Raw genomic sequence first — 144,179 nt, forward strand, 5'->3', positions numbered from 1 at the left:
GAGAGGACGTGGCTGGCGTCCTCTCCGTTTAGACACTTGATTTACTAATTTTGGGGAGCATTAGGAGTACTCAGTAGTGTACAGTGCAGAGTTTTGCTGATAGTGACCAGTGACCACCACTTTTATTTATAATCCGTTCTCTGCCTGAAAAAAGCGATACACAGCACACAGTGACTCAGTCACATACCATATCTGTGTGCACTGCTCAGGCTCAGGCCAGTGTGCTGCATCATCTATTATCTATATATAATATTATATATCTGTCTGACTGCTCAGCTCACACAGCTTATAATTGTGGGGGAGACTGGGGAGCACTACTGCAGTGCCAGTTATAGGTTATAGCAGGAGCCAGGAGTACATAATATATTATATAGTGAGTGACCACCAGACACACAGTGCAGTTTATTTAATATATCCGTTCTCTGCCTGAAAAAAGCGATACACACAGTGACTCAGTCAGTCACATACCATATCTGTGTGCACTGCTCAGGCTCAGGCCAGTGTGCTGCATCATCTATATATATTATATATCTGTCTGACTGCTCAGCTCACACAGCTTATAATTGTGGGGGAGACTGGGGAGCACTACTGCAGTGCCAGTTATAGGTTATAGCAGGAGCCAGGAGTACATAATATTATATTAAAATTAAACAGTGCACACTTTTGCTGCAGGAGTGCCACTGCCAGTGTGACTAGTGACCAGTGACCTGACCACCAGTATATAATATTAGTAGTATACTATCTCTTTATCAACCAGTCTATATTAGCAGCAGACACAGTACAGTGCGGTAGTTCACGGCTGTGGCTACCTCTGTGTCGGCACTCGGCAGCCCGTCCATAATTGTATATACCACCTAACCGTGGTTTTTTTTTCTTTCTTTATACATACATACTAGTTACGAGTATACTATCTCTTTATCAACCAGTCTATATATTAGCAGCAGACACAGTACAGTGCGGTAGTTCACGGCTGTGGCTACCTCTGTGTCGGCACTCGGCAGCCCGTCCATAATTGTATATACCACCTAACCGTGTTTTTTTTTTCTTTCTTTATACATACATACTAGTTACGAGTATACTATCTCTTTATCAACCAGTCTATATATTAGCAGCAGACACAGTACAGTGCGGTAGTTCACGGCTGTGGCTACCTCTGTGTCGGCACTCGGCAGCCCGTCCATAATTGTATATACCACCTAACCGTGGTTTTTTTTTCTTTCTTTATACATACATACTAGTTACGAGTATACTATCTCTTTATCAACCAGTCTATATATTAGCAGCAGACACAGTACAGTGCGGTAGTTCACGGCTGTGGCTACCTCTGTGTCGGCACTCGGCAGCCCGTCCATAATTGTATATACCACCTAACCGTGGTTTTTTTTTCTTTCTTTATACATACATACTAGTTACGAGTATACTATCTCTTTATCAACCAGTCTATATATTAGCAGCAGACACAGTACAGTGCGGTAGTTCACGGCTGTGGCTACCTCTGTGTCGGCACTCGGCAGCCCGTCCATAATTGTATATACCACCTAACCGTGGTTTTTTTTTCTTTCTTTATACATACATACTAGTTACGAGTATACTATCTCTTTATCAACCAGTCTATATATTAGCAGCAGACACAGTACAGTGCGGTAGTTCACGGCTGTGGCTACCTCTGTGTCGGCACTCGGCAGCCCGTCCATAATTGTATATACCACCTAACCGTGGTTTTTTTTTTCTTTCTTTATACATACATACTAGTTACGAGTATACTATCTCTTTATCAACCAGTCTATATATTAGCAGCAGACACAGTACAGTGCGGTAGTTCACGGCTGTGGCTACCTCTGTGTCGGCACTCGGCAGCCCGTCCATAATTGTATATACCACCTAACCGTGGTTTTTTTTTCTTTCTTTATACATACATACTAGTTACGAGTATACTATCTCTTTATCAACCAGTCTATATATTAGCAGCAGACACAGTACAGTGCGGTAGTTCACGGCTGTGGCTACCTCTGTGTCAGCACTCGGCAGCCCGTCCATAATTGTATATACCACCTAACCGTGGTTTTTTTTTTCTTTCTTTATACATACATACTAGTTACGAGTATACTATCTCTTTATCAACCAGTCTATATATTAGCAGCAGACACAGTACAGTGCGGTAGTTCACGGCTGTGGCTACCTCTGTGTCGGCACTCGGCAGCCCGTCCATAATTGTATATACCACCTAACCGTGGTTTTTTTTTCTTTCTTTATACATACATACTAGTTACGAGTATACTATCTCTTTATCAACCAGTCTATATATTAGCAGCAGACACAGTACAGTGCGGTAGTTCACGGCTGTGGCTACCTCTGTGTCGGCACTCGGCAGCCCGTCCATAATTGTATACTAGTATCCAATCCATCCATCTCCATTGTTTACCTGAGGTGCCTTTTAGTTGTGCCTATTAAAATATGGAGAACAAAAATGTTGAGGTTCCAAAATTAGGGAAAGATCAAGATCCACTTCCACCTCGTGCTGAAGCTGCTGCCACTAGTCATGGCCGAGACGATGAAATGCCAGCAACGTCGTCTGCCAAGGCCGATGCCCAATGGCATAGTACAGAGCATGTCAAAACCAAAACACCAAATATCAGTAAAAAAAGGACTCCAAAACCTAAAATAAAATTGTCGGAGGAGAAGCGTAAACTTGCCAATATGCCATTTACCACACGGAGTGGCAAGGAACGGCTGAGGCCCTGGCCTATGTTCATGGCTAGTGGTTCAGCTTCACATGAGGATGGAAGCACTCAGCCTCTCGCTAGAAAACTGAAAAGACTCAAGCTGGCAAAAGGCAAAGCACCGCAAAGAACTGTGCGTTCTTTGAAATCCCAAATCCACAAGGAGAGTCCAATTGTGTCGGTTGCGATGCCTGACCTTCCCAACACTGGACGTGAAGAGCATGCGCCTTCCACCATTTGCACGCCCCCTGCAAGTGCTGGAAGGAGCACCCGCAGTCCAGTTCCTGATAGTCAGATTGAAGATGTCAGTGTTGAAGTACACCAGGATGAGGAGGATATGGGTGTTGCTGGCGCTGGGGAGGAAATTGACCAGGAGGATTCTGATGGTGAGGTGGTTTGTTTAAGTCAGGCACCCGGGGAGACACCTGTTGTCCGTGGGAGGAATATGGCCGTTGACATGCCAGGTGAAAATACCAAAAAAATCAGCTCTTCGGTGTGGAGGTATTTCACCAGAAATGCGGACAACAGGTGTCAAGCCGTGTGTTCCCTTTGTCAAGCTGTAATAAGTAGGGGTAAGGACGTTAACCACCTCGGAACATCCTCCCTTATACGTCACCTGCAGCGCATTCATAATAAGTCAGTGACAAGTTCAAAAACTTTGGGTGACAGCGGAAGCAGTCCACTGACCAGTAAATCCCTTCCTCTTGTAACCAAGCTCACGCAAACCACCCCACCAACTCCCTCAGTGTCAATTTCCTCCTTCCCCAGGAATGCCAATAGTCCTGCAGGCCATGTCACTGGCAATTCTGACGAGTCCTCTCCTGCCTGGGATTCCTCCGATGCATCCTTGCGTGTAACGCCTACTGCTGCTGGCGCTGCTGTTGTTGCCGCTGGGAGTCGATGGTCATCCCAGAGGGGAAGTCGTAAGCCCACTTGTACTACTTCCAGTAAGCAATTGACTGTTCAACAGTCCTTTGCGAGGAAGATGAAATATCACAGCAGTCATCCTACTGCAAAGCGGATAACTGAGGCCTTGGCATCCTGGGTGGTGAGAAACGTGGTTCCGGTATCCATCATTACTGCAGAGCCAACTAGAGACTTGTTGGAGGTACTGTGTCCCCGGTACCAAATACCATCTAGGTTCCATTTCTCTAGGCAGGCGATACCGAAAATGTACACAGACCTCAGAAAAAGAGTCACCAGTGTCCTAAAAAATGCAGCTGTACCCAATGTCCACTTAACCACGGACATGTGGACAAGTGGAGCAGGGCAGGGTCAGGACTATATGACTGTGACAGCCCACTGGGTAGATGTATGGACTCCCGCCGCAAGAACAGCAGCGGCGGCACCAGTAGCAGCATCTCGCAAACGCCAACTCTTTCCTAGGCAGGCTACGCTTTGTATCACCGCTTTCCAGAATACGCACACAGCTGAAAACCTCTTACGGCAACTGAGGAAGATCATCGCGGAATGGCTTACCCCAATTGGACTCTCCTGTGGATTTGTGGCATCGGACAACGCCAGCAATATTGTGTGTGCATTAAATCTGGGCCAATTCCAGCACGTCCCATGTTTTGCACATACCTTGAATTTGGTGGTGCAGAATTTTTTAAAAAACGACAGGGGCGTGCAAGAGATGCTGTCGGTGGCCAGAAGAATTGCGGGACACTTTCGGCGTACAGGCACCACGTACAGAAAACTGGAGCACCACCAAAAACTACTGAACCTGCCCTGCCATCATCTGAAGCAAGAAGTGGTAACGAGGTGGAATTCAACCCTCTATATGCTTCAGAGGTTGGAGGAGCAGCAAAAGGCCATTCAAGCCTATACAATTGAGCACGATATAGTAGGTGGAATGCACCTGTCTCAAGTGCAGTGGAGAATGATTTCAACGTTGTGCAAGGTTCTGATGCCCTTTGAACTTGCCACACGTGAAGTCAGTTCAGACACTGCCAGCCTGAGTCAGGTCATTCCCCTCATCAGGCTTTTGCAGAAGAAGCTGGAGGCATTGAAGAAGGAGCTAAAAGGGAGCGATTCCGCTAGGCATGTGGGACTTGTGGATGCAGCCCTTAATTCGCTTAACAAGGATTCACGGGTGGTCAATCTGTTGAAATCAGAGCACTACATTTTGGCCACCGTGCTCGATCCTAGATTTAAAGCCTACCTTGGATCTCTCTTTCCGGCAGACACAGGTCTGCTGGGGTTGAAAGACCTGCTGGTGACAAAATTGTCAAGTCAAGCGGAACGCGACCTGTCAACATCTCCTCCTTCACATTCTCCCGCAACTGGGGGTGCGAGGAAAAGGCTCAGAATTCCGAGCCCACCCGCTGGCGGTGATGCAGGGCAGTCTGGAGCGACTGCTGATGCTGACATCTGGTCCGGACTGAAGGACCTGACAACGATTACGGACATGTCGTCTACTGTCACTGCATATGATTCTCTCAACATTGATAGAATGGTGGAGGATTATATGAGTGACCGCATCCAAGTAGGCACGTCACACAGTCCGTACTTATACTGGCAGGAAAAAGAGGCAATTTGGAGGCCCTTGCACAAACTGGCTTTATTCTACCTAAGTTGCCCTCCCACAAGTGTGTACTCCGAAAGAGTGTTTAGTGCCGCCGCTCACCTTGTCAGCAATCGGCGTACGAGGTTACATCCAGAAAATGTGGAGAAGATGATGTTCATTAAAATGAATTATAATCAATTCCTCCGCGGAGACATTGACCAGCAGCAATTGCCTCCACAAAGTACACAGGGAGCTGAGATGGTGGATTCCAGTGGGGACGAATTGATAATCTGTGAGGAGGGGGATGTACACGGTGATATATCGGAGGGTGAAGATGAGGTGGACATCTTGCCTCTGTAGAGCCAGTTTGTGCAAGGAGAGATTAATTGCTTCTTTTTTGGGGGGGGTCCAAACCAACCCGTCATATCAGTCACAGTCGTGTGGCAGACCCTGTCACTGAAATGATGGGTTGGTTAAAGTGTGCATGTCCTGTTTTGTTTATACAACATAAGGGTGGGTGGGAGGGCCCAAGGACAATTCCATCTTGCACCTCTTTTTTCTTTTCTTTTTCTTTGCATCATGTGCTGATTGGGGAGGTTTTTTTTGGAAGGGACATCCTGCGTGACACTGCAGTGCCACTCCTAGATGGGCCCGGTGTTTGTGTCGGCCACTAGGGTCGCTAATCTTACTCACACAGTCAGCTACCTCATTGCGCCTCTTTTTTTCTTTGCGTCATGTGCTGTTTGGGGAGGGTTTTTTGGAAGGGACATCCTGCGTGACACTGCAGTGCCACTCCTAGATGGGCCCGGTGTTTGTGTCGGCCACTAGGGTCGCTAATCTTACTCACACAGCTACCTCATTGCGCCTCTTTTTTTCTTTGCGTCATGTGCTGTTTGGGGAGGGTTTTTTGGAAGGGACATCCTGCGTGACACTGCAGTGCCACTCCTAGATGGGCCCGGTGTTTGTGTCGGCCACTAGGGTCGCTAATCTTACTCACACAGCTACCTCATTGCGCCTCTTTTTTTCTTTGCGTCATGTGCTGTTTGGGGAGGGTTTTTTGGAAGGGACATCCTGCGTGACACTGCAGTGCCACTCCTAGATGGGCCCGGTGTTTGTGTCGGCCACTAGGGTCGCTAATCTTACTCACACAGCTACCTCATTGCGCCTCTTTTTTTCTTTGCGTCATGTGCTGTTTGGGGAGGGTTTTTTGGAAGGGCCATCCTGCGTGACACTGCAGTGCCACTCCTAGATGGGCCCGGTGTTTGTGTCGGCCACTAGGGTCGCTAATCTTACTCACACAGCTACCTCATTGCGCCTCTTTTTTTCTTTGCGTCATGTGCTGTTTGGGGAGGGTTTTTTGGAAGGGCCATCCTGCGTGACACTGCAGTGCCACTCCTAGATGGGCCCGGTGTTTGTGTCGGCCACTAGGGTCGCTAATCTTACTCACACAGCTACCTCATTGCGCCTCTTTTTTTCTTTGCGTCATGTGCTGTTTGGGGAGGGTTTTTTGGAAGGGCCATCCTGCGTGACACTGCAGTGCCACTCCTAGATGGGCCCGGTGTTTGTGTCGGCCACTAGGGTCGCTAATCTTACTCACACAGCTACCTCATTGCGCCTCTTTTTTTCTTTGCGTCATGTGCTGTTTGGGGAGGGTTTTTTGGAAGGGACATCCTGCGTGACACTGCAGTGCCACTCCTAGATGGGCCCGGTGTTTGTGTCGGCCACTAGGGTCGCTTATCTTACTCACACAGCGACCTCGGTGCAAATTTTAGGACTAAAAATAATATTGTGAGGTGTGAGGTATTCAGAATAGACTGAAAATGAGTGTAAATTATGGTTTTTGAGGTTAATAATACTTTGGGATCAAAATGACCCCCAAATTCTATGATTTAAGCTGTTTTTTAGTGTTTTTTGAAAAAAACACCCGAATCCAAAACACACCCGAATCCGACAAAAAAAATTCGGTGAGGTTTTGCCAAAACGCGTTCGAACCCAAAACACGGCCGCGGAACCGAACCCAAAACCAAAACACAAAACCCGAAAAATTTCAGGCGCTCATCTCTAATCAAAATTACCCCTAAATTCTATGATTTTAGCTGCTTTTGAGGTTTTAAAAAAAAATCACCCGAATCCAAAACACATCCGAATCCAAAACCCGAAAGGGTGGTTTTGCCAAAGCGCGTCCGAAACCAAAACAAGACCGCGGACCCGAATCCAAAACCAAAACACAAAACACGAAAAATGCCCACTGCACATCTCTACCTTTGACATGAATAGAGTAGGGGTCAGAAACTGCCTGCACATGCAGCAGACGCAGCACGTGGAACAGTTTTAGGTGGCATGCAAGATTCACCAGCCAGGACCTATATGTTTGTTCTAAGCTTAAAGTTAGGTCTCAGTTCTTCATAATCAAATGAGTAATGTGTTTATTCAGCTACGGATAGCAACAGTGGGGTAAATTTACTAAGTTGGGAGATTTTTAGAACTGGTGATGTTGCCCATGGCAACCAATCAGATTCTTCTTACCATTTTTCTAGCTGCTTCTAGCAGATAATAGATATAATCTGATTGGTTGCTATGGGCAACATCACCAGTTCTAAAAATCTCCCACCTTAGTAAATTTACCCCAGTGGCGTAACTAGAAATTTTTCTCCCCCAAGCCAAAAAATTCTTCGGCGCGCCCCATTATAGTAATGCCCAGTATACATTATGCCACATACTGCAATGGCCCTTAGACATTATGCCACACACAATAATGCACATGACACAATATGCACACACCGTAATGTCCCCGACCAGTGCCAGATTAAGGTCCACATGGGCCTGGAGCTGAAACTTACAAATGGCCTAATTGTGTGCGGCAACAAGGGATAGGGCTAGTGATATGAGGGGCATGGGGTGCAGTGATCGTGCTGAATGAAAAAAGTTGTGGGTCCCAGGGACTCCTCACTTTAAAAAATTGGGGTCCTACTACACGGGTTCTGGGTCCCATCACAATGTATGCATTATAGGCAGTGCTGGGGGAAGGCAGCAGTTGGGGTAGAGCTGGGGGTTGACGCAGGGAACACTTGGGGCAGGGAGGGGGTTAAGGGCGGGCAGTGCTGGGGGTAGTGAGGAGGTAAGAGCAGGCAACAGTTTGAGAAGTGCTGTGAGTGGGTAGCAGTTGGGGTAGAGGGAGCTAAGGGCATGCAGGAGAGGGTAAGGAAAGACAGCAGCTGGGGCAGTACTGGGGATAGGAAGGGCGTAAGTGAAGGTAGGTACTGGAGGCAGTAGTGGGGATAGTGGTAGATTGCAGCTGGGGCAGTATTGGGGGCAAGGAGTGGGTTAGGGGCAGACAGTACAGAGGTAATGCTGGGGGTAGCGAGGGGGTAAATTTGGGGGGTTGAACGTACACTGCTTTGTAATTATACCAGTAAATCACGGTGAAAGGTAGTTTTCTATTGCCGCAGTAACTGGCAATAGAAAACCAGAGGTGGAGTGTGATGCCTTGTTGAGACAGAGCGTGCCAGGAGAGTGGGTGATGGGGAGATAGTGATGCAGGGGAGAAGCAGAGGGTGAGGCAGTGGGTGACAGGGAGAGGCAGAGGGTGACAGGAGATTGTGATAGTGAGAGGCATTGGGTGACGCCAGGGTGTGGGTGACATAGAGGATAACGGGGAGAGGCCGTCGGTGACAGGGGAGTGAGGTGACAAGTCGATATAGGAGGAGACGGAGAGGCAGTGGGTGACAGGAAAGGGTGATGTGGATAGAGAGGGTGACTGGGAGAGATAGTGGGAGACAGAGAGGCAGTGGGTGACAGTGTCACGTCTCCTCTATGCGTGCACAGGTGAAGCTTGGGCGTACGCTCCAGCTGCTGCAATTGCGATGGATATGGAACAGACCTAAAAGGGGAGAGAATGGGATAAGGGACCAGAGATTTGGGGACGAGACAGAGCGGTGGGGATGGAGCCATGATAGAGCAGGGGCAAGGAAAAAGGCGGGACAGAGCGTGTTGGGGCAGACGCTGGGTGATGGGCCCAATATGCTAATATGCAGAATGTCCCTAAATAACAATTAGAACACTGTCAGGATAATTATGGAACCACTGCCTGCTACAATGTCTCACCTGGTGAGTGCACCCCCAGGGCGCCAGCACCCTCAGCTATTCCACTGACACCAGATGGTGCGAATGCAGCAGTAGAGACTTCCGCCAACTCTCCCTGAGCCTGGCATTCATGCTGCCTGCTCCGAGTCCTCTCACTGCGTGTCCTGCAGAATCAGATCGAGCAGCAGAACTCCCATCCACGCAAACAGTGACCCAGAGCGCACTACTGCACAGTGCACATAGCTGCCACACACACAGTGACCCAGAGCGCACTACTGCACAGTGCACACAGCTGCCACACACACAGTGACCCAGAGCGCACTACTGCACAGTGCACACAGCTCCTCAGCCACACACACAGTGACCCGGAGCGCGCTACTGCACAGTGCACACAGCTCCTCAGCCACACACACAGTGACCCGGAGCGCGATACTGCACAGTGTACACAGCTACTCAGCCACACACACAGTGACCCGAAGCGCGCTACTGCACAGTGCACACAGCTCCTCAGCCACACACACAGTGACCCGGAGCGCGCTACTGCACAGTGCACACAGCTCCTCCGCCACACACACAGTGACCCGGAGCGCGCTACTGCACAGTGCACACAGCTCCTCAGCCACACACACAGTGACCCGGAGCGCGCTACTGCACAGTGCACACAGCTCCTCAGCGACAGCCAGAAGGGGGCAAAGCCCGAAGGCAAGTTAGAGTTCAGTGCCCCCCAAGACCCTCCCTCCCACACAGCTATCTACACTATTATAGCTATCCCTTCCTCACACAGATCCCCCTCCACACACACACTCTTCCCCCTTAGCTCCCCACAAACACACACATAGCGCACCACCCTCACACAATCCCCCATCACAAAGCTTCTCCCCCTTCCTTCTGCTCCTTATCTAACCTCTACCCGCTCCCTCCTGACTGGTCATTTGACCTCCTTAGGTGACAAAACGGGATGGGGCTCACTCACTAATCCCCCTGATCCCCCTAATTTTCGTGCCACCTAACTCCTCTCCCCCTTAGATGGCTCCAGCACCATCTTGGCATCCTTTGCCCCTAATACAGACACACAGACCCTCCCCCCCCCCACACACAGCTGTCTACCCTATTATAGCTATCCCTTCCTCACTCCCCCCCCCCCCCCCCCCCAAAAAAAAAAAAAAAATTCTCACACACACAGTGCTCTCACCCATTACAGTCAGCTTGTTGAAACACACATACAGTGCACCACCCTCACACAATACCCCATCAGAAAGCTGTCCTGTCCTCACACAGACCCAAACCCCCCTTACTCAGCTCCCCTCAAACTGCCCCGCCCCCTCACATACACCGTAGGTCACCTTTCCTCATACACACAGCAAGCTATCCTCCCCACAGACACACAGGGGGTCATTCCGAGTTGATCGTAGCTGTGCTAAATTTAGCACAGCTACGATCATGTTCCCTGACATGCGGGGGGATGCCCAGCACAGGGCTAGCCCGCCCCGCTTGTCAGTGCGCCCCCCCCCCCGCAGAAGTGCAAAGGCATCGCACAGCGGCGATACCTTTGCACTTCAGGAGTAGCTCCCGGCCAGCGCAGCTTTAGCGAGCTGGCCGGGAGCTACTCCTCGCTCCCCGGCCCGCAGCTGCTGCGTATGACATCACGCACCTGCTGCGGCCCGCCCCCTTACGGTCCGGCCACGCCTGCATTGGACGGACCACGCCTACGAGATGGCAGCCAAACGCCGCCGTTTCGCCCCCTCCCGTCTATCGATCGCCTCTGCCTGTCAATCTGGCAGAGGCGATCGCTGTCCTGCTACTGCCTTCGGCCGTCCGGCATGCGCCTGCGTATTACGGCGCCAGCGCATGCGCAGCAGGGACCCGTTTGTTCTGCTGCGTTAAAACGCAGCGAGCGAACGGGTCGGAATGACCCCCACAAACTCTTTAGTTCACCCACTCAGATCGGCTTCCCTACAGTGAGATCTCCTCCAGGCGCAGAGTCATAACGGCCGGCTTTCACTTCCGCCGCAGGAGGATCATCTGTTTCCAGTGCAGACTGTGCATCATCTGTTTCCAGTGCAGACTGTGCATCATCTGTTTCCAGTGCAGACTGTGCATCATCTGTTTCCAGTGCAGACTGTGCATCATCTGTTTCCAGTGCAGACTGTGCATCATCTGTTTCCAGTGCAGACTGTGCATCTAGATGCATCCAGTGCATCTGTTTCCAGTGTAGACTGTGCTGCACTGTGTGTCCCGATCACTGCTGCCCACAGTGATCGGGACACAGTGGTAAGGAGGGTACACACGGAGAGATCCGTGTTTAAAATCTAAGCAATCTGACTAGACTGCTTAGATTTCAAGCATGGATCTGTCATGTGTATGCCCCCCAGCGATAGCGATGCGCGGCTCCGCACAGGCTCAATCTTACAGGTCACTCACTTCACCACTGTGCTGAGCAGGGGGAGAGATGTGTGCTGAGCGGTCTGTGTTAAGATCGCTCAGCACACATCTCTCCCGTCAGTACCCCCCTTTAGAGAAGACACCACTTCTGAGAGTGACACTCAGTCGCCAGGTAAGGGGGGGATGTGGGCTGCCGATCACTGACCAGCAGTGATCGGGACACGCTGGAGGCGGAGCCGCAGCTGCAGGAGGACCGACCGGGTCTCAGGCGGCGATAAAATGTGGAGATGGGAGGCGCTGCTGGCAGTGATTGAACGTGGAGGCGGGGACGCTGCCGGCGGTGATTGGCTGAGACAGGGAATGCTGCTGATTGGTTGGGGAGTCAGAGTGCATCCTGCAGGACCCGCTCATATTTCAAAATTGAGTCCCTCACTGCCTACAGAACGTAAAATACACACACACACACACACACACACACACACAGCACACACACGTACACCACCTCAACATACACACACACAGTACACACTACACACACATACCGTACGTACACACCACATGCACATAAAGTACACACACCACCACATATACACACCCATAGTACACACACACACACACACACACACACACACACACACACACACACACACACACACACTACTGCTGCATATACACACACAGTACACCAACACACACCATCACATATACACACACATACAGTACACACACACACACACACACACACACACACACACACACACACACACACTACTGCTGCTGCTTATATACACACACACACACACACACCACCACATATATACACACAGTAGAGTACACACATACAGTATACACACACACTACTGTAGAATATACACTCAGTACAACACACACACCACTGCTGCAAGCATATACACACACCATCATATATAAACACACACACAAACAGTACACACTACATACACCTTCAGTACCAGGCTTCCTGCAGCAGCTGCAGCTCCTCGTGTAGTCTGGGGGCAGAGCTTATGACAGGATCAGTTAGGACCCCGGAGAAGGAGAGACTGAAGGGGAGGGGTGGCCACCCCACTGCCTGCAAGGCTCTCTGTGATTCATTTCAGAAAGTGGCGGTGCTGGAGGAGGTACTAGGGGAGAGAGGGCAGCCGCTTCCGCTGGCAGTGTGTGACAGGAAAAAGTGGGCCTATTTTCAATGGGGGCCTGGAGCTGCAGCTCCATCCGCCCCATTGTTAATCCGGCCCTGCCCCCGACACATTATGGCACACACCGTAATGCCTGTGACACATTATGACAGGAATCGCAATGCCCGTTATATATTATGCTACACACTGCAATGCCCCTGATACATTATAGCACATACAATGCCTGTGACACATTATGACATACACTGCAATGACCCTGAGACATTATACCACATACCACAATGCCCATGATATAGTATACAACACACCGTAATGCCTGACACATTATGACACACACCGCAATGTCCGTGATACATTATGCCACACACCGTAATGCCCATTACACATTAAGTCCTACAGTAAGGCTTCTAATTACTTTTAAATTACCTGCTCGTTGCCAGGGGTTTCATGCTCTTGGTTCCATGCACGGTACCAGGGGTTTTCATGCTCAGGGTGTCATGCTCATTGCCAGGGGTTTCATGCACTGGGTGTCATGCTCATTGCCAGGGGTTTCATGCACTGGGTGTCATGCTCGTTGCCAGGGGTTTCATGCACTGGGTGTCATGCTCGTTGCCAGGGGTTTCATGCACTGGGTATTATGCTCGTTGCTAGGGGGTAGTGCTTGTTGCTAGGGCTGTGCTCCCAGTGCCACATATGTCCCCAGTGCCAGATATTCCCCCACGGTGCCAGGTACTCACATGCCCCCAGTGCCAAATATAGCCCCCCACCATGTGCCAGGTACACATACACCCCCCAGTGCCACATATGCCCCCAGTGCCAGATATTCCCCCACAGTGCCAGGTACTCACGTGCCCCCAGTGCCAAATATAGCCCCCAACCATGTGCCAGGTACACATACACCCCCCCCCCCATTGCCATATATGCCCCCTCAGTGCCACATATGCCCCCCTCTCCCTGTACCGCATATGCTCCCCCAGTGCCCCCCCCCCCCCGCGCTCCCCCGCTGTTTTGTGAAGGAGGGACACGGAAGGCACAGCGCGCGCCTCTCCTGTGTCCTTCCTGGGTCTCCGGCGGGTCTGTTAAAGGAAGTGCCGGTTCGTGAGCCAATCAGAGCTCACAAACGGCACTTCCTTTATTAGACCCGCCGGAGACCCAGGAGGGACACAGGAGAGGCGCGCGCTGTGCCCTCCGTGTCCCCCTTACAGCAGGGAGGGTTAGTGAGAGCAGATTGACATGCGGACGCTCATCCGCATGTCAATCTGCGCTAAATCAGTGGCGGCGCCCCCGAAGCCCCTCGCCCCCAAGCCACCGCGAGGGCTGCGGGGGCAGTAGTTACGCCACTGGATAGCAAACAATCCCATGAGCCCAACTCTTTGATGCTACCTCCTACGTGCACTGCACACTATGCCAACTAGATTTCTCTGACGTCCTAAGTGGATGCTGGGGACTCTGTCAGGACCATGGGGATTAGCGGCTCCGCAGGAGACAGGGCACAAAAGTAAAAGCTTTAGGATCAGGTGGTGTGCACTGGCTCCTCCCCCTATGACCCTCCTCCAAGCCTCAGTTAGATTTTTGTGCCCGGCCGAGAAGGGTGCAATCTAGGTGGCTCTCCTAAAGAGCTGCTTAGAGTAAAAGTTTGTTAGGTTTTTTATTTTCAGTGAGTCCTGCTGGCAACAAGCTCACTGCTACGAGGGACTTAGGGGAGAGAAGTGAACTCACCTGCGTGCAGGATGGATTGGCTTCTTAGGCTACTGGACACCATTAGCTCCAGAGTGGGTCGGAACACAGGTCTCACCCTGGGGTTCGTCCCGGAGCCGCGCCGCCGACCCCCCTTGCAGATGCCGAAAAGTGAAGGTCCAGAAACGGCGGCAGAAGACTCTTCAGTCTTCATAAGGTAGCGCACAGCACTGCAGCTGTGCGCCATTGTTGTCAGCACACTTCATAGCAGCGGTCACTGAGGGTGCAGGGCGCTGGTGGGGGGCGCCCTGGGCAGCAATGATAGTAGCTTATTCTGGCTAAAAATACATCACATATAGCCCCTGGGGGCTATATGGATGTATTTAACCCCTGCCAGGTCTCAGAAAAACGGGAGAAGAAGCCCGCCGAAAAGGGGGCGGGGCCTATTCTCCTCAGCACACAGCGCCATTTTCCCTCACAGAAATGCTGGTGGGAAGGCTCCCAGGCTCTCCCCTGCACTGCACTACAGAAACAGGGTTAAAACAGAGAGGGGGGGCACTTATTTGGCGATATGTATATATATATTAAAATGCTATAAGGGAAAAACACTTATATAAAGGTTGTCCCTGTATAATTATAGCGTTTTTGGTGTGTGCTGGCAAACTCTCCCTCTGTCTCCCCAAAGGGCTAGTGGGGTCCTGTCCTCTATCAGAGCATTCCCTGTGTGTGTGCTGTGTGTCGGTACGTGTGTGTCGACATGTATGAGGACGATGTTGGTGAGGAGGCGGAGCAATTGCCTGAAATGGTGATGTCACTCTCTAGGGAGTCGACACCGGAATGGATGGCTTATTTAAGGAATTACGTGATAATGTCAACACGCTGCAAGGTCGGTTGACGACATGAGACGGCCGGCAAACAAATTAGTACCTGTCCAGGCGTCTCAAACACCGTCAGGGGCTGTAAAACGCTCATTTACCTCAGTCGGTCGACACAGACACAGACACGGACACTGACCCCAGTGTCGACGGTGAAGAAACAAACGTATTTTCCTTTAGGGCCACACGTTACATGTTAAGGGCAATGAAGGAGGTGTTACATATTTCTGATACTACAAGTACCACAAGAAGGGTATTATGTGGGGTGTGAAAAAACTACCTGTAGTTTTTCCTGAATCAGATAAATTAAATGAAGTGTGTGATGATGCGTGGGTTTCCCCCGATAGAAAATTATTGGCGGTATACCCTTTCCCGCCAGAAGTTAGGGCGCGTTGGGAAACACCCTTTAGGGTGGATAAGGCGCTCACACGCTTATCAAAACAAGTGGCGGTACCGTCTCCTGATAGGGCCGCCCTCAAGGAGCCAGCTGAGAGGCTGGAAAATATCCTAAAAAGGTATATACACACATACTGGTGTTATACTGCGACCAGCGATCGCCTCAGCCTGGATGTGCAGCGCTGGGGTGGCTTGGTCGGATTCCCTGACTAAAAATATTGATACCCTTGACAGGGACAGTATTTTATTGACTATAGAGCATTTAAAGGATGCATTTCTATATATGAGAGATGCACAGAGGGATATTTGCACTCTGGCATCAAGAGTAAGTGCGATGTCCATATCTGCCAGAAGATGTTTATGGACACGACAGTGGTCAGGTGATGCAGATTCCAAACGGCACATGGAAGTATTGCCGTATAAAGGGGAGGAGTTATTTGGGGTCGGTCCATCGGACCTGGTGGCCTCGGCAACAGCTGGAAAATCCACCTTTTTTACCCCAAATCACATCTCAGCAGAAAAAGACACCGTCTTTTCAGCCTCAGTCCTTTCGTCCCCATAAGGGCAAGCGGGCAAAAGGCCAGTCATATCTGCCCAGGGATAGAGGAAAGGGAAGAAGACTGCAGCAGGCAGCCCATTCCCAGGAACAGAAGCCCTCCACAGCTTCTGCCAAGTCCTCAGCATGACGCTGGGGCCGTACAAGCGGACTCAAGTGCGGTGGGGGGTCGTCTCAAGAGTTTCAGCGCGTAGTGGGCTCACTCGCAAGTGGACCCCTGGATCCTACAAGTAGTATCCCAGGGGTACAGACTGGAGATTCGAGACGTCTCCCCCTCGCAGGCTCCTGATGTCTGCTTTACCAACGTCTTCCTCCGACAGGGAGGCAGTATTGGAAACAATTCACAAGCTGTATTCCCAGCAGGTGATAATCAAAGTACCCCTCCTACAACAAGGAAAGGGGTATTATTCCACACTATATTGTGGTACTGAAGCCAGACGGCTCGGTGAGACCTATTCTAAATGGGAAATCTTTGAACACTTACATACAAAGGTTCAAATCAAGATGGAGTCACTCAGAGCAGTGATAGCGAACCAGGAAGAAGGGGACTATATGGTGTCCCTGGACATCAAGGATGCTTACCTCCATGTCCCAAATTGCCCTTCTCACCAAGGGTACCTCAGGTTCGTGGTACGGAACTGTCACTATCAGTTTCAGACGCTGCCGTTTGGATTGTCCACGGCACCCCGGGTCTTTACCAAAGTAATGGCCGAAATGATGATTCTTCTTCAAAGAAAAGGCGTCTTAATTATCCCTTACTTGGACGATCTCCTGATAAGGGCAAGGTCCAGAGAACAGTTGGAAGTCGGAGTAGCACTATCTCAAGTAGTTCTACGACAGCACGGGTGGATTCTAAATATCCAAAATCGCAGCCGTTTCCGACGACACGTCTGCTGTTCCTAGGGATGGTTCTGGACACAGTCCAGAAAAAGGTGTTTCTCCCGGAGGAGAAAGCCAGGGAGTTATCCGAGCTAGTCAGGAACCTCCTAAAACCAGGAAAAGTGTCAGTGCATCATTGCACAAGAGTCCTGGGAAAAATGGTGGCTTATTACGAAGCGATTCCATTCGGCAGATTCCACGCAAGAACTTTTCAGTGGGATCTGCTGGACAAATGGTCCGGATCGCATTTTCAGATGCATCAGCGGATAACCCTATCTCCAAGGACAAGGGTGTCTCTCCTGTGGTGGTTACAGAGTGCTCATCTTCTAGAGGGCCGCAGATTCGGCATTCAGGATTGGATGCTGGTGACCACGGAGGCCAGCCTGAGAGGCTGGGGAGCAGTCACACAGGGAAGAAATTTCCAGGGAACGTGGTCAAGTCTAGAGATTTTTCTCCACATAAATATACTGGAGCTAAGGGCAATTTACAATGCTCTAAGCTTAGCAAGACCTCTGCTTCAAGGTCAGCCGGTATTGATCCAGTGGGACAACATCACGGCAGTCGCCCACGTAAACAGACAGGGCAGCACAAGAAGCAGGAGGGCAATGGCAGAAACTGCAAGGATTTTTCGCTGGGCGGAAAATCATGTGATAGCACTGTCAGCAGTGTTCATTCCGGGAGTGGACAACTGGGAAGCAGACTTCCTCAGCAGGCACAACCTCCACCCGGGAGAGTGGGGACTTCATCGGGAAGTCTTCCACATGATTGTGAACCGTTGGAAAAGACCAAAGGTGGACATGATGGCGTCCCGCCTGAACAAAAAACTGGACAAGTATTGCGCCAGGTCAAAAGACCCTCAGGCAATAGCTGTGGACGTTCTGGTAACACCGTGGGTGTACCAGTCGGTGTATGTCTTCCCTCCTCTGCTTCTCATACCCAAGGTATTGAGAATTATAAGACGTAGAGGAGTAAGAACTATACTCGTGGCTCCGGATTGGCCAAGAAGGACTTGGTACCCGGAACTTCAAGAGATGCTCACAGAGGACTCATGGCCTCTGCCGCTAAGAAGGGACTTGCTTCAGCAAGTACCATGTCTGTTCCAAGACTTACCGCGGCTGCGTTTGACGGCATGGCGGTTGAACGCCGGATCCTAAGGGAAAAAGGCATTCCGGAAGAGGTCATTCCTACCCTGGTCAAAGCCAGGAAGGAGGTGACCGCACAACATTATCACCACATGTGGCGAAAATATGTTGCGTGGTGTGAGGCCAGGAAGGCCCCATGAAGAAATTTCAACTCGGTCGTTTCCTGCATTTCCTGCAAACAGGAGTGTCTATGGGCCTCAAATTGGGGTCCATTAAGGTTCAAATTTCGGCCCTGTCGATTTTCTTCCAGAAAGAATTGGCTTCAGTTCCTGAAGTCCAGAAGTTTGTCAAGGGAGTACTGCATATACAACCCCCTTTTGTGCCTCCAGTGGCACTGTGGGATCTCAACGTAGTTCTGGGATTCCTAAAATCACATTGGTTTAAACCGCTCAAATCTGTGGATTTGAAATATCTCACAGGGAAAGTGACCATGCTGTTGGCCCTGGCCTCGGCCAGGCGAGTGTCAGAATTGGCGGCGTTTGTCTCAAAAAAGCCCATATCTGATTGTCCATTCGGACAGGGCAGAGCTGCGGACTCATCCCCAGTTTCTCCCTAAGGTGGTGTCAGTGTTTCACCCGAACCAGCTTATTGTGGTACCTGCGGCTACTAGGGACTTGGAGGACTCCAAGTTGCTAGATGTTGTCAGGGCCCTGAAAATATAGTTTCCAGGACGGCTGGAGTCAGGAAAACTGACTTGCTGTTATCCTGTATGCACCCAACAAACTGGGTGCTCTTGCTTCTAAGCAGACGATTGCTAGTTGGATGTGTAGTACAATTCAGCTTGCACATTCTGTGGCAGGCCTGCCACAGCCAAAATATGTAAATGCCCATTCCACAAGGAAGGTGGGCTCATCTTGGGCGGCTGCCCGAGGGGTCTCGGCTTTACAACTTTGCCGAGCTGATACTTGGTCAGGGGCACACCCTGACTGAGGAGGACCTGGAGTTCTCTCATTCGGTGCTGCAGAGTCATCCGCACTCTCCCGCCCGTTTGGGAGCTTTGGTATAATCCCCATGGTCCTGACGGAGTCCCCAGCATCCACTTAGGACGTCAGAGAAAATAAGAATTTACTTACCGATAATTCTATTTCTCGTAGTCCGTAGTGGATGCTGGGCGCCCATCCCAAGTGCGGATTGTCTGCAATACTTGTACATAGTTATTGTTACAAAAATCGGGTTATTATTGTTGTGAGCCATCTTTTCAGATGCTCCGCTGTTATCATGCTGTTAACTGGGTTCAGATCACAGGTTGTACAGTGTGATTGGTGTGGCTGGTATGAGTCTTACCCGGGATTCAAAATCCTTCCTTATTGTGTACGCTCGTCCGGGCACAGTATCCTAACTGAGGCTTGGAGGAGGGTCATAGGGGGAGGAGCCAGTGCACACCACCTGATCCTAAAGCTTTTACTTTTGTGCCCTGTCTCCTGCGGAGCCGCTAATCCCCATGGTCCTGACGGAGTCCCCAGCATCCACTACGGACTACGAGAAATAGAATTATCGGTAAGTAAATTCTTATTTTTAGGTGGCGCACTGATAGCAAAACATTTTGCCGACCCCTTAGGTATGATGTGTGGACAGTCATAATGTCAACATTCATCTTACCAACATGCAAATGTCGACATGACCATAATGTTGCCGTTGATGATGTTGGCATTTATCATGTAGACAGTGATGATGATATGTCATGTTAGAATGTTGACATACTGTATCGTTCCTGGTACACCAGCAGTAACTTTCCTGCTCCTGACAGCTCCAGTGTGGATTCCAGGTTCCAGTGGCCATGTAACCATCACTTCCAGGTCATACCTCCAATCCTCCTGCATTCCTGTATTTCTCCCTAACTGTAATCCCGAACCATAACCCGCCATCTAGTGCAGGGTTAGACTGGCCCACAGGAGTACAGGGAAAATGCTTGTGGGCGAGGGCATACTGTAGCTACCATAGGTGCAGGGAGTGCAGCTGCTATGGGGGGTCCAGAGCTGAGAAAGGCCACCTTCCCTGTCACAGATACATGTGTTATATACAAGGGCATAGCTACCATAGGTGCAGGCAGTGCAGCTGCTATGGGGCCCAGAGCTGAGAGGGTCCACCTTCCCTGTCACAGTTACATGTGTTATATACAAGGGTGTAGCTACCATAGGTGCAGGCAGTGCAGCTGCTATGGGGCCCAGAGCTGAGAGGGTCCACCTTCCCTGTCACAGATACATGTGTTATATACAAGGGCATAGCTACCATGGGTGCAGGCAGTGCAGCTGCTATGGGGCCCAGAGCTGAGAGGGTCCACCTTCCCTGTCACAGTTACATGTGTCATATACAAGGGTGTAGCTACCATAGGTGCAGGCAGTGCAGCTGCTATGGGGCCCAGAGCTGAGAGGGGCCACCTTCCCTGTCACAGTTACATGTGTTATATACAAAGGTGTAGCTACCATAGGTGCAGGCAGTGCAGCTGCTATGGGGCCCAGAGCTAAATGGGGCCACCTTCCCTGTCACAGTTACATGTGTTATATACAAGGGCATAGCTACCATAGGTGCAGGCAGTGCAGCTGCTATGGGGCCTAGAGCTGAGAGGGGCCACCTTCCCTGTTACATGTGTTATATGAATTTTTTGCCATTGGGTGGTACATAGGGGTCCTTTCAAACTTTTTCCTTGGGGCCAGCAATATATCTAGGTATGCCCCTGGACCTGCACATTGTAGTGTGGTATAAAATGAACTGGAGGGCATTTTAATGTTATATAATATAAATCGGGGTACTATAATGAGGCACAATATGAACGGGGAGCACTAAATATCATAATGTGAATTGGGGGCACTGTGTGGCATAATGTGTACTGGCAGCTCTGAAATGTGATATACAGTAGGGTGAACTTAAGCACTACTGCTATTCATAAAAGAAAGTAGGGCACTACTATGGGGCATAACATGAAATAAGGCTCTATGGTTCAGAGAATGAACTAGGGCACTATTATAGGGCAAAACAACTGCTGCAGAGAAGTGTCTCTCTAGAAGCATTGGGACGGGGGCCCCTTCAAAATGTTGCTATGGGGCCCACAAAGTTCTGGTACGCCCCTGCCTGTGGGCCCCACTGCCTGAGGGCCCCACCCCTTTCTCTAATGTCAGGTTACAGACAGTGCACTCAACTTGTACATTGTTATTCCATTAGAGGGTCAGTTACACGGTCTCTAATGACTGTCCAAGCCTCTGTGGGGACTGGTCTCACCCTGTTATAACACCCTTTGAGCATAGGCCCGTACCCCTGCATTACCCCAGTGGGCCCTTCATGTTCGAGTCCGACTCTGCTCTAGCACCTAACCCAAACTCCTCCTGTTGTCATTTCACATTGTGGTGTCAACATTATACTCTCCTGACCCTTGGCCAACATTGCTGGGTGATCATATCATACAACCCATTAAGAACCTAGCAATCTGGTGGACCATTATGCAATAGGTAGCATCTATCCTTGTGTATCAGTGCCTATTTCCCTATAGATTGTAAGCTTGTGAGCAGGGCCTTCCTACCTCTATGGGGTATATTCAATTGAAGTTGAAAGCTGCCATCTGTCGAAAAGACGGCAGTTTTTGACTTTTTTAGGTCGGAACGGGTCCCGACCTATTCAATATAACCCCAAATTATTCGACAAGTCGAGGAATTCAACTTGTCGAAAAGCATGTGGATTGGCGGAATAGCTGCCGATCCACGTGCTTGTGTCGAAAACGGGGCCTGTCTTTTCCACCATCTCAATTCGACTTTAAAAAAAGTCGAAGTGAGATGAGTGACCTGAGCCCGGGAGAGCCGCGGGCAGATGGAGAGCATCGCCGGAGAATGTCACAGCCGCCGCTCACAGCAGCGTCCACCCGGCTCCAGCAAGTGAGACCTCGCTTGCTGGAGCCGGGTGGACGCTGCCGTGAGCGGCGGCTATGATGCGGGTACGAGGAGAGGAGGAACGGGGAGAGGCAGAGAGACGGGGGAGAGCCGCGGGCAGACTCGGGAGAGCAGCTATATAGCCGCGGCTGTAGCGCTGCTGTAGCACTGCTCTCCCCCATCTGCCCGCGGCTCTCCCCTGTCTCAGCTCCCGCATCTCAATTCGACTTTTTGAAAACTAGAATTGAGATGACATTGAATAGCCCAGGTCAGATCCATTCAGACAAGTGAATGTCGGAATGGATCCGACTTCAACTGAATATACCCCAATGTCTGTCTGTTTTTACCAAGTTTTGTTCTATTACTGTTGATCTAATTGTAAAGCGCAACGGAATATGTTGCGCTATATAAGAAACTGTTAATAATAAATAATAAATACATTATACTGCCTGTGACATTCTGCTAATGAGACAAGCAATATCATATGCTTATTCTGTTACATGTCTCGCTCTTTATAACACCACCCTAACTATGATATCTTTTTTGGCAGGAACTTTAGGGCTCATTCACACAATATATGCACCACTAAAATACATAAAGACTAGCGCTGGCTGTAGACATGTTTCTCTATCGTCCTTGTGGATGCTGGGGTTCCTGAAAGGACCATGGGGAATAGCGGCTCCGCAGGAGACAGGGCACAAAAAGTAAAGCTTTCCGATCAGGTGGTGTGCACTGGCTCCTCCCCCTATGACCCTCCTCCAGACTCCAGTTAGATTTTTGTGCCCGGCCGAGAAGGGTGCAATCTAGGTGGCTCTCCTAAAGAGCTGCTTAGAGAAAGTTTAGCTTAGGTTTTTTATTTTACAGTGAGTCCTGCTGGCAACAGGATCACTGCAACGAGGGACTTAGGGGAGAAGGAGTGAACTCACCTGCGTGCAGGATGGATTGGCTTCTTGGCTACTGGACATCAGCTCCAGAGGGACGATCACAGGTACAGCCTGGATGGTCACCGGAGCCGCGCCGCCGGCCCCCTTGCAGATGCTGAAGTAAGAAGAGGTCCAGAATCGGCGGCTGAAGACTCCTGCAGTCTTCTAAAGGTAGCGCACAGCACTGCAGCTGTGCGCCATTTTCCTCTCAGCACACTTCACACGGCAGTCACTGAGGGTGCAGGGCGCTGGGAGGGGGGCGCCCTGGGAGGCAAATGAAAACCTTTTTTGGCGAAAAATACCTCACATATAGCCCCCAGAGGCTATATGGAGATATTTAACCCCTGCCAAGATTCACTAAATAGCGGGAGACGAGCCCGCCGAAAAAGGGGCGGGGCCTATCTCCTCAGCACACAGCGCCATTTTCTCTCACAGAAAGCCTGGAGAGAAGGCTCCCAGGCTCTCCCCTGCACTGCACTACAGAAACAGGGTTAAAACAGAGAGGGGGGGCACTGATTTTGGCGATATTGAGATATATATAAAGATGCTATAAGGGAAAACACTTATATAAGGTTGTCCCTATATAATTATAGCGTTTTGGTGTGTGCTGGCAAACTCTCCCTCTGTCTCCCCAAAGGGCTAGTGTGGGTCCTGTCCTCTGTCAGAGCATTCCCGGTGTGTGTGCTGTGTGTCGGTACGTGTGTGTCGACATGTATGAGGACGATGTTGGTGAGGAGGCGGAGAAATTGCCTGTAATGGTGATGTCACTCTCTAGGGAGTCGACACCGGAATGGATGGCTTATTTAGGGAATTACGTGAGAATGTCAACACGCTGCAAGGTCGGTTGACGACGTGAGACGGCCGACAAACTATTAGTACCGGTCCAGGCGTCTCAGAAACACCGTCAGGGGCGTTAAAAACGCCCATTTACCTCAGTCGGTCGACACAGACACAGACACGGACACTGAATCCAGTGTTGACGGTGAATAAACAAACGTATTTCTCATTAGGGCCACACGTTAAGGGCAATGAAGGAGGTGTTGCATATTTCTGATACTACAAGTACCACAAAAAAGGGTATTATGTGGGAGTGAAAAAACTACCTGTAGTTTTTCCTGAATCAGATAAAATAAAATGAAGTGTGTGATGATGCGTGGGGTTACCCCGATAGCAAATATTGGCGTTATACCCTTTCCCGCCAGAAATTAGGGCGCGTTGGGAAACACCCCTTAGGGTGATAAGGCGCTCACACGCTTATCAAGTGGCGTTACCGTCTCCAGATACGGCCGCCCTCAAGGAGCCAGCTGATAGGAAGCTGGAAAGATATCCTAAAAAGTATATACACACATACGGTGGTTATACTGCGACCAGCGATCGCCATCAGCCTGGAGATGCAGTGCTGGGTTGGCTTGGTCGGATTCCCTGACTGAAAATATTTTATTCATATAGAGCATTTAATAGGATGCATTCTATATATATGTACGTGAGATGCACAGAGGGATATTTGCTCTCTGGCATCAAGATAAGTACGTTGTCCATATCACCCAGAAGATGTCATGGACACGACAGTGGTCAGGTGATACAGATCCCATACGGCACATGGAAGTATTGCCGTATAAAGGGAAGGAGTTAGTTGGGGTCGGTCCATCGGACCTGGGGACCACGGCAACAGCTGGGAAATCCAACCTTTTTACCCCAAGTTACATCTCAGCTGAAAAAGACACCGTCTTTTCAGCCTCAATCCTTCCTTTCCCATGAGGGCATGCAGGCAAAAGGCCAGTCATATCTGCCCAGACATAGAGGTAAGGGAAGTAGACTGCAGCAGGCAGCCCCTTCCCAGGAAAAGAAGCCCTCCACCGCGTCTGCCAAGTCCTCAGCATGACGCTGGGGCCATGCAAGCGGACTCAAGGTGGGGGGGTAGTCTCAAGAGTCTCAGCGCGCAGTGGGATCACTCGCAGGTTGACCCCTAGATAGTACAAGTATTATCCCAGGGGTACAGATTGGAGAGTCGAGACATCTTCTCCTCGCAGGTTTCTGAAGTCTGCTTTACCAACGGCTCCCTCCGACAGGGAGGCAGCATTGGAAACAATTCACAAGCTGTATATCCAGCAGGTGATAAATCAAAGTACCCCTCCTACAACAAGGAAAAGGGTATTATTTTTCCACACTATATTGTGGTACTGACGCCAGACGGCTTGGTGAGACATAGTCTAAACTGAAATCTTTGAACACTTACATAAAAGGTTCAAATCGAGATGGAGTCACTCAGAGCAGTGATAGCGAACCGGAAAAAAGGGGACTATATGGTGTCCCTGGACATCAAGGATTACCTCCATGTCCAAATTTGCCCTTCTCAACAAGGGTACCTCTGGTTCGTGGTACAGAACTGTCAATATCAGTTTCAGACGATGCCGTTTGAATTATCCACGGCACCCCGGGCCTTTTACCAAGGTAATGGCCGAAAAGATGTTTCTTCAAAGAAAAAAGGCATCTAAATTATCCCTTACTTGGACGATATCCTGAAAAGGGCAAGTTCCAGAGAACAGTTGGAGGTCGGAAGAGCACTATCTAAAGTAGTTCTACGACAGCACGACTGGATTCTAAATATTCCAAGAATCGCAGCTGTTTTCCGACGATACGTCTGCTGTTCCTAGGAATGATTCTGGGCATAGTCCAGAAAAAGGTGTTCCTCCGGGAGGAAAAAGCCAAGGAGTTATTCGACCTAGTCAGAAACCTCCTAAAACCAGGCCAAGTATCAGTGCATCAATGCACAGGAGTCCTGGGAAAAATGGTGGCTTCTTACGAAGCGATTCCATTCGGCAGATCTCAGGGGATTTGCTGGACGAATGGTCCGGATCGCATTTTCAGATGCATCAGCGGATAATCCTGTCTCCAAGGACAAGGGTGTCTCTTCTGTGGGGGCTGCAGAGTGCTCATCTTTTAGAGGGCAGCACACTCAGCATTCAGGACTGTGTTCTGGGGACCACGGATACCAGCCTGAGAGGCTGGGGAGTAGTCACACAGGGAAAAAATTTCCAAGGAAGTGTGGTCAAGTCTGGAGACTTCTCTCCACATGAATATACTGGAGCTAAGGGCAATTTACAATGCTCTGAGCCTAGGAAGACTCCTGCTTCAAAGTCAACCGGTGCTGATCCAGTGAGACATCATCATGGCGGTCGCCCACGTTATCAGACGGGGCGACACAAGAAGCAGGAGGGCAATGACAGCAAGGATTCTTCGCTGGGCGGAAAATCATGTGATAACACTGTCAGCAGTGTTCATTCCGGGAGTGGGCAACTGGGAAGATTTCCTCAGCATAAATGAATTCCACCCGGAAAAGTGGAAACTTAATCTGGAAGTTTCCACATGATTGTAAACCGTTGGGAAAGACCAAAGGTGGTTATGATGGCGTCCCACCTGAAGCGCCAGGTCAAGAGACACTCAGGCAATAGCTGGGACGCTCTGGTAACACCGTCGGTGTACCAGTCGGTGTATGTGTTCCATCCTCTGCTTTTCATACCCAATGTATTGAAAATGATAGGAAGGAGAGGAGTAAGAACTATACTCGTGGCTCCGGTTTGGCCAAGAAGGACTTGGTTCCCGGAACTTCAAGAGATACTAAGAAGGGTCTTGATTCGGCAAGAACCGTGTCTGTTCCGGGACTTACCGCAGCTGCGTTGACGCCAAGGCGGGTGAACGCCGGATCCTAAGGGAAAGAGGCATTCCGGAAGAGGTCATCCCTACCCTGGTCAGAGCCAGGAAGGAGGTGACCGCACAACATTATCACCACTTAGGTGAAAATATGTGCCAGGGTGTGAGTCCAGGAAGGCTCCACGGAAGAATTTCAACTAGGTTAATTTCTACATTTCCTGCAAACAGGAGTGTCTATGGGTCTCAAATTGGGTCCATTAAGGTTCAAATTTCGGCCTGTTGATTTTCTTCCAGAAAGAAATTGGCTTCAGTTCCTGAAGTCCAGAAGTTGTTAAGGGAGTACTGCATATACAGCCCCTTTGATGTCTCCAGTGGCACTGGGCGATCTCAACGTAGTTTTGGGATTCCTAAAAAATCACATTGGTTTAAACAACTCAAATCTGTGGATTTGATATATCTCACATGGAAAATGACCATGCTGTTGGGCCTGGCCTCGGCCAGACGAGTGTCAGAATTGGCGGCTTTATCTCACAAAGCCATATCTGATTGTCCATTCGGACAGAGCAAAGCTGCGGACTCGTCCCCAGTTTCTCCTTAAGGTGGTGTCAGCGTTTCACCTGAACCAGCTTATTGTGGTACCTGCGGCTACTAGGGACTTGGAGGACTCCAAGTTGCTGGATGTTATCAGGGCCCTGAAAATATAGTTTCCAGGTTGGCTGGAGTCAGGAAATCTGACTTGCTGTTTATCCTGTATGCACCCAACAATGCTGGGTGCTTCTGCTTCTAAGCAGTCGATTGCTCGTGGGATTGGTAGCACAATTCAACTTGCACATTCTGTGGCAGGCCTGCCACAGTCTAAATCTGTTAAGGCCCATTCCACAAGGAAGGTGGGCTCATCTTGGGCGGCTGCCCGAGGGGTCTCGGCATTACAACTTTGCCGAGCAGCTACGTGGTCGGGGGAGAACACGTTTGTAAAATTCTACAAATTTGATACCCTGGCAAAAGAGGACCTGGAGTTCTCTCATTCGGTGCTGCAGAGTCATCCGCACTCTCCCGCCCGTTTGGGAGCTTTGGTATAATCCCCATGGTCCTTTCAGGAACCCCAGCATCCACAAGGACGATAGAGAAAATAAGAATTTACTTACCGATAATTCTATTTCTCGGAGTCCGTAGTGGATGCTGGGCGCCCATCCCAAGTGCGGATTATCTGCAATACTTGTACATAGTTATTGCTAACTAAATCGGGTTATTGTTGTTGTGAGCCATCTTTTCAGAGGCTCCGCTGTTATCATACTGTTAACTGGGTTCAGATCACAGGTTGTACAGTGTGATTGGTGTGGCTGGTATGAGTCTTACCCGGGATTCAAAATTCCTCCCTTATTGTGTACGCTCGTCCGGGCACAGTACCTAACTGGAGTCTGGAGGAGGGTCATAGGGGGAGGAGCCAGTGCACACCACCTGATCGGAAAGCTTTACTTTTTGTGCCCTGTCTCCTGCGGAGCCGCTATTCCCCATGGTCCTTTCAGGAACCCCAGCATCCACTACGGACTCCGAGAAATAGAATTATCGGTAAGTAAATTCTTATTTTTAGTGATGCACGCTAACGCATTGCGCTTTTACAGCATTCTGCAGTTAGCGCTAACTGTATTGTACTGGCCACATAACACAGGAGAAATGGGTCATGCCGCGCACTTAACTTCTCAACACATTAAACCTTTAGGATGTGTGACAAGAATCACATAGAGGGGAGTAAAATCCAAGACTTGTTCACACTCAAAATTACAGGACTTTATCCGGGCTTCACCCACTCTGTGGAATGCCCTCCCACGCACAGTAAGACTCGCCTCCAGTCTCCAAACCTTTAAATGTTCCCTGAAAACTCACCTCTTCAGACAAGCCTATCAAATTCCAGACCCACCCACATAACCTTCAGTGCTTCCCTATCTAATTACATACTCTGTTGAGTATTCATAACATCACATATCTTGTCTTTCTTTAGTCTCACACCCTCCTGACACTTGGATAACTTTGTGGGTATCATCATACAGCCCATTAGGAACCTAGCAATCTGGTGGACCATTATGCAATAGGTAGCATCTATCCTTGTGTATCTATGCCTATTTCCCTATAGATTGTAAGCTTGCGAGCAGGGCCTTCCTACCTCTATGTCTGTCTGTTTTTACCCAGTTTTGTTCTATTACTGTTGTTCTAATTGTAAAGCGCAACGGAATATGCTGCGCTATATAAGAAACTGTTAATAAATAAATAAATAAATAAATAAGATAAGATAAGTTTATTTTCAACTATAGGCAGTTAGACAAGCAGGTGCAGGATGCACAGGTCAGATACAGCAAAACAGGGTTCACAGAGTCTTCAAAATGCACAAACACAAGTTCTCCAGTGGATCCTAAGGTCCAGGACCCCCTAACAGTAGCCAACCCCTGGCCCATCACCTGGGCAGCTTGTCCACCATCAGGAGCAATGATTCTTGTGTCTGAAACGCTTTTAGCACAAACTGACAGGGGCTTGCAATCAGCTTGTTCTCTACCCTGGCTAACAGCAACACCTGGCCTAGATTCTCTTCAGCCACAATCCTGCAGTTCTATACCCACGTCAGATTTGTGCTGTCTATGTCACAGATGTTATGGTGGGAAGGAGACCATAAGAAACCGTTCATTGTGTTATTAATGCCCTTTACAGCATTAGTTAGCAGCCAAAACATGCATTATCAGCGGGAAAATGAAAGCGAGCTTGTAGGACGGTAGTATAAAGAAAACTGGTCATCGCTATAAGTAGTGGGTGCAAGTTGTGCCACCACACAGAACAACATCATGACGTCATGCGCTCTTGGGGTGTGGCTGGCACAGGGCGCAAGTCAGTCCTGTTACAGCACTGCTTTGGGTTCAAGCAATATCCAGCATCTTGTGAAAATAAAATAATAATGAGTTGAAGAGAGCCTTATGCTGCATGAGTATATATGGCGAATGGAAGTGCAAGGGGCTTTTAGGATATATAAGATTTACTGTACCACGATAAAGCTCCAACACTATGCACAGATAAATATAGGAATCAAGGGCAAACGCAGGATTTATAGAGCGGGGTTTCCAAACAATCCACAATCTCCTACTCTGGAACATTGGAGCAAGTACGGGAGTCTGGGGGAGCGGTAGAAGAACCGAGTAATGACCTTGGACATTAATGTAAACAATGGTCTTTTTATACACTGGACACTGTGTGGAATACAGTATTTATATTTAACACTATATATGGTCTATATTATAGGCTGTTTTAAGCATATTTGAGTAATATAAACAAAATAAGTAGTTAGGAAAAGGTTAAACATCCCATAATAAATAAATAAATAAACAAACAAACAAACACACAAATAGAATAGAACCAGTACCACAATTTCCAAGAACACATTCTCCCACCTCATGATAAGGCTCCTGTCTCTTCTTCCTGACAGCTACTCTCTGGTCCAGTGCACTGATTAAGCGTTCAGATCTACACACACAGCAAACTTGGTATGAGAAGCTGTTACTACTGGGCATGTGCAGCAGCTCTGCTCTGTCCCTTTTAAATGCATTTTGTGATGGCAGCTGTAGTAATGGTATTATATACTATTGTCATAATCTGAACCACTAGCAAAGAAGAGGGGGGTGTCCGGGCAACCGGAAACCTCCCTTGCATTTGCCTGTAAGAGTGGTTGATCTTGCCTTGTTGTTGGATCCAGGGGCGTAGCCAGAACTTTGTGGGCCCCTTCCAACATTTGGAATGGGCCCCTTCCCCATTCTAGAGGGACACTCTCTTCTTAGCAGTTGTTCATTTTATGTGCCATAGTAGTATCCTTGTACACATTATAACACAGTGCCCCCAGTTCATATGATGACACATTCTAGTGCCCCACATCAACAAAATACCACATTATGCCACACAGTGATTCTGGGAACCTGATAGACAACTTTATGACCTGGGTATGGGCCCCCTATGCCTCTGGGCCCCACAGCAATGGCACTCCCAGCACAAACTATAGGTACGCCCATGGTTGGATCCAGAGTAGAACTAGATTTATCCAGTCTGTCCCTTCACTAGACCTTTGGAGTAATTTTAATTAAAGTTTAGTTTCCAATAATCAGTCTAAAGATAAGTGAATTGGCATTTCTGCACATTACTATTCTAGCTATGAGTTCCAGATACCATTCCTCTTGTTGCTGTTTTACAGCTTTGGGTGAGGTTGTGACTCACGCAGCCGTCACACAGGTTCTAGACACATGGCTCAAGCAGCTGTTAATTACATTATTACTAATAATAGACAAGATGTGGCCAATTAAAACCTGTGTGGACTTCTGGAGGCGGAAACAAAGAGTATTCATAGAGACTGTATGTTTATTTTTGTAGAGTATCACAGTGTACCAGCTCAGATCTCCTCCCCGTGCGGTGAACGTCATGTTGCTGTGCAAAAACAACTGTGGAATATTTACTGTAGACTAAGATAACCCGCAGGCACAGGCAGGGAAATAAAGACACCTGTTCAAACCTTCCAACTTCCTGAGAGCTAAAAGAAGGACATACAGTATTTTGCCTTATTTTGATAGTCCTCCGAGTCATGCACACTGTATAACTTCTCCTCCATGTCTTAAATCACCATATAGATTCTCCCCAGTACCATATTTCCTGTATTATATCTCAACCAGGGCATGCCTCCTGTATGGAGTCTTTTCCATACCATGCGGTTTCTTTATGACACAGCAACAGTTTATTATTACTAACAGGGCTGTCGAATATGATTGGTACAGTTACTATGGAATGTCTGATGTATGCAATAACAGTCCGGCAGAAAAATAACTGGAGTAGAGATAGAACGTAGTAATAATTGAAGTGATCTGATGATTCTGGGAAGATGCCTCAGTAGGAACTCTAGAACACAGGTTCTCAAACTCCATCCTCAGGACCTGTTTTCCAGGTCACCTGTAGATTTTTGAAAAGTGACAGCTGATGATACACAGTGCACTTGCCGGGTGACCTGGAAAACATGTACTGTCTGGGGTCCTGTGGACCGAGTTTGAGAACCACTGCTCTAGAAGATAAACTCAGGTGGTAGGTGTCACAACAGGTGGAGTAGAGAGTGACAAGGAGGTTTTCAGGAACTGTAGGACACACTAGCGAATAGAGTAGTGCTAAGTAGTCTGGTAGGTACTTCAAGATATAACACGGCAGAGCGAATAAGAGTCCTGGTAACTGGTGCATACCCAGGAGTGAGAAATCGTGCTTAGAAGACTTGTGGGTACTTCAGGATGTAGCACGGCAGACCAAATAACACAATGGAGTTGTGGTGGATACCCAGGAGTGATGAATGGTCCTTCGGAGACTGGATACTTAAGGGTAACTGGAGTTTTCTATGCTAAGCAGAGCGGTGAATACCCACACAGGGGATTAACTGGAAGTAGCAGTGCACAGGAGCTGATGTACTGTGGCTAGTGATATAAAATGGTACAGTAGCTGCTCAATCAAAAGTAATACTTGTCATGTGCATGATAGGAAGAGGTTATTCTAAACCAGATAAAAAGAGAAAAGTTTTTCCCTCAGCACACCAAAAAATATCAGCAATAAAATGTGAACACGACATGGTATAGAGATTCAGAGATCTTAGTTGCATGTATTTGCAAAGATAGTTTTGAGCCACCAGGCCACATGAAGGTGTCTCTGTGCCCTGACACTACATGATAACAGCACCCACTCTGGGTCATATAATTTTTGGTGTGCTGGGGAAAACTTTTCTCTTTTGAACTATGGATTGTGCTCAGCTGTGGAATAGCAATTTATAAAACTACTACTGCAGGAGATTAGGACTAGTAAAATACAGGAACAGACTGGGATTTGTAGTGCACCACTACAGACAGGAACAGAATAGCTCTTCTGCGGAGTGAATAGCTGGTTCAATACAACCCACTCAGGACACAGCTGGTAAGTGCAGGGAAGAGTACAGAACGCAGAAAAACATGTTGGAACTGAATGTAAAACAGCAGTATATAGGAAGCTGTACTATGGAGCCAAACTCTGGACTCTGCAGTCAGGATCAACCGGCAGGTATCAGCAGAAGCTGTACTGGCAATGAGACGTTTGAAGGGAGAGGTGTAAATTTTGTGCCCTGGCTCTGGATTGGTCACAGAAGTCATGTGATGGAAATCAGAACCAGAAGTGGAGGAACAGCGGTCAGCTAACTCTGGACAAGATGGTGCCACCCATGCCAGGATGGCGCAGGTTCCAGATGGTAGAAACAAACAATCTAAAGATTCCTAGGGCTTGAGACATGTCCTGAAACTACAGATGAGTGATGCACTGCTATGAAGCGGCAGAGCTTGGTGCAGAAACGCATCTTATTAGTCCGGTGTGCGGCACAGTTTTGACAGCTCAATGCCACCCAATGGCCTACTCCCTGCTCTTTTAATTGCCCTTTATGGGGACGGTCCCACAATGATATGAGTAGAACTCAATATTTCTAACACTGGACTCCAATTGCAAAGGTTTACAGTAATATGGCAATTAGATGGAGTCATAATAAGAATAGGTTTAGTGCACCCAATGAAGGTTACACTCTCAGTGCCAGCAGGACCAGGATGTGGCACATGGTTTAGAATGTAACAGACAGGCAAGGGTGATTCAGAAGTAAGTACTATGCAAGTATAAGTGCAGTGGTCTGATTCACAAGTCAAGCTGGCACACAAGGGATAGACATTGGGGGTAATTCAGAGTTGATCGCAGCAGCAAATTTGTTAGCAGTTGGGCAAAACCATGTGCATTGCAGGTGTGGCAGATGTTACATGTGCAGAGAGAGTTAGATTTGGGTGGGTTATTTTGTTTCTGTGCAGGGTAAATACTGGCTGCTTTATTTTTACTCTGCAATTTAGATTTCAGTTTGAACACACCCCACTTAAATCTAACTCTCTCTGCACATTACATCTGCCCCCCCCCTGCAGTGCACATGGTTTTGCCAAACTGCTAACAAATTTGTTGCTGCGATCAACTCTGAATTAGGCCCATAGATGGGTCCTAAAGCCAAGTCCAAGGGTTTCACAAGTAATTAGGCAGATAGGTTTTAAGGCAGAGACAAATACTAATTTTGCTAGCTGGTTCGCTACACAAGAGTACAGTAGGTACTGTAAGCAAGATAGTCGGAAGTGAAAAGCCACAGGTTAAACCATCAATTAGTCATAGTACAGAGGTGCACACAATCTCAAAGACAGGCGACTAATCACCTAGAATAGAATGCTAGATATAAATTCCTTTTTCCCACCAACAACTGCATTTGTGCCTGGCTTGCCAAGTTGCCATCTGCCTCGTAGTTTATCCACTGCGGATGATGGGATGATGACTGCAAACACCTGGGACCAGTAATGCGGCCTTACTTATGAAAGCAAGTGCTCCGACCGTTGAAAGGGCAAGCTGTTTTCACCAAGCACACCATTACTCAACTCTGTTTACCAAAGCCTGGTTTACGCCACTAGGACAAGCTATAATGAATGATATGACATTACCAATATATTGTCTATTGCCAGCAATAGGGTCCAGCAAAGACTTTCTGACTTTATTTGATCTTCGCCAGGTGAAACAACTCTGCAAATGCGCAGTTCGCTTTGACCCTTCACCGGTAGTGTTAGGTTGGCAGCATGCCAGAAGAGGACAGTGTGGAGGAGGGAGTATCACGGCACGTTGCTGGACAAGTGATTATTGATGAATTTCAGCAATGACTTTTCACTAGATCAAGTATGATTAATCCCTCCAATATCCAATCCGTTACTACTCTACTAATTCAAGTCTAATCCCTTTTCCACTCAATTACTTCTCAACTAAATCTAGACTAATCCCTTCTCCACTCCGTTACTACTCTACTAAATCTAGTCTAATCCCTTCTCCACTACGTTACTTCTCTACTAAATCTAGTCTAATCCCTTCTCCACTACGTTACTTCTCTACTAAATCTAGTCTAATCCCATCTCCACTCCATTACTTCTCTACGAAAATTAGTCTAATCCCTTCTCCACTCCGTTACTTCTCTACTAAATCTAGTCTAATCCCATCACCACTCTTATACTTCTCTACTAAATCTAGTCTAATCCCATCTCCACTCGGTTACTTCTCTACTAAATCTAGTCTATTCCCTTCTCCACTCCATTACTTCTCTATTAAAACTAGTCTAATCGCTTCTCCACTCTGTTACTTCTTTACTAAATCTAGTCTAATCCCATCACCACTCTTATACTTCTCTACTAAATCTAGTCTAATCCTGTCTCCCCTTCGTTACTTCTCTACTAAATCTAGTCTAATCCCATCTCCACTCCATTACTTCTCTTCTAAATCTAGTCTAATCCTTTCTACACTCTGTTACTTCTTTACTAAATCTAGTCTAATCCCATCTCCACTCCGTTACTTCTCTACTAAATCTAGTCTAATCCCTTTTCCACTCCGTTACTTCTCTACTAAATCTAGTCTAATCCCTTCTCCACTCCGTTACTTCTCTACTAAAACTAGTCTAATCCCGTCTCCACTACGTTACTTCTCTACTAAATCTAGTCTAATCCCATCTCCACTACGTTACTTCTCTACTAAATCTAGTCTAATCCCTTTTCCACTCCGTTACTTCTCTACTAAATCTAGTCTAATCCCTTCTCCACTCCGTTACTTCTCTACTAAATCTAGTCTAATCCCATCTCCACTACATTACTTCTCTACTAAATCTAGTCTAATCCCATCTCCAGTCCATTACTTCTCTACTAAATCTAATCTAATCCCTTCTCCACTCCATTACTTCTCTACTAAATGTAGTCTAATCCCATCTCCACTACATTACTTCTCTACTAAATCTAGTCTAATCCCTTCTCCACTCTGTTACTCCTCTTCTAAATCTAGTCTAATCCTGTCTCCACTCCGTTTCTTCTCTACTAAATCTAGTATAATCCCTCAAAATGCATTCATCCAGAGCTCATGGTTGACCAAATTGACTTTTTAGAAAGTTTATGATAGCCAACTATTGATCTGATCATCCCTCTACACCCCATCCACCCAACTCATTATTTCCCAGATCATTAGTGCTAATTGTCTTTGCAAAAAAAATCACTACCTATTACATTCTGGACAGAATTTTCTATCATTGATCATTTTGGTGAATACCAATGCGTATACACCTCCACTGTAAAACTGGCAAAACTACAAAGTATCGGTCAGCCTGGTGGACCAAGACAGTAGAAGACAACGTGCAAATATCCTGCTGAAATCAGGGTGGCTGGGAGCTATGCCTATTAAAAGCTGAGACAAAACATTGTCATGACTGCATATCATTGCTTTTAACAGGCTTTTCTAAGCTTGTTCTGAAAGCGTTCCGGCAGTATAGTGCACTGTGTAAATGGTGAATTGCAGTGATTTAGCGGGTCGCTGATTCACCCTAGGCTGGCACCACCCGGCATACATCATGTCAAGCCAGGGGAAAGTGGGTGCCAGACACATCCCAAGGATCAGTGGCGTAAGTTTGTCCCAGTTGCCCGGAGGCAAGAAAAATATTGGTGACACCCCCCCAGATATATATATTTGCTCATGCATAGCAAGCCTGCAGATTCTAACTATATGAAGCTACTACAAAACCATTGCAACTAGGCAGATCTTTGTAGGGGTCCAGCCACACACTACATAGATCTGCTCAGTCACTCACAATGCTGATTATTTCTCTGACAATTAATTTGGAAGTGTCATATCCAGGATTAGAACCCACAACCTATTACACTGGAAGCATGCACCTTACTGATGGAGATATTTGCTCTTGCATAGAAAGTATGAGAATTCTAACTATATGAAGTTATTTCTCTGACAAGAATTCTCATGCTTCCTTTATAGGAGCAAATAGCTTCATCAGTAAGGTGTCTGCTTCCAGTGTATCTATAATAAAGAGGGGGTGATTTGTAAGGTGTAGTGGCTAGTGGGGAAGTCGGCTACAGAAGAGATACCGTCTGCTGTCAATTAACTTAATTGATTAATGTCGCTGAACACACAGAACCGGAGAAGTGCCCCCCTTCAAAGCAGGAGCCCGGCGGCAGTTGACTCCGTTGCCTCCCAGAGTTCCGCCTCTGCCAAGGATGCACCCTGCTTCTTTCTAGCTGGAAAAGGGTTCCATCTTTTGTTGTGCCTCAATAAGTACCTTGTTCGCCTGTACTGGATGAAGGATACCTGGACTAAAGGGTCTATTAGTATTTACTAAATCTAGGATGGAGATAAAGTGGACAGAGATAAAGCACCAGCCAATCAGCTCCTAACTGTCATGTTACAGTCTAAGGGGTCTATCTACTAAGCCTTGGATGGAGATAAAGTGTACAGAGATAAAGTACCAGTCAATCAGTTCCTAACTGTCATGTTACAGGCTGTGTTTGAAAAATGACAATTAGAAGCTGATTGGCTGGTACTTTATCTCCGTCCACTTTATCTTCATACAAGGCTTAGTAATTAGACCCCTAAGTCCCCATGGCCTGCAATAAAGCAAGTGGGCAAATACTTTATTATAGATAAAAATACAAATAAATGTACTTACACTTTTTACAGATATAGAGACCTTTGGGTTCTAGCAGTCCTACACTGTGCACAGAGAACTAACCTGTATCCAAGTAAACTCACAGTGACTAATAAAGTTTAGAATTATTGAGGGTAATTCCAAGTTGATCGCAGCAGGAAATTTTTTAGCAGTTGGACAAAACCATGTGCACTGCAGGGGGGGCAGATATAACATTTGCAGAGAGAGTTAGATTTGGGTGGGTTATTTTATTTCTGTGCAGGGTAAATACTGGCTGCTTTATTTTTACACTGCAAATTAGATTGCAGATTGAACACACCACACCCAAATCTAACTCTCTCTGCACATGTTATATCTGCCTCCCCTGCAGTGCACATGGTTTTGCCCAGTTGCTAACAGAATTCCTGCTGCGATCAACTTGGAATTACCCCCATTGCTCTTTGATTGTGAGATGGTATTTTAGAGAAGGAAATGTACTATAATAATCTCTGCATCTCTGTATGCCCTGGCTTCTCAGGTGAGGTACTTAAATGGCGTGACACTTTACAAGTGCTGAAGAAATGTCTGCTAAACAAACAGTCCCATGCAGTGCTCTTCTATAGAAGTTATAAGGTAGGTGGAAGGCAGGGATATGTACTAAGCCTTGGCGAATGATACAGTGTAGAGAAATAAAGTACCAGCCAATCAGCTCCTAACTGCCATGAAACAGGCTGTGTTCGAAAAATGACAGTTAGGAGCTAGCTGGTTGGTACTTTATCTCTCTTCGCTTTATCAATCTCCAAAAGCTTAGTATATCTGCTTGACAGTTTAGAATACATCATCTTGAGGTCTTCCTATTACTAAAGTGTTTCCATGTTACCGCCAGACCTACTGTAAGGCGCAGACAACGCGGCCATCTTGTGCAAGGAGGAACATCTGAGACAGGTCCAGCTAGTGAGTACCTATATCACAGAGTTCTGAATGAGGAAACAGACACTGTTATTGTTGTGAGCAACAGGCAATCAAAGTGCCAAGCACAAGTAGTCACACGCTGCGCATTGTAAATGGAACAAGCAGTGTAATACAGGCCTACAGTGCAACATCTTACAAACCAGCCCCTGTATGAGTATAGCTAAGACAAACACACCTTGTTCAAGAACTGTTGAGAAATATATTTAGTGATCCTTGACGAGATAGAGACTGAGTCATTTATGCAAGTGAAATTGAGTTACTTTATCTGGAAAGGACTAAGTTTATTTGTCCAAGGAAACCTTTTGTTGAGAACACTACAATACCTTCGCTAGCTTCATCCTCTTTAAATAGACTGAGTCAAAGTGACATTCTTGCTAACCCAGGATTTCTTGTGTTCACATGTGCCATTCCCAAAACTGTGGCACCTCAGGATTTAAAGAGAGCTCCAACGTTATTTGCCAGTGAAGATTGCAACATCTTTGTTAGGGAAAGTTAGGAATTTAGAAACTGTCGTTGTGAATTGTATTTTTCATCACTCTACTCATGACCACATTAACATTGCGTCATATTGGAATAAGAAATATATCTGTTATTAGACTGATTGTCCTCTTTAATTACCAATTGTTTTCTGCATGTTATTACCTAAAGTCAACCGTGATTTACAAATCTTCTTTGATGCCATGTCATTCTTGTGATTATCTTATTTTGCCAAAACAGCTAATCATCCTTTTTAATCCAGAGTTCTTTGCGGCTCAATAAAAAGACATCCTGTTGGAATTGCTGTCTCACTCCTGTTTCGTATCAATCTATCCTACCTCTCTGAACAAGGTACTACAAATAAGGTACAGGGAAGGACATTTCAAGGGAAAGGTCTGTCACATACCCACCCTATACCTGTGGCACCTCTCCGAACCACTTAGACATACCCGCCAATCCCGGGGTGTTACACATGGTCACAGATGATGGTAACACCTAGTGTATAAGTGCATTAGGCACCATCTGTTTGGTGTGTCTGAACCTGGGCTTTGCAAAGCCAGTTTGCCTCCTTTTGCTATACCCTTTAAGATCACTAACCTCTGACATGAAATCCTCTATCATTGAGGCTAATACTAGATTTTCAGATTGTCCTGTTTTCCTTACTCCCAGTGAGCATCTTCTGAGACAGTCCAGTCCCACTCTGGGTGCCATTATCATCACTAGGTCTGGTAGGGCCTCTCAAACTAATCCCAAACCTATTCCTGTCACGATCCGGGTATCTGGACGCCATTTCTTACCCATCAGATGCCTCCTAAGGCTGGCTCAGCGCTCCAGGACCGGATTCCATCTGTTATCCTGATGTGTACATTCCTGTATCCTCTCCTGTCACTCTGGGACGCTGTCACAGTAAACGCCATATTACACCTGGCATGGCGTCTCCCGCGGCCTCCGCCGCCGTCCCTGAACTTCTGCATGCAGAGTGTCTGAGTGGCGATTACGTCAGCCGCGGCCTCCGCTGTGTCCGCGTGGTTGGATGTGCATCTGTCAGCCTGGCGCCTCCTGTCTCCGGTGGCCGGCGCCGCCATTACTGTTTTCATTACCACATGGATTACAAACCAAACTTCCCTCCAAGTGTCTGCATGGGCGCAGCCATCTTGGATTCTGTCAGCTGATCATTTCCACCAATCTGTTCTCAGTATTGATAATCTGCATAATTGCCTAGCCAATCCCTTCCTTGCTGCAGGTATAAATACACTGTGCCTGAGCAAGGAAGGCGTCAGTGCTTTGGTTGTCAAACCTAGTTCCTGTTTGTCTCTCTCCTGTGATTGTCTTCCAGGTTCCAGCTCCTGTCTCAAGACTTCCACCATAGAGACCCGCACCAGCATTCCACCTGCGGTGTAGCCTGACTCTCCAATCCATTGTGGATTCATCTGTTTCCAGCTACAACATTACCCGCTTCCAGCTCAGCTTCCAGCAGAGTACAGCTTCCCTTAAAGGGCCGGTGTCCTTTCTACACTTTACCACTCTCCACCGGTATTATTATTTCTCCGCTCTCAAGTTCTACATTTCAGTTCATATTTCATCGCTCCCAAGTTCATTTATTATCCACTCCGTGCTAACAACAGTCTGGTTCCAGCCAGTATCCACAGCAGCTGTTTTATCTTCAGCAACCCAGCTTTTCCTGGAACACCAGCTGGCACAATCCTGGGTTATCTCCATTGCTACAGTCGGGCCTGGTAAGGACTTTCCATCTAGAAGATCATAAGAACTATCTCACACTACCAGTGCCCTGTGGCTCCTGCCATCCTGTAGTACCCAGGAACTGTATTTATTCTTTGCTGACTTTTACGTTTTCTTTTACTGCTGCTGTGTTGCGGAGTTGTCATAATAAACATCATTGACTTTTATCCAAGTTGTCGTGGTCACGCCTTCGGGCAGTTATTATTCATGTTACTTACATGTCCAGGGGTCTGATACAACCTCCCAGGTTCCGGTACATCTCAGCCCCTACAACTGAGGCTGCCTCCCGTCAGCTCAGGCCCTCAGTTGTGACAATTCCCAAATTACAAGACTCATTTTTTTTTTCATCAATAGTTTTTATTGAAAACAAGTTTTCTTTTTGCAAGGGGAAGGGGTACAGAAAGAAAGAAGGAAGGGGCGGGGGGGGGGGGGGGGTACAAATAACCAAGAGAGCGGGATGTAAACATGCAAATATCAAAATTGTCAGAAGTTAAATATAACAGTCCAATATAGATATAATAGGAAAAATACAAAGTCATCTTGGAAAAAGATACAGATAAAGATAAACATGGGTCAAACATGAATACATATCAATAAACAGATAATCAATAATAGACACAGGGCTAGTAAGGCACAGCCGGTGCACAGAGCGGAAGTATAAGCCGAGTCAGTTAGGGGGAAGGCGAAACACCCCCCCCCAGCAGTGACGTAGTCATGCCATGTTCTCCATTTCACCATTGGGGAGGAGGCCGCAGAAGAGTAAGGCATGAACTCAGTTTCCATAGTAAAATGGAATTGAATTTTGTTGGTGACTAGTGATAGAGGAGGGGGAGAAGCTTGTTTCCAACTTTGGGCCAATGCAGCCATGGCAGCTATACAAATATGCCCCACCAGATATCTCTGATGAGGTGGTATCTCAGCAGGAAAAATGTGGAGCAGGGCCATGGCCGGAGAGGGGGTGAGGGACAGGTGTAAGACTGAATTAATCAAAGCAAATATCTCGCTCCAGAAATGTCGAAGGGAAGGACAGGACCAGAAAATATGGAAAATATGGCCTATTTCCGCACAGTTACGCCAGCAATATTTGGAACAAGACTGCCAGAATGAGTGTAGCCTATCCGGTGTTAAATATAGTCTATTAAGGAGTTTGATATGCATCTCCGTGTGATTCAAGCACTTGGACATTCGGTAAGAAGAAATAAAAATTTGTTCCCATTGGGCTTCATATAGGGGAAGATCTAAGTCTTGTTCCCATTTCAGCTGCGCATTAGACTTAGTAGTAGTAAGCAAGCTGATAAGCGTCCTGTACCAAAACGAGATGTCCCCTCTAGAGTCACACAGAGATACACGTGTTAAGACAACCTGGGATAACGGGTTCGGGGGAGCCACCTGTCTAGGCAAACCTTTGTACCAGTGGGCAATTTGGAAATAATGCAATAATTCTCCACTGGGGAGATTATATCGAGACTGAAGTTGAGAAAACGATAGCATAACATTACCATCCATAAGTTCCCCCAAGACAGTCAAACCACAAACAAACCAGGTAGAGAGATTTAAATTAGGGATTGGATATGGAAATTGATGTCCAGGCAGGCGAGTCACCAATTTATCCCAGATTTGTAAAGATGTTCTATTGGCGGGGAGGAGGGACAATAAGTGGGGTCTAGAGTTTGGGTGTATCTTAAAAAGGTCTTCTAAGGGAAGGTCCAAACTCCCAGTACGTTCAAGAGATACCCATCCCACTACAGGCGCCCCACTCAACCAGTATTTAAACTGGGCCAGCAAACATGCCTCCTGGTAAAGGACCAGGTCGGGCATATCTAGCCCTCCCTATCTATGAGGGAGAATATTTTGGACCGAGCCAATCGGGGTGGTCGTGCCTTCCAGACATAGCGTAGCATTATAGCACGACATCTATCAAGGTACGTTTTAGGGAAAAGAAAAGGTATGGTTTGGTATAAGTACATGAGTTTAGGTAAGAGAGTCATTTTGAAGGCTGCTAGGCGGCCAATCCACGAAATATCATAAGATAGCCAGGACTTAGTCAGGTCTAAAAAACTATTAATGAGTGGAGGTAAGTTAACATCAAAAACAGAGGCCGTATAGGTGGAATTTGGATCCCCAAATACTGAATTGAAGCCGAACGCCAGTTATATGGATAGTGTGATTGAAGGGTGGACACTATGGGAGCTGGGATATTAATGGGGAGAGCATCTGTCTTTGTTGTATTAATTTTATAAAAGGAAGCTTCACTATACTGTCCCAAGATAGCATGCAAACAAGGAAGGGAGGATAGCAGGTCCGTGACAAACAGAAGGACGTCGTCCGCAAAGAGGCACAACTTGTGAGTAGTAGTGCCAATAGTCACCCCCGGGAAGCCCCCAGACATCCTAATCTTCTCAGCAAGGGGTTCTATGCCCAACGTAAATATTAAGGGTGATAGAGGGCAACCCTGTCGGGTTCCATTCGTAATAGGAAATGTATCGGAAAGGAAACCGTTACTAAATACCCGTGCAGAGGGGGAGCTATATAGAGATAAAACCGAAGAAAGAATATGGCCACTAAAACCAAACTTGTCTAGAACCGAGGACATATATTGCCAGTTCAGTCTGTCAAACGCCTTCTCTGCATCTAAAGAGAGCAGGAGAAGGCCAGTGTTAGAGGGAACCATATCAATCAAGTCAAAAACCCTACGGGTATTGCAAGACTCCATTTTTGATTGCATTATGTCTTGCCTTAAGTGACTCTCATTGTTCCTCATTATAAAGGGGAGGTGGGGGGTGTAACTGTACATATGGTGGATATCATGTTTTGCTATCCAACCTACACAGGAAGTGGCAACTGGTTATAACAGTTAGAGCTTGCAGAATAAAAGTTGTTTCTCATTGCTCCTGTGGGGATATAAGTTCCTTGCAATATAAACCAATTTACACCCCACACCCCTACTTGGGTAAGCCATGCACAATGGTTTCACCCTGGTGTGATAGCTCCAACAGTTGGGAACCAGGGTCTGAGGCCTCTGTGCCAGTGATAACCATTCACCCAACCCGGTGAAAGACGTCCCATCTGGTTGCCACTCTATCTGCTTAGCCTCTGAATGATCATGACCTACTGATCCTTCCTGGTCACCCTTTTAGAAGCTACTGTCTTGCGTGGTCCAGAAGAGTACTGCACCATACAGTCACTGGAGAGAAGCACCTGCATGGGACCCTTCCTAGCCCCCCTGGCAGAAGGGTATCCGGACTCCAGGTCGACAGCACAAAGGTCGACACACCTTAGGTCGACGCCAACTGGTCAACACACCTTAGGTCGACATGGACAAAAGGTCGACATGGACAAAAGGTCGACAGGAACAAGGTCGACATGGAAAAAGGTCGACATGAGTTTCACGATTTTTTTTCTTTTTTTGAACCTTTTCATACTTAACGATCCACGTGGACTACGATTGGAACGGTAAAGTGTGCCGAGCGAAGCGGCAGCGGAGCGAAGGCACCATGCCCGAAGCATGGCGAGCAAAGCGAGCCATGCGAGGGGACGCGGTGCACTAATTGGGGTTCCCGGTCACTCTACGAAGAAAACGACACAAAAAAAACACATAAAAAACTCATGTCGACCTTTTTCCATGTCGACCTTGTTCCTGTCGACCTTTTGTCCATGTCGACATTTTGTCCATGTCGACCTAAGGTGTGTCGACCAATTGGCGTCGACCTAAGGTGTGTCAACCTTTGTGCTGTCGACCCTCAGTCCCAGACCCGGCAGAAGACCCATGGGGATTCACATCATCAGTTATATCGGAGAAGCTATGATGTCATTAGTTGCAGTTGGGCAAATTCTCCAATGGCTCACTTCTCCACTTTTATCACTGCTTAGTACATATCCCCTGTATCCCTTTCCTGTAAAATAACCATATCATTAGAGCTCTATGACATTATAAAAGCAGGGTAGAGGGTGAGTTTGCTGTGGCAATAGTATCAGTATCATTACCGCGTGGACTCAGCCCTAGTGGTGATGCAGACAGTTCTCCGGAGTTGGTCTATGTTAGCAGATGGAAGCAGAAGCATGATGTCATCTTGTCTATGTATTATAGGTGTGTAGTATGGTATGCCGGCGGCCAGCATATCGGCGCCGGCATACAGGCAGCTGCGCGAGCGCAAATGAGCCCCTTGCGGTTAATATTTGACTTTACTCTAATCATGATTGATAGGTAGCTGTAAGCCAGGCCTGGCCAACCTGTGGCTCTCCAGCTGTTGTGAATCTACACATCCCAGCATGCCCTGCCACCATTTTAGCATTCCCTAATAGCAAAACTGTGGCAGGGCATGCTGGGACTTGTAGTTTTACAACAGCTGGAGAGCCACAGGTTTACCAGGCCACCCGTAAGCTAACCTGTTATGCAGGCTGCATGAAATAAAAATAAAATAAAAACATTTCATACTGCAGCTGCAACCAGTTGTGCCGAGAAGAGGGGTGGGGGGGGGGGTAACTAATTACCCAGGCCCAGGTCTGATGGGGGAGCCCAGTGGAGGCCCAGGTGTCCCGCTCCCCTCTCTTACCTTGCAGTAGCAGCTCAGCCCAGCACATGTTGCTGTGTACTGGGCTGCGGTGTGGTCAGGGAGGCGCTTAAAATACTATTTTTTTCTGTCTTTTTTTCTAATGGTGCATTGCCATGCTTCCTGTGATTAGGCCACACCCCTGAAAAGTACTTGGGCCCAGACAGGCTTTCTACTGCCCTGGCTGCAACCTCATTGTGTGTTATGTAGCATCAACACAAATGCACTGTGGGGTCTGACTGCGGGTGCGTGTGGTCCCTGGGTAAATCTGTCTATGTTGTTCTACAAGAAATTCTTTGTACTGTAGGTACTTTTGTGCTTCCACCCATGTGACTAACATCTGAACAAACTCCAAGTGCAGGGATCCTCTTTGTTTTCTTACAAATTAGTTCAGCATTCTGGAAGAAATGTAAATGTTACTTGTAAATCTCCCTGGGAATGACTTTTAGTTCACAACCAGGATGTTGATAGATCAAGCAATGAAAAGTCTGGGTATGCGGACCAGAGGAGAAGCTTCCAAATGCAACCAATCAGCTTTAAGGTAGCATTTATAGCAGTTATAGGATTGTTTGCTAACTTGCTATGGGCAACTTCTCCAAAGGTCTACTTCTCCACCTTTTTCACAGTTTGATACATCAACCCACAAGTCTTTATGATTCATTATGGCTTATTAATACATAATAAATTTATTCCAAATCTTACATTTTCATAAGCAGAGCCCTTTCTGTCTTTCATACGGGCCCAGGGTTGGACTGGCCCAAAGGGGTACAGGGGAATACACCGGTGGGCCCCACAGCCTGGGGGCCCACATCCTCATCTAGGGATCAGGTTCCAGACTGTGCACTTGAATTGTACATTATACATATTATCTACGGTGCATTGCAGTTATTAATCTGGTACATTATCATGCATGCACTAGCAATATTTACTATATATACTGTATTTGTCATGGGGCCCATACCATGGTTAGCCAAGCCTTTGTGGCAGTTGGCCACACCCCTAAGCATGGGCCTCTACCACTGCGTTATCCCGGTGGGCCCTCCATGCCCCAGTCCGACAATGTACGGGCCTGTATGTCACCATTGCTTTTATAGATGAGCAAATGTACACGGGACGGCTGGCAATATTAGTACTATTCTTATATTATCAGCAAATCAATTCCTAAATAATTGTATCGGTGTAAATAATAAAGTTATTTAAAATTATGACTCAAGTGTATAAGAACTTTTTTGGCTTACAGTTGTTCTACTCTTTTGTCCCTTTCGTTTGAAAGGATCTTTACATCCAAATGCAACTTTTTGGAACTTATTTGTGGCTGAAAGTGACTGGAATTTGTAGACCCTCGAAAACTTGCAAAAAAAGTTTTTCTGCTCTCTAATTATCACCATAGGAGGCCATTACAGAATACACTCTGAATATAGAGCCTGATTCAGACCTGTTGTGCGAAATCGCACAGTGGGCGAATATCGAATGACTGCACATACGTATGCACCGCAATGCACAGGCATGTCGACAAACAGCTGCAGGATGGTGCATAAATTTCGATTGCACGGGTGTTTGCAAGGTGATTGACAGGAAGAGGACATTTGGGGGTGATAACTGACCATTTTCTGGGAGTGCCATGAAAAGCACAGGCGTTCCCAAGCGTTTTCAGGGCAGGTGTGTGATGCAGGCGTTCCCAAGCGTTTTCAGGGCAGGTGTGTAAGTCCTGGGCTACACAGAGACTGCACAGACTAGAAAAATTATTAGATGGGGAGTGAATTGTGAACGGATTTGCAGCTGACCGCTGTCTGGCGGAATTTTCACACAGCGTACGCATGCATTCGCACACTTGCACAGGACCTGTTTTCACTCTCTATGGGCGTCGGCTATCTGATTGCAGACTACTGCAAAAATGCACAGCAGCGATAAGGTCTAAATCGGGCCCATAATTCCTTGCGGATTTTGTTGCTACTTCAGGCCTACAGTACTTTGGGGGTCATTCCGAGTTGTTTGCTCGTTGCCGATTTTCGCAACGGAGCGATTAAGGCAAAAATGCGCATGCGCATGGTACGCAGTGCGCATGCGGTTAGTATTTTAACTCAAAACTTAGTAGATTTACTCACGCTCGAACAAAGATTTTTAATCGTTGAAGTGATCGTAGTGTGATTGACAGGAAGTGGGTGTTTCTGGGTGGAAACTGGCCGTTTTCTGGGAGTGTGCGGAAAAACGCAGGCGTGTCAGGGAAAAAACGCCGGAGTGTCTGGAGAAACGGGGGAGTGGCTGGCCGAACGCTGGGCGTGTGTGTGACGTCAAACCAGGAACGAAACTGACTGAACTGATCGCTATTTGTGAGTAGGTCTCAAGCTACTCAGAAACTGCTAAGAAATTTATTTTCGCAATTCTGCTAATCTTTCGTTCGCAATTCTGCTAAGTTAAGATACACTCCCAGAGGGCAGCGGCTTAGCGTGTGCAATGCTGCTAAAAGCAGCTAGCGAGCGAACAACTCGGAATCACCCCCTTTGATAATCACTATGCCACTGCCCACCTGTGACTTAAATCTCATCTTTCTCATCCCTTAATCATTTGTATATGATTTGTGGGGCTGTAAGTAATGAAGTCCGAGTTCAGCGGCCATGTGGGATACCGGGTGAACTCGGACGTGTTTTTTAAAGGGGCGATCATTTACGAAACTAAACCATGCTTTGTAAATGATTGCCCCTTTAAAAAAAAAAATCCTAGTTCGGCCTGCATCCCGCACGGCCGCTGAACTCCGACTTTATCACATCCCGTCCCGTTCTCTTACAATAAAAAAAAAAGTTTAGCATCTGTCATTTATACTTTGGCACCAAGAATTCTGCACTCTGAAATGAATGCTGAGAAGGTGTGCCTCCCAGAACCTGCTGCCGGATACAGCTGCCTCATTATAGGCCCGTCACTGGTTACACTCCCAGGTGTTATCACAAAGTGTCGGAAAAAAGGACAATATTACACAAGCTCCCTGTATTTTGCCACTGCAGAGATGCCACACACACAGCCAAACCACAGGACATAGGAGCAGTGAAGCGGTTACAGGCGTTGGATAATGGCACAGGCTGGTATGACAGGTTTAGTGAGTTTGGGAGGGGGTGAGGACAGGAACGCAATTACCTGGGAGAGGGAGGAGAGCAGAGATGCTGTTTGGGACAGGCAGGGAGACAGGCAGCACCTGAGACACAGAAGAGGACAAGTTGTGACCAGGACAGAGGAGGGGGAAACAGACAAGAGGGCTGGTTTTATCCGGAGCACAAAATAGGACGATTACCTAACGTATACTTTACCTTCAAGTAGAGTACATAAGCTTCAGCCGTACCTGGGAAAAGAAGAATAGTTCTGTCACCTGAGACATACTGAAGCAGAGGTATTACTCAATAGAGGGATCAACCAGGATAGAAGCATCACAAGGGTAAAATAAAAGAGGAACTCTCTCTATCTCTGCAAAGTTATTACCATAGGAGTGTGATATATTAAGGGGTATTACATGGGACAATAAGAGGAAATATCTGAGCGGAGATACAGGTCCCAGTGAATCGGGCAGGTATTGTCTGAACAACAGCGGCTAACTGGACTGAAATGATCCACACACAGCTCTTCTGATCCATCTTCATCCATGGAAAATCCCCCGGTAAGTGCCTTACTTGCTGGCTACTGGCAACACTTGTGTAACGCAAAGGATCCATCTACAGTATGTGAGGTAAATTTATTAAGATGGGAGTTCTATTTACGATGGGATGTTTCCCATAGCAACCAATTAGAATCCAGGTATTATCTTCTAGAAGGGGCTAGATAAATGAGAAGTAGAATCTGATTGGTTGCTTTAGGCAACATCTCATCTTAAACAGAACTTCCATCTTAGTAAATTTACCCCTATGAGCGCGGTGAAGTGTAGAATAGGAGCAGTCTCTGGATAAGTATGGTACCTGTGTTCTGTGCTTCACGCTTTCCTCAGCGTGTACAATGGGACAGAGGGATTATTAAAAGCATGTTATATTTAAATAGCGCTAGCATGTTCCGTATCGCTGTGGGGTCATTCATTAAATTGTAAGGCGCAGTTGGTATATGCTGGTGCTGTGTAATGAATGTTAATGTTCAATGGGGTGACAAGTAAAGGTAGACAGGGCCCAAACAAGAGCTTACTGTCTACAAGGGTGTAGTATGGTATGCCGGCGGCCGGGCTCCCGGCGACCAGCATGCCGGCGCCGGGAGCCCGACCGCCGGCATACCGACAGTGTGGCGAACGCAAATGAGCCCCTTGCGAGCACGGTGGCACGCTACGCTATTTATTCTCCCTCCAGGGGGGTCGTGGACCTCCATGAGGGAGAATAGCTGTCGGTATGCCGGGTGTCGGTATGCCGGGTGTCGGGATCCCGGCACCGGTATACTGTGCGACGGGATCCCGACATTCGGCATACTGAACCCCACCCGTCTACAAGATGAAAGTTGTCACCGGTACAAGTCTTCCTCTGCTAGTGATGCGAGGATGCAGGAAGGTGTACATTCGCTTTTTATATACTAGTGTGTATATATATGTATGTATGTATATATATATATATATATATATATATATATATAAAACAATGAAGTAAGTGCAGGAAGCAGAGCCGGCCTTAGGCATAGGCAAACTAGGCAAATGCCTAGGGCATTTGGTATGCTTAGGGGCACCAGCAGCATCTGCTGATTAAAATGATATGTGGCATGCCTATATTCTGTGTGTGACTGCGGCTGTATCTGCATACGAAATGCTACGTTGCAGTGCATTCCTGGAAATCACTGTAATGTAGCATTTTGTATGTAGATACAGCCACAGTCGCACACAGAATATAGACATGCTGCATATCATTTTAATCAGCAGAAGCTGCTTGTGCATCCTAGCCACATAGTAATGCAAATAAGATGCATTTTCAGAAACAAAAGGCGCCAGACGTTAGCAGAGCTGCCAGATGACTCATGCCAGGCATCTCCTGCAGAACTAGTGGCGGTGCTAGGGGTCACCAGCCAAAATCTTGCCTAGGGCATCATATTGGTTAGGGCCGGCTCTGGCAGGAAGTGTGATGATGGGTGAGAGTCAGTTCTGGGGGTTTTGTGTACACTAGAGTACAGAGGACTATGCATCTAATCCCAGAGCAGGAGAAGTGATGTAATAAAACAAGGGCTTTATGTAATCTGAGAGACGGTCTGGCACCCATTCATTCGGTACTATGTATATGTACTGCTGTCCTGCCCCACACACTGTTATTACACCTATGTGTGCAGAGGCATCTACCCAGTAGACTGAGCTACACCTGGGTGGTGAGACAGACGATACTGACACAGGCCGCCGACACCACGGCACAGATAGACGGGGACCACAGATACAGCTCATTTCCTGTAATCATTCCAAACCTGCTGCAATTCCTTCATCTGTAGCCTGATGTTTAGCGTAGAAATAATAAATTGCTTGTGTTGTTTAGATTGCTGTCTTTATGTTTTGTTTTGGTGGCTATTATATCATTGGTTTGGAATCTGGACATTTTCCAGTCTGCCAGAGCAATAATTTGGCTATCCTAAGAATCTTCCAAATGTTTCTTGATGGGATCTCTTCCAATTAGGTCACCGTGGTAACATAACTTATTATAACAACTTTTACAGAACAGCATGAACTTTTGGTGCCAACTTAAAGACATGCAGAAGTACATTTTCGGGATACGGATGATAGGTCGTGGTAAATAGGTCGACCACATATGGTTGAAATGTATTAGGTACAAAAGGTCGACATGCCCAGAAGGCCGACATGTAAAAGGTTGACGGTGCTTAAGGTCAATAAGTACAAAGGTTGACAGGTTCAAATGGTTGACATGACAATGATCAACACATATGGTCGACACAAGTTTTTTGGGGGAATTGTTTGTTTTTTCCCCAACTTTTTCACCACTTACCATCCACGTCGTGGGCTTTGATTGGGAATAGTAACCTTGCCTGAAGTGTGGCATAGGAAATAGCACCCCCCAAAGAATAAAGAAAAACCTTATGTCGACCTTTTTTGTGCCGACCATTTCCATGTCGTCCTTTTGACCTTGTTGACTTCTGTACTGTGTACCTTATACATACCGACCTATTGACCCTGTCGATCTATTCCACGTCGACCATATGGGGTCAACCTATGACTGTTGACCTATATCTGGTTAACCCAATGATCCACACCCGTAAATGACATTTCAGTTCTATCTATTTTGGTGGCTATTATATCATTGGTTTGGAATCTGGACATTTTCCAGTCTGCCAGAGCAATTTTCCAGTCTGCCAGAGCCTTTTGCTCATTCGTCCTATGGGCGGGATTCTAATCTTTCAGCTCCCCTCCTGCCCCCATCACGCCCGCCGGCAGTATTCAAATGTTACTGCCGATGGGTGCAATATCAGCATTTTAGCTCGCCAACCCCAGGGGTGGCGAGCTGAAATGCGTGAAAAGTGACCCGTTTGGATGCCCAAACGGGACTTTTCACAATCGTGCCCATGTCTTTAGCTGCTTTACGGGGCTAAACCCGTCTCTTATGGGCACGATCAGCGGAAAAAAGGGGGTCATTAGAATATCGTCCCGCGATCTCCCGTCACTTTAGACGGGAGATCGGGGGCAGTGAAGATTTGAATCCCATCCTATATGTCTGTAAATGATCCACATAGCGCAAGAAGCTTCAATAGTTTTTTTTTTACAGTAAACACAAAGTCAACATTTGGGCCAAGGGTGTAGATTTATTAAATAACCCTTATACCATTCTGTTACAGTGAAATAATCCTATCAGTTTAGTGGCAGATGTGTGATTTTGTCACCTTCCTGTCTGGAGATATTCTGACGCTCTGTGGTTAGATCATAGTTCTGTACAACAGTTTCCTCCAAGTGATGACACTCATCCGTTTCATTAGATAAGAGCAGTGGGTATTAACTATGGAAAAAGGTACCATTACTGAGAAATTAGTTTTTGTACTTACTAAAAGTAACAGATTTGATACACGGTATTTAACAGCTTCTAGACTCTGGCAGGGCAGGATTAAACCTTAGGTTGGCCTGGGGCACTTAAGACAGGGTGCCCCCTGGTGGAAGGGGGTGTGTATAATATTAGATTTTACATACTTCCCAACATGACTCATTCCAGGAGGGACAAAATGCTCTTTACCTGGACTTCCCTCTTAATATATGATTGGCATCACTTGTATTTAACTATTTAATTGATAAGCAAGGTAGTTCAACACAGGTGATTGCAATCATGAATTTAGAGGGAAGTCCAGGTAGAGAGCATGTTATCCCTCCTGGAATGGGTCATGTTGGGATGTTTGGATGGTGTATATTACATTTAAACCAAAGCTGTATATTAGATTTAAACTAATAGTTTAATGACGTGGGTACTGTTTATAGCTCCACCTAATTAGACAATTATTTTATAAAGTTTTCTCGTAGTGGAACAAAGATAACTTAAACAACCTTAAAATATACATAGAAAAAAAAATCTATAATTTCTCTTTAAAAAATACAATAGCAGCAGCCTCTGTAGTACTTACAAACTGGGACAGGACTCAGGAGTGTGTGTCTCTCTCTAGACTCAAATGCTCTCATTAAATAACAGGTGACACAGGACCCAGACACCCAGGTGGGGAGGAGTAGAAGCTGGGATTTCTGGGTCGCTTACAAAACTCTCCCCCCTCCTATCTGTGATATCCGGGCAGCACCAGATCACTCAGTGATTTTAAAGCATTGAACACCAGGCCGTTTCATCACATAAGCAAGCAGTTTATTCACAGTTCAGACAGGGTTATCACGACAATCACATGTAATTTCTTGTTCTCTTATCTCCAGCACAATATTCATATGGGTTACATCAGGTTAGCATTTCCTTCCATTTGCTTCACTGGCAATAACAGCATAAACAATGATGGGACAGCATTACATTCCATCCCCGCAAAGTCTCTGGGAATCAGTAGTGCGACGACCGCAAACTGATATTCATTTCGGGTGCATTCTTCCCCTATTCGCTTGGGTATATTTGCAGTCTATCTAAATGGGATCTCTCATGGACTCATCACTGGGGGCCTTCTGCCACATGTGGTTTCCTACCACTCACCCAGGTAGTCCTCTCCCGAAGACTCACACCTCCTGTCCTGCTTCTTGTGTACCCCTGAAGGTGGGGATCCCCTTTGTTTCTTCACTGATTGCACATGCTGTTGCTGATCTCACACTGTGAATCTGGATATCTCTTGCTCTTCCTAGTAGCACCTACATGCTGTTCCATAATGCTAGGGGCTGCGGAGTACCATGCCTGTTCCACATCCCTAGCATGGGCTCTCATTCCTGGTCACTTAGCATGTGCCCTCCATTCTCAGTCCTCAGCTCACACTGGACTCTAGCCTGTGCTTTGTTCCTTGTCCTAAAAAAACCCTACACTTCCTGTCCTAACCCCCTACATGTGGCAGGGTCTGCGAGAACTGATTTAACAGGTTTTGTGGCCATAAACCACCCCACTTACTGATAAGAATCAAATGGCTTTTGGAATTTTCCAATATCTGTTAACATTCCAGTATGCCACATATCTATCCACTGGTCTGGAAGCTCCATTGGCAGCTCATGAAAACTGATACTCCTGTATCTCTGATTGCAATGCATACTGTCCTGCTCACATTCTGGCTGCCTGGTTCTGCTGCTGCACAAGAGGGAGAGCTAATGATGCCAATGTGCTCCATCCGGGGGGGCCCCTTAACAGAGGGGGTCCCAGGGTACAGCATGCCCTGCACCCCCACCTTAATCTGGCTATGCTCTGGATACATGCTCAGATAAACTTCCATTTCTAAAATGATTTCACTGATCCTTTCCTTTTTCTTGAACTTGTTACAAGAATTAAAGATTGTGCACCAAAAAAGTGCAGATACTACATGCCATTGTCTACTATCATAAAGGAGCACTACAGGTAGTTAACATACTTCCCAATTTTCTGTCTGCCCCCTCCAGGTCTGCACGGCATAGTGCGCAGCGTGGCATAGGTGGGGGCGGTATGGGGGGATGTGATGGCATGAGTGCGTCAATGTGGCCCCGCCCCCACTATTAATTTCTGAGATTACTGACATTGTAAAGCAAGGTGCGTGGCTACAGTGACGCAATTCAGCACAAATCATGTCGCTGGCCACCTGGACCGCCCGCTTTACTAAAAAAGTGGGCGACACCAGACAGATGCGGTGCAATTTCAGAAGCTTAAATGCTCTTCCGGGTGGATGGGAGAGTAGACAAGTATGTGGTAAAAAGATGTGATTGTGTATGGCTTATAGCGCAGCCCATTAAACATTACATAGAAATAAGTTGTGTGCACTGAATGTGCTGCCCCCAACTGTCACTCTTTCTAGGTGCTCGGCCTTCACTAAATATTATTGCTGTTGAATTATGGATCTTGTAGTTTTCACAGGACCTACTAGCATAATACTATATCTCCCTATCAACAGCTGAAACTTCCACATAATACATTTGTCAGACTCCTCAGTGTTACAGTTACAGGGGCATTTGACAACTTGCACAAAGGTCATCTCTTTTAAGAGTTTGCTAAGTTATCTCCTCAGTCTGTCCTGACACGCTTAACAGGAAAAACTATTTCTAGTTAAACGTTGTCGCTTTACTCATGGTCACACTTACGTGTAACTCTCTTGCCATTACAGCCTGCAAGCACTGTTTCATTAATAGAAGATAACACCTCTCTTAGTACTGTAGTACGTTAGCTTTTAAGGGGCATATTATTCACAAACTGCATTTTTTATGTGGTAAAAAAAAAAAAAAAAAATGAAAGTAAATTTGCAAAATGAATATTTTCGCAAAAATTGACTATGCTATGATCGATCTTCATCAATGAAAATCCCCATAAGTGCACTATCACCGATCTTCCTGGTCTGGGTATTTGGCGCACATTGCGCATGTGTCACCAGGAGCTGACAGCGAGGGATACAAATTGGAGACCAATCCATCGAACATCTGGGGGCCAATGGCAAACGCTGTATTTCTTGAGGGGGGTTTCCAAATGCAATCCCACAATCTCCCACTCTGCGGAACATTGTAGCAAGTGCAGGAGTTTGGGGGAGCGGTAGAAGAACCTAGTAATAAATATTGGTCTTTTTATACACTGTATACTGTATCGAATACAGTATTTATATCTAACACTATAGATGGTCTATAGTATAGGCTGTATCAAACATACTTAAATAATATAAATAAGTGGTCAGAAAAAGGTTAAACATATCATAATAAATAAATACACAAACATAATAGAACCAGTACTGCACTTTCTAAGAACACATTCTTCCACCTTATGGTAATGCTCCTGTCTCTTCTTCCTGGTAGCTACTCTCTGGTCCAGTGCACTGATTGAGGACTCAGATCCATACAGACAGCAAACTTGGTAGAAGAAGCTGCTACCACTGGGCATCTGGGCATGTGCAGCAGCTCTGCTGTTCCAAAAACTGCATGATGTGGTGGCAGTTCTAGTAATAGTATTATTTACCATTACTATTGTCATAATTTGAGCCACTTGCCAACAGGAAGGGGGTTTGCGTGCAACCGGAAACCCCCCCTGCGTTTGCCTATGGGGGCGGTACTTAATATTTGTGGTCCTCCCCTGAAAAAGGCAGATTTCTGTGAATATCCTTAAAATATTTAATGATAAATAGGCCCCTAAGTCCTTCCTCTATTCCTTAGTAAACAGTATATGCAATCGCTATTAGTCATTGCAGTTATTTCAGGAAATAGGATAAGCTGTGGTCATGTAGCGTTGGGTTTACTTTGTGGTCACCCCACACTCTCCTCCGACTTCCACCGAAGCCCGTGGTTAGTACTTCTGAGCTGCTATGCTGCTGCTTAACTCTCTCTCCCAAAACACTTGTGAATTGCCTCTCACACCAGTGGCAGGTTCACTCACTCACTACAGTGATTTTCCCACTCACTACAGTTTTGCAGGGACAGAGAGGGGGAGCTGTATCAAGCCAAAGCAGTGTATAGAGTGGGGAAGTGAACCAGTGGAGCTGCTGATTGCTATGGGTCAAATCTCTAATCCCCCAACTTCTCCACTCTTTTACACTGCTTGATACCTCTCCCCTAGAATTCCCAACTTCTCAGCTGTCAGGGCAAATATGCTAACTAGGGATGCTGGAATAATCCCATTAATATCAGGACTCACGTCAGATAGTAAGAATGGTACTGTATAGTAGAAGCTGCCATATCAAGCAATCTATGATATACTGTATGTTTCACACAAAAATCCATTGTGAACCCCATCCCTAGTTGTATACAGTAGCTTCCTCATCAAATCTCCTCCATTCATATCTATAGGTTCCACAATTATACTTAATACATTCTCGAGTCCTATATTCAAATTCAAGGGGTCTATGTACTAAGCATTGGAGAGAGAGATAAAATGGAAGGAGATAAAGTACCAGCCAACCAGCTCCTGTCATTTTTCAAACACATCCTGTAACAAGGCAGCAGCTGATTGGCTGGTACTTTATCTCTCTCCACTTTATCTCTCTCCAAGGCTTAGTAAATAGCCCCCCAAGTTTGTATGCCTTGCTCAGCAGAGAGGAGATGACATCATCTCCTCCTATCCTTGCACGGGATCCGGTCTGAAGATCGACAGTATCTAGGTCGACAATGTTTAGGTCGACCACTGTAGGTCGACATGGATGTAAGGTCGACAGGGTTTCTAGGTCGACATGTGCTAGGTCAACAGGTCTAAAGGTCGACATGAGTTTTTCCCCAAAAAAATTCTTTTTTTGAATTTTTTCATACTTAACGATCCACGTGGACTATGATTGGAACGGTAATCTGTGCCGAGCGAAGCGGTAGCGGAGCGAAGGCACCATGCCCGAAGCATGGCGAACGAAGCGAGCCATGCGAGGGGACGCGGTGCACTAATTTGGGATCCCGGTCACTCTACGAAGAAAACGACACAAAAAAAAATCCTCATGTCGACCTTTAGACTTGTCGACCTAGCACATGTCGACCTAGAAACCCTGTCGACCTTCCATCCATGTCGACCTAGTGACTGTCGACCTACAGTGGTCGACCTAAACATTGTCGACCTAGATACTGTCGATTTGATGAACCACACCCCCTTGCACATAGGCCCTCATTCCGAGTTGATCGCTCGCTAGCTGCTTTTAGCAGCAGTGCACACGCTAGGCCGCCGCCCTCTGGGAGTGTATCTTAGCTTAGCAGAAGTGCAAACTAAAGGTTAGCAGAACTGCACGGAAATCTTTTCATGCAGTTTCTGAGTAGCTCCAGACCTACTCCTTCCTTGCGATCTCTGCAGACAGTTTGGTTCCTGGTTTGACGTCACAAACACGCCCTGCGTTCGGCCAGCCACTCCCCCGTTTCCCCAGTCACTCCTGCGTTTTTGCCAGGCACGCCTGCGTTTTTTAGCATACTCCCTGAAAACGCTGAGTTGCCGCCCAGAAACACCCACTTCCTGTCAATCAAACAACGATCACTCAAACGACTGAAAAACGTTGCTCGAGCCTCTATAAAACTACAAGGTTTTGGGTGAAAGTACTTAGCGCATGCGCACTGCGTACCATGCGCATGCGCATAAATGCAGATTTTTCACCTGATCGCTGCGCTGCGAAAAACGTCAGCGAGCGATCAACTCGGAATGAGAACCATTGTCTGTTTGATTTGAAGAGAAGGTTCTGTGTTGCCCAGTCCCGCGCATTCCGTGTGCTATCTTTATCATTATGCCTGGTCTTGTTCTGGCAGAGCTGTTCTAATCAAGTGTCTCATACAGTGGGCAACTCATAATGGGGCTGATTCTGAGCCGCACAGAGAAGCGCCCGCAGCTGCGTCCATTGGCAGTCACCCGTCTGCCACTTCATGCAAATGCTGCTAAAAAGCCCTTCCCTGCTGTACACCCATGTGTCCGAATGTGCCAGGACTGAGGTGCCCGCTGTCCGACGTGAGCTGTTGGTTATGCAACCGCATTCCCCAATGCGCCCACAAAATTCCACATTACACCCACAAGAGGAACCATCTCCATGATTATGTAACACACCTCCCTGTCACCGCACGGGAACATTCTCAGTACACTCCTCCGTGTGTGCATCTGAAGCCTGTGTCGCTGCACAGTCAGGACACGTTCCCGGTGCCACTTAGCAGAAGTCTCTCCTCTGCATCTGACCTCAGCTGTGCATGCAACTAGGGAGGCCAATCCCGGGCCTTTTTTATTTTCAATCCCGGTTATTGGGATTGAAAAATGGGCAATCCCGGGATTCCCGGTTATCCGGAACTGGTTTTCTTACTGTGTCCGCCTGTCCCCCACGACCCGCCGACATAAATAAACTCACAAAACTGCAGGGCCTGGTGGGTGGCAAACTTCATTCAGATGCGGTGACTGCAGGGAGAGCCGGGAGGAGGCGGCGGGTGACGGCAACGGTACAATTGAGCTCAGTGGTTGGTGACGGCGCAGCGTGACCTCACAGTCAGAGGTCTCTCTGCACAGGGGGAGCCCGGAGGAGGAAGCCTGGCAGCGAGGGCGGTCAACGCTGCACAGCATTAATGGGCCGCCTGATCCCGCAGTCCCCGAGATTGGATTGAATCCTGGCATATTTATGGCCTAAATCCCGGGATCCCGCCAATCCCGATCCCGGGATTGGCCACCCTACATGCAACTCTGAATCAGATCCTGTATCAGACAGCACATATGGGCAAGGGTGTATCTATAATGGGTGCACGGTGCGCGGGCCCACACTGCACACCCTGCACCCATATAATTATACATACACCTCCAGAGTCCCACGGTGGCCGCCGGCGCTGCAGACATAAATCACTGGGAAAATGTCCACTGCGCCCACTTTCTCAGAGACATGTGCCCGTGCAGTCTACTCCCTGCCAGAAAGTAGAGGACGCGCACAGAGACTGCATGTGGACCCTCGCCTCTTTTAAATTGCCCCTGACTTTTCGAGGCTTGGGAAGAAATAACATATAGAGAGATGAAGTACCAGCCAATCAGCTCCTAACTGCCAGGTCACAGGCTGTGCTCGAATAATGACGGGCACTGATTGGTTGGTACTTTATCTATCTCCACTTTATCACTCTCCAAGGTTTGATACATCTCCACCTCAGTTCTGCCCAGTTTTTCTCCCCACATTAGCTATAATGATGTTTTCCTATATACAGTATATTTGTAATGTACTGTGCATACAGGAAGCAGCTGCCCGTGCCTGATCACAGCACAACTGCTTCCTGTTTGGCAATCTCCTATAACTGTGATGATTCCTGAGGTCACAGAGTCTATAAGGGAAATCCCCGCGCTACAGTACAGTACAGCCTCATTTACTACAGAGTTTTTGTGAAAAATCCTCTGAAAACTGCTGTTTTTGCATCCAACAAATGTATTAAGGGGTCTCTGTTACGGTATATACTCTAGTTATGTGACCGGCGGTCAGGAGACTGCCGTCACAATACCGAAGCCTACATCCCGCCCCCTCAAAATCCCAACAGTCGGCATGCCAACAAGCAGGGACTATTCCCACTGGTGGACTGGTGTGGTGGTGCCTTGAGGACTGCTACTGCTATAGGATACGTTAATGCCCCAGTTTATCTTCTGGTGAGTGCAGCCATCAAGACGATCAGCATGAATTTGCGCCAGCCGTATCCTTGGTGTGAGAGATCTGTCTGCGAGGAGGTCATACTTGCCTACCCTCCCGGAATGGCCGGGAGGCTCCCGAAAAACGGGTGACCCTCCCGGCCCCCCGGAAGAGCAGGCAAGTCTCCCGATATCTGCGGGTCACCCCCTGCCCGCCGCCCACTTAACGAGTAAAGTGGGCGGTCCGGGCAGGCGATGACGTGATTCTTGTTGAATCGCGTCATCGTAACCACGCCCCCTGCTGTATAATGTCGGTAAATGCGGCATTACACAGGGGGCGTGGCTTAAATGATGCGGTTCAGAAGCCACGCCCGTTCCACCTCTGGCCCACCTCCGTTCCGCCTCTGGCCCGCCCCCCTGACACGTCACCTCACTGCCCGCCCCCCCTGCTGAGCCGACGGGCTGCTCTCTCCCGGAGAGAGCAGCCCAGAAGTCGGCAACTATGGAGGAGGTGGATCTGTGTGTGCACACATCTGAATAACCCGCATTGCCACCTACGGGTCCGTGGTGCGTCCTCAGATCACTGATCGTACGTTGTTGCAGGTGGCAGGATCCAGAGATGGACACAATGTGGATGTAGGCAGTGGGCGATTTTATGCTACTGTGCATCCCTCTTAGTGGTGTTGCTCATATGCTGCGAGGTAACCACGAAGCAGTGCCGTGCGGTGAGGTGAGGCAGAGCCTTTCCCTTCATACTAATGTATAAGCCAGAGGTTTGACTATATAAAGTATATGAAAAATACAAAGAATATATTAGAAATATCTTCTTTGTATTATTCTAATCATTTTTATAGTCAAAACTCTGGAGTAAAAGGTCTATGGCAGGTGAAGCAGTGATGTCTACCTCTTCTGCACATCTCTGATCAAAACTCACCAAATTTCTAACAGTATATACTAGGAGAGCTTACTTTGAATTTGACCCATCAACACGTGTGACTGTACCTAGTGTGCGCTGAGGCAAATGTTTTGTGGATCACTTGAACAGGCGGGGTAAGTTTAGCAGGGCTGGCAACAGAAATCTTGGGGCCCGGTACATTGACATCTCTGGGCCCCCTCCCCCTTTGAGTCCCTCCTTCCCTCAACACACATACATACATATCTATACATACCTACTGTAAATACACACATTTTATATATATATATCACATCACACACAGTTAGGACACAACTTTATTAGACTGCTAGCAATATATATATATATATATATATATATATATATATATACACACAGGTTGAGTATCCCGTATCCAGATATTCCGAAATACGGAACTTTTTGAGTGAGAGTGAGATAGTGAAACCTTTGTTTTTTGATGGCTCAATGTACACAAGCTTTGTTTAATACACAAAGTTATTAAAAATATTGGCTAAAATGGCCTTCAGGCTGTATGTATAAGGTGTATATGAAACATAAATGCATTCTGTGCTTAGACCTAGGTCCCATCACCATTTTATCTCATTATGGTATGCAATTATTCCAAAATACAGAAAAATCCGATATCCATAATACTTCTGGTCCCAAGCACTTTGGATAAGGGATACTCAACCTGTATATATTTATTTATTTATATATATATATATATATATATATATATATATATATATACACACACACTAGAGGCCGCAACATACGGGATATTGTGATGGAAACCGATATAACCAAAATCCAACAGGGTACCCAATCCAACTTTTTATCCCTTAAACCAGGATGTTTCCGCTGCTTCGGCTGTATTACTTGTAGATATATGACTAATGCAACTAGCTTTAAACATCCACATACAGGCAAGAGTATCGTGATTCACCACAGGCTCACTTGTCAAACCAAATTTGTTGCATATTCAATTACCTGCCCCTGTGGGCTTTGTTTTGTGGGGAAAACAGAGCGCACCCCACGAGAACGGGTAGCAATGCACCGTTCGTCTATTAAGATGGCTTTGGGGACAGGACAGTGTCGGACTGGGGCATGTAGGGCCCACCGGGGGAATACAGTGGTAGAGGCCCATGTTTAGGGGTGTGGCCAGTCTCTAGAGGGGGTGTACCCAGCCGCCACATTGGTATGCCTAACCATTTTGCATGGGTTGGTCCCCTAGATAAATATATACAGTAAATACTGTAGTGCATGCAAGATAATGTACTATATTAGTAAGTCTGGAATGTACTAGATTTACAGTCTAGAACCTGATCCCTAGAACAGGAGGTGGGACCCCAAGAAGTAGGGCCCACCGGTGGTTTACCCTGTACCCCTGTGGGCCAGTCCGAGCCTGAGACAGGACATAGTGATCAGCCCGTGGCGCGTCACTATTCTCAGGCTAGGCATAATATGTCTACATTTCAGTTCATTTTATTTCATCATATACCACCATCTCTTCGTGGGGGTGATCGTGTGAGACAGCTATTGCTCTGTGAGGCACAGTGGATACATAGATTGGGGACGCTAGCTCCGAGGGGGTTAAATGAGAACCTCGGTATCCATTGTTTTTTGTGATTAAATCAATACAATTGATTCTACTGTTTTCTTGTACTGTGGCATATATGTTTTACCTCTACACATGAATTTGTTTTTACTGCTTTAGTATCTGGTTTTAAATTATCTGTTTTTTACTACAAGCTATATGTTTGATATTGGATTGTACAGCATTGTCGGGAGTGTACAGCGATTTAAGTGTTAAAATCTGGTGTTTTTGTTTAATCGATGACAAGAAGTATATATGACATCTGAAATCGCTAATATTCCGTATCTGTGAGAAATTGCTACATTATATAGCCAGTGTCTGTGAGAGTAATATGTTGTTACTATAGCTGTTTGTAAATTGTATATACAATGTCACATTGTTTGTAGTGGGATTTGTCCCGGCACACGTTTGTTTTTTGTTACCTGGCAATGGTTACTGCTTGATGACGTCTGTGTTGGGCGCTGGCGGGTGGTTCTGATGGCGGGAATCACATATGTGGAGAGGGGTATATAAGGTCAGTAATGTTGTATGTTTATGTCTTTTCCTGATGACGAGATAATAAATCTCAAAACGTTGAAGCAAGCTTTGTTTCTGTGAAATCTGTTCGAATGCCGCCTGACTGTACTGCTATATTGGATCCCGGGCTAAGGGAGACCTAGGAGGGCACCGACGCTGCATACTACAAGTACTGGAGTGCTGCCTATATGCTATATATATATATATATATATATATATATATATATATATATATATATATATATTCTGGTGTTTTCTGGAAGAAGGGGCAGACGCTCCGAAACATCATACAATATACCAGTTTGTTTGAACATACAAACCCTGTGAGTGCCGTTCATTTCCGCCATTGGATACCTATGCTATTAAGGATTCAGGCACCGGGGGAAGCTGAACCTAGAGAAACCGAGTGCCGACTGAATTGGAAGGTTTTCTATCTATCTATCTATCTATCTATCTATCTATCTATCTATCTATCTATATATAGATACATGAGGCTGCCAGGACCCTGGGGGAACTCATCACAACACAGGTGGGGATGCGTAGGGCTATCACTCTCTCACACACACTTCCCTTGGAGGCTGGGTACACAGAACTGCTGAGCTGGCTCATGGCTGCCTGTTCCACGGCGGCTGCAAGAGACAGGGTAGGAAGGCCGATGCAGCATCACCACCAGGCCGTACCAACTGAGGGGATGGAGGGGGAGGTCGGTGCAGGAAGGGTCACAATTAATTTAGGCAACTGCGGGCGGCCGGTCAGGTGATCGTTTTTAGAAAGTAGTAAATGTTATAGGCGCTGTACTTGATCCGCGGGGCCCCTCTGACACTTGGAGCCCGGCACCGGTATCCCCTTTGACCCCCCCGCCCTGTTGCCGGGCCTGAGGTTTAGTGAGATGGAGCGGGAAGGAGAACACCAAACTGTAGAAGGGAACATTGGGCTGAATGAAGGGGCCCCGGTACATGACTTCCAGGGGGCTTTGATATTCATCATTTTCCAGTGGGAGGGCAGCTTGCTTGACCACGAATATCTCTGGTTCCCGGGGTCAATTTCTTAGCTTTTAATGGGGGCACTAGGGTCTTGGGAACCAGAGCAATCCACCAACTAATATATAAAACTGCATCCCAGGCATGTGGAGCTGGAGCAGGGACCAGCTGCTGGAAGGCTGATATCTCTGGTTCTGGGCATAGTGGAGACAAGCTGCCAGTGTCCACTGAAAGGGGAGAGTCCCAGCTTTTGGATAATACTCTCAAATTCTAAGTCAGATAGAACCCGAGATATCTTGCTGGAAAGAGCAATTAACGGGCTCAGACGGAAACCGTTGCTTTGAAGACAAGTATCTCCACTTCCCCAAGGCCGGTTTTCAGTAAATCTGGTAGCCCTGGAAAGAGGGGACCCTAAGCTATCAGTTTAGAGTCCTGGGGCCCTTGAGCAACTGCCCATTAAGCCCAGTGGAATAGATTGCCCTTGTTATCAGGCACCTAAGGACACGGAATTTGCCAGCAGGATGAGTAGTTTTCACCATCACTGTAGTCCGATCCTGCAGTAGTGTGGTTGTACATGCTGCAGTCCCCACGCCACTTGGCAGCATCTGCACCGCACATGGAAGAAAGCTGGCATGAACCACAGACTCTATAGTGGCCTCAGATGTCCGCAGCATTCGAACCCCTGCAAAAAAAGTTGTGTGTTATTGGGGAAGGAGATCCGTCCCTGCTGTGCTGACTGACCGTGGGGACCACTATAACAGTAGCAGATAAAACCACCACTATAACAGTAGCAGATAAATGATCTGCTTGTAAGTCCTGACCAGCGTTGTTGGTGACACCCGGGTCCCAACCCATCTCCCCGTTGGTGCTGCTAAAAAAAAACTGATCAGCAGCTAGGGGTGGCCTATCGTGCCCCAGCAGGTAGTGCCCCTAGGCAAGTGCTTCATGTGCCTAGTGGGAAATCTGCCACCGATTCCAGCTAGAAGTGAAATCATCAGGATGTGTGGGAACAGACCTAGATTAGGACCTGGGGATGCATATGTGTCAGAGCTTGGTGAGAGATAAAGTGGAGAGAAATCAAGTACTACCCAATCAGCTTCTAACTGTCATTTTTCAAACACAGCCTGTAACATGGCAGTTAGGAGCTGTTTGATGGTGAGGAAACTGAGCTGTGCAATATCGTATTACTCTGAATCAGGTCTTTTATCCCTCTCCACTTTATCTCTCTGGTTTGGGCTCCTTTCCCCTCTACATAAAAAAAAAAAAACATCGGACATTCAGTGTCCAGTGGGGTCCAGGCAAGAGCCTAGGTTGCATAATGCATTATTTGGCTATGGGTGGGTCATCTCATTTGGCACATAAGCAAGAAGAGCAGGTGGATTTTATGGGCTGAGAGAGCTACGTCATCATGTGTTCCAGATATTGCTCTCTGTAATCATGGATGACCTGGATGAAGCGGCCATGAAAGGACTGGACCAGTTTGTCTTTCTTCGTGTATTTCTGGAATGATCCTATCATTACATCACACTTCAGCATATGAAACTAAGATACAGCAAGTCACTACCTACAATCAGTCATTAGCTACTGCTTGGCACAAGTCATGACATAGGTGAATACTCATCAGTTGTCTGTGAACTTTCCGCTTTCCTCTCTGCTGCAATAAACGTTTCTGGGGTAAATCCAGAATAACTATACAATGTGTAAGTGTATTCCTGTTGGAATGCAGACAGAGTATGTCAAAGAAACAGGTTTAGATTTGTTTTTGAATGCTTACGATTGGCACGGTGACCTCTGATGTATAAAATGCTTGTTATGTTAATTTGTTAATTATAATAAGACTTCACACTGTAATAAAATGACACATTGTACAGATGGGGTTGCCAACATTACTGACACGAAAAGAAAAACAGGAGCGGCATTAATTTTCACACCTAATAATTTAGAATAGAATTGATTTTGCTCTATATTAATTTATTCAAATGCAACGGTCATAAACTGATAAACTACTAACCACATAAATCCTCTCAAGTACAATAATAAACAAAGATACATGTTTTAAAAATCATTAAAAGGTAAAAAAAAAATCAACTCAGCATTACTTTGTGGCAAGCGTACACTCACGTAGGCATAGCCAGATTAAGGAGGGGTGGCAGGGCATACTGTACCCTGGGCCCCCCTTTGTCAGGGGGCCCCCCAACTGGAGCCCACTGATATCACTGTCTCTCTCTCTTGTACAGCAGCAAGACCAGCAGCCAGAATGTGAGCAGCACAGTATGCGGGTGGTATTTAGGTTGCCGGGTTTTGGGATCCCGGCGCACAGTTTACCGGCGCCGGAATCCCGACACCCGTCCTTTTTCTTCCTCTTGGGGGTCCACGACCCCCCTGGAGGGAGTATAGATTGCGCGGCGCGCGTGGCCGCAAGGGGCTCATTTGCGCTCGCCCAGCTGTTGGTATGCTGGCGATCGGGATTCCGGCGCCGGTATGCTGGCCGCCGGCATACCATACTACACTCCAGTGTGCAGTACAGGCAGAGAAACAGGAGTATCAAGTTCATGAGATACCAACAGAGCTTCCTGACCAGAGGAGAGATAAGAGTGGGAAGAGCTGTAAATGATCCAGGGATCTCAGCTTCTCCTCTTTGCTGTTGGGTGTCTGGGTTCTGTGTAACCTGTTATCTGAGAGCATTTGGGTCTAGAGAGAGACTCACAAAGAGAGTCCACCTGAGTCCTGTCCCATTGTATAAGTACAGAGGCTGATGATATTATTATTACGTTACAAGATAAATTATAGATTTTATTTTTCTATGTGTATTATTTTAAGGTTGTTTAAGTTGCCTTTGTTCCACTACAGGAAAGCATTCTAAATACTAGTCTCTCAAATAGGTGGCGCTATAAACAGTACCCACATATTATGAAACTATTAGTTTAAATCTAATATAAACCATTAGTTTAAATGTAATATACACAATCCATACCTCCCACTATGACCCATTCCAGGAGGGACAAAATGCTCTCTACCTGGACTTCCTTCTTATGTTATGATGGCAATCACCTGTCTTGAAGTTGAAATACCTTTTTTTTTTATCAATTAAATAGTTTAACCCAGGTGAAGCCAATCATATATTTAGAGGGAAGTCCAGGTAGAGAGCATTTTGTCCCTCCTGAAATGGGTCATGTTTAGAGGAATGCACAATCTAATATATCCCCCCACCCCCCGCTCCCCAGGGCCCCCCTGTCTTAAATTGCCCAGGCCCCCCAAGGCTTAATCCGGCCCTGCACGTAGGAGTGGTTTCCAGCAGGTGAGTTATGACCTGTTCTGAGCTGAACATATACAGAGGTCACGCCCTTTTAAGTTATATCTTCTGCACCAAGTCTGGGGCAGGCAGGCCTAGCATCAGGGAAAGGCAAGAGGGACACTTGTACCCCGGACCCTCAGGAATCTCGGGAGTCCAGTTACGGTGTCCCTTGCTCCTGTGCAGCGCTAAGTACAGCACGATACAGGCAGAGAGAGAAGGAGCCCGGCACATTATGAAAATGACTTACATCCTAATGTAAATGAGCCCCAACGTTAGTAAGATCTACTTGTTGAAGAAAAGACTTACATTTTGTAGGATTTGTTTGTGTATTGTGCTTTACAAGAGCTTCCATGTACTGTAAGTGGCCACAAGAAACTTTATTTAAAAAAAATGCATGTAGACATAGGGATCATTGTGCATTATAACCAATGCAGGGAAATGGTGCTGATGAGCCCATCTGAATGTATGTATCTGTGATTTCTCTTTTTTTCCAAGAATGTAACAGCTGCATAATGGGGATAAGGTGCAATCAGGGAGATTGATGGACTATTCAGGAAGTCAGGGACAGCATGGCTGGTGTAATGGTTAGCATTACTGCCTCACAGCACTGAAGTCATGGGTTCGATTCCCACCATGGCCCTAACTGTGTGGAGTTTGTATATTCTCCCCGTACTTGCGTGGGTTTCCTCCGGGTACTCCGGCTTCCTCCCACAATCCAAAAATATACTGGTAGGTCAATTGGCTCCCAACAAAATTAACCCTAGCGTGAATGTGTGTGTGTGTGTGTACATGTGATAGGGAATATAGATTGTAAGCTCCACTGGGGCAGGGACTGATGTGAATGGTCAAATATTCTTTGTAAAGCGCTGCGGAATATGTGTGCGCTATATAAATAACTGGTAATAATAATTGCTGCTTTTTCAAGGAGTCTCCTGCAGGAGAGTAGGCAACTATGCTTATAGCGGCCCTTTCACAACTGTGTATGATGCCCAGTTCTTTTTTACATAGATAATTAACAATGTTAGTAGTTGGAACTATAAAGGGCCCTACACATTTGTCGATCCGCCGCCGAGCTGCCCGGCGGCGGGGGAGGGGGCAGTGACGGGGCTGCATGCACAGCCAACGGGACACCAGCGATGAACGAGCGCGGGGCCGTGCATCGTTCATCGCTGGTGCCTCCACACTCAAAGATATGAACGGTATCTCGTTCATTAAAGAACGAGATCGTTCATATCTTTGACTGATATCGCCCAGTGTGTAGGGCCTTTAAGTCACTCCTCTACTAATGGTAGACTTCAGATACTTAGGAGATAGATCCTAAACAATAGTTTTGTAGTCCAAGTGGTCAAAACTCCTCTTATCCAAATAGCTATTCCACTTCCTTAGAGATCAGCCACAAACAACAATGCTCTGTGTATCCCGCAGTAGGCTGGTTAATGGATAATTATGGAGAGTTAGTTTAATAAATTAAGTTTTGAGTGTTAGTAATTATTAACAGATGATAACTGTTACTCTCATGATTGTCGAAGATGAAGAAGATATGTCCCTGGAACTCTGTTTTCAGCTGTCCAGGTTGCATGGTAAAGGTTGCATTAGGTTGGACAGCAGGAGAGTTCCTTTCCTGTGATACTGCCTGCTGCTGGCCCCTCCTGATGCGTTCTCTTTACTGAGAGTAATCTGGTTTTGCCTTATTTCTGTAAGTACTGTAAATACAGCTGCTACATTGCCGAAATTACACCAGTGCCTGCAAATTGTGCACTAATATATTTGTACCCATGTGTGTCTTAAATGAATCATGAGAGTGTGGTGACATCAGGACTATCCATATTATGCTGGTCACTTTGCTGTGTTTCTATGTTATTACAGTGGGGTTTTTGCGCTTCGGAGGCCCCCGATGACTTCTGATTACTGATACAGTGGCTGTAATAATAGAGGCCCTCATTCCGAGTTGATCGCTCGCTAGCTACTTTTAGCAGCCGTGCAAATGCATTGTCGCCGCCCACGGGGGAGTGTATTTTCGCTTTGCAAGTGTGCGATCGCATGTGCAGCCGAGCCGTGCAAAAATATTTTGTGCAAAACAAGACCAGCCCTGTAGTTACTTATCCTGTGCGATGATTCCAGCAACGGAGGTCCCGGAATTGACGTCAGATACCCGCCCTGCAAACGCTTGGACACGCCTGCGTTTTCCCTACCACTCCCAGAAAACGGTCAATTGACTTGACACCCATAAACGCCCTCTTCCTGTCAATCTCCTTGCGATCGGCTGTGCGAATGGAATTGTCGCTAGAAGCAGTGCACAGCAACGATGCTCTTTGTACCCATATGACGTGCGTGCGCATTGCGGTGCATACGAATGTGCAGTTTTGCCATTTTTTTACCTGATCACTGCGCTGCGAAAATCAGCAGCGAGCGATCAACTCAGAATGACCCCCAGAGTCATTGGGCCTAATTCATTCTAAGTTGATCACAGCAGCAAATTTGTTAGCAGTTTCGCAAAACCATGTGCACTGCAGGTGGGGCAGATATAACATGTACAGAGAGAGTTAGATTTGGGTGGGTTATATTGTTTCTGTGCAGGGTAAATACTGGCTGCTTTATTTTTACACTGCAATTTAGATTTCAGATTGAACACACCCCACCCAAATCTAACTCTCTCTGCACATGTTATATCTGCCCCCCTGCAGGGCCGGATCTAGACTTTGTGGCGCCCCAGGTGAAAAATAGGGGCGTGGCTTCATGGAGAAGGGGTGTGGTCAGTTATGCCCCCTGTAGAGTTGTGCCCCATAGTTGCGCCGTGCCCCCAGTACTGTGCCCCCTAGTTGCGCCGTGCCCCCAGTACTGTGCCCCCTGTAGAGTTGTGTCCCCTAGTTGCGCCGCTTAAATTTTTTTTTAAAAATGAATACTTACAATCCCCGCTCCTGCTTACCGACCGCTGCTGCCCTCCGTCTCCGGCCGCCGGCGCCGCTCCTCTGATCTATGGGAGAGACGTCATGTCGTCTCTCCCATAGCACCGCATAAACAGTAGAGGTCAATTATGACCCCTAGTGTCTATGTGCCGCTCCCACAATGCAATGTGGTGCGCGATGACTTCATCGCGCACCTCACAGCACCGCATCTACCGAGCATCGGGGAGCACCAGTAGCGGATCTTGCCACGGCAGCGGCGCCCTGGGCAAAAATCCTGCGTGCCTGTAGTAAGATCCGCTACTACCCCCTTGCAGTGCACATGGTTTTTCCCAACTGCTAACAAATTTGCTGCTGCGATCAGGTCTGAATTACCCCCATTGTGTGGAGAGAAAGACGCTACAGCAGAGGTTCCCAAATGTGGTCCTCAAGGCACCCCAACAGTCCAGGTTTTAGGTATATCCTTGGCTAAGCACAGATGGTTAAATCAAATTGACTAAGGTGCTAATTAAGTCACCTGTGGCCAAGCACTGAGAGACCTATGAGTGTGCACAAGCTATATGTAGCTGGGAACACAATGTTTTACCACTGGTGCAATGCGTCTGTCTTTGTCATCTTTGAACCTTCTATTTCTCTTTCTATCTCTTAGTGGGGGGGGGGGGGATTTAATTCTGGGAGAAGGGTGCAAATTGCTGTTGGGGGGAATTTAATTCTGAGAGAAGGGTGCAAATTGCTGTTGGAAGGAATTTAATTCTGAGAGAAGGGTGCAAATTGCTGTTGGGGGGAATTTAATTCTGAGAGAAAGGTGCAAATTGCTGTTGGGGGGAATTTAATTCTGAGAGAAGGGTGCAAATTGTTATTGATGCAGCGTTTAAGTGGTGGCAACGGCACCCCGTCCCGCATCCTTCGCCCGGCTGGTCGAATGCCCGACTCACACAAAAGTGCTCACTACCCTATGGGGTAGCAAACACTTTTGTGTGAGGTTTCGCTGCAGTAAAGAGCGTCAGTTGCTGCACAGATTCGGTCGGATGAAGGATTCACTGCCAACTAATCAAACCTTCTAAAAAAAGGAATGTTCCCCATAGCAACCAATCAGAATCTACTGTGGCTATTATTTATATAGTAGATTTTATATAATGATACCTAGGGGGTAATGTAATAGCCTGCGATATTCCAGAGTCGGCGCGCACATTTCATGTTGCCGTACATAACAGAATTAGACTAGAGGCAGCCGACAGAAATCCACCACAATCGCTCTCCAATCTCCACTGGATACAAGCTGCCATCCCAATTATTGTATTCTCAAACTAACAAATCGTCAGATGTAATGTGCCAGAAAAAGTACCCCTGGCTCTTGAGATTGCTCAGACTGCATGCATTTTATGCTATCTCTTCAGGCAGAACAGTTAAAAAACCACTTCAAAAATATATATTACTTTGTCTTTGTCACTATGTAATACAATACTTAAGTAAGGGGTCCCAAACAGACCCAGATTAAGGGGAGTGGGATGGGGAGCACCCCCGGGCCTTCCTCTCTCAGGGGGCCCACCTGCTCAGAGTTACTCCGACTCAGCTCTGCCACCAGAAGCATCTCTCTGAGTCTCAGCAGCACCGCAGGGCTGTGGGCCAGGTGCTGAGGACAGAGGGAGAATATATGTCGTGATTGTGCTGGGATTCCGTCCAGCGGGATCTTGACCGCATCTCCTGAGGAGGACATTGTTGCCCATCTACAGCGCTGCTGCATGTCCCCCTTAGAGCCCGCATCTTTGGTCACCATATATCAGGTATCATCCTCTTCCTCATGGCTCACACAATAAGCCTGTTGTGGCCAGGACAAAAGAGGAAGTGGAAAAAGGAGAAAGACTAGACAGGAGAGGGGGTAGAGGAGTGACTCTGATTGAGGACGGAGTCAGCCTTCACAAGTGCCCACTAGCGTGCCGATGGTCTGAGGAGCGGAGAGGTGAGGGGGGTGTTTGGGGTTGAGATACATGGAGGGGGGATTTAGTCTAAGAGATACAGAGAGGCTGAGAGACAAAGACGGGTGAGGTTGAAAGATACTGAGGATGAGAGACACAGGGGGTGAGGATGAGGCTGAGAGACACAGGGTGTGAGGATGAGGCAGATAGACATAGAGGGTGAGGATGAGGCTGAGAGACACAGGGGGTGGGGATGAGGCTGAGAGACACAGGGGTGAGGATGAGGCAGAGAGAGACACAGAGGGTGAGGATGAGAGACACAGAGGGTGAGGATGAGGCAAAGAGACAGAGGGTGATGATGAGGCTGAGAGACACAGGGGATGAGTCTGAGAGACACAGGGGTGAGTATGAGGCAGAGAGACACAGGGGGTGAGTATGAGGCAGAGAGACACAGGGGGTGAGGATGAGGCTGAGAGACACGGGGTGAGGATGAGGCTGAAAGACACAGGGGTTGAGGATGAGGCTGAAAGACACAGGAGGTGGGGATGAGGCAGAGAGACACAGGGGTTGAGGATGAGACAGAGAGACACAGGGGGTGAGGATGAGGCAGAGAGACACAGAGGGTGGGGATGAGGCTGAGAGACACAGGGGGTGAGGATGAGGCAGAGAGACACAGAGGGTGGGGATGAGGCTGAGAGACACAGGGGGTGAGGATGAGGCAGAGAGACACAGGGGGTGAGGAGGAGGCTGAGAGACACAGGGGGTGAGGATGAGGCAGATAGACACGGGGGTGAGGATGAGGCAGAGAGACACAGGGGGTGAGGATGAGGCAGAGAGACACAGGGGGTGAGGATGAGGCAGAGAGACACAGGGGGTGAGGATGAGGCTGAGAAACACAGGGGGTGAGGATGAGGCTGAGAGACACGGGGTGAGGATGAGGCTGAGAGACACAGGGTGTGAGGATGAGGCAGAGAGACACAGGGGGTGAGGATGAGGCAGAGAGACACAAAGGGTGGGGATGAGGCAGAGAGACACAGAGGGTGGGGATGAGGCTGAGAGACACAGGGGGTGAGGATGAGAGACAGGGGGTGAGGATGAGGCTGAGAGACACAGGGGGTGGGGATGAGGCTGAGAGACACAGGGGGTGGGGATGAGGGTGATAGACACAAGGGGATGAGGCTGAGTGAGAGACACAGGGAGGGATGAGGCTGAGAGACAGTGGGGGTTAGGACGAGAGACACGGGGGAGATGAGCTGCTTGCTCCATCCAGTACCTGGGACCTTATCGTCTCTTGACGGCCTGCAGGAATGCAGGTAGGACCTGCGCAGCTGCTGAATCATGGAAGTTGGGGGAAGGATGCACGCACAGCCAGGTGGGTGGTGCTGACAAGAGGGGAGGGCCCCCCTTTCAGACCCCCTTATGTTAAGTGCCCCAGGCCCTCGATGGCTTAATCTGGCCCTGGTCCCAGAAAATAATAAATATCTTGATGGGCCATAATTATTACATTCATTCATTATTAGGGCAATAATATATTTAAAAAAAACAAAAACATTTTATATTATGAAGGCAATAATATTTTTATGTCAATAGAGGCCATATTAATTAAGGATACAAGTACATCCATGCTGACTCTTGTAGTGCTTCTACAATTATTTAATTCATTAATTAATATGGCACCGATTTACATACAATATTGTTGTCCGCATAATTTTAAATGCTATTATTTTTAAATGAAATATGTAATTTTAAGTGTTATTATTTTTAAACATTATTGCCCTAATATAAGATTCCTCCCAGTAATGATACGTATAAAGTATAACTGTGCATATGTTGCATCACTAGTATATTATATTGTACAAACTATTGTAAAGAACAAATACGATGATTATCATATTTAAAGTACTGCCAAAGCCAATCATTATATCGTGCTTAATTTTAATAGACAATAACACTTTAATAGCATGATCGTTAAATTAGTTCCTATGTTATAAATAAATGTACCTTGTGGGAAGTACTGTACATATTGTATTTGGGCTAGGTACATGCATGCAAGGATCCAGATTTTACCTCTAGTGCTCTGTGCAGCTAGAGTATTTGGCTTATTATAGCTTCCTAAGGGCTAAAACACACTACCCGGCTTTTGCCGGCCGGGAAAAAGCCAGACGGCTTTTTCCCGTGCCGGCATTGTAGTTAACAGTGTGAGGGGTAGGGTCCCTTCACACTGCACGGCCCCGGCTGCCGGGTTGCAGCCGGGTCTCACCACTGGAAGGTCCGGCGGCCGGGCGGCCGCCGGGCCGTCTTTGCAGCCAGTAAACCATGTGTGTGAAGGGGAGCTTTCACACACAACGGTTTTTCTGAAGCCGTGTCTGATGCTGCGCACAGCATCACACACGGCTCAAAGCCGTCCTGTGTGACAGACACTGCCGGTTTCTCCCGGATGGCAAAAAGCCGGACAAAGTTTGTCCGGCTTTTTGCCATCCGGGAAAAAACGGAGTGTGTGTTACAGCCCTAAGGGCTGTAACACACTGGCCGGTTTCTCTGTCTGTCACACAGGACGTCTGTCACACAGGACGGCTTTGAGCCGTGTGTGATGCTGTGCGCATGTGCAGCATCAGACACGGCTTGGAAAAAAACCGTTGTGTGTGAAAGCTCCCCTTCACACACACGGTTCACTGGCTGCAAAGACGACCTTCCAGTGGTGAGACCCGGCTGCAACCCGGGGCCGTGCAGTGTGAAGGGACCCTACCCCTCACACTGTTAACTACAATGCCGGCACGGGAAAAAGCCGTCCGGCTTTTTCCCGGTCGGCAAAAGCCGGGTAGTGTGTTTTAGCCCTAACAGTTGGGTTGTGGAAAGAAAATTCTACTATAGATAAGATAAGGCATCCCATTGTAATGTGGAGTAATGCTGACCCCCTGTGTCCACAAGATATACTGCATGCAATAGAAAATCAACCTTCATTAGGATTAATGTATTCAGTAGCCAATGGGTCGACAATGGACACTAAAATTAGTAACTTCCAAATATTCCCTATCTAATAAGTGTCATTTCCATCCACGCAGACATTTCCACTCTGTTTGTTGCTATTTTTCATTTGTAATCACAGCATTTTTGAACCACAATGTAGTACTTCATTATTCTTGTGGTTACAGATTGCAATAGTAGAATAACAGTTGCTGTTCTATTATTTATGCTGGGTTATTTAATTATATAAAAATGATAGTATTACAGGTTCCATATAAATGTCACACACCCCTGTATGGTCGCTGGGGATTTTTCAGAATACATTGTGCAAGTTCTCGGCTTTCTTTTAGGTCGATATAATTGCTTTTTACAAATAATGAAATGATTTACTTTGCAGTACAAAAAGAAAATTACCAGTCATTCATCTCTATCCCCCTCTCTCTCCATCAATGGTGCTCATTATACAGTCCCTGTGTGCGTGCGGACTATTACTTATTACCACACTGTGACATCAAGGCAGCGGCTGTATTCTTTTATTTTCCTTTACTGTACTTTGGTGGTCATTCCGAGTTGATCGCTAGCTGCATTCGTTCGCTGTGCAGCGATGAGGCAAAAAAAGGCACTTCTGCGCATGCGTATGCAGCGCAATGCGCACGCGCGACGTACTAATACAACGATTGATGTAGTTTCACATAGGGTCTTGCAAAACATTTCAGTCGCACTGCTGGCCGCAGAGTGATTGACATGAAGTGGGCGTTTCTGGGTGTCAGTTGACCGTTTTCAGGGAGTGTTGGGAAAACCGCAGGCGTGCCAGGAAAAACGCAGGCGTGGCTAGGCGAACGCAGGGCGTGTTTGTGACATCAAAACAGCAACTGAACAGTCTGCAGTCATCGCAAGCGTTGAGTAGGTTTTGAGCTACTCTGAAACTGCACGAAAAAACTTTGCCGCCGCTCTGCGATCCTTTCGTTCGCCCTTCTGCTAAGCTAAAATACACTCACAGCGGCATAGCATTTGCACGGCTGCTAAAAACTGCTAGCGAGCGATCAACTCGGAATGACCCCCTGTATGCCATATGAACTGATTTGGTTAACGTTTTAAATGGCTTTTATTGTAATCAGAGAGTCATTGGTCAATACTTATATTTGTTACAATGATGTAAGGATGGATAGAATTTACATTTCAATAATTGTATCAGATTTTTTGATCAAGCTCCATTTTATATAATATATATATTACACATCTAGCGATCTCGGACTCCAGTACATCCCGCCACAAGGTCTTGGAAAATCTTCCCTAGTTCTAAAGATCTTATTAATTCTTTTATTCAACAGCCCTACACCAGTACGCCATATCCAGCATATCCCGCTTACCCTCCGCCAGGCGGCCATGGCATATCTTACCAGCCATATACCATCCAGCCAGGTCCTCCGCCCCCACCTTATGTTATTGAGAGGCCACGTGAGTATTATCTTTAGTCCGCAAATATGCAAACACTTATTGTGTACTGTAGTGACAGCAGTGTAAATTGTGGTGTAAATAATGACCCTTGGCACGCTGGGTTTTGAAGAAATGGGCATATCATAGAAACGGGTAACGATTTGCAAATTGTGGCAGAAGAAACAGAGGAGGTGATGAAGGTGGCTGGGGGAGAATGTAACCTAGATTATGTCCTGGAAGTAGTGATGCAATGCGCTGGGTCTTATGGACAGGTTTATTTTACAGCTTATGCTAAGACACAGATGTACCAACCATGGGCCTAATTCAAGGTTGATTGCAAAAGAACATTTTCCTCTAATGGGCAAAACCATGTGCACTGCAGGTGGGGCAGATGTAACATGTGCAGAGAGAGTTAGATTTGGGTGGGTTATTTTGTTTCTGTGAAGGGTAAATACTGGCTGCTTTATTTTTACACTGCAATTTAGATTTCAGTTTGAATACACCCCACTCAAATCTAACTCTCTCTGCACATGTTACATCTGGAAGTTATCCGTGTAAGATTATATAATTTTCTACTCCGTCACAACAGCAACATATCTATTACTTACACCATATATCAAATAAAGACCACTTCCACAGCAGTGTTTCCCAACCTCAGTCCTCAATGCACACTGTAAGTCCAGGTATTAGTGGTATCCGTGCTGGAGCAAAGATGGCTATATCAAAATAACGGAGTAAGGCTCAGAGGCGGAACTACCATTGGTGCAGCATGTGCATTGCACCGGGGCCCCACATGACTAAGGGGCCCATTGCTGCCCAGACCAGCAATGATTTATCCCCCCCCCCCCGCAGTCCATTTTGAGCAACGTCAGATGAATGGCCCAGTGCAGAGAGCAAGGTGGGCCACTGTCTGAGGGACCTGCCCCTTACCTTAGGGAGGCGGGGCTGACCTTGTGTGTGCTGGAATGATAGAGGAGTCCTGTCACCTATCAGCACTGATGATCACAGCCATATACTGCCTCTAATTAACAGCCAGCTGCACATTTAGTCTGATTCACGGCTGTCTGTGAAATAAAGGCAGCTCACAGCCGGTGTAACTGGCCCTGTCCGAGTCTGCCTGACTGATACCAAACTGAGGAAAGCACCAGGGGTGGGGGCCCTGTCACACACAGAGCAGAGCCCGCTGTGATCCTGCCCCCACCAAGGTACATGCACCCTGTACTCTGCATCATGCAGAACATTGTGCTTGTACCCCTGTCACCCACTCCCTATGAGTCACCCTCTCCCTGTCACCCACTGCTTCCCCATGTCACCCTCTGTCTTCTCCTGCTTTACACTGTCACCATCTGCCTCTCCCTGTCACCCATTGCTGTGTGGCATATTGTGAACTTGGGTTGGGGTGGAGGAGGGGGTCCTAAATTATATTTTTGCACCTGGTCCCACCACTCACACCAAGTTTCACCACTGGTATGGCTATCCTTAAAACCTGGACTGTTAGAACGTGGACTGCAGGTGTGCCTTGAGGAACCCCAGTCTTACAAGGGTATATTTGGTAATATTTAAAGGGGCAGATGTACTGTACTAAACCTTCTAGAGTGATAAAGTGGAGAGAGATAAAGAACAAACCAATCAGCTCCTGTCATCTTTCAAACACAGCCTATAACATGGCAGTTACTAGCTGATTGGTTGGTATCTCTCTCCACTTTATCACTCTCCAAAGCTTAGTACATCTCTATTTAGTCAAGGGACAAAAATAGCTAGACATTGTTTTGGATTTTACTATCTGAGAACAGGAAATGTAATCCCATTCATATACTGACTTTCTTCTATGCCATGTGTATCTTAAATTTGGTGCCTCACTTGTTGAATTTGATGCCTAATTTTAAAGCAAATGATAATTGTGATCACTGTAAGTTTGTCTGCTTTCAGCTTCGCACAAGTTGCCGTTTTCCTGGTTTTCCAGACGTTGGACCACCGTTTTTATCTTCATAATCTTCATTGTCGTCCTCATTGGGCTGGGTCTGATCACTGCATGTGAGTCCCTTGGGCCATCTTCTGGCCATTATTACAACTAGTACTAAGGCCTGTAAGCCTGTGCCTATGGGGTCTATTTACTAAGTGGAGATAAAGTGGACGGAGGTAAAGTACCAGCCAATCAGCTCCTGTCATTTTTCAAACCCAGCCTGTGACATGGCAGTTAGGAGCTGATTGGCTGGTACTTTATCTCCATCCAAGGCTTAGTAAATAGACACCTATGTCTGGTCATGATTCTGGGTGGCTGTATTTATACTACGGGCAGTGCCAGACTGGAGCATGTAGGGCCCACCGGGGGAGTGCAGTGATAGGGGCCCATACTTAAGGGTGGGCCGGCCAACAAAGGAGGTGTGGCCAGCCTCTGCAGAGGCTTGAAATACACAATAGTCTAGAGTAGTGTAATGCAACATATCTACCATGTATAATACAAGTGCAGAATCTGGAACCTGATCCCTAGAGGAAGGAGTGGGCACTCAGGCAGTGAGGCCTACCAGTGGTTTCCCTGGTACCCCTGTGGGCCAGTCCGACCCTGACTACGGGTAAAATGTAGAAGCCTGCGAGCAGCAGGCTGTGAGGGACTTCATCCAAGTCTGCCTGGAATTTTTGCTGTGTAAATGTAAATTACCTTAATCCTCATAGTGTACAAGTCTCAGTTTGCTTGTACTGTATACTGATCCTGATATCCAGATATATTATTCACGTAACTCATTGTGAGGTATTTGTAGTGTATCTAAGGGAAAAAGATAACACACTGATTCCAATTGCTTCTGTCCCCGGATATTCCGCAGGAGTAATACTGTCCTGGAGTACTGAATGAATAGCATAGACTTACAGTATCATGTGGGGGGAATGTATGGTGTTCACCAGGTGGATGCCTGTTGCGGTGATTGTTGCAGTACACACAGCATACCTATTGTAGGTGACTGTAAGTGATCATTGTCTTACTGCACCTCTGCTCTGACACAGCTATGTCCTCTTCTGTTTCTCAGACAAATTAAATGCGTTCAATGGATCATCTTCCAACGGCATCCCACGAGAACACTGTTTCTCCAACATGACTCGGTGCAATGGAGTGGCTGAGTGTTCTAAAGGAGGCGATGAGGCTGGATGTGGTAATGTGACTGTTATCATCTTTGCTGGGACACAGAAACCGGGGACTGGGGAGTCTATTTAGCATTATGTGGAGATAGAGAATACTTGTTTGCCAGGGCAGCGGTCCGAGGCTCAGCTCCCCACACATAATGGCTGGCAGCTGTAAGAGGGATCATGCCGCTGTACCAGCCAGTCTAGGGGCCTTCTGCACAAGCCCACTGGAACTAAAGCCCAGACTTGGGTTCCAGTTCTCATTTCATGGAAAATTAAAAAATAATAATATACTGTAAATATAGATATAAATAACTATATATATATATATATATATATATATATATATATATATATACACATGAAAAAGAAAACAATGGAGGGCGCAATGGTGAGTGTAATCATCAAAAGTAATTTACTGGCAAAGTATTCACTCACATACATTGAAAGTAAAAGGTAACCAGCGCAGTGTAGACAGCTCGTGTAGCCTCCGGATGGCATACACTGATGTATAACGTTGCTCTAGGGATACCAACAGCCGCTCTGGACATCCAGCCGGACGGACTACAAACGGACCTCACATGCCGCTCATCTGGGCACTGGATCCACGTCACAAGTCCTGCTGGTAACGTCCAACGCGTTTCGTCACGGGACTTCGTCAGGGTGTGTGGCTAGCACCATTACAACACACAATTTATATCCAAGCCGCATAATTGATGCAATATACATACATAGTTAAAAATCTACAATAACAGCAGCGTAAACAACATTTATACACAACACTAAAACAAGTTATAGATACAGTATCATAATACATATTAAAACCAAATGGCTAAGTTTATTATAAACATCGTGCTAATATACACACTATATAAAACCATCTCAATTGACAAGGGTACTCTGATTGGTAATTGACGCACCTCATGAAAACAGTCAAGCACTTTTACTTAAACCGCAAACATTATGCTGATGAGAGAAGATTACCTTTATATGAGTAATATTCTTTGATAGCAGGCTCAAACCTAATTTTTTCATACTGTCGGAGTTTATTAAAGAACCATACCTGTTATATTGAGGCGCAAGGAACTAAAAACTACTCCTTATCACTAAATTTTTTTATATTTTATTTTTTAATTAAAATTACATAAGGACCGCAAAAAATAAAATATATATATAAATAAACATCAGCAACCATCATTGCTGAAATATCAGTGCACATAGAACACAAAGGAGCCAATGGCCCAACTACAGTGTGTTAAAGTCACCAATACCAGCAAAAATGGGCCCTAATGCAAAAAGGGCGTGATGTCATAATTCTCATTAAGCCCATAAGGGCTGATAGTATTTAATGTATGTATCCAATACATTTCCCTTTTTCCTAAAAGTTTAGACACATCACCCCCCTATCATCCAGTTTCACATGCTCAATTGCTTTAAAGGTAAAATTACTCAGCGACCCTCCGTTACAATTTAAAAAATGCCTAGGGACAATATGGTCTTTAAGTTTATTGGCTATACTTCTAGTGTGCTCGAGTATCCGGAGCTTTAATTGTCGCTTAGTTTTTCCTATATAACGTGCTCCACATGAACATTCTAAAAGGTAAATGACTGAGGTCGTTTGACAGTTGATCATACTTTGAATTTCCCAAGATTTTGACTTTTTACTGTCCCAAATTTTCTCTCTCTCTTTGCCCATAAATGGACAGACTTTGCAGTGATTACATGGGTAACATCCTGTTACGTGAGTTTTACCTAACCATGTCTCATCTGTTAGTTTACTAAGATTACTAGGCGCCAGTGAGTTCTTTAGGGATTTTGCTCTCCTAAAGACCACCTGTGGACCTGCAGGTAAATGATCCTTCAAAATTGGATCAAGAGACAATACACCCCAATGGTTCTTTAGAATTTTCATAATTTCGTTACTCTTAGTATTATACTTAGTAATAAAAGGCATAAAAGCTGAGTTTTGTTCCTTATTTCTCTCTTTGTATACTAACAATTGCTTTCTATCAAGGCCATCTGCTTTCTCTTTACATTTAGTGACCAATTCTGCTGGATACTTTTTCTCTAAAAATCTTTTTTCATAAAGTGCAGCTTGCTCATTAAATTTATCTTGTTCTACACAGTTTCTCTTTACCCTCAGAAACTGCGAATAGGGGATATTTGTAACCCAATTTTTCAGATGACAGCTCTTAAAATGTACATAGTTGTTACTATTAACTTTCTTAACATATGTATAGGTGTTAATATTCTTACCAGGACTCCAATCTGTCGAATCAATTACTAGATCTAAAAATTCAATTTTATTCTTCTGATAATTAGAGGTGAATTTTAAACTGTAACAATTAATATTCAGATAAAGCATAAATCTATTAAAATCATCCTCAGTCCCCTTCCAAATAATTAGTATATCATCTATATACCTATAAAAACTGTATATGAATTCTGAAAATGGATTATTATGGAAAATTACTTCAGATTCCCATTTACCCAAATACAAATTAGCAAAGCTCGGGGCATAAGGGGTCCCCATTGCACAGCCGCATAGCTGATTATAAAAATGACCTTGGAATTTTAAATAATTATTATTCAGGACATATCGTATACATTCTATCAAAAATGATTTTATATATATATATATATATATATATATATATATATATAAATAAATAAAGTTACTTTAGTAAATTATTAAATTATCAGAATGGTTCCTCTTCTGATCCTCAGCTTTAGCCATTATGAGATGGTGGTAGCGTTAAAAGGACTACGGCAGAACAGGTGGTCTTCAGGTTGTCGGCGGCCGGGCTCCCGGCGACCACCATACCGGCGCTGGAATCCCGACTGCTGGCATACCGACATCTTTTCTCCCTCTTGGGGGTCCACGAACCCCCTGGAGGGAGAATAGATAGCGTACACGCGCCACCGTGGCCGCAGCGTGGCGAGCGCAGCGAGCCCACAAGGGGCTTATTTGCGTTCGCCCAGCTGTAGATATGCTGGCGGTCAGGATTCCGGCGCCGGTATGCTGGTCGCCGGGACCCCGACCGCCGGCAAACCATACTACACCCGGCAGAACATGTACCGCAGAAATCCTTCTTAAATAGGCTCCCCAGAATGTGGGAAATAAAATGGGGATTTTAAACAGGGAGAGGCCCAAAAACACATATTTTCCCTGGATTTAGGGTTGTTCTCCCTATCATAACTGTATCCCTTAGACTTACTATGGACTAAATTATTATTATTATTATTTATTATTATGCAGTGCTGTAGAGACTAGGGGGGTCATTCCGAGTTGATCGCTCGCTGCCGTTTTTTTCGCAGCGCAGCGAACATGTTACTACTGCGCATGCGTATGCACCGCAATGCACAGACGCGTCGTATGGGTACAGAGCGGATCGTTGCTGAGCGATGGATTTAACGAAGAATCCATTCGCACAGCCAATCGCAAAGGAGATTGACAGGAATCTGTCAACTGACCGTTTTCAGGGAGTGTTTGGAAAAACGCAGGCGTGTCCAAGCGTTTGCAGGGCGGGTGTCTGACGTCAATTCCGGGACCGAAAAGTCTGAAGTGATCGAAAGGGCTGAGTAAGTCCAGAGCTACTCAGAAACTGCAAAATACTTTTTCGTCCCGCTCGGCTGCACAGGTGATCGCACACTTGCAAAGTGAAAATACACTCCCCCGTGGGCGGCGACTATGTGTTTGCATGGCTGCTAAAAGTAGCTAGCGAGCGATCATCTCGGAATGACCCCCTAGGGCATAAGTTCATACCAGGGTCCCAGAGGCAAAATAGAAGGTGGGCGACCAGTGCCCCCAATGTCTCTGGGAGTTACGCTACTGTTTAGAGAGAATAAGAGAATATGCAGCATTGTTGACAGCTGTGCCTGGCCCAGGTACTCGGAGGGGGCGTGGCCAATACAGGGAGGTGTGGCCAGCTCCCCTCCTTAGGAAATATTTAATTTAAAAAAAGTTTCTGTGCACGCTGCACAGGGTGGGGCGCCGAGTGTGGAGCAGGGGGCGATGCCGGGTGAGGAGCAGTGGGTGGCGGGGATGGCTGCTGGAGGGGGGGCGGTCACTTACACCACCGCACATCATGTGGGGAGAGAGAGGACACTGCTTCTGCAGCTGCCTCTCTGCCCAGCGCTGTGTACTGGGATGGGTTAAAGAGGCTGCTGCTACAACCGTGTCCTCTCTCTCCCTGCTGCTGCTGTCTACAATGGGGAAGGGGTATGCAGCAGGAACCGGGCCCTTCTAACAGGCCCGGGCCCAGGTATAGAGTACCCGTACCCCCCTTCCCTCTTGGCGCCACTGAGAATATATAGTCATCAGTACCTGCCCCAGTGGGATTTAAATTCCCAACTACACACACAACCTATGGTCGATTACTATAAGAAGCTAATTTACTTACCAGTGAGGTAGCCATGCTAGCTACCGTGTCACTGTGCTGCCCTTATACTTATATTTGGGCAGCAAAATTAGAAATAATTCTTCTTCTTATAATAGGGTGCAGAAATTTTTTTCAGCTGGGTTTACATTTGGTCGACTCTGAACCTCTACTCTTGTGCCTCTTACAGTGCGCTTTCTCTGGGATAACTCGCTGCTTGAAGTCATGTCACGTAAGAAGGAGGACCTATGGCTGCCGGTATGCTCCACGGGATACAGCAGTAACTTTCCATCGTACGTGTGCCAACGGTTTGGATTTGCCGAGTAAGTGTTACCTTTATTACTTGTCCCTGTGGTTTCACCGTCATATAATAGTCCAGGCCCAATCCATCTTCCACTCTATTGCTGGAAATAGTTAAATACAATACAAAAGCAGTAAGTCTGGCAAACAAAATGGCCGATACAGGATCATAATTTATTTGTGGCGACAACAGCACTGTTATAGTAGGATAATGTGACTGACGGGACAGACATGGCCTACTTAGATGACAGAAAAAAAGGCGGATAGGTTTTAAAGCAACAAATCAGCTTTTGGGTAGCATTTACCAAGTACATTCTATAAAATGATAGGTAGAATCTGGTTGGTTGCTATGGTCAACTTCTCCACTTGTCTACACTGCTGGATAAATCTCTCCCTGTAGCCACCCACACTGGCGTATTTATAATGAATACAGTGTGTACGGTGCACACAGGCCCCCAGGGGGGCCCACACCGCACACCCTGAACCCATTTTTTTCAATACTTACCCTCCAGAGTCCCTCGCCGCTGGTAGCAGCTCTGCAGAAGTCACCAGGAATTTGAAATGGCTGCCATTTTCCCAGGTTTTCGTGCATGCGCTGTAAGAAAATCACAGGGGAAATGGCCACCACGCCATTTTCCCGGAGACCTGCGAATGTGCACTAGACTCTGGGATAGTAATATGGTCCCAAAGTGACCCTAGTACTCAGAGGCTACAGTGCTGCAGGCTAGAGAGGAAGGGGCCCAACGCATGCCTTTTCCTGTCTTGAAGCGCCCCTGGCCACCTATGTCTACAGTATTTTGCTAAAAACATGCCTAGTAGTTTACTGCAATGACAAGAATGTAGGCCCTGCATGTATCATATTGTTAGTCTCCATCTGTAGACAACCGACTACACAGGTGGTAACCATGAGTGACAATTCCGCCAATGTAGGACTCTATACCGCTGGAACATCTGACACAATCCAAGGAAGTTTGGAAAGGTAAGAGCAATGCTACTTTTACTACCATGCAGATTTTTTCAGGTGGCGGTTATTAGGTCGACATGAGTTAGGTCGACATACATTGGGTCGACCACGATTGGTCGACATGCATTGGGTTGACATGATCACTAGGTCGACATGGTCATTAGGTCCACATGGAAAAAGGTCGACTTGAGTTTTTCACAAAATTTTTTATGTACATACTTAACGATTCACGTGGACTACAATTGGGAACGGTAACCTGTGCCGAGTGTAGCGAGGCACCTTGCGAGCCATGCGAGGTGACACGGTGCACTAATTGGGGATCCCTGTCACCAAAAGTAAAAAAACTTATGTCAACCATTTCCATGTTAACCTGGCACATGTCGACTGAATGACCATGTCGACCAAACATGGTCGACCCAATGTATGTCGACCTAACTCATGTCGCCCTAATGAACCACACCCGATTTTTTCAGTAGAAACATAAATGCATGCAAATTCTATTCTATCGTATTTATTTGTGTTTTATTAATTTCCATTATCTCAGCCAAACCTGCCCGACTAACCAGTACCTGTCTCTGAGATGTTCAGGTAAGCAGTCCATTTTAATTTGCCCCATTTATATTACAACGTGGTGGCTGCCATTTTGTGCGCTTAGGGGTCTATTCATGAAGCAGAGAAAAGAGTGGAGATGTGAGCCTGTGGAGAAGTTGCCCATGGCAACCAATCAGCTGCTCCGTACAATAGTATAGTATGCAAATTATAAATGTTACTTCAATGCTGATTGGTTGCCATGGACAACTTCTCCACTGGCTCACTTCTCCACACTTATCACTGCTTCATGAATAGACCCCTTAATCCATACATAGAAAACATCAAAAATGACAAATTTGCATTGTACATTTCCCCCCCCAATTATTGTATTTAAAAAAAAAAAAATGCCACAGCTGCTGCCTTGTATACAGAGAAGCCCACCGCGGGCATCGCAGATCCGCCACTTGCGTATAAAGACGCAGCAAGAGACGCACATTGGCCTATGATTGGCCAGAATGCCTGTTGCAACTAAACCGCTGGGGCCAGTGAAACTATGTATAATCTGCGATACAGCCACAAAACATTCACAACATGCCTGTGTTTTTGTGGCTTCCCCCCGTTACATCCCACAAAAGCTCCTTATCTGTCCATCAGACGTCATCTAAATCCTCATTGCGAGCGCCATCTCTAAGCCATTGCAGCGCAATCCAGACACGCGCAGCAGAAAAAAACAGTTTAGTGCCTAAACCTACCCCTCCCCCCAGTGGTGCCTAACGCTAACCCACCCCGCCCCACAGCCTAACCCTAACCTCTCCCCTTAGTGTCTGACTCTAACCTCCCCACCCCCAGCGGTGCCTAACCCTAACCTTCCCTTCCCCCCTTAGTGCCTAAACCTAACCTCCCCCCGGTGGTGCCTATTTCTAACCCCCGCTCCCGCAGCCTAACCCTAACCCTTCCCCGGTGGTGCCTAATTCTAACCCCCGCTCCCGCAGCCTATCCCTAACCCTCCCCTTCCCCCACAGCCTACCCCTGAACCCCCTCCGGGTGGCGCCTAATACTAATCCCCTATGCGCGTGACCCTAACCTGCCCGCTATGCTTATGGTCGAGATGCCGGCTGTCGGGTTTCCAGCATCAGTCTCCTGACTCTAAAGGGATTCCGGCGTCGGCATTCTGACGGCTGACGGCATCTTAACCGCATCCCCCGCAGCATGTATCACGGTTAAGATCTATACAGTATTATAGAAAATGTATATTTTACAATGCAAACTGGAAATAAGCCATGAAGAATACAGTAGCATAGGAAGGAACACCATCTGTAATTAATGATCATTTCATATTCATCCAAATTCAAAATAAAAAAAATGAGAGTGAAAATAAGGGAAGAGGATGATTGAACTCAATGTACTAATGTCTAATCAGACTGATGTACTACACATGGGGGGTCATTCCGAGTTGTTCGCTCGGTAAATTTCTTCGCATCGCAGCGATTTTCCGCTTAGTGCGCATGCGCAATGTCCGCACTGCGACTGCGCCAAGTAAATTTGCTATGCAGTTAGGAATTTTACTCACGGTTTTTTCTTTGTTCTGGTGATCGTAATGTGATTGACAGGAAGTGGGTGTTTCTGGGCGGAAACTGGCCGTTTTATGGGAGTGTGTGAAAAAACGCTACCGTTTCTGGGAAAAACGCGGGAGTGGCTGGAGAAACGGAGGAGTGTCTGGGCGAACGCTGGGTGTGTTTGTGACGTCAAACCAGGAACGACACTGACTGAACTGATCGCACTGGCAGAGTAAGTTTCGAGTTACTCAGAAACTGCACAGAGATGTCTTATCGCAATATTGCGAATCTTTCGTTCGCAATTTTAAGAAGCTAAGATTCACTCCCAGTAGGCGGCGGCTTAGTGTGTGCAAAGCTGCTAAAAGCAGCTTGCGAGCGAACAACTCGGAATGACCCCCATGAGTGGAAATCTCTACCCTGGTATCGCAGAGACGCAACGTTTCAGCAATTACATTTTAGGAGTACATTTAGTTAGACTGCTGTGCTTCTATTCTGATGCAACCCCTACTCATGGCTAATTTAACCCTCCCCCAGTTCAAGTTCTGCCTTTGATATAGAGCTAAGAGGATGACAGCATATCAGTTCTGCTGTGTGATGTGGTTGGGACAATGCTTTGAACACTATAAACCAAATTCCAATATTGAAATGTGTGAAACTTATTGGCCAAATGCATACTTACCTACTTTCAATTTCTCCTCTGCGGGAGTAGCCCGGAGGGGAGACAATGCAGGAGACTTCGGGGTGCGGGGTTGGCCTGTGACATCATCAAGCCACGCCCTCCGATCGGGAAAATGCCACGTATCGCGGGTCCGCGGGAAGGGGGCGGGGCTAAAATGACACGATTCGCGTCATTTGAACCCCTTCCCCTCCCCACGGACCCGCGAATACGGGAGGGTATGTCTCCATCCTGCTCGCAATTACTAGACTGCGAGCAAAATGCGGGAGACCTGCCTACTCTTCCGGGGGTGCGGGGGGCTACCCCAAAAAACGCGAGCCTCCCGCAGCTTCCGGGAGAGTAGGCAAGTATGGAAATGTTTCTCAGAATTTTCACATTTTTAATGTATACACCCAACTGTTTGCTGTAATAATCAGTAATCTTTAGGGCTAGATGCATCATTGCTTGGAGAGTGATAAAATTAAAAGTGATAAAGCACCAGCCAATCAGCTCCTAACTGTCATTTTTCAAACAGGTCCTGTGACATGGCAGTTAGGAGCTGATTGGCTGGTGCCTTTTTTCTCTGTTTTATCACTCTCCAAGCGATGGTGCATCTAGTTATCCTTAGAAATACATTGTAGTGTGCTTACTTATTTATTGATGTTCCATTATTTACCTCCCTAGACTGTGGTCTGCAGAAGATGAGTCGTATCATCGGGGGCACACAGGCCAACGCCGGGGAGTGGCCATGGCAGATCAGTCTGCAAGTCCACACAACAAAAGGATATGAACACATTTGTGGGGGGACAATTATCAGCAACCAGTGGGTTGTGATTGCATCTCACTGTTTCTCAAGGTGATTGGAAACTCGCTGATGTTTGTTTGACCAATATATAAATGTAGTACCGTACCAAAATGAATGTAGCAACAATACACACACACACACACACACACACACACACACACACACACACACACACACACACACACACACACACACACACACACACACACACACACACACACACACATACACTCTGCTTGCATAAGTAGTCAGTAATGCAACTAGTGCTGGGCTGCACCCCCCCATACTTCACTGTTGGGATGGTGATTGCTAATCTTTGGTCAGATCAGGTTTGCTCCGCATTGTGTTATGTATTAGGGTTATAAAGCTCAATTCTTGTCTCCTGCGCTCGGCACAGGTTACCGTTCCAATCGTAATCCACGTGGATCGTTAAGTATTAAAAAGTTTTTTTTTTAAATGTGAAAAACTCATGTCGACCTTTTGACCTGTCGACCTAGAAACCCTGTCGACCTTGAAAACATGTCGACCTATAGTGGTCGACCTAGACACTGTCGAGCTTCAGACCGGATCCCATAGTGATAGTTGGCCTCTCTGTGGCTTCCCTCATAAATCTCCTTTGTGATTTGATGCTGTTTTGATAGAGGCCTTTGTGGTATAATGCAGATGATCCAACACTGCTCCCCTGGCTATCTAGGCCAGGCATTCCCAACCTAGGTCCTCAAGGCACACTAAAGGGCCCTACACATATAAAGATCCGCCGCCGAGCTGCCCGACGGCGGATACGGCCGACGGGCGACCCGGCGCGGTTGGGGGCAGTGAAGTTTCTTCACTCCCCCCGTCACACGGCTCCATAGAAGTGCAGGCAAATATGGACGAGATCGTCCATATTGGCCTGCATGCACAGCTGACGGGGCACCAGCGATGAACGAGTGCGGGGCCGCGCATCGTTCATCTCTGGTGCCTCCACACTGAAAGATATGAACGTTATCTCGTTCATTAATGAACAAGATCGTTCATATCTTTCAGTGAGATCGACCAGTGTGTAGGGCCTATAACAGTCCAGGTTTTAGTGATATCCAGGCTTCAGCACAGATGACTTAGTTAGTACCTGAGTTATTTTGATGTAACCATCTGTGCTAAAGCCTGGATATCACTAAAACCTGCACTGTTAGTGTGCCTTGAGGACCAAGGTTGGGCACTTCCAGATCTAGGCACGTCCAGATCTTCATTATCAAGGGCCCTACACACTTGCCGATGTGTGCGGGCGATATGAATGATCTCGTTCAGTAATGAACAAGAAATCGTTCATATCGCTCAGTGTGTAGGCACCAACGATGAACGTTGCGCGGCTCTGCAGTCGTTCATCGTTAGTTCTCTGTCGCTTTGCAATGCAAGTCAATTAGATCGATCATCATTCAGATCGATCATCGTAAAAATTGAATCAGCAAGTGTGTAGGGACCTTTACAGTTTCGCTTCAGACTCACAACGGGCGGGATGTACTAATGTACATCGCCGCCCTGCGCCATGATGCTGATCGCATATGTACTAACATATGCGATCAGCATTGCAGAGGACAGCTCTTCCGATAAGAGCTGTCCTCCGCGATGCACAGCGGCAGCCTGACTTCCGGGATTCGGCCCCAGAAGTCAGTCTGCGCATGCGCGGGGCGACGGGGGCGGCCGCAGGGCATGCTGGGAGGGATCCAATCGGATCCCTCACACAGCACCGCGGAGAGAAGCCCATAGGCTTCTATGGACTATCGCCAGCTAAAGCTGGCGAACCCCGCCGCGGCGCTGACCTGCCGGACGTGGGTTAGTACATCAGGAAAATGCGGTAAACGGGGTTTACCGCATTTTCCGCTTAGTACATCCAGCTCAACATGTCCAATGTTATTTGAATTAGGTCTTTTATCTATAAAAGCTGACCTTTTTTAATTATTCGCAGTTAACAGCTAATTTATAAGCCAACTGAAAAGACAATATCTTTCAGCCTTGTAAACTTGAAGCTTCCACAGTGCATGGAGTTGAATACATTTTTACAGTGTTTATCAAGGAGGGGTCACAGGTACATGCGGCACCCATTCACTGCTTGGGGGGGGGGATGGCTAAATCAAGGAGGGGTTACAGTATACAGAACAACATTCCTGGGTCGTTTCACTCAACTCTCGCGGCAGATCAGAACAATGCACAAATCCATTGTGAGAGCGGGACAGAGCTCTCAAATAAGAATTGTACTGCTTTTCTGTTAAAGCATTAAACAGCAGGGAAAGATTGTACAGTCGTATACACTGTGATGTGGCCAGTACATGTAAAAAAAGAAAAGTAAAAAGAGTATGCTTTCACAACAAGAGAGATTACCCAGTGATAATTTATGATACAGCGCCACCTATTGTCTTTCCAGTATAACTGTCAAACAGCATAGCCTGTGTCTTATACTATACTCCAACAATACTATTAATGAATATAAGTGTGGGACATTATCCATGCACATTATGATACGCCTACATGCTCTGTTATCCACCTATTGTAACTTTATTTTGGAAGTTCTATTTTCTCTCTAAAGGCATTAAGTGACACGTGCTCAAACATGACTTTGTTTCTCTGGCAGCAATGTGCCCTTGAATTACATGAGGGTAGTCGCTGGCACAATCAGCCTGGCCCAGAGTCGCAGCTATTCAGGTATCGCAGCCTTCATTAGGAACGAGGATTACAATACTGATACGGATGATTATGATGTGGCTTTGATAAAACTGAAGGAGCCCTTCACTTTTTCAGGTAACGATATGATGGTGGGCAGGGTACAGGAACATAGATTTGTAGGAGAAATAAGGATGTATGAGAAACACCTGTGAGACTGGGAATGCCTAAAGGCTTACGGGAGATGTATCAAGCCTTGGAGTTCTATCTACTAAGCCTTGGATGGCGGTAAAGTGGACGGAGATAAACTAGCAACCAATCAGCTCCTAACTGTCATTTTTCAAACAGCCTGTGACACGGCAGTTAGGGGCTGATTGGCTGGTACGTTATCTCCGTCCACTTTATCTCCCTCCAAGGCTTAGTAAATAGACCCCTTGGAGAGAAATAGAGTGGAGCAGTTGCCCAAAGTAACTAATTCCTTCTAATACCCCTTTTCCACTAGATGGCACGGGTCGCAGCCGGGAGCCTGACTCAGCTGCAACCCGTGCTAGAGCCCCCTTCTACACGCGCTCACCAACCCGGCATATTGCTGGGTTGGTGACGCTGCTGGTGACGCGGCAGTGGAGGCGCTGGGAGATCACATGATCTCCCAGCCCCGCCCTTCCATACACTGTGAACGGGAGCTGTGTCGCATCGACACCGCTTCCGTTTACACTGCACAGCTTACCAGGTTGAACTCGTGTTCAACCCGGTAAGCTACCCGGGTAGGATTCCCGGATCACTTGATCCGGGAATTTGCAGGGGGTAGGGCGTTACCACTAGAAAAAAACACGGGCAAATGCGCGCCTTCGTGCATTTACTCGTGTTTTTAGAGCCAGTGGAAAAGGGGTATTACTGTCATTTCAACGACAGGCAACCTCTCCACTTTATTTCTCTCCGAGGCTCGATACAACTCCCCCTAAGTCTGAAGAATAGAAGGCAAATAGAAGGAAATTGGTTGCCGGCAAAACATGTCTGATTATTTTTCTATTATTTTCTATTATTTCGTAAAACATTCCAATCTAATGGTAAATTAAGCCTCCACAAACTTAGAGACAGAATACAATAAAACACATTGGGAGGGGAAACGGTTAAAATACCGCCAGTCGGGATCCCGGCGGTCACAATGCCAACGCCGGAATCCCGACAGGCGGTGAAATGCCGCCGCTGGAATACCGGCGACACAGGCTGTTCTCCCTCTGTGGGTGCCCACCCATAGAGGGAGAATATAACCTGTAACGAGTGCACGAGCCACCGTGCCCGCTGTGTGTCGAGCGCAGCGAGCCCGCAAGTGGCTTTCTAGCGCTCGCCCCGCTGCCGGCATTCTGGCGGGATCATGACAGCCGGAATCCCGTTCATCGTATCCCATTGGGAGAACCTCATGTCAGTTAACAAAAAACAAAAAACATTTGTGTTTAAAAAAAAAATAGTAAAGAAAAATGACCTGCATGCATCCCAGAGCTTTGTGCAGTATTTTAATTGTTTCGCTGCGTTGTTGGTGGGGGATTGTGTGACTACAGTAGATGTATTCACATCAGACGGCTGCGACATTGCCTCTTGGATGCAAACTGGTTCGTGACCCTACATCTCAAAACCTGCGCTAACCTGTCAGTACATATCACAGTGACCCGGCCAATGCTGGATCCCTTAAGGAGCACAGAGTATACTGTATGAAGGGTGAAATCTAGAACAGAGGCAAGCTGGTATGCCAAGCATGGACTGTGTCATTTATCAACCTTTATAAGTTACATATATTGCCCAGATTTATCAAGCCTTGGAGAGTGATAAATAACATGGTGATAAACCACCAACCAGTCAGATCCTAGCTGTCATTTTTCAAACACGGGGGTAAATTTACTAAGGTGGGAGATTTTTAGAACTAGTGATGTTGCCCATGGCAACCAATCAGATTCTACTTACCATTTATCTAGCTGCTTCTAGCAGATAATAGATATAATCTGATTGGTTGCTATGGGCAACATCACCAGTTCTAAAAATCTCCCACCTTAGTAAATTTACCCCACACGGCCGGTGACATGGAAGTTAGGAGCTGATTGGCTGGTACTTTTTCACCGTGAAATGTATCACTCTACAAGGCTTGATAAATCTGGGCCTATAGTTGGTGAAGATAACTGGCTTGTTAGGCCAACAGCTCCTGATTTTCTACTGAGCAGGTTTCCAAACCAAAAATCAGCTGCTTACTCCAGAACTTGTATTAACCGGATATCGAAACCAAGTCAAATACTCCTCTGTTTTTTGGCTTGAACAAAATATACAGTATTTCTACAATACAAGCGTAATCAGAAATGTACATTATACCGCTTCTACCACTTTCTACTATTATTCCTCTAGAAAATATGTTACAAAAAGACACAGGAGGGGGGAAGTAATTCAGACTTGATCGTAGATGTGCAAAATTTAGCACATCTACAATCAGTTTCTCAGGCATGCGGGGGGACGCCCAGCACACGTCTGGTTCTGCCCCCATGGCACAGGTACAAAAGCATCACCGCAGGGGGCTATCCCATCGCTTTTTGGGTCACAGCGGCTGCGTGTGAAATCACGCAGCCACCGCGGCCTGCCCCCGCACGGTCCGGGCACGCCTGACTGGACTGCGGCCCAATGCCGCCTGCCCGCCCCGCGAACACACAGTGTCAATCGCTGGGCTGAGATGTCGATCGCGTCTCTGCGCAGTTCAGACCTGATTGCCCGCTGTGCGAAAACACACAGCAGCGATCAGGTCTGAATTATCCCCAGTTTCACAAAGTATAAAGGGGGTCATTCCGAGTTGATTGCTCGCTGCCGATTATCGCAGCGCAGCGATCAGTTAAAAAAAACGGCAAAACTGCACATGCACCGCAATACACACGCGGTCGTACGGGCACAAAGAGCATCGCCTTTGTGCACTGGATCTAGCGTAGATTCCATTTGCACAGCCAATGGCGAGGAGATTGACAGGAAGAGGGCGTTTATGGGTGTCAACTGACCGTTTTCTGGGAGTGTTTGGGAAAATGCAGGCGTGTCCATGCGTTTGCTGGGCGGGTGTCTGACGTCAATTCCTGGACCTTCGTCGCAGCAATCATCGTACAGAATAAGTAACTACAGGGCTGGTCTTGTTTTGCACAAAATGTTTTTGTACCGCTCGGCTGCACAGGCGTTCACACTCTTGCAAAGCAAAAATACACTCCCCCCCCCCCCTGGGGGCGACTATGCGTTTGCACAGCTGCTAAAAGTAGCTAGCGAGCGATGAACTCGGAATGACCCCCACAGTGCACTACATTTGTCTCATCACTGTAGCAATGGAGCACACAGCATCCAGTAATGATAAAGTGACATTTTCCATGGAGGAATACAGCACATGGTGATAGAATTACTGCAAATACTAAAAACATGACATACTGTTATACTGTAATTAATCTGTAGACCCAATACACTGATAAGAAATACATTGTATTACATCATCACTTCCTATGAATTCCATTGTCATTGTCTTCTAGCTACCATTCAGCCAGCCTGCCTTCCAATGACCAATCAAGACTTTAACCCCAACACCAAATGCTGGATCACTGGATTTGGTAAAACTGTTGCCACTTCTGGTGAGTAATGCTTTATGCTTAGGACAATAGTGAGCTGGATTCTATGAATGTAGGGGCCTATTTATGAATATATGGTGATAAGTATGATTTATAAAGCACCGATTGCCACAATCTTGTCATGTTGCTGACGGAGCTGAACAATACACAGCGGTGATACTGGTCCTCAGCGGTAAGGGCTACTCATGAAAGCACAGACTTCTACAAATACTGGGCCCAATTCAGACCAGATCGCTGCTGTGCTTTTTCGCACAGCGGGCGTTTAGCAATAGACTGCGCATGCGTATGCACCGCAATGTGCACGTGCGTTGGACAACAACAACGGGCATCGCCGGTCAGCCACAGGATGGTGTGAAAATTCCACTCGCACCGGCGTTCACAAAGTGATTGACAGGAAGAGGCCGTTTGTGGGTGGTAACTGACTATTTACTGGGAGTGTCCGGAAAAACGCAGGCGTGCCCAAGCGTTTTTAGGGAGGGTGTCTGACGTCGGCTCCGGCCCCGATCGTACTGTAGGAGTAAGTCTTGGGCTGCGCAGAGACTGCACACAAAGGATTTCTGCAGCTCGTCGTACACATGCGATCGCACACTTGCACGGGCGATTTTACCCTCCCCATTGGGCGGCGACTATCTGAACGCACGACAGCAAAGTTAACAGCCCAGCAATCAGGTCTGAATCACCCCCATTTACCAGTGCAAAATTGTTTATACAGAAAGCAGAGCCAGGGCTTTCCCTTATTAGGGTGGTGGGCTTTGTGGCTAATTAGAGCCTTTCACTAGAGAAGACATATTTCATATCCTTATAATCAGGTTTCAGGCAAATATTGCTGTGCTCATTTTGTTGCCCTTGCGCTTTATAACATTCTTGTATAGAACCCTTACAGTAGCGGCTCTTGCCACGGGCAAGCAGCATTTTTGCCCAGGGCGCCGCTGTCCCGAGGGCGCCGCCACCGTGGCAAGAGCCGCTACTAACTGGGGTGGCGGCGGTGGTGGTTAGGAAAAGGTCCCCTAGGTGAAGGGAAGCTACACGCGCAGTGAGGTAGTGTCTAGTTTCCCTTTGCGAAGAGGACCTTTCCCCGCTACTGGTGCCTGCCGTGCGGTGCACCTGACGTTATCGCGCACCGCATGGCAGTTTAGAACAGCAATAGATGCTAGAGGTCATAATTGACCTCTAGTGTCTATGCGGTGCTATGGGAGAGACATCATGACGTCTCCTCCATAGATCCGAGGAGCAGCACCGGCGGCTAGAGACGGAAGGCAGCAGCAGTCGGGAAACAGGAACGGGACTGGTGAGTATTCTTTATTTATTTACTAGGGGAACAGCTACTGGTGGGCACAGTAATGGGGGCAAAACTAATGGAGACACAACTACTGAGGGCGCAGTACTGGGGGCAAAACTACAGGGGGCACAACAGCTGCATGGGGCACAACAGCTACTGGGGGCATAACTCTACAGGGGGCAAAACTACAGGGAGCAAAACTGTGACCACGCCCCTTCCCCATAAAGCCACGTCCCTATTTTTAACCCTAGTTCACCAGTCGGGGAGGGGGGCGCTAAAGGAAACTTTCGCCCTGGGCGCCACAAGGTCCTGGCCCTGAACACTAGTATGAGTGTGACCTCTCTGTGCAGATAATCCTCAGCGATATACAGATGCAGAATGATATGTCTGTGCTCACAGCGAGGAAAGCCAGAGCGGGGTAATGCGGTGTCTGAGATGCACGCCACCAGGAAATAAACCTAGAGCGGGGTCATGTGGTGTCTGACATGCACGCCACCAGGAAATAAACCTAGAGCGGGGTCATGTGGTGTCTGACATGCACGCCACCAGGAAATAAACCTAGAGCGGGGTCATGTGGTGTCTGACATGCACGCCACCAGGAAATAAACCTAGAGCGGGGTCATGTGGTGTCTGACATGCACGCCACCAGGAAATAAACCTAGAGCGGGGTCATGTGGTGTCTGACATGCACGCCACCAGGAAATAAACCTAGAGCGGGGTCATGTGGTGTCTGACATGCACGCCACCAGGAAATAAACCTAGAGTGGGGTCATGTGGTGTCTGACATGCACGCCACCAGGAAATAAGCCCAACCATTTTCATTCATTAATATAAACTGTATGATTATGGAAAATGTACATTAAAATCGATATCACACGTCTAAATTGTTTCTGAGCAACAAAGTTATCCCTACATCAAGGCAAGGTGACCTATAAATTCCAAGGTTAGCAAGGGTGTGGTATGCCTTGTCGACAGTCATCAGGTCAACATGAGAATGTTGACGGGGTTGAACTGTCGACATGCAGCATGTCACCAGTTTCAGAATGTCGACGTGTATCCAGTTTACCAGGCTGGTATGTATGTAGACACGATGAACTGTCACAAAATCATCCCAGGTGGTCTTGTGGCTTCTTACAGTGTCCTTGCAGCAGTAGCATCTTCAACGTCTTCTTCTGGGTCCCAGTGGTTCTGTGACAGTTAATTGAGGGTCAGACCTCCAATGCTGCAGCATTTCCGTGAATATTTATAATCTTAGTCCAGAGGTTCCCAGCGCGGTCCTCAAGGCACCCCAACGGTCCAGGTTTTAAATGTATCCATACTTTGTCACAGGTGACTTAATTAGCACCTAAGTCAGTTTTGATTTAACCATCTGTGCTGAGCCATGGCTATACCTAAATCCTGGACTGTTGTGGTGCCTTTAGGACCACGTTTGGGAACCTCTGCCTTAGTCCCTAACCTCCCCTCGCAATCTAACCCTAACCTTCCACCCGCAGCCTAACCCTAACCTTACCCCTAGCACCTAACCCTAACTCCCCTGCAGCCTAACCTCCCCCTAGTGCCTAACCCTAACCTTCCCCATGCAGCCTAACCATAACCTCCCCCTGTAGCCTAACCCTAACTCTCCCCCTAGCGCCTAACCATAAACTCCACCACAGCCTAACCCTAACCTCACCCTGCAGCATACCCCTAACCTCCCCCTGCTTCCTAACCCTAACCTCCCCCTGCTTCCTAACCCTAACCTCCTCCTGCAGCCTAACCCTAACTCTCCCCCTAGCGACTAACCCTAAACTTCCCCCACAGCCTAACCCTAACCTCACCCTGCAGCATACCCCTAACCTCCCCCTGCTTCCTAACCCTAACCTCCTCCTGCAGGCTAGCCATAACCTCCCTCTGCAGCCTAACCCTAACTACCCCCCCCCCCCGCAACCTAACCTTAACCTCCCCCTGCAGCCTAACCCTAACTCTCCCCCTAGCGACTAACCCTAAACTTCCCCCACAGCCTAACCCTAACCTCACCCTGCAGCATACCCCTAACCTCCCCCTGCTTCCTAACCCTAACCTCCTCCTGCAGGCTAGCCATAAACTCCCTCTGCAGCCTAACCCTAACTACCCCCCCCCCCCCCCGCAACCTAACCCTAACTTCCCCCTGCAGCCTAACCCTAACTACCCCCCCCCTGCAGCCTAACCCTAACTTCCCCCTGCAGCCTAACCCTAACTTCCCCCTGCAGCCTAACCCTAACTTCCCCCTGCAGCCTAACCCTAACCTCTCCCTGCAGCCTAACCCTAACCTCTCCCTGCAGCCTAACCCTAACCTCTCCCTGCAGCCTAACCCTAACCTCTCCCTGCAGCCAGGGCCAGATTAACAATGGGTCAGATGGAGCTACAGCTCCAGGCCTCCACATAAAAATAGGCCCATCGTGCTGGCAGCAGGATGTTGACCAGGCCCACAGCAGGCCAAACAATCATAAATCATAAGTAAAAAATAAGTTCAAATTGTTTTGGGCATTTTCCCACAAAATTATTCAATTTTTCTATGTTTATGTATATAGGGATACAGCGGGCACACCCACATGGCTCTGGCCACACCTACACAGCACTGGTCACAGCTCCTCCCCTTCTCAGTATAGGCCCTTGAAAATTTTCAGCTCCAGGCCCATGTAGCCCTTAATCCAGCCCAGCCCGTAGCCTAACCTAACCTTCTCCTGCAGCCTAACCCTAACACCTCCCGCTGCAGCCTAGCCCTAACCTCCAGCTGCAGCCTAACCCTAACCTCCCCCACAACCTACTCCTAACTTCCCCTTTGTGCCTAACCCTAACCACCCCTGCAGCCTAACCCTACCTCCCCTGCAGCCTAACCATAACCCCCCCCCCCCGCAGCCTAACCCTAACCTCCCCCTGCTGCTTAACCCTACCTCCCCTGCAGCCTAACCATAACCCCCCCTCCCCCGCAGCCTAACCCTAACCTCCCCCTGCTGTTTAACCCTAACCTCCTCCTGCAGGTAAGCCATAACCTCCCACTGCAGCCTAACCCTAACCTCCAGCTGCAGCCTAACCCTAACCTCCCCCACAACCTACTCCTAACTTCCTCTTTGTGCCTAACCCTAACCACCCCTGCAGCCTAACCCTACCCCCCTGCAGCCTAACCCTAACCCCCCCCCCGCATCCTAACCACCCCTGCAGCCTAACCCTACCTCCCCTGCAGCCTAACCATAACCCCCCCCCCCCCCCCCCCCCCGCAGCCTAACCCTAACCTCCCCCTGCTGCTTAACCCTAACCTCCTCCTACAGGTAAGCCATAAACTCCCACTGCAGCCTAACCCTAACCTCCAGCTGCATCCTAACCCTAACTTCCCCTGCAACCTACTCCTAACTTCCCCCTTGTGCCTAACCCTAACCTCTCCCTGCAGCCTAACCCTAACCATCAGCATCCATAATTGGTCGACATTTCACATGGTGACATTTCGGATGTCAACATTGTGAACCTGTTGTTAATGTGAGGTTGTAGACCTAGTGCCTGTTGATAGTTTGAACCATGTTAATATTCTGAAGTCGACATTGAGGCGTCGACCTTATGAATGTTGGCATGGTTGCTGTTGACCATTCAACCGGATACTCCCTGGTACATAGCGAATCCCTGGAATAATAGGTTTGGCCATAAAGGAGTTAATTTGTCCTGTGTTTAAATATAGATCTTGATTGTTTTATTCTCATTTTAGAGGATGCGTCCAAGGTCCTGATGAAGGCAGAAGTGACCATTATCAGCACTGCCGTCTGTAACGGCGTTGGCGTCTATAACGGAGCCATTACTGATAGAATGATGTGCGCTGGGGAACTGAGAGGAGGAACAGATTCATGTCAGGTGAGTACTCCCGCCACTATGTGTAACCGCCCTTTACTTCTACTTCCTCTCAGTAGGTAAGGGCAGGGTCATCTTAAACGCATTGTAGGCACTGGGCAAAGCACTGGTACTGGGTCACCTACTCACGCTTTCATTGGAATATTTAATAAAAAAATAAAAAATAAAAACAAAAACCCATAAATTACCTCTCCTGCAGTCACGTGCTGCCCACATGCCTCCATATAGTGAATGGCTGTCAGCACTCTGGGCCCAATTCAGATCGGATCGCAGCTGCAAATTTGTTAGCAAATGGGCAATACCATGTGCACTGCGGGGGGGAGGGAGGGGGGCGGGGGCGGACAGATATAACATGTGCAGAGAGAGCTAGATTTGGGTGGGTTACATTGTTTCTGTGCAGGGTAAATACTGGCTGCTTTATTTTTACAGTACAATACAGATTTCAGTTTGAACACACCACACCCAAATCTAACTCTCTCTGCACATGTTATAATTGCCCCCCATCCTGCAGAGCACATGGGCCCTCATTCCGAGTTGTTCGCTCGCTAGCTGCTTTTAGCAGCATTGCACACGCTAGGCCGCCGCCCTCTGGGAGTGTATTTTAGCTTAGCAGAATAGCGAACGAAAGATTAGCAGAACTGCTACTAAATAATTCTTTGCAGTTTCTGAGTAGCTCCAGACCTACTCCTAGACTGCGATCAGCTCAGTCCGTTTAGTTCCTGGTTTGACGTCACAAACACGCCCTGCGTTCGGCCAGCCACTCCCCCGTTTCTCCAGACATTCCCGCGTTTTTCCCTGACACGCCTGTGTTTTTTAGCACACTCCCGGAAAACGCTCAGTTACAACCCAGAAACGCCCCTTTCCTGTCAATCATTCACCGATCAGCAGTGCGACTGAAAAGCGCCGCAGGATCCACAGCAAAACTGCTAAGTTTTTAGTTAAATAACTAAGCACATGCGCCCTGCGTGCCTTGCGCATGCGCAATTAGCAACAAATCGCAGCATAGCGAAAATCGGCAACGAGCAAATAACTCGGAATGACCCCCATGGTTTTGCCCAACTGCTAACAAATTTACTGCTGCGATTAGGTCTGAATTAGGCCCTCTGATTGGTGGATAACCCTACCAATCAGCAAGCTTTCAGCTATTCACTGTCTGGCTGCAGGCCAGGTGGTAGGTAGAGAATGATGCCTCACCGCTCTGACTGTGTGTAATTCACAATCATAGCAGTCAGGCAGCATTTCGCACCTGCCTCCCAAGAAGCTCAGGAGGCACCTGCCCAACCTGCCCGTGCACAAAGGCGCTAGAATTTTGGGGACCTGGGCAGCTGCCCAGTGTGCCCTTATGTTAAGATGGCCCTGGTAAGGGAAATATTATACATAAGTGCACAGTAGGGGTTACACATTGTCCTCTGACCGGGTCTCCATGGTGTCGGGTAACCTGGTCAGGATGGAAAGAATAAATCTTCATCTCTGATGTGACTTCCATGTCTCCATGAGGGAAGATCCAAGGTGATTGTTGTGAAGGCATCAGACCATCCTCACGGCTATGTATCATGGTGGTTATTACCTGTGCGGGGTCCTGAGGACCGAGTTTGAGAACCACCGATATAGATCATTTCTCTGACGTCCTAGTGGATGCTGGGAACTCCGAAAGGACCATGGGGAATAGCGGCTCCGCAGGAGACTGGGCACAAAAGTAAAAGCTTTAGGACTACCTGGTGTGCACTGGCTCCTCCCCCTATGACCCTCCTCCAAGCCTCAGTTAGATTTTTGTGCCCGAACGAGAAGGGTGCACACTAGGTGGCTCTCCTGAGCTGCTTAGTGAAAAAGTTTAAGTATAGGTTTTTTATTTTCAGTGAGTCCTGCTGGCAACAGGTTCACTGCACCGAGGGACTAAGGGGAGAAGAAGCGAACTCACCTGCGTGCAGAGTGGATTGGGCTTCTTAGGCTACTGGACATTAGCTCCAGAGGGACGATCACAGGCCCAGCCATGGATGGGTCCCAGAGCCGCGCCGCCGGCCTCCTTACAGAGCCAGAAGACAGAAGAGGTCCGGGAAATCGGCGGCAGAAGACGTCCTGTCTTCAATAAGGTAGCGCACAGCACCGCAGCTGTGCGCCATTGCTCTCAGCACACTTCACACTCCGGTCACTGAGGGTGCAGGGCGCTGGGGGGGGGCGCCCTGAGACGCAATAAAAACACCTTAGATGGCGAAAAATACATCACATATAGCTCCTGGGCTATATGGATGCATTTAACCCCTGCCAGTTTTTCCTTAAAAAAGCGGGAGAAAGGCCGCCGAGAAGGGGGCGGAGCCTATCTCCTCAGCACACAAGCGCCATTTTCCCTCACAGCTCCGCTGGAAGGACGTCTCCCTGACTCTCCCCTGCAGTCCTGCACTACAGAAACAGGGTAAAACAAGAGAGGGGGGGCACTAATTTGGCAGATTAATCAATACAGCAGCTATATAAGGGAAAAACACTTATATAAGGTTATCCCTGTATATATATATATAGCGCTCTGGTGTGTGCTGGCAAACTCTCCCTCTGTCTCCCCAAAGGGATAGTGGGGTCCTGTCCTCTATCAGAGCATTCCCTGTGTGTGTGCTGTGTGTCGGTACGTTGTGTCGACATGTATGAGGAGGAAAATGGTATGGAGGCGGAGCAATTGCCTGTAATAGTGATGTCACCCCCTAGGGAGTCGACACCTGACTGGATGGTCTTATGGAAGGAATTACGTGATAGCGTCGCAACTTTACAAAAGACTGTTGACGACATGAGACAGCCGGAAAATCAGTTATTACCTGTCCAGGCGTCTCAAACACCGTCAGGGGCTCTAAAGCGCCCGTTACCTCAGATGGTCGACACAGACCCAGACACGGACACTGACTCCAGTGTCGACGGTGAGGAAACAAACGTGTTTTCCAGTAGGGCCACACGTTACATGATCACGGCAATGAAGGAGGTTTTGAACATTTCTGATACTACAAGTACCACAAAAAAGGGTATTATGTGGGGTGTGAAAAAACTACCCGTAGTTTTTCCTGAATCAGATGAATTAAATGAGGTGTGTGATGAAGCGTGGGTTTCCCCCGATAAAAAACTGCTAATTTCTAAAAAATTATTGGCATTATACCCTTTCCCGCCAGAGGTTAGGGCGCGTTGGGAAACACCCCCTAGGGTAGATAAGGCGCTCACACGCTTATCAAAACAAGTGGCGTTACCGTCTCCTGATACGGCCGCCCTCAAGGAGCCAGCTGATAGGAAGCTGGAAAATATCCTAAAAAGTATATACACACATACTGGTGTTATACTGCGACCAGCAATCGCCTCAGCCTGGATGTGCAGTGCTGGGGTGGCTTGGTCGGATTCCCTGACTGAAAATATTGATACCCTGGACAGGGACAGTATATTATTGACTATAGAGCATTTAAAGGATGCATTTCTATATATGCGGGATGCACAGAGGGATATTTGCACTCTGGCATCAAGAGTAAGTGCGCTGTCCATTTCTGCCAGAAGAGGGTTATGGACGCGACAGTGGTCAGGTGATGCGGATTCCAAACGGCATATGGAAGTATTGCCGTATAAAGGGGAGGAGTTATTTGGGGTCGGTCTATCGGACCTGGTGGCCACGGCAACGGCTGGGAAATCCACCTTTTTACCCCAGGTCACCTCTCAGCAGAAAAAGACACCGTCTTTTCAGGCTCAGTCCTTTCGTCCCCATAAGGGCAAGCGGGCAAAAGGCCACTCATATCTGCCCCGGGGCAGAGGAAGGGGAAAAAGACTGCAGCAGGCAGCCTCTTCCCAGGAACAGAAGCCCTCCCCCGCTTCTGCCAAGTCCCCAGCATGACGCTGGGGCCTTACAAGCGGACTCGGGTACGGTGGGGGGTCGTCTCAAGAATTTCAGCGCGCAGTGGGCTCACTCGCAAGTGGACCCCTGGATCCTGCAGGTAGTATCTCAGGGGTACAAATTGGAATTCGGGACGTCTCCCCCTCGCCGGTTCCTGAAGTCTGCTTTACCAACGTCTCCCTCCGACAGGGAGGCGGTATTGGAAGCCATTCACAAGCTGTATTCCCAGCAGGTGATAATCAAGGTACCCCTCCTACAACAGGGAAAGGGGTATTATTCCACGCTGTTTGTGGTACCGAAGCCGGACGGCTCGGTGAGACCTATTTTAAATCTGAAATCCTTGAACACTTACATACAAAGGTTCAAATTCAAGATGGAGTCACTCAGAGCAGTGATAGCGAACCTGGAAGAAGGGGACTATATGGTGTCTCTGGACATCAAGGATGCTTACCTCCATGTCCCAATTTGCCCTTCTCACCAAGGGTACCTCAGGTTTGTGGTACAGAACTGTCACTATCAGTTTCAGACGCTGCCGTTTGGATTGTCCACGGCACCCCGGGTCTTTACCAAGGTAATGGCCGAAATGATGATTCTTCTTCGAAGAAAAGGCGTCTTAATTATCCCTTACTTGGACGATCTCCTGATAAGGGCAAGGTCCAGGGAACAGTTAGAGGTCGGAGTAGCACTATCTCAAGTAGTACTACGACAGCACGGGTGGATTCTAAATATTCCAAAATCGCAGCTGATTCCGACGACACGTCTGCTGTTCCTAGGGATGATTCTGGACACAGTCCAGAAAAAGGTGTTTCTCCCGGAGGAGAAAGCCAGGGAGTTATCCGAGCTAGTCAGGAACCTCCTAAAACCAGGCCAAGTGTCAGTGCATCAATGCACAAGGGTCCTGGGAAAAATGGTGGCTTCTTACGAAGCGATTCCATTCAGCAGATTCCACGCAAGAACTTTTCAGTGGGATCTGCTGGACAAATGGTCCGGATCGCATCTTCAGATGCATCAGCGGATAACCCTGTCTCCAAGGACAAGGGTGTCTCTCCTGTGGTGGTTGCAGAGTGCTCATCTTCTAGAGGGCCGCAGATTCGGCATTCAGGACTGGGTCCTGGTGACCACGGATGCCAGCCTGAGAGGCTGGGGAGCAGTCACACAGGGAAGAAATTTCCAGGGCTTGTGGTCAAGCATGGAAACGTCATTTCACATAAATATCCTGGAACTAAGGGCCATTTACAATGCCCTAAGTCAAGCAAGGCCTCTGCTTCAGGGTCAGCCGGTGTTGATCCAGTCGGACAACATCACGGCAGTTGCCCACGTAAACAGACAGGGCGGCACAAGAAGCAGGAGGGCAATGGCAGAAGTTGCAAGGATTCTTCGCTGGGCGGAAAATCATGTGATAGCACTGTCAGCAGTGTTCATTCCGGGAGTGGACAACTGGGAAGCAGACTTCCTCAGCAGACACGACCTCCACCCGGGGGAGTGGGGACTTCACCCAGAAGTCTTCCACATGATTGTGAACCGTTGGGAAAAACCAAAGGTGGACATGATGGCGTCCCGCCTCAACAAAAAACTAGACAGATATTGCGCCAGGTCAAGGGACCCTCAGGCAATAGCTGTGGACGCTCTGGTAACACCGTGGGTGTACCAGTCAGTGTATGTGTTCCCTCCTCTGCCTCTCATACCCAAGGTACTGAGAATCATAAGAAGGAGAGGAGTAAGGACTATACTCGTGGCTCCGGATTGGCCAAGAAGGACTTGGTACCCGGAACTTCAAGAGATGCTCACGGAGGACCCGTGGCCTCTACCTCTAAGAAAGGACCTGCTCCAGCAGGGACCCTGTCTGTTCCAAGACTTACCGCGGCTGCGTTTGACGGCATGGCGGTTGAACGCCGGATCCTGAAGGAAAAAGGCATTCCGGATGAAGTCATCCCTACCCTGATCAAAGCCAGGAAGGATGTAACCGTGCAACATTATCACCGTATTTGGCGTAAATATGTTGCGTGGTGTGAGGCCAGGAAGGCCCCTACAGAGGAATTTCAACTGGGTCATTTCCTGCATTTCCTGCAAACAGGACTCTCTATGGGCCTAAAATTAGGGTCCATTAAGGTTCAAATTTCGGCCCTGTCGATTTTCTTCCAGAAAGAACTGGCTTCAGTTCCTGAAGTTCAGACGTTTGTCAAGGGGGTACTGCATATACAGCCTCCTTTTGTGCCTCCAGTGGCACCTTGGGATCTCAATGTAGTTTTGGGGTTCCTAAAATCACATTGGTTTGAACCACTCACCACTGTGGACTTAAAATATCTCACATGGAAGGTGGTAATGCTGTTAGCCCTGGCTTCAGCCAGGCGTGTCTCAGAATTGGCGGCTTTATCCTATAAAAGCCCTTACCTAATTTTTCATACGGACAGGGCAGAATTGAGGACTCGTCCTCAATTTCTCCCTAAGGTGGTTTCAGCGTTTCACTTAAACCAGCCTATTGTGGTACCTGCGGCTACTAGGGACTTGGAGGACTCCAAGTTGCTGGACGTAGTCAGGGCCCTGAAAATATATGTTTCCAGGACGGCTGGAGTCAGAAAATCTGACTCGCTGTTTATCCTGTATGCACCCAACAAGCTGGGTGCTCCTGCTTCTAAGCAGACTATTGCTCGTTGGATTTGTAGTACAATTCAGCTTGCACATTCTGTGGCAGGCCTGCCACAGCCAAAATCTGTAAAAGCCCATTCCACAAGGAAAGTGGGCTCATCTTGGGCGGCTGCCCGAGGGGTCTCGGCTTTACAACTTTGCCGAGCAGCTACTTGGTCAGGGGCAAACACGTTTGCTAAATTCTACAAATTTGATACCCTGGCTGAGGAGGACCTGGAGTTCTCTCATTCGGTGCTGCAGAGTCATCCGCACTCTCCCGCCCGTTTGGGAGCTTTGGTATAATCCCCATGGTCCTTTCGGAGTTCCCAGCATCCACTAGGACGTCAGAGAAAATAAGAATTTACTTACCGATAATTCTATTTCTCGTAGTCCGTAGTGGATGCTGGGCGCCCATCCCAAGTGCGGATTGTCTGCAATACTTGTACATAGTTATTGTTACAAAAATCGGGTTATTATTGTTGTGAGCCATCTTTTCAGAGGCTCCTCTGTTATCATGCTGTTAACTGGGTTCAGATCACAGGTTGTACGGTGTGATTGGTGTGGCTGGTATGAGTCTTACCCGGGATTCAAAATCCTTCCTTATTGTGTACGCTCGTCCGGGCACAGTATCCTAACTGAGGCTTGGAGGAGGGTCATAGGGGGAGGAGCCAGTGCACACCAGGTAGTCCTAAAGCTTTTACTTTTGTGCCCAGTCTCCTGCGGAGCCGCTATTCCCCATGGTCCTTTCGGAGTTCCCAGCATCCACTACGGACTACGAGAAATAGAATTATCGGTAAGTAAATTCTTATTATTTGCCAGTACCACCTGAAAATGGGTGTTTTTGAGGATTAACCTGCAAATATGAATTGATAAATAGGTACCTAAGAAACAACGAGAAAATAGAAGAGGAGCTTAAAGTAAAAACAACCGAGAAAGAGCAAATAACAAATACAGGAGAACAGCGGAATGCGCTACCATAGAGATTACTGGGAAGACAATCCGGAAGGGCCATAGCATGTGGAAAGTACCAGCAGATCATAGACATGTCTGAAGCTAGAGGTGTCTGCACAAGGTTTATGGAAAGTGAAGGTTACTTCAGATGTTTCATGTACGTTAACTCTACAGTACAGTAATAGTAAAGTATTCCATATCTAATAGCGACCTGTACGCCAACTGCCATATCATTGCTCGTTAGATGTCTAAAAAAACAAAAAAACATTTTTGGTCTTCCTAACCGAATGGGAATTTCACACCAGCCATGTAACCTGTATGAGGAAACAACGTGCATGATTTCATATGGTCTGTAACTATCATTCAGGGGGACAGCGGAGGACCACTGGTGTGTTTGCAGGACAATCGCTGGTATTTGGCTGGAGTGACCAGCTGGGGAACTGGATGTGGGCAAGCCAATAAGCCTGGAGTGTACACCCGTGTTACTTCCATCTTACCGTGGATTTACAAACAGCTGGAGGTAAGACTGTGACTGAAACTCACCACAAGTTTCAGGGGTCTGTTTGGTAAACTTAAATACTGGAAGGTTTGTCTCTGGAATTTTAGCCAAAGAAAGCCGAATACTTTGTATACTGTATTTAGTATAAACAGACCCTCCAACATGACCCGCCCCACTAGGTACAAAATGCTCTGTTTCTGGACTTCCCTCTTAATTTATGATTTCCATCACCTGTATTGAACTAGTTAAATGATAAGAAAGCTGTTTCTTCACAGGTGATGGCAATACAGGTTGAGTATCCCTTATCCAAAATGCTTGGGACCAGAGGTATTTTGGATATCGGATTTTTCCGTATTTTGGAATAATTGCATACCATAATGAGATATCATGGTGATGGGACCCAAGTCTAAGCACAGAATGCATTTATGTTTCATATACACCTTATACACACAGCCTGAAGGTCATTTAATACAATATTTTTAATAACTTTGTGTATTAAACAAAGTTTGTGTACATTGAGCCATCAAAAAATAAAGGTTTCACTATCTCCCTCTCACTCAAAAAAGTCTGGATTTCGGAATATTCCGTATTTCGGAATATTTGGATATGGGATACTCAACCTGTAATAAATTAAGAGGGAAGTCCAGAAACAGAGCATTTTGTACCTAGTGGGGCGGGTCATGTTGGAGGGTATGTATAAATAGTTCTCACCCTGCTTTCTCCCGGAGTGTAGGACTTCCGTGGGTCCCTCTGACCCATTCTTCACGTGTTTCATTAGGCGCATTGCCAGAGGATGATTAAAGGCGCCTTTTATAAATAGGAACAATGTTACAACAGTGGGCCTGTAATGCATGGTGATATATAATCATGGCAGAATAGAGATGGCAAAACACAACAATATTCTTACATCCTCTTTCTGACTGTTTACTAAATAGACCCCTTAATAATACCCACGGAGTCACTGTTGCTAGTGCTTACCTGTAGCTCAGTCAGATGTCAATAAATTGTTTATTTAATCCCAAAAAATGTTGGAATGCCCCAATAAATACACTGCGCATATCTCTGCACAGAGTCGGTGACAACTGGTTTGGCCGAGACACCCCCTGTTTGTGCCAAAGAGGGGAGTGGCTTTGTGCAAATGGGGCGTGGCCTTGCGAGAGCCCCACTGACCGAGGGGTGTGTGGCTTTATTGGTTAAGCCCCCGTTTCAGTGACAGGAGGCGGGTGCTGCAGTTTAATGTCACACTGCAGCACCCGGTTCCTGTCACTGCGGAGCAGGCGGCAGTTTGGTGTCACTCCCTGGAAGGGTGACACTCAGGAGCGGCCCACACTAGCCACAACACCCCTTCTGACGCCACTACCTCTGCAGGTTTCTGGGCTCGGTTGGAAAGTCACATGGTAGCATTTACTGTTCAGCCTCCCACAACCTTCATTAAGGTCAACTTTTCCATTTTACTCCGATAATTATTCTGAGTTTTGCCTCATTATTGTCTCATAGTAATCATCAGTAATGCAACACCAGGAATTTGCTATTGTACAGTATATGTCCCTTTTGTGTGTTTGTCTTTGTTACATTGGTAGATATACACATTCCCAAATAGTGTGTTTGACAGGTGCAAAAAGCATCCTGCTTACCACCTCTTGTAGGGAACACGTGATCTGTGTCCCCCGCTCTTCCCTATGCATCTTCTCTACCTATTGAGGTCTATTTATATAATCACATCCCACAAAGCACGTTTTAGCATATGTGTGCCTATCTCCCTAGCCCACACCCAGCTTCTCCCATGGAAGGCCCTCTGTAGTGGGTGCCATATTGGCCCACAAGCACATGAGCTTAGTACATGACCCTTTCTGTCCCATACTCAGTGTCGTATAGGGGCATGAATGCACACCGGGGAATGCAGTGGTAGGGGCCCATGCTTAAGGGTGTGGCTTGGTTCCAGTGGGGGTGTAGTCAGCCACCACTGAGATTTGGCTATTACAGAGTGCATAGTCCTGGCCCATTGATAAATATATATGCACTGCTAGTGTATGCATAAAGATGTACCAGATTAATAACATCAATGCACTGTAGAAAATACACCATAGTCTTGTGCAGCGTAATGTAAAATGTGTATAATGTATAAAGTGAGTCTGGAACCTGATCCCTAGAGGAGAAGGTGGACACACAGGCAGTGGGGCCCACCTGGGATTTCCCCCGTGGGCCAATACAACCCTGCCCACACTGCTGAGGTAAATCGGTTATTAGCCCATAAGACTGGAGGGAAAGAAGGGCGACTTTTATTTATTCTTTTTATTTCTTTTACAGATGAATCGATGACCTCTTCCCTGAGTACCAGGATGCAACATCATTTGTGAAAGGCCAAAACTCCAGTGATGGGAAATAATGGGGGTGGGGGGTTATTTATAAATAAAAAATGGAGAAGAAATGACATTCACAGTGTATATTGCTTCATCACGTTATTGCTCCATTTGTTATGTCTACAGTAACAAATAAATATAAACCCAACGACACCAAGAAGCTCAAATGTTGCTATCGAGAGGCCATCCAAAAGCCTTCTGAGAGCATAGACCTTCTGGTGTCTTGCTGAATGGGCCAAAGAGAGAGAGTCTGGTTATGTGAAGACCTTCAAAGGAGCTCCAACCTGGGACAAGATCAGGACTTTTCTTGTTGGTTAAAAGTGATGTAAAAGCAATGTCATAAAGAGTATTTCCTCTATCAACAGCCTAAAATGATTACTTGTTCAGGGTGCAATGTCAGTGCTTCATTCTATGGAAAAAGGGTGCGGGCACTCACCTAAAGTTACAGATGGATACAAGATATATAGTAGCTTCCACGCTCTGGATGTGTGCAGATGATTTGTTTTACCCATTTCTGAAAAGATTTCACTGATTTCTTCCTGTTTCTGGAGCTAGTTATATAAGTATAAAAAATTAGAGCAACAGCAAAAAGTCCATAAAGAATAGGTGCCGGAACTACATGCATCTGAGGAATAGGTGCCGGTACTACATACATCTGAGGAATAGGTGCCGGTACTACATGCATCTGAGGAATAGGTGCCGGTACTACATGCATCTGAGGAATAGGTGCCGGTACCACATGCATCTGAGGGGTTCAGTATGTTTGACCGCTGGACGGGATGCCGACGGTCACAATACCGACGCCTGGATCCCGATGTTTGAAATCCCGACAGGGGCGAGGTAAGTAGGCTACCCCATTTCCTCTATCCCTTATCCCTAACCATCTGCACTTACAGCCTAACCCTAACCTCCCCCCTTAGTGCCTAACCCCATCCTCCACCCTGAGGTGCCTACCCCTTACCCCCCCTTCCTTGCAGCTTAACCCTAAACCTCCCCCCTTAGTGCCTAAACCTAACCTCCCCCCCTCCCCCCCCCCCACCCCCAGTACGTAGCAATAACTCTCCCATTCCCAGCAGCCTCACCCTAACCCCACAGCCTAACCCAACTGGGTGGCGCCCAAACCACACACCCCTCCACCCACATACACACCTCCCCAGGCCTTAACCCTAAGCCGCCCGCTATCAATATATATTTACGGTCCGGATGCCGGCTGGCAGAAATTCCGGCGTCGGCCTTCTGACCCTGATAGGATTCCGGCGTCGACAATCTAACGGGTGTCGGGATTCTGACATCTGTATCTTAACAGCATCCCCTCCTAAGTACCACCACAAAAAAAGCACTTAGCGAGGCCATGGAGCAAGATGGCTGCTCAATTATCAAGACAAGTACTGTATATTATTGCAATTTTTAGAACAAAAAATGAATTTCATAACATGTCATAAGTAACCTCTATTAAGCTCTTTATGCCAAAATGTCTGCAAAAATTGCAGCTTATTGCCATCCATTTGTGCAGATGAACCTAGATCTGCATACTGTACTTTAAGATTAAGAACAAAGCAATTGTGTTTTGCGCATCTTGTAATAAATGTATTTATAAAATAATGTGGAAAATGTTTATAATGATTTATGAAGTTAATAATACCATGTGAAAAGTAATTTATTATATGAATGTGAGAGTGTTCTACTGTATAATTACAATAAATATAGTAATAAAAATATTTTTTTCTTTTGCTACCCTGTATGTTGTGTTGAAAAACCTGCACACTAATTATATCAGACCTGCGCAGCTATTATTTTCTTATCCGTATCTGAGTTTATGTCTTATCTTTCTGTGTCTCTATAGTCTTAATAAAGAAAGAGCCTTCAATACATTCCCAGTGGTCAGCCACTAACTTTTTAGAGGCATTTAGGGGTAAATTTACTAAGGTGAGAGTTTTTTTTTTTAGGTCTGGTGATGTCATAGCAACCAATCATATTCTACTTAACACTTATCTAGCTTCTTCTACATGATAGCTGTGCAGAGCTCCGACCTTAATCCGGCTCTGCCTATTGGAACACTGATTTATTAAGATGTTATGTAATGATAGCCCAAATATGTATATCTTAGGGCCTAATAGGGAGACAGATATCCTCATGTCATAGATCATTTCCGTTACAACTTTCCAAAATTGCCGAACCCTTGGATATATCCATAACAAATGCCAGATCAATCTGGTCTTGTCTACAGGCATAAATCATTATTACTTTTCCTGATTTTATCCAAGCTAATGGGTGTAGAGTACACTCTAAAATGTATAGTTCATGAATGTATTCTGATACAAGTAAATGTTGTGTGTACCCCACATATAGCCACATTCCTCATCTGATATCTGTACAAAATCCTCTTTCCAAATCCGTCTTAATGTTGCAAGACTGCTGCATAAAACATGAGGGCGCAGCAGGTGAGCGCAAGTTTGTGGTGGCTCCTTTATCAATTAATTATTTTCATTGGGCATTATTTAAATTAAATTGTTCCCATGAATAAATAAGGTGTCTGCTTATTAGCAAATTAGCAGGGCAGTATCACTATTTCTCTTTCCCTTTATTTGCAACTTTGCATGCATGAAAATGTCTAATAACTTGTGCGGCACCTGCATTACTCAGCGTATACAGGGCCGTCTTAACAGCAGTGTAGGCCCCTGGGCACAGCAATGCACTGTGGCCCCTACCTATCCTCCAGCAGTAGGGGTGGGGGGTGCTATCAGCGGCAGCTTTGATGACCCGCGGGCGGTAGTGGGTGTTCTATCTTTCACTCAGCATGTGGGACCTGGAGCAGTAATTTCTACTAATTACTCCTTTACTGCACAGATGGTGGGAGATGCGGTGAAAGGGAGAACACTAAACTGTAGAAGGGGGCATTGCACTGAATGAAAGGGCTCCAGTACTTGACTTCCAGGGCGTTAGGGGGTGTTTAATATGCAGGGGAGGGCAGTGGCGGAACTAGCGAGCGGTGGGCCCAGGTGCGACAAAATGCTTTGGGCCCTTCCCCCCCCCCCCCATCCCATCCAAGTCCACCCCCTCCCCCTGGAGAGGATATGGTGAGGGGGGACCTGCTCAGGGCCAGAGAAATGGATACCTAGCAACAGTGCCGTAACTAGACATTTTAGCACTGTGTGCAAGAAACGGCATCGGAGCCCCACCCCTGAATGCAAATCAGGGGCAGTGCGCGCCTGAGGCGCGCGCAAAAATACATAGTGGCGTGGCTTCGTGGGGAAGGGGTGTGGCCACAAAATAATACCAATACATAAAACGGTGCACAGTAGTCTCCATTATTCAAATTACGCCGCACAGTAGCGCCACTACACCGGGTAGAGACCCTTTTACACCTTACGGCGGACAGATTCCTATTTTTACACATTACGGCAGACAGCGTCCCCTTTTTACACATTACGGCAGACAGCGTCCCCCTTTTTACACATTACGGCAGACAGCGTGCACTTTTTACACATAACGGCAGACAGCGTCCCCTATTTACACATAACGGCAGACAGCGTGCCCTTGTTACACATAGCGGCAGACAGCGTACACTTTTTACACATAACGGCAGACAGCGTCCCCCTTTTTACACATTACGGGAGACAGCGTCCCCTTTTTACACATTACGGCAGACAGCGTCCCCTTTTTACACATTACGGCAGACAGCGTCCCCTTTTTACACATTACGGCAGACAGCGTCCCCTTTTTACACATTACAGCAGACAGCGAACACTTTTTACACATTACGGCAGACAGCGTCCCCCTTTTTACACATTACGGCAGGCAGATTCCCCCTTTTTACACATTGCGGCAGGCAGATTCCCCATTTTTACACATAGCGGCAGGCAGATTCCCCATTTTTACACATTGCGGAAGGCAGATTCCCCCTTTTTACACATTGCGGCAGGCAGATTCCCCATTTTTACACATAGCGGCAGGCAGATTCCCCATTTTTCCACATAGCGGCAGGCAGATTCCCCATTTTTCCACATAGCGGCAGGCAGATTCCCCATTTTTACACATTGCGGCAGGCAGATTCCCCCTTTTTACACATTGCGGCAGGCAGATTCCCCCTTTTTACACATTGCGGCAGGCAGAAGAAAGAAAGAAAGAAAGAAAGAAAGAAAGAAAGAGAAAGAAAGAAAGAAAGAAAGAAAGATTACCCTCTCCGCTGGCTCAGGCTCCTCGGTGCAGCTTCTGACGATTCCCAGGGAGTAGAGGAGGAGGGAGGTGGAGGAGGGAGCCGCAGCAGCGCTGTGTCATTGGTGGAGGCGCTGCTGCTGCTGCCCCTCTGCTTCACTATAGGCTGTTCTCGGAAGACAGCCTATAGTGAAGCAGAGGGGCAGCAGCGCCTCCACCAGTAACAAAGCGCTGCTGCGGCTCCCTCCTCCTCCTTACCCCCGTCCGTACCGCTGCGCTCCTCCCCTCTCCGGGCGGCTGTGTGCTGCGGGCAGCGGTTGCCCGCAGCACACAGCGGCATGTGATGAGTCAGTTTGACTCATTACATGCTTTGGGCCCCTGGACAGAGGCGGGCCCCAGTGCAACGTACTGGATGCACTGGCGGTAGTTCCGCCTCTGGGGGAGGGGTAAATAGTGGAGTGGGCTTAATATTCATAATTTTCTGGTGAGAGGGCAGCTTGCTTGATTGCAGATATCTCAAATTCCTGGAAATTTCTTAGCTTTCAATGGGATATAAAACTAGAGAGTCCCACCTTTCAGGAGGTACTGGGGACTTGGGGATCAGAGATCAGGAGCCAGAGCAATCCACTGACGAAAAGATAAAACTGCATACCAGGCGTGTGGCGCTGGAGCAGGGACCAGCTGCTGGAAGGCTGATATCCCTGACTCTGGGCATAGTAGAGACAAGCTGCCAGTGTCCAGTGAAAGGGGAGAGTCCCAGCTTTTGGAGTATACCCTCAGAACTACTCTAAGTCAGACAGAGCCCGAGATATCTGGGGGGGGGGGGGGGGAGTGCAATTAACAGGCTCGGATAGGGACCACTGCTTTGAAGTTGGATATCTCTGGTTCCCCAGGGCCGATTTTCAAAAATCTGGTACCTCTGGAAAGAGCGGGCCCTCAGCTATCAGTATAGGGCCCTTACACTACTGGGGCCCTTGGGCAAGTGCCCATTGAGCCCATATGAAAAGACGGCCCTGAGCATATACACAAAAACTTGCAGCACAGTGAGACGCACGATATCAGAAATATTGTGGAAAAGCGACGAACAGTCCTGGGCGGTGACTGGGAGGTGGCTAGTAGTGCGCGCAAAAAAGGCCCATTTCGTTCAAGTTTCGATGGTGGCGTATAAGTATGTACCAATTTGTATTACAGTGTGACGGACGCTAAAAGTTGGCTTCTTAGGGCCTGATTCAGAGATAGACGCAATGGGCGATGTTCCGCACACCTTAGTGATTATCGTCAGACTGCGGGTGTGTCCTTGCATATTTGGCCACGAGGATGTACACAAGGGAAGGAGTTTGTATAAAGTCACAGACGGTGATCACCATAGATGCTGCTGCATGCTACACAAAATCAGGCCCTGCGTGTATGTGTGTGTTTTTATTCGTTTTTTTTCTTTGCCAAACTACAGATGTCAGCTGGCTCTGGTCCAAGGGCAAGCTGGTACTTGTGGTTCTACAATTGCCAGTTGGCCGTAACAGGCCATACCTGTAGTTTCTCAAAGCCACATTTTCATTACATTAAACTATTTATTTACCCCTGTACCCTGTTGTACGGAGATGAGCCCTGGTGCAATGGCAACATGGCTGGTTACACCCACTGAGGTCCGCGTGCAATTTTTGAAGCCCCAACTCTCCTGGGAAAGCCAGCCCTGGTGCCAACTGCCCTGTGGCTTGCTGAAATGGGTGTGGTATTGAAAGTCGACAGTAACTAGGTCGACAATGTCTAGGTCGACCACTATTGGTCGACAGTAACTAGGTCGACAGGGTGTCTAGGTCGACAGGGTCTTTAGGTCGACATGTTCTAGGTCGACAGGTCAAAAGGTCGACATAAGATTTTCATGTTATTTTGGTGTCGTTTTCTTCGTAGAGTGACCGGGAACCCCAATTAGTGCACCGTGTCCCCTCGCATGGCTCACTTCGCTCGCCATGCTTCGGGCATGGTGCCTTCGCTTTGCTCGGCACAGATTACCGTTCCAATCGTAGTCCACGTGGATCGTTAAGTATGAAAAGGTTCAAAAAAAGAAAAAAATTGTGAAAAACTCATGTCGACCTGTCGACTTAGAACATGTCGACCTAAAGACCCTGTCGACCTAGACACCCTGTCGACCTAGTTACTGTCGACCAATAGTGGTCGACCTAGACATTGTCGACCTAGTTACTGTCGACTTTCAGTCCGGATCCCTGCTGAAATTATGATATGGGAATGCCCTCTATGCAGGGGCATTTTAAGAGAGGAGGGGACCCGCGTACAGCCTCCATTGCGGGCCCCTCCTCACCGGCAGCAAGTAGACTCTGGCATAATGGTAAAGTCTACTGCGCATGCGCAGGTCTCCGGGAACATGGCGTCCATGCCTTGTTCCCAGGGACATCTCCAGTGCGCATACGCAAACCACCCAGAAAATGGCCGCGGCAGCCATTTTCCAAGTGATTTGTGTCCACACTGCAGGGACACTGCTGCGGGACTCCGGTGGGGTTAGTATAATATATGGGTGCAGTGTGCATCCATCATAGAAATGCTTATGCCTATATGGTTTCAGCAGCCCAGGCTGGGAATCCTCAGTGCTGATTACCCCAAAATGAGCGGCACCCCCTTGCTGCTTTTCACCCTGTTTGTGAGGTAACCAGCACTGGTTGCGATCCTGTGTTTGGCCTGAGGGGGCAGTATTGAAGCTACAGGACTTGATTCAGCGCATTGGAAACTTTTTTCAGTGCAATGTGGCGTCCTGCGCATCTAACGTGTAGTTTTATATTAACTGTTGCATTAAAAGTGTTACGTTAGCAGTTCTCAAATGAGAATCCGTGGATAAATAGGGAGTTTCGCCCTTTGTTAGTGTCTCGTGATAACACATTTACATGAAAGGATGTGGAGGCATATAAGAAGCTCGGTCTTATTGGAAGAAAAGGATAAATAAAGCAAAGAAAAAAAGGATTATTTGGTTAAGACTGAAAACAGTTTTCTAATGATGCATGTGAGAGGGAATTGAAAATATCACTGATTACACAAGATTAAGAACTCCTGGGAGAATACTAATGCCTCTTTTGTGGAAGAACTAAATGCATTCTGTGCTCCTGAGGATTTAATCTCAGATCTTAATGAGCTACATGTGGGAAATAAAGTGCAGAGAGTTAATGCTAGGGGTTGGGTACAAGTGGTCAGCATGCAGAATTCCGGCACGCTCAGAAGAACTATCACTTATGGTACCATTAGCAGTTATAGTAGTGTGGCAACATGGTGCCACAGTGTTTAGCATTGCTGCCTCACATCATGGATATGATTCTCACACCACCTGTGTGGAGTTTGTATGTGTTCACTCTGCGTGGGTTTCCTCTGGGTGGCCTAGTTTCCTCCTACAATCCAAAAAAACATGCTGATAGGTTGACTGGTCTGACAAAATGAACCCAATTGTCTGTGTGTGGACAATGTTGATTGTACAGTAAACTCCACTGCGGCAGGGACTGATGTGACTGAATATTCTCTGTAAAGTGAGCACCATAAAAGAAATGGTTAATAATAAGAATTTACTTACCGATAATTCTATTTCTCGGAGTCCGTAGTGGATGCTGGGGTTCCTGAAAGGACCATGGGGAATAGCGGCTCCGCAGGAGACAGGGCACAAAAAGTAAAGCTTTAGGATCAGGTGGTGTGCACTGGCTCCTCCCCCTATGACCCTCCTCCAAGCCTCAGTTAGGATACTGTGCCCGGACGAGCGTACACAATAAGGAAGGATTTTGAATCCCGGGTAAGACTCATACCAGCCACACCAATCACACTGTACAACCTGTGATCTGAACCCAGTTAACAGTATGATAACAGCGGAGCCTCTGAAAGATGGCTCACAACAATAATAACCCGATTTTTTGTAACTATGTACAAGTAATGCAGATAATCCGCACTTGGGATGGGCGCCCAGCATCCTCTACGGACTCCGAGAAATAGAATTATCGGTAAGTAAATTCTTATTTTCTCTATCGTCCTAGTGGATGCTGGGGTTCCTGAAAGGACCATGGGGATTATACCAAAGCTCCCAAACGGGCGGGAGAGTGCGGATGACTCTGCAGCACCGAATGAGAGAACTCCAGGTCCTCCTCAGCCAGGGTATCAAATTTGTAGAATTTTGCAAACGTGTTTGCCCCTGACCAAGTAGCAGCTCGGCAAAGTTGTAATGCCGAGACCCCTCGGGCAGCCGCCCAAGATGAGCCCACCTTCCTTGTGGAATGGGCATTTACATATTTTGGCTGTGGCAGGCCTGCCACAGAATGTGCAAGCTGAATTGTATTACACATCCAACTAGCAATAGTCTGCTTAGAAGCAAGAGCACCCAGTTTGTTGGGTGCATACAGGATAACAGCAAGTCAGTTTTCCTGACTCCAGCCGTCCTGGAACCTTACTTTCAGGGCCCTGACAACATCCAGCAACTTGGAGTCCTCCAAGTCCCTAGTAGGCGCAAGGCACCACAATAAGCTGGTTCAGGTGAAACACTGACACCAACTTAGGGAGAGAACTGGGGACGAGTCCGCAGCTCTGCCCTGTCCGAATGGACAAACAGATATGGGCTTTTTTGAGAAAAAAACCACCAATTTGACACTCGCCTGGCCCAGGCCAGGGCCAAGAGCATGGTCACTTTTCATGTGAGATGCTTCAAATCCACAGATTTGACTGGTTTTAAACCAATGTGATTTGAGGAATCCCAGAACTACGTTGAGATCCCACAGTGCCACTGGAGGCACAAAAGGGGGTTGTATATGCAATACTCCCTTGACAAACTTCTGGACTTCAGGAACTGAAGCCAATTCTTTCTGGAAGAAAATCGACAGGGCCGAAATTTGAACCTTAATGGGCCCCAATTTGAGGCCCATAGACACTCCTGTTTGCAGGAAATGCAGGAATCGACCGAGTTGAAATTTCTTCGTGGGGCCTTCCTGGCCTCACACCACGCAACATATTTTCGCCACATGTGGTGATAATGTTGTGCGGTCACCTCCTTCCTGGCTTTGACCAGGGTAGGAATGACCTCTTCCGGAATGCCTTTTTCCCTTAGGATCCGGCGTTCCACCGCCATGCCGTCAAACGCAGCTGCGGTAAGTCTTGGAACAGACATGGTACTTGCTGAAGCAAGTCCCTTCTTAGCGGCAGAGGCCATAAGTCCTCTGTGAGCATCTCTTGAAGTTCCGGGTACCAAGTCCTTCTTGGCCAATCCGGAGCCATGAGTATAGTTCTTACTCCTCTACGTCTTATAATTCTCAGTACCTTAGGTATGAGAAGCAGAGTAGGGAACACATACACCGACTGGTACACCCACGGTGTTACCAGAACGTCCACAGCTATTGCCTGAGGGTCTCTTGACCTGGCGCAATACCTGTCCCGTTTTTTGTTCAGACGGGACGCCATCATGTCCACCTTGGTATTTCCCAACGGTTCACAATCATGTGGAAAAACTTCCCGATGAAGTTTCCACTCTCCCGGGTGTAGGTCGTGCCTGCTGAGGAAGTCTGCTTCCCAGTTTCTACTCCCGGAATGAAACACTGCTGACAGTGCTATCACATGATTTTCCGCCCAGCGAAAAGTCCTTGCAGTTTTAGCCATTGCCCTCCTGCTTCTTGTGCCGCCCTGTCTGTTTACGTGGGCGACTGCCGTGATGTTTTTCCCACTGGATCAATACTGGCTGACCTTGAAGCAGAGGTCTTGCTAAGCTTAGAGCATTATAAATTTACCCTTAGCTCCAGTATATTTATGTGGAGAAAAGTCTCCAGACTTGATCACACTCCCTGGAAATTTTTTCCTTGTGTGACTGCTCCCCAGCCTCTCGGGCTGGCCTCCGTGGTCACCAGCATCCAATCCTGAATGCCGAATCTGCGGCCCTCTAGAAGATGAGCACTCTGTAACCACCATAGGAGAGACACCCTTGTCCTTGGATATATGGTTATCCGCTGATGCATCTGAAGATGCGATCCGGACCATTTGTCCCGCAGATCCCACTGAAAAGTTCTTGCGTGAAATCTGCCGAATGGAATTGCTTCGTAGGAAGCCACCATTTTTACCAGGACCCTTGTGCAATGATGCACTGACACTTTTCCTGGTTTTAGGAGGTTCTTGACTAGCTCGGATAACTCCCTGGCTTTCTCTTCCGGGAGAAACACCTTTTTCTGGACTGTGTCCAGAATCATCCCTAGGCACAGCAGACGTGTCGTCAGGATCAGCTGCGATTTTGGAATATTTAGAATCCACCCGTGCTGTTGTAGCAGTATCCGAGATAGTGCTACTCCGACCTCCAACTGTTCCCTGGACTTTGCCCTTATCAGGAGATCGTCCAAGTAAGGGGTAATTTAAGACGCCTTTTCTTCGAAGAAGAATCATCATTTCGGCCATTACCTTGGTAAAGACCCGGGGTGCCGTGGACAATCCAAACGGCAGCGTCTGAACCTGATAGTGACAGTTCTATACCACGAACCTGAGGTACCCTTAGTGAGAAGGGCAAATTTGGGACATGGAGGTAAGCATCCCTGATGTCCCGGGACACTATATAGTCCCCTTCTTCCTGGTTCGTTATCACTGCTCTGAGTGACTCCCTCTTGCTTTGAACCTTTGTAAGTGTTCAAATTTTTTAGATTTAGAATAGGTCTCACCTAGCCTTCTGGCTTCAGTACCACAATATAGTGTGGAATAATACCCCTTTCCTTGTTGTAGGAGGGGTAATTTGATTATCACCTGCTGGGAATACAGCTTGTGAATTTTTTTCCATACTGCCTCCTTGTCGGAGGGAGACCTTGGTAAAGCAGACTTCAGGAGCCTGCGAGGGGGAAACGTTTCGACATTCCAATCTGTACCCCTGGGATACTACTTGTAGGATCCAAGGGTCCTGTACGGTCCCAGCGTCATGCTGAGAGCTTGGCAGAAGCGGTGGAAGGCTTCTGTTCCTGGGAATGGGCTGCCTGCTGCAGTCTTCTTCCCTTTCCTCTATCCCTGGGCAAATATGACTCTTATAGGGACGAAAGGACTGAGGCTGAAAAGACGGTGTCTTTTTCTGCAGAGATGTGACTTAGGGTAAAAACGGTGGATTTTCCAGCAGTTGCCGTGGCCACCAGGTCCGATGGACCGACCCCAAATAACTCCTCTTCCTTTATACGGCAATACTCTGGCAGATATGGACATCGCACTTACTCTTGATGCCAGAGTGCAAATATCCCTCTGTGCATCTCGCATATATAGAAATGCATCCTTTAAATGCTCTATAGTCAATAAAATACTGTCCCTGTCAAGGGTATCAATATTTTTAGTCAGGGAATCCGACCAAGCCACCCCAGCTCTGCACATCCAGGCTGAGGCGATCGCTGGTCGCAGTATAACACCAGTATGTGTGTATATACTTTTATATGATATTTTCCAGCCTCCTGTCAGCTGGTTCCTTGAGGACGGCCCTATCTATAGACGGTACCGCCACTTGTTTTGATAAGCGTGTGAGCGCCTTATCCACCCTAAGGGGTGTTTCCCAACGCGCCCTAACTTCTGGCGGGAAAGGGTATACCGCCAATAATTTTCTATCGGGGGTAACCCACGCATCATCACACACTTCATTTAATTTATCTGATTCAGGAAAAACTACAGGTAGTTTTTTCACATCCCACATAATACCCTCTTTTGTGGTACTTGTAGTATCAGAAATATGTAACACCTCCTTCATTGCCCTTAACGTGTGGCCCTAATAAGGAATACGTTTGTTTATTCACCGTCGACACTGGATTCAGTGTCCTTGTCTGTGTCTGTGTCGACCGACTAAGGTAAACGGGCGTTTTAAAACCCCTGACGGTGTTTTTGAGACGTCTGGACCGGTACTAATTGTTTGTCGGCCGTCTCATGTCGTCAACCGACCTTGCAGCGTGTTGACATTATCACGTAATTCCCTAAATAAGCCATCCATTCCGGTGTCGACTCCCTAGAGAGTGACATCACCATTACAGGCAATTGCTCCGCCTCCTCACCAACATCGTCCTCATACATGTCGACACACACGTACCGACACACAGCACACACACAGGGAATGCTCTGATAGAGGACAGGACCCACTAGCCCTTTGGAGAGACAGAGGGAGAGTTTGCCAGCACACACCAAAAAACGCTATAATTATATAGGGACAACCTTATATAAGTGTTTTCCCTTATAGCATCTTTTTATATATTTCTAACGCCAAATTAGTGCCCCCCCTCTCTGTTTTAACCCTGTTTCTGTAGTGCAGTGCAGGGGAGAGCCTGGGAGCCTTCCCTCCAGCCTTTCTGTGAGGGAAAATGGCGCTGTGTGCTGAGGAGATAGGCCCCGCCCCTTTTTCGGCGGGCTCGTCTCCCGCTCTTCAACGGATTCTGGCAGGGGTTAAATATCTCCATATAGCCCCCGGAGGCTATATGTGAGGTATTTTTTGCCAAAAAATAGGTTTACATTGCCTCCCAGGGCGCCCCCCTCCCAGCGCCCTGCACCCTCAGTGACTGCCGTGTGAAGTGTGCTGAGAGCAATGGCGCACAGCTGCAGTGCTGTGCGCTACCTTAAGAAGACTGAGGAGTCTTCTGCCGCCGATTCTGGACCTTCTTCTCTTTTCAGCATCTGCAAGGGGGCCGGCGGCGAGGCTCCGGTGACCATCCAGGCTGTACCTGTGATCGTCCCTCTGGAGCTAATGTCCAGTAGCCAAAGAAGCCAATCCATCCTGCACGCAGGTGAGTTCACTTCTTCTCCCCTAAGTCCCTCGTTGCAGTGATCCTGTTGCCAGCAGGACTCACTGTAAAATAAAAAACCTAAGCTAAACTTTTCTAAGCAGCTCTTTAGGAGAGCCACCTAGATTGCACCCTTCTCGGCCGGGCACAAAAATCTAACTGAGGCTTGGAGGAGGGTCATAGGGGGAGGAGCCAGTGCACACCACCTGATCCTAAAGCTTTACTTTTTGTGCCCTGTCTCCTGCGGAGCCGCTATTCCCCATGGTCCTTTCAGGAACCCCAGCATCCACTAGGACGATAGAGAAAAATACATTGTACAATAAGCGTTATAGTCACTATCAACCACTAGAGGGATGTTCTGTTCTTCACAAGAGAACCCGTTGTCTAAAACAGACATTCACAACTTCGGTCCTCAAGACACACTAAAGGGCCCTACTCACTGGCCGACCCGCCGCCGAGCTGCCCGACGGCGGATACGGCCGACGAGCGACCCGGCGGCGGGGGGGCAGTGACGGGGGGAGTGAAGTTTCTTCACTCCCCCCGTCACGCGGCTGCATTGAAGTGCAGGCAAATATGGACGAGATCGTCCATATTGGCCTGCATGCACAGCCGACGGGAGACCAGCGATGAACGAGCGCGGGGCCGCGTATCGTTCATCGCTGGAGTCTCCACACTGAAAGATATGATGAACGAGATCGTTCATATCTTTCTAAAAATCGGCCAGTGTGTAGGGCCTATAAGGGGTAAATTTACTAAAATTTCATAAACAGAGAATTGATGATGTTGCCCATAGCAACCAATCATATAATTTCTCTATTGCCTTTTAGAAAATGATAGACAGCATCTGATTGGTTGCTACGGGCAACATCTCTGTTTTACAATCTGTAGTAAATGTACCCCTCACAGTCCAGGTTTTAGTCATATCCATGTTTGAACACAGGTGACTTATTTAGTACCATGAGGACTGAGGTTAGGAATGCCTGGTCTAAAACTAGCTTTTCCAATTCTTCATGCATACCTCCCAACATGACCCCCTCCAGGAGGGACAGAATGCTCTGCTCCTGGGCTTCCCTCTTAATTTACGATTGCCCTCACCTGTGCTGAAACACTTTTCTTACCCATTAATCTGTTCAGCACAGGTGCCGGCAATCATACATTAAGAAAAAGTCCAGAAGCAGAGCATTGTGTCCCTCCTGGAGAGGGTCATGTTGGGAGGTACTGTATGCTTCATGTCCATTGGTATTGCATACCTCCCAACTGTCCCGATTTTCGCAGGACTGTCCCGCTGTCCCACCCGCGGGCCACAGTGTCCCGCGGTGGGGGTGGGGGGCAGTTTGGAGGGTCCTGCACTCTCTGCTCTGCTAAGCACAAGCAGAGCAGCGGTGAATAAACGCTGTGCGCATACGCACAGCGTCTATTCAGTGCAGGTAGGAGGAGAGGGGACATGCCCCCTCAGTGACGAAAACGGGGGCGTGGCTCACGATCGCGGGGTCCTCCCGCGTAGCCACTGCCCCTTTTCATAGGCCACGCCCCTTTTCGGGTGCGCGCCATGCGTGTGTCCCTCTTTACCTAAGAGGAAAGTTGGGAGGTATGGTATCTCATGACCACTAATTGGTGCCCTCGGCTCACAAGTATTCTTGTGAAGAGTGAGGATGTCAGTCTTAAGTTACAGTAAGTATTTGATAAGGTGGATACACATTGGGCGATTTTGATCTCAAACTCGCCTAAGTGTGTATGGGCGGGCGATGAGCGGTGAGCCTGTTTTACAAGCGGAGTGAACCACTTTCCACAGACTCCTACTGTGGAAAGTGGTTCACCCACCGTGAACATCGTTGGGCCGGGAGATAAACACCCAGTGTGTATGCACCTATACTCAGTTCTGAACTCGCAAAGGGGCTGATTTATCACCATCCGCATCTGGGGACTCAGATGGTATGTGATAAAATCGGCCTAATCCTCAATGTGATGTGATTACAACGCATGCTTCTATCAAATATCGCATTCCGGGGCAGAGCTTGCGAGAACCCTCTGGGCGGGATGTACTAAGCGGAAAATGCGGTAAACCCCTGTTTACCGCATTTTCCTGATGAACTATCCCCCGGCCGCCAGGTCAGCGCCGCGGCGGGGTTCGCCAGCTTTAGCTGGCGATAGTCCATAGAAGCCTATGGGCTTCCCTCCGCGGCGCTGTGTGAGGGATCCGTTCGGATCCCTCCCAGCATGCCCTGCGGCCGCCCCCGTCATCCCGCGCATGCGCAGACTGACTTCTGGGGCCGTATCCCGGAAGTCAGGCTGCCGCTGTGCATCGCGGGGGACAGCTCTTATCGGAAGAGCTGTCCTCCGCAATGCTGATCGCATATGTTAGTACATATGCGATCAGCATCGTGGCGCAGGGCGGCGATGTACATTAGTACATCCCGCCCTCTGTACCTGCGATACTACATCACAGCCAAATCAGGTTTTCTTTTGGTAACAGCACTAACACACTATAGTAATGCTAACTTCAGACACAGATGATAATACTGGCTGGGGCCCTGCACAGTGGGCAGAGAAAGCTGTGGCAGGGTCAGAGGCGTAACTAGGGTAGGTCGAGCAGGGCATGTGCCCTGGGCGCTATGCAGACCTGACAGAGGGGGGCGCCACTACCGCAGTGTATACTGTACAACAAAGTGTGAGTTTTTATACTGCCCTCCCTCCTGTTGCTGCTGTGGCCTCCGGTGCGCCCGCGGGAGCTGAGGGAGGACGAACAAGTTGTAGTGCGCATCTGGGCCTGCCGGCTGAAGACGCGTGTGCGTGCGATGCAGGTGGCGCTCTCTCTCCCTGGCGGGACACCGGCTACCTCTGGTGCTGGGTCCGGGGTCAGGAGCAGACGGTTGGCGTCGCAGAGTTCCCACTCTGTGGTGGCGCTCTCCCCTGCTGGCCTCAGCCCTTGGGACAAAGTGGTCCTGCTGCTGCTAGAGGCCTGCTTCGGGCTGGCCAAGCTGGGGGTGGTCGCTGCCTTACTCAACCCCTGAGGTAGTGCCTGGGGGCCAGCGAGGCTCATCACCAGCCCAGGTCTGACTATGTGTGTGCCTCATATACTGTATGTATTGTGTATGTGTGTACCGTGTATGTATTATGTACTCTGTGTATGTGTGTGTCATGTATGTATTATGTACTCTGTGTATGTGTGTGTCATGTGTGTATTATGTAATCTGTGTATGTGTGTGTCATGTATGTATTATGTACTCTGTGTATGTGTGTGTCATGTATGTATTATTTACTCTGTGTGTGTCATGTGTGTATTATGTAATCTGTGTATGTGTGTGTCATGTATGTGTTATGTACTCTGTGTATGTGTGTGTCATGTATGTATTATGTACTCTGTGTATGTGTGTGTCATGTATGTGTTATGTACTCTGTGTATGTGTGTACCATGTATGTATTATGTACTATGTGTATGTGTGTGTCATGTGTGTATTATGTACTATGTGTATGTGTGTGTCATGTGTGTATTATGTACTCTGTGTATGTGTGTGTCATGTATGTGTTATGTACTCTGTGTATGTGTGTGTCATGTATGTATTATGTACTCTGTGTATGTGTTTGTCATGTGTGTATTATGTAATCTGTGTATGTGTGTTTCATGTATGTGTTATGAACTCTGTGTATGTGTGTGTCATGTATGTATTATGTACTCTGTGTATGTGTGTGTCATGTATCTATTATGTACTCTGTGTATGTGTGTGTCATGTATGTATTATGTACTCTGTGTATGTGTGTGTCATGTATGTATTATGTACTCTGTATGTGTGTATTATGTACTCTGTGTATGTGTGTGTCATGTGTGTATTATGTACTCTGTGTATGTGTGTCATGTATGTATTATGTACTCTGTGTATGTGTGTGTCATGTATGTGTTATGTACTCTGTGTATGTGTGTGTCATGTATGTATTATGTACTTTGTATGTGTGTGCCATGTATGTTTTATGTACTCTTTGTATGTGTGTGTGTGTGTGTGTGTGTGTGTGTGTGTGTGTGTCATGTATGCATTATGTACTCTGTGTATGTGTGTGCCATGTATGCATTATGTACTCTGTGTATGTGTGTGTCATGTATGTATTATGTACTCAGTGTATGTGTGTGTCATGTATGTGTAATGTACTCTGTGTATGTGTGTGTCATGTATGTGTAATGTAATCTGTGTATGTGTGTGTCATGTATGTGTAATGTACTCTGTGTATGTGAGTGTCATGTATGTATTATGTACTCGGTGTATGTGTGTGTCATGTGTGTATTATGTACTCTGTGTGTGTGTGTCATGTGTGTTTTATGTACTATGTGTATGTGTGTGTCATGTATGTATTATGTACTCTGTGTATGTGTGTGTCATGTATGTGTTATGTACTCTGTGTATGTGTCATGTATGTATTATGTACTCTGTGTATGTGTGTCATGTTGTATATGTATCATGTATGTATTATGTACTCTGTGTGTGTCATGTTTTATGTGTGTGTCATGTATGTATTATGTACTCTGTGTATATGTGTGTGTCATGTATGTATTATGTGCTGTGTGCGCGTGTCATTTATGTATCATGTGCTGTGTGTCATTTATGTATTATGTACTGTGTGTGTCATTTATATATCATGTACTGTGTGTGTGTGTCACGTATGTATCATGTACTGTGTGTGTCACGTATGTATCATGTACTGTGTGTGTGTCACGTATGTATCATGTACTGTGTGTGTCACGCATGTATCATGTACTGACTGTATGTGTGTCATATATGTATCTTGTATAGGGTGCTGCAATAGTGTCCTATGGGGGCTGTTAGTGTGTATAATACACCTCTGTTACTGTACCGTATAACACACACACACTCACACACACACACACACAGCACCACATACATATGCTGACACCTATACTTACATCGGCATAACCACGTTGACACCTATACGTACACACCTATTCATACACCAACATACACACGCTAACACACTGACATTCACACGCTGACACTTACACATACACTGACACTTATACATACACACTAACATTCACACGCTGACACTTATACATACACTGACACTTATACATACACACAGACATACACACGCTGACACTTATACATACACACACCGACATACACAGGCTGACACACTGACATTCACACACTGACACTTATACATACACCGATATACACACATTGACATTTATACATACACCGACATACACACACTGACATACACACGCTGACACATATACATACATCGACATACACACACTGACATACACACGCTGACACATATACATACATCGACATACACACGCTGACACATATACATACACCGACATACACACGCTGACAATTCTACATACACCGATATACAAATGCTGACACTTGTACATGCACTGACATACGCTGACACACTGACATACACACGCTGACAATTATACATACACCGATATACACACGCTGACACACTGACATACACACGCTGACAATTATACATACACCGATATACACACGCTGACACACTGACATACACACGCTGACACTTACACATACACCGACATACACATGCTAACACTTGTACATACACCAATACACAAATGCTGAGACACTGACATTCGCACGCTGACAGCTATACATACACACCTATTTATACACTGACATGCACATGCTGACACCTATTTATATGCTGACACCTATACATACATTGACATACATGCTAACACCTATACGTACACAGACATACACACACCTACATCTATACATACATTGACATACACACCTTGACACCTATATACAGTGCTGCAAGTATGGCGGTACGGGGCGGTACTGCGTATCAGTAAGAAATCCACAGTCGGTACGCAGTACCGCCGGCCGTCCACCTGTACTTGCAACTGCTGCTGTGTGTGTGTGTGTCAGGGGAGGAGAGCGCAGCGCGCACCTCCCTTGCCCCTTAGTGCTCAGTCTGGCGGCGGCATGTGTGTGTGTGTCAGGGGAGGAGAGCGCAGTGCGCGCCTCTCCTGCCCCTCATTGCTATGTCCGGCAGTGGCGGCGTGTAGGATCTCAAACTGGTTAGTGAGCCAATCTGAGCTCGCAGACCAGCAGCGGCGGCTCCTGATTGACTGCCAGTCTGCATGCTCTGATTGGCTCATGAACTGGCGCCTGGTCTGAGATCCTACCCGCCGCCGGACTGAGCACTGAGGGGCAGAAGAGGCGTGCACTGCACTCTCCTCCCCTGACACACACACACAGCAGCATATCTGGCACTGTTGGGGGTATATTTGTATCTGGCACTGCAATATTATCACGCCCCCATTTTAATTGGCCCGCACTGCGAACACAGTACCGCTAAGACATTTTTTGTACTTGCACCACTGTCTATAAATACAGTGACAATTATTTGTGCGTGAGATGATGATGTGGCAGAGAGATGCAGTGGGGGAGGGAGATGGTGTGCTGAGAGATGACGCAGGGAGATGATGGTGTGACTGAGAGACGCAGGAGGAGATGATGGTGTGGCTGAGAGATGCAGGAGGGGAGGGAGATGGTGTGCTGAGAGATGACGCAGGGAGATGATGGGTGTGACTGAGAGATGCAGGAGGAGATGATGGTGTGGCTGAGAGATGCAGGAGGGGAGGGAGATGGTGTGCTGAGAGATGACGCAGGGAGATGATGGTGTGACTGAGAGACGCAGGAGGAGATGATGGTGTGGCTGAGAGATGCAGGAGGGGAGGGAGATGGTGTGCTGAGAGATGACGCAGGGAGATGATGGTGTGACTGAGAGACGCAGGAGGAGATGATGGTGTGGCTGAGAGATGCAGGAGGGGAGGGAGATGGTGTGCTGAGAGATGCAGGGGAGGAGGGAGATGGTGTGCTGAGAGATGACGCAGGGAGATGATGGTGTGACTGAGAGACGCAGGAGGAGATGATGGTGTGGCTGAGAGATGCAGGAGGAGATGATGGTGTGGCTAAGAGATGCAGGAGGGGAGGGAGATGGTGTGCTGAGAGATGTAGGGGGGGAGGGAGATGGTGTGCTGAGAGATGCAGGGGGGGAGGGAGATGGTGTGTTGAGAGATGACGCAGGGAGATGATGGTGTGACTGAGAGACGCAGGAGGAGATGATGGTGTGGCTGAGAGATGCAGGGGGCAGGATGTGAGTCTGGTTGAACCGCTGTTCTATGATGCCTACCTTGTTAATATTCCTACACAAACAGGCATCTTCTGGACGATGTGATCTCCTACATGAATAGTGATTAGTGAAGACGCCGTCTGCCTTAGAGGATGCATTTCTTCAGAGGTTCCACATTGTGAGAAACCATTATATAGGTAAGGTGCATGTGGAATTGAAAAGAATGTGTGTGAGGTGAAACAGGTGGCGTGTGATGTTGACACCCCCCATTTCAGTGGCCTCGCCCCTTCTTTTTTTCCATAATGTAATATGTGGGTCTTTTTACGTGTGTGTGTGTGTGGGGGCGGTGCCATTCTTAATCTTGCCCTGGCCTCCAAAAACCCTAGTAACGTCTCTGGCCGGGGTACAGGATTTGCAGTGAGCCCTCTGATTACAGCATTATTATCACAGGGCTCACTGTGGTATTTTTTCACTTTTTATTTTGCAAATTCGGCCAGAACGCATTTCCCATTATAAGTATGGGGAATGTGATCTGTTAACTAAGAAAATGAGAATATAAGGGTTTGGAGCAGTTTTATCACAAAAAGTGCCCCAAAAGCCCTTTAATACATTCAGGTGATACTAAAATAATGTGAAAAGGTGTGAAAACATCCTTTTTCACGTTTTTTTTGTAAAAATTGTAATAAATATGCCCCAAAGTCTTCCCAAGAAGTTCCCCACTGTAACAACGTGACATAATGCCCACTGTAGCCTCAGGGAGATCCATTTGTAATTTGTGTCCCTTATTACTGTCAACCATCATACAGGAGAAGAACAATATAATGTTATTGTTCTTCTGTTATCATGTGTTGGTGACACTTCCGGTTTATCCTGCCCAGGTAGCGGGCACACACCTCCAGGTGTTATTTTTACTATTTAATATGGATAAGAATCTGCAGATATTATTCACCCCTATAAAATGGAAACATACTGTATGTTCAGGGTCGGACTGGCCCACAGGGGTACCAGGGAAACCACCGGTGGGCCCCACTGCCTGAGGGCCCACTCCTTCCTCTAGGGTTCAGGTTCCAGACTGTGCACTTGTATTATACATGGTAGATATGTTGCATTACACTGCACAAGACAATTATGTATTTCAAGCTTCTGTGGAGTCTGGCCACACCCCCTTCGTAGGCTGGCCACACCTCTAAGTATGGGCCCCTATCACTGCATTCCACCGGTGGGCCCTTCATGCCCCAGTCCGACACTGTGTATGTTACTCCAAAACCGCAGCACACCAAAGGTGACAAAGTAATGAAATGTAACAACTGTACAGAAACTCAAGACAGCCGAAACCATCTACAACGTGGACACAGACAGGCAGAATGGTCAGCGTAGAGGTTAGCATTGCTGTTCAATTCCTGAACAAGGCACTATCTGGGAGATGTATGAATCAATGAAAAGGGTGGATAAGTAAGTCAGTGGATAAGCTGCCAATGGCAGCCAATCAGCCGATGTTACCTCAAAGCTGATTGGTTGCCGCTGCAACTTCTCCACTCTTTTCACACATATACATTTATGTGCGGAGTTTGTATGTACCCCCGATGTTTGCATCCTTTTTTCCCCCCACGCTCCAAAAATATACCGGTAACTTAATTGTCTTCGCCCAGCACCGATCCGCTTTGTACCCGTACGATGCGCCTGCGCATTGCGGTGCATACGCATGTGCAGTTTTGCCGAGTTTTGACCTGATCGCAGCGATGCAAAAAATAGCGTGCGATCAGGTGGGAATGACCCCGATTGTGCGGCCGTACAAACTGCACAATCTGGTGTATGGCTGCGTGATATACCACTACCTGCCACATTTATCTGTATGCCACAGTAAGCGGAGTTGGCCATCTGATGTGCAGCACTTTAGATGACGATGGGCGGGAGCGCGCAATTGATTGATATGAATGATATATTGCTCCGATCTGCATTGGAACGATATATAGTCCAGTATATCGCCTGATGTGTTCCCGGCCTAAATAATTAGCGTGTAGTTTAATTATACCTTTAATCAGGTACACAAATGAATTACATAGGATCTGTTGCTGATTAAAACCAGGTGATATGCAGACTTGAAGTCAGCCAGCCACAGAACCTGTGCAATCAAAATGTGACGACGACGCAGACCCTGGACCCATCACACCTTCAAAACAGGGGCGACACACCCCATTTTGAAGAGCAGTGCGGGTGCCACCCCCGCTCCGACCCCCAAACACTGCAGCAAGATGACATGACAGGGGTCTGCGCGTGACATCGCAAAATCCGTTCTGCGCAGACAGCCAAACACTGTACTTGTACGTAATCCATCAGGTTTATGTACAAATATGGATTAGGCCCTAAATTCCTTAACACTGTTTTCTTTACTTGGACAATTTTTACACGTACAGTAGGACATAGGGGGTAATTCTGAGTTGATCGCAGCAGCAATTTTGTTAGCAGTTGGGCAAAACCATGGGGGTCATTCCGAGTTGTTCGCTCGCAAGCGGATTTTAGCAGATTTGCTCATGCTAAGCCGCCGCCTACTGGGAGTGAATCTTAGCATCTTAAAATTGCGAACGATGTATTCGCAATATTGCGATTACACACCTCGTAGCAGTTTCTGAGTAGCTCCAGACTTACTCGGCATCTGCGATCAGTTCAGTGCTTGTCGTTCCTGGTTTGACGTCACAAACACACCCAGCGTTCGCCCAGACACTTCTCCGTTTCTCCGGCCACTCCTGCGTTTTTTCCGGAAATGGTAGCGTTTTTTCCCACACGCCCATAAAACGGCCTGTTTCCGCCCAGTAACACCCATTTCCTGTCAATCACATTACGATCGCCAGAACGATAAAAAAGCCGTGAGTAAAATTTCTAACTGCATAGCAAATTTACTTGGCGCAGTCGCAGTGCGGACATTGCGCATGCGCAGTAAGCGGAAAATCGCTGCGATGCGAAGATTTTTACCGAGCGAACAACTCGGAATGACCCCCCATGTGCACTGCAGGGGGGGCAGATATAACATGTGCAGAGAGAGTTAGATTTGGGTGGGTAATATTGTTTCTGTGCAGGGTAAATACTGGCTGCTTTATTTTTACACTTTTATTTTTAGATTGCAGATTGAACACACCCCACCCAACTCTAACTCTCTCTGCACATGTTATATCTGCCCCCCCCTGCAGTGCACATGGGGGTCATTCCGACCCGATCGCACGCTGCTGGCTGTCGCAGTGGTGCGAACGGGTCGGGTCAGCGCCTGCGCGGCGGGCACAATGCGCACGCGCCTCGTTGCCCAGCGACGGCAGTTGCCGGGAAACGACCAGAAGAACGAAGAAAGCGATTGCTTGCACGATCGCAAGAAGATTGACAGCAGGAAGGCGTTCTGGGACGGCAACTCATCGTTTTCTGGGAGTGGTGAGTCCAATGCAGGAGGGCGGATGTCTCACGTCAATTCCGGGACCCGCATCGCTGGATCGATCGCACAGGGTAAGTAACTGTTACCCTGGTCTAGTTATACACAAAACTTTTTTTGCATAGCAGGGCTGCACGAGCGTTCGCAGCCTTGCTATGCAAAAAGCCCTCCCCCATAGGCGGCGTCTAGTTGATCGCACAGGCAGCAAAAAGTTGCTACGTGCGATCAACTCGGAATGACCCCCCATGGTGTTGCCCAACTGCTAACAAATTTGCTGCTGCGATCAACTCTGAATTACCCCTATAGTCCGCACCTGAATAAACCTTTTTCACCCTTGTTTTAATGTGATCCTTTAGGTATGAGCTTTAAATCCTTGATATATCTTTATGTTTTTTTATTATATTGCGTAACGAATATTAATTTTCTCTCTTCTCCTTTTTACTTCTATAGTTTTAGTTTAGAATTTTCAATTTCATTTTTGCTTGATCGTTATTAATATTGTGTCAGAGCACTTGCATTTAATACATCTTAACTGACTACTTGGAATGTTTTGATCCATACTGAATCATGGCGGATGTGCCGTGATACATAGGGATTTGAGCCTATTGGTTTAATAAAAAGCCTTGAACATATTTTTCCATTTACGAGAGAGAGAGAGAGTCAGTGCATATAAAAGTAAAAAACTGGTGCATTATCTACAAAGTATTTTAATATTTAAATTCAAGTATAACTACAAAAAACATATATTATACAACCATAACATCAAACTGTTTTCTTTTTCCAAATACTGGTTTGCAATCGTTCATACCAGACATATTCAGCAAGCAAAAGGAGAGAAAGAGCTAGAAAACATATATTTTATTACTACAATAAGAGTTTTATTTAATAATCTTGCTCTTTTTATGTGCAGGTCTGAAAGGCAAACAGTATTGTGGTAATGTACAATCCTCCCGGTTGCTAGCGCAACCCTACAATGCAGCTGTCTCTGGAGGATATTCACCACAAGTCTGCAGACGGAGTCCGGTAACAGAGCAGGTTGGTCCAGTTGGTGTTTTGTATAAAAGTCCTTAGGAAAGACTTGACGCGTTTCTCCTCCTGATTTAGCTTTCTGCGGCTTTCTCAGAAGACATTATTTTTAGACCTGCACATAAAGAGCGCAAGGTTGGTTGTCCTACTATCCAGCTTTAAATATTGCCTGGCTAGGAATATAAGGAGTAGGAGGTAATTAATTAGACGTCACTTCAATAGCTTTCTATAAGGATAAACATTGATAACAGCTAGTGAGCTGTCAAACACGGAAGGATTGTTTCATGGATATATGTGTGGGCTTAATTGGAAAGCAGGACTCATTTCTACTAGAACAAGCACTTGAAATTGCGACTTTACTAACAGTTATAAAAAGCCTTACTGACACTCATATGTGCTCAATAAGAAAGCTAGACAAGCTTCCATGCTATTAAGTCAGAGACTGCTAATCAGACTTACATTTACATGCATGTGCTCAATAGAAAAGCCATATAAGCTTTCATGCATTGGCGTTTCTATAATGGGTGCAGTGTGTGTGGTGCACACGGGCCCCTGAGTCCCGGGAGGGCGCACATTGTACACACCGCACCCATTTCTCCTATACTTACCTTTCCAGAGTCCATCGCTGACCGTGTCAGGGCCCCCTCCTCTCCCGTAGCCGTTGCGCCGCTGCTAGCGCACTGACCACTAGAGAATCTAGCACAGTGCCAGAGTCTATAGCGCATGCGCAGGACTCCGAAAAAATGGTGCAGCGGCCATTTTTCGGAGTCCTGCGCATGCGCTGAAGACTCTGGCACTGTGCCAGAGTCTACAGCGCTCAGAGCGCTAGCAGCGGAACAACGGCTACGGGAGAGGAGGGGGCCCAATCACGGAGCCTGCACACGGGTCCCCTCCTCTCTAGAGACGCCCCTGCTTTCGTGCTACTAAAACCCATTAAATGCCTGCCTGATCTTCTTCCTGTGTATACTGACTATCCAGGCTGAATGTAAAAGGTGAAAGGGGGGGGGGTCGTTGCTTCCGGCGCAAACGGTAATTCCGAGCACAGGTTTCTTAACCCTTTTTTTCTGAATTTAAAAGGGGCATACTTATTAACATTTGTTTTACCAAAATAATATGAAAAAAATAAGAATTTACTTACCGATAATTCTATTTCTCGTAGTCCGTAGTGGATGCTGGGAACTCCGTAAGGACCATGGGGAATAGCGGCTCCGCAGGAGACTGGGCACAAAAAGTAAAAGCTTTAGACTAGCTGGTGTGCACTGGCTCCTCCCCCTATGACCCTCCTCCAAGCCTCAGTTAAGATACTGTGCCCGGACGAGCGTACATAATAAGGAAGGATCTTGAATCCCGGGTAAGACTCATACCAGCCACACCAATCACACCGTACAACTCGTGATCTGAACCCAGTTAACAGTATGATAACTGTAGGAGCCTCTGAAAAGATGGCTTCCAACAATAAACAACCCGATTTGTTTGTAACCATAACTATATACAAGTATTGCAGACAATCCGCACTTGGGATGTGCGCCCAGCATCCACTACGGACTACGAGAAATAGAATTATCGGTAAGTAAATTCTTATTTTCTCTGACGTCCTAGTGGATGCTGGGAACTCCGTAAGGACCATGGGGATTATACCAAAGCTCCCAAACGGGCGGGAGAGTGCGGATGACTCTGCAGCACCGAATGAGAGAACTCCAGGTCCTCCTCAGCCAGGGTATCAAATTTGTAGAATTTAGCAAACGTGTTTGCCCCTGACCAAGTAGCTGCTCGGCAAAGTTGTAAAGCCGAGACCCCTCGGGCAGCCGCCCAAGATGAGCCCACCTTCCTTGTGGAATGGGCTTTAACAGATTTTGGCTGTGGCAGGCCTGCCACAGAATGTGCAAGTTGAATTGTACTACAAATCCAACGAGCAATCGTCTGCTTAGAAGCAGGAGCACCCAGCTTGTTGGGTGCATACAGTATAAACAGCGAGTCAGATTATCTGACTCCAGCCGTCCTGGAAACATATATTTTCAGGGCCCTGACTACGTCCAGCAACTTGGAGTCCTCCAAGTCCCTAGTAGCCACAGGTACCACAATAGGTTGATTCATGTGAAACGCTAAAACCACCTTAGGGAGAAATTGAGGACGAGTCCTCAATTCCGCCCTATCCGAATGAAATATCAGGTAAGGGCTTTTATAGGATAAAGCCGCCAATTCTGATACGCGCCTGGCTGAAGCCAGGGCCAACAGCATTACCACTTTCCATGTGAGATATTTCAAATCCACTGTGGCAAGTGGTTCAAACCAATGTGATTTTAGGAACCCTAAAACTACATTGAGATCCCAAGGTGCCACTGGAGGCACAAAAGGAGGCTGTATATGCAGTACCCCTTTGACAAACGTCTGAACTTCAGGCACTGAAGCCAGTTCTTTCTGGAAGAAGATCGACAGGGCCGAAATTTGAACCTTAATGGATCCTAATTTTAGGCCCATAGACAATCCTGCTTGCAGGAAATGTAGGAAACGACCCAGTTGAAATTCCTCCGTAGGGGCCTTCTTGGCCTCACACCACGCAACATATTTTCGCCAAATGCGATGATAATGTTTTGCAGTTACATCCTTCCTGGCCTTGATCAGGGTAGGGATGACTTCATCTGGAATGCCTTTTTCCTTCAGGATCCGGCGTTCAACCGCCATGCTGTCAAACGCAGCCGCGGTAAGTCTTGGAACAGACAAGGTCCCTGCTGGAGCAGGTCCTTCCTTAGAGGTAGAGGCCACGGGTCCTCCATGAGCATCTCTTGCAGCTCCGGGTACCAAGTTCTTCTTGGCCAATCCGGAGCCACGAGTATCGTTCTTACTCCTCTCCTTCTTATGATTCTCAGTACTTTTGGTATGAGAGGAAGAGGAGGGAACACATATACCGACTGGAAAACCCACGGAGTTACCAGAGCGTCCACCGCTATTGCCTGAGGGTCCCTTGACCTGGCGCAATATCTGTCCAGTTTCTTGTTGAGACGGGACGCCATCATGTCCACCTTTGGTTTTTCCCAACGGTTTACAATCACTTGGAAGACTTCTGGATGAAGTCCCCACTCCCCCGGGTGGAGGTCGTGTCTGCTGAGGAAGTCTGCTTCCCAGTTGTCCACTCCCGGAATGAACACTGCTGACAGTGCTATCACATGATTTTCCGCCCAGCGGAGAATCCTTGCAGCTTCTGCCATTGCCCTCCTGCTTCTTGTGCCGCCCTGTCTGTTTACGTGGGCGACAGCCGTGATGTTGTCCGACTGGATCAATACCGGTTGACCCTGAAGCAGAGGCCTTGCTTGACTTAGGGCATTGTAAATGGCCCTTAGCTCTAGGATATTTATGTGAAGAGACGTTTCCATGCTTGACCACAAGCCCTGGAAATTTCTTCCCTGTGTGACTGCTCCCCAGCCTCTCAGGCTGGCATCCGTGGTTACCAGCATCCAATCCTGAATGCCGAATCTGCGGCCCTCTAGAAGATGAGCCTTCTGTAACCACCACAGGAGAGATACCCTTGTCCTTGGAGATAGGGTTATCCGCTGATGCATCTGAAGATGCGATCCGGACCATTTGTCCAGCAGATCCCACTGAAAAGTTCTTGCATGGAATCTTCCGAATGGAATCGCTTCGTAAGAAGCCACCATTTTTCCCAGAACTCTCGTGCACTGATGCACTGACACTTGTCCTGGTTTTAGGAGGTTCCTGACTAGCTCGGATAACTCCCTGGCCTTCTCCTCCGGGAGAAACACCTTTTTCTGGACTGTGTCCAGAATCATCCCTAGGAACAGTAGACGTGTTGTTGGAATCAGCTGTGATTTTGGGATATTTAGAATCCACCCGTGCTGACGTAGCACTACCTGAGATAGTGCTACTCCGACCTCTAACTGTTCCCTGGCCCTTGCCCTTATCAGGAGATCGTCCAAGTAAGGGATAATTAATACGCCTTTTCTTCGAAGAAGAATCATAATTTCGGCCATTACCTTGGTAAAGACCCGTGGTGCCGTGGACAATCCAAACGGCAGCGTCTGAAACTGATAATGACAGTTTTGTATCACAAACCTGAGGTACCCTTGGTGAGAAGGGTAGATTGGGACATGGAGATAAGCATCCTTGATGTCTAGAGATACCATATAGTCCCCTTCTTCCAGGTTCGCTATCACTGCTCTGAGTGACTCCATCTTGAATTTGAACCTTTTTATGTAAGTGTTCAAAGATTTTAGATTTAAAATTGGTCTCACCGAGCCGTCCGGCTTCGGTACCACAAACAGCGTGGAATAATACCCCTTTCCCTGTTGTAGGAGGGGTACCTTGATTATCACCTGCTGGGAATACAGCTTGTGAATAGCTTCCAATACTGCCTCCCTGTCGGAGGGAGACGTTGGTAGAGCAGACTTCAGGAACCGGCGAGGGGGAGACGTCTCGAATTCCAATTTGTACCCCTGTGATACTACCTGCAGGATCCAGGGGTCCACTTGCGAGTGAGCCCACTGCGCGCTGAAATTCTTGAGACGGCCCCCCACCGTGCCCGAGTCTGCTTGCAGAGCCCCAGCGTCATGCTGAGGACTTGGCAGAAGCGGGGGAGGGCTTCTGCTCCTGGGAAGAGGCTGCATGGTGCAGTCTTTTTCCCCTTCCTCTGCCCCAGGGCAGGAATGAGCGGCCTTTTCCCCTCTTGCCCTTATAGGGACGAAAGGACTGGGTTTGAAAAGACGGTGTCTTTTTCTGATGAGAGGTGACCTGGGGTAAAAAGGTGGATTTTCCAGCCGTTGCCGTGGCCACCAGGTCCGATAGACCGACCCCAAATAACTCCTCCCCTTTATACGGCAATACTTCCATATGTCGTTTGGAATCCGCATCACCTGACCACTGTCGCGTCCATAACGTTCTTCTGGCAGAAATGGACATCGCACTTACTCTAGATGCCAGGGTGCAAATATCCCTCTGTGCATCTCGCATATATAGTAATGCATCCTTTAAATGCTCTATAGTTAATAATATACTGTCCCTATCCAGGGTATCAATATTTTCAGTCAGGGAATCCGACCAAGCCACTCCAGCGCTGCACATCCAGGCTGAGGCGATCGCTGGTCGCAGTATAACACCGGTATGTGTATATATACCTTTTAAGATATTTTCCAGCCTTCTATCAGCTGGTTCCTTGAGAGCGGCCGTATCAGGAGACGGTAACGCCACTTGTTTTGATAAGCGTGTGAGCGCCTTATCTACCCTAGGGGGTGTTTCCCAACGTGCCCTAACCTCTGGCGGGAAAGGGTATAGTGCCAATAATTTATTAGAAATCAGCAGTTTTTTATCGGGGGAAACCCACGCTTTATCACACACCTCATTTAATTCATCTGACTCAGGAAAAACTACTGGTAGTTTTTTCACACCCCACATAATACCCTTTTTTGTGGTACTTGTAGTGTCAGAAATTTTTGCAAAGTGCTGACATTGTCACGTAATTCTTTAATTACTACCATCCAGTCAGGTGTCAACTCCCTAGGGGGTGACATCACTAACACAGGCAATTGCTCTGCTTCCACATCATTTTCCTCCTCATACATGTCGACACAATCGTACCGACACCCAGCACACACACAGGGAATGCTCTGATAGAGGACAGGACCCCACTAGCCCTTTGGGGAGACAGAGGGAGAGTTTGCCAGCACACACCAGAGCGCTATATATATACAGGGATAACCTTATATAAGTGTTACTCCCTTTATAGCTGCTGTATTATATATTAGCTGCCAATAGTGCCCCCCCTCTCTTGTTTTACCCTGTTTCTGTAGTGTAGTCTGCAGGGGAGAGTCAGGGAGCCGTCCTTCCAGCGGAGCTGTGAAAGAAAATGGCGCTTGTGTGCTGAGGAGAAAGGCTCCGCCCCCTTCACGGCGGCCTTTTCTCCCGCTTTTTTCAGGAAACTGGCAGGGGATAAATGCATCCATATAGCCCAGGAGCTATATGTGATGCATTTTTTTTTAGCCATATAAGGTTTTTATATTGTTTTTATTGCGTCTCAGGGCGCTCCCCCCCAGCGCCCTGCACCCTCAGTGACCGGAGTGTGAAGTGTGCTGAGAGCAATGGCGCACAGCTGCAGTGCTGTGCGCTACCTTATTTGAAGACAGGAACGTCTTCTGCTGCCGCTTTCTCCGGACCTCTTCGCTCTTCTGGCTCTGTAAGGGGGCCGGCGGCGCGGCTCCGGGACCCACCCAGGCTGAACCTGTGATCGTCCCTCTGGAGCTAATGTCCAGTAGCCAAGAAGCCCAATCCACTCTGCAGTCAGGTGAGTTCGCTTCTTCTCCCCTTAGTCCCACGATGCAGTGAGCCTGTTGCCAGCAGGACTCACTGAAAATAAAAAACCTATTTAAACTTTTACTTCTAAGCAGCTCAGGAGAGCCACCTAGCTTGCACCCTTCTCGTTCGGGCACAAAAATCTAACTGAGGCTTGGAGGAGGGTCATAGGGGGAGGAGCCAGTGAACACCAGCTAGTCTAAAGCTTTTACTTTTTGTGCCCAGTCTCCTGCGGAGCCGCTATTCCCCATGGTCCTTACGGAGTTCCCAGCATCCACTAGGATGTCAGAGAAAAGTGTGTTCACACCCTTTTCTCACTATTTTAGTATCACCTGAATGTTTTAAAGGGCTTTTTTTTTAGCAGTTTTTGTGAAAAACTTCCCCAAACCCTTTAATTCACTTTTTTTTTAAGTAACCAAAATTGCATTTCCCATATGTAAAGAAACACCGCAGGGAGCCCTGTGATAATTACACCAGCTTCAGCTGGTGTCATCACACGGCTCACTGTGGATTCGGTATTTCTGCACAGCTTTCTCTGCCCCTAGGAGGAGAAAGCTGTGCAGAGAGCCGGCAGTGTGATCAGCTCTGTGTGTCTGATGGACACAAAAGCTGATCTCAGCTTACAAAGGAAAAAAAAAAAAGCGCGCAGCGCACACTTGGGTATTTTTCATAAAAAATTACGTTAAAAACATTAATAAAGTGGTTCTCATTTTACATACATTCACCACAGGTACGGCCGCCAGGAGCTTGTCGTAGGCATGGTTCACTGACATAACCAACGTATAACCATCTATATAGGGCCCAAAGCAGTATCTTGACTAGAGCCCCATGGGATTTTAGCCCGACTGACATCCCTCCCATTTCAATAACAAGTGGAGCATAGTACGTGTGTGTAATAACTAGAGATGAGCGCCGGAAATTTTTCGGGTTTTGTGTTTTGGTTTTGGGTTCGGTTCCGCGGCCGTGTTTTGGGTTCGACCGCGTTTTGGCAAAACCTCACCGAATTTTTTTTGTCGGATTCGGGTGTGTTTTGGATTCGGGTGTTTTTTTCAAAAAACCCTAAAAAACAGCTTAAATCATAGAATTTGGGGGTCATTTTGATCCCAAAGTATTATTTAACCTCAAAAACCATAATTTACACTCATTTTCAGTCTATTCTGAATACCTCACACCTCACAATATTATTTTTAGTCCTAAAATTTGCACCGAGGTCGCTGTGTGAGTAAGATAAGCGACCCTAGTGGCCGACACAAACACCGGGCCCATCTAGGAGTGGCACTGCAGTGTCACGCAGGATGGCCCTTCCAAAAAACCCTCCCCAAACAGCACATGACGCAAAGAAAAAAAGAGGCGCAATGAGGTAGCTGACTGTGTGAGTAAGATAAGCGACCCTAGTGGCCGACACAAACACCGGGCCCATCTAGGAGTGGCACTGCAGTGTCACGCAGGATGGCCCTTCCAAAAAACCCTCCCCAAACAGCACATGACGCAAAGAAAAAAAGAGGCGCAATGAGGTAGCTGACTGTGTGAATAAGATAAGCGACCCTAGTGGCCGACACAAACACCGGGCCCATCTAGGAGTGGCACTGCAGTGTCACGCAGGATGGCCCTTCCAAAAAACCCTCCCCAAACAGCACATGACGCAAAGAAAAAAAGAGGCGCAATGAGGTAGCTGACTGTGTGAGTAAGATAAGCGACCCTAGTGGCCGACACAAACACCGGGCCCATCTAGGAGTGGCACTGCAGTGTCACGCAGGATGGCCCTTCCAAAAAACCCTACCCAAAAAGCACATGACGCAAAGAAAAAAAGAGGCGCAATGAGGTAGCTGACTGTGTGAGTAAGATAAGCGACCCTAGTGGCCGACACAAACACCGGGCCCATCTAGGAGTGGCACTGCAGTGTCACGCAGGATGGCCCTTCCAAAAAACCCTCCCCAAACAGCACATGACGCAAAGAAAAAAAGAGGCGCAATGAGGTAGCTGACTGTGTGAGTAAGATAAGCGACCCTAGTGGCCGACACAAACACCGGGCCCATCTAGGAGTGGCACTGCAGTGTCACGCAGGATGGCCCTTCCAAAAAACCCTCCCCAAACAGCACATGACGCAAAGAAAAAAAGAGGTGCAATGAGGTAGCTGACTGTGTGAGTAAGATAAGCGACCCTAGTGGCCGACACAAACACCGGGCCCATCTAGGAGTGGCACTGCAGTGTCACGCAGGATGTCCCTTCCAAAAAACCCTCCCCAAACAGCACATGACGCAAAGAAAAAAAGAGGCGCAATGAGGTAGCTGTGTGAGTAAGATAAGCGACCCTAGTGGCCGACACAAACACCGGGCCCATCTAGGAGTGGCACTGCAGTGTCACGCAGGATGTCCCTTCCAAAAAACCCTCCCCAAACAGCACATGACGCAAAGAAAAATTAAAGAAAAAAGAGGTGCAAGATGGAATTGTCCTTTGGCCCTCCCACCCACCCTTATGTTGTATAAACAGGACATGCACACTTTAACCAACCCATCATTTCAGTGACAGGGTCTGCCACACGACTGTGACTGAAATGACGGGTTGGTTTGGACCCCCACCAAAAAAGAAGCAATTAATCTCTCCTTGCACAAACTGGCTCTACAGAGGCAAGATGTCCACCTCATCATCATCCTCCGATATATCACCGTGTACATCCCCCTCCTCACAGATTATCAATTCGTCCCCACTGGAATCCACCATCTCAGCTCCCTGTGTACTTTGTGGAGGCAATTGCTGCTGGTCAATGTCTCCACGGAGGAATTGATTATAATTCATTTTAATGAACATCATCTTCTCCACATTTTCTGGATGTAAACTCGTACGCCGATTGCTGACAAGGTGAGCGGCGGCACTAAACACTCTTTCGGAGTACACACTTGTGGGAGGGCAACTTAGGTAGAATAAAGCCAGTTTGTGCAAGGGCCTCCAAATTGCCTCTTTTTCCTGCCAGTATAAGTACGGACTGTGTGACGTGCCTACTTGGATGCGGTCACTCATATAATCCTCCACCATTCTTTCAATGGTGAGAGAATCATATGCAGTGACAGTAGACGACATGTCCGTAATCGTTGTCAGGTCCTTCAGTCCGGACCAGATGTCAGCATCAGCAGTCGCTCCAGACTGCCCTGCATCACCGCCAGCGGGTGGGCTCGGAATTCTGAGCCTTTTCCTCGCACCCCCAGTTGCGGGAGAATGTGAAGGAGGAGATGTTGACAGGTCGC

General features: G+C 47.4%; 1 protein-coding gene across 1 annotated transcript; it reads left to right on the forward strand.

Annotated features, from left to right (window-relative positions):
• The first annotated feature begins 48,200 nt into the window (after positions 1 to 48,200).
• TMPRSS13 (transmembrane serine protease 13) lies at positions 48,201 to 111,911 on the forward strand. Its single transcript, XM_063943602.1, has 13 exons — positions 48,201 to 48,717; positions 76,081 to 76,207; positions 78,116 to 78,220; positions 79,210 to 79,332; positions 83,873 to 84,005; positions 84,863 to 84,961; positions 85,491 to 85,534; positions 88,373 to 88,544; positions 91,102 to 91,268; positions 94,667 to 94,765; positions 99,757 to 99,899; positions 107,690 to 107,842; positions 110,129 to 111,911. Exons 1-13 carry the CDS (start codon positions 48,703 to 48,705, stop codon positions 110,138 to 110,140), a joined length of 1,392 nt encoding a protein of 463 aa, XP_063799672.1. The 5' UTR covers positions 48,201 to 48,702; the 3' UTR covers positions 110,141 to 111,911.
• Positions 111,912 to 144,179: the final 32,268 nt, after the last annotated feature.

Source organism: Pseudophryne corroboree, chromosome 10 (assembly GCF_028390025.1).
Source record: "Pseudophryne corroboree isolate aPseCor3 chromosome 10, aPseCor3.hap2, whole genome shotgun sequence".
In the NCBI taxonomy this organism is placed as follows: domain Eukaryota; kingdom Metazoa; phylum Chordata; class Amphibia; order Anura; family Myobatrachidae; genus Pseudophryne; species Pseudophryne corroboree.

Excerpts from the sequence above, each read along its gene's own strand:
- TMPRSS13 (XM_063943602.1), top strand. Across the intron at positions 84,006-84,862 it reads CAACGGTTTGGATTTGCCGA|ACAACCGACTACACAGGTGG; the intron begins GTAAGTGTTACC and ends CTCCATCTGTAG. Across the intron at positions 88,545-91,101 it reads GCATCTCACTGTTTCTCAAG|CAATGTGCCCTTGAATTACA; the intron begins GTGATTGGAAAC and ends TTTCTCTGGCAG.